We start from the raw sequence: 144,179 nt of genomic DNA on the forward strand, positions 1-144,179 counted from the left end.
TTCGTCCTCGAACTCACAGGTAATCCTATCAGATACATCAGAAGAAATGTATAACAGAGTTCAATCCGAAAACTCATCTCAATGAATCATTTCTGAAATCTCAATCTCATAGCGGATTCTGTCTTTTAGATAGTCTCTTTGATATTCTGACAATATTACTGTGTTTTCAACCACAGAATAAACTTCATTTTTAAATATCTGTCTTTTACGGATCTCTGATTCCAAACTGGAATAATAATTCAAAAAGTATAATATCATAATAGCCTTCGGAATAATCCTGTTCGAATCAATCTTGCAATACTGGCTATACAACATCCGTATATACCAATCCACAGCTCATAACAAATCAACACCATCAGCTGTTATCAAATCTGGTTAATCTAGTCAAGGATATATTCTATTTTCAGTCTCAAATATCAACAGTCATCGTCCGACGTTGGCTTATTTAGTCTATCTATTCTGAGCTGTCTTCGTTCTCTTCTGAATCAGTTGCATTTTCTTTATCGTATCTCTGACCTTATCAGATCCAATCTCAGGTATCTCCGAGATATCATCTCTATGCAAAGGAAATATACAGTTCTCTCTGTACAATACCGCAACTGAAGCTATCTCAATACTCATCTGATAGCTATAGTTATACGATCATTCACAAAGTGACAATAAATCATGTCAACTAGTGCTAAAATTCAGCACTACATGTCCTGGATATCCTCCAGTCTCAGGATAGTTCACTCCGACTATCTGTCGATTTATAGACCATAGATAAAAGAGTTTATTGTATACTCTGCCAAAAGTACAGAATTAATCAAAAATCATAGTATGATATAATCAACTTTGGCATTCAATACAATCTGACCCCTTTTCTTACATAAATCTCAGTCATCTGATCATATCTGTACATCTTCCTCTACAACATAATAGAGGCATATTCAAGCAATCTCTCAATCATAATCACATCACAGCACAGTCTTGTCAAGATTTCAGTAGTATCGTCACACAATCCATAGAAATGTACTCCCATTTCTATTCAAGAACCGATAATCTAGATAACCAATCTCCTGGTTTCTATCTTTCTGTCTTCATCTGTCGACGATTCAGACATTTCCGTACCAATTCTGCTACAACTGATCTCCTCTGTTTATATCAAAACTATCTTTTCGAAGTATCATATCTTTTCTGTTACCAGCAAGAATACTTAATTGACTACTGTGCGCTTCTAACAAACATCTATCATTTCAGATTCGAAATATTCGGCACAAACAAGTCGGTTACTCGCATATAATACAGTAGTACCTACCTGATATTCTGATTGACACCCTACTCTGCTTATCGAAATCAAATTTTGTACATTCTGATAAAACTTCTGAACTGCTGTAACTTTCAAAATCAGCTTTGATTCGGCTTGAACTGTATATAATCTCAACAATATACAACAATCTGTATCAAATACGGATTCAGAATAACAGCAATATCGGCTCAGATTCTAAATATCAATCATCTAAACTGATCTAATAAACTCATAGAATGTGATTTCTGACAATATTGTCGATCTGACTAACCGATTACATCTTCAACGTTGTTTAGATCAACTGCCATATCATCTTCGAATGTAATGTCCCCCAAACAATATACTCTGTCTCAAATACTGTTTTAGAACAATAACAATTCGTAAGAAATTTCAAAACAACAGTCACATATCATAATCTGCTAAACTCATGAAAAAAATAAATTTCTGACATTTCTGACTCGGTGTCATTCTCAGCCACTGATCACTGCCTTAGTTGTGCTAATATCAATCGGTATACCATATTCGGATATCACATACTCGGAATACTATCTGTTTCAGTACAAATTCATATCTGAACAATTTCTGTATACAACAATTTCAGTTCTCAGATTCTTCAATACAAGATATTCGATTCAGTCAGTCATATGCCACGAGTATATCACAAAATATCATAGATAACCAGCATAAAATCATCAGAATACCTCTGAATCCAGGATTCGTCAACCCATAATCAGAACTGGTATTAAATCAAGGCGGAAATCACTCTCCCTGATATAAGGCAAATCCGGAATTTCATCTGGAAAGACTTTAGCGATTCTCCTGCTACTGACAAATCAGCTCATGGTATATTGATTTTCAGTAATCAACTGAATGCATAAGGAATAACTCCATTCCTTTCGATAATCATCGAATCTTAATTAATACGGAAATTAAAGGAATTCAAAATCGAAAATCCTTACCGTACATTATTCATTCTTCGGCCATTTCAGGTCCGAATCTTACCATCTCCTGGTAAGAATCTACAATAGCTCTGTACTTGTTCAATATATCCATATCAATAAAGCTGCCAGAATCAGACAATACAAGTACAACATAATCTAACTCAATCTTATTCTCATCTTACTACAGTATACAATATTTTACAGAATTCACTGACATCAACCTTTCCCCCAAGAGGTAAGGAAATCAATCAATACTACAATACCACCAGACCCAACAGATAAAGCATATATCAATGTAATTCATACAAAATCATGTATAGGATGTTTTTGTTAGAGTAAGTGCCCGTCGAGCCAAGTGTTGGCCGAGTGTTCACAATGAAACTCTATGTATAAACAGTCTTTATTTTAATAATACTTAAAATTATTATTTTGGCACATCTTTATCTGTATACTCATGCTAGTTGCATAGATAAAGCCCTTGAATATACAAATAGTAGAAAGAATATGAGATGCTCATATGATGAGTATCATGAAATTCATATTTGGAATACTGTATATTCTAAACAGTTCCTAGTCGATTCAGCCGCCGCTAAGAAGGATATGGGCCGCTCGAGTTCGAGAATAGTATCTGCGATGTGAGTACCATGTTTCATTGGTAGGGGACATTGTGATGTCCGAGCATGCAGATAGGTGCTCCTGGTAGAGTGCACTGAACAACCCTCCATAAAGGACTTTCCAAGTGGTTCTCACTTATCGAGTGGAAAAGTCCTAGTTTATGGTTGTACACCATTAGTCCTTATGACCCGGGACAACATTGAGACTCTATGTGCTAGAATTACACTTTGACTTGTTTACCGACTGATGCAAACGAGGGGACGAAGTAAGAAGTTTAAAGATGCACTTCAAGGACTCATGATGAGCTATCAGAGAAGTCCTACAAGTTGGATGTCTAAATTAGAGGAGGTTGGGAATCATGGGAATAATATTGGAGGTTTTTGGAATATTATTCAAGTGCAATTGCCGAAGGTGGAGCGCACCCGCGCCAGTTCAGGGACTGCACTCGCGGTCCATGATAATCAAATTTAAGAGAATATTGCCGAAGCTATACCGCACCCGCGGTCAAGCAAGGATCGCACCCGCGGACGGCAAGCGCACCCGCACTCCTACAATGACCGCACCCGCGGTCCTTTTATTCGAACTTAGCCGTAGCCACACCGCACCCGTGGTCCAGTATGCAGAGCACCCGCGGTCTATTGTCAACTTCCGTGTCAAAGTTGCTAGTTATTTTCTTTAATGCTTTCTACACTACTTTTTATGGGTTTTATTAATTATAAAATGCATTGTAATGACAAAAAACGAGATTATTGAAGATTGATATCAAATACATTGAGTTCTCTCAATTTTCAAAGCTTTTAGCTTTGTTCTTCACAAGAAGAAAACCAAATCAAACTTATCAAAGATTTTCATCTTTGTGGCGTTTGTCGATTGTTCTTCGCACGGATTGTCAAAACAAGTTCTTTGAAGGTTCGTTTGAAATTCAATTGTTTTATCGTTGATATTTGTTGCTAAGTTATAATCGCTTAGAGGTGAATATCACAAAATCGTTACTTGTTTCAAAAGATCGGGACAAAATAATCGTTCCTTGTTTGTTATTGAATTGAGGGTGCGATTTATATATTCTTGCTTGCCTTTCATTCGTACGAGGATTCGTATCACCGACTCTCATGGGATCATCAGGTGGCAAGGTTGGGTGTTCTGTCGAAACATATAGGAGTCGATGCATTGTAGTCGGGGATTCACCGCTTACCTTTGGGTATGGATATCCTATGTGTTCTCATGTGTATGTAGGTTGAAATCTCTTATCAGAGTATGGTGGTAATTATGAAAGGGGTTTCATAGATTACACCATCGATGCCACTACGACATGACACATAGTATCGATTCATTGACAACTCTCGATAAACCAATGGTTGTCGAATCGGTCGGGATATATGAATTGAAGGGACCGTACTGTACGCTAACCATAATTGAATGGTTCTTGCAGGCACTATCATTTAATACCTAGGGAATCATGTAAGCGATGCTGCTAGGCGTTTAACGTGATTGGTTGGGTACTATCAGACTTGAGTTTTGACATCTTATTATCAAGGAGTTGATAAGTAAGAATGGAGCAATTGGGGTATGCTCGTATAAGGACATGTTTAGTCCGAATCACATGGAGATGTGAACTCACGACTAGTTGTATCAATGAACCATTGAGGGCCACACAAGTACTAGCTATCTAGATCCCGTTGAGAAGTAAAATAGTTCAATGTGTTGAACGGCTTATAAAGGAGTTTACAAGTTTAAGGAAAAATAGAAGTATGACTTCTATAAGGAGAATGTAACTTTTAATTCGAGGAAGTGTTCCTAAATTAAAAGTTGGCCAAATAGATAATGTATTTGAAAATTGTGATTTTCATAAACATTGTTATGGACTAAATTAAATTAATTCAAGTGTTGAATTAATTAAACACTAGTGGGCCTAGTAGAGTCCAAATAATTAAATTAATTCAAGTGTTTAATTAATTAAATCATATTGGGTCTTGTGGAGCCCAATAGTAAAATAATTATTAAACTAGTGGGTTTGAGCAAAATCAAGTAAACTTTAAAAGGAATCAAATTTGTTTGAGACATTTAAATAAAAGTCTATGGGCTTTGTAATTGTTACAAGCCCAGGTCAAAAGACATTAAAGGGAGGTGAAGAGTTGGGAGACAATTTTTTGTTTAACAAAGGCATGGCATGCAAAAGTTGGACACTACTTTTTCACACACCAAGAAAAACTCTCCTCCCTCTCTCTACTCCTTCCCTTGGCCGAATTTTCTTCTCTTTTTCTTAAAAATTTTTGCTTATTCATTTGAAGAATTGATAGCAAACTTCTCAAAGAAAATGCCTTACATTTTCTAGTGCAAGTGTAAGGTGGATCTTCCTAGTTGGTGGTGGGCTTAATATTTGGGCAAGGTGGGCTCAAAGGGAAGCTTGAAGATTGTCTTGCCATTCAAGAGCTAAGGTGTTTACACCTTAGTTGGAGCCATCATCAATCTTTTAAGATTGATAGGTACATTTCTATAAACATCCTATGTATGACATTTTTGGCTGGAATCCGGCGACGGTGATGACGACTAGGGTTTTTAAAAGGTGTTTTGAAATATCAAAGTGTCATGGGCCTTGAGTTGTTGGGCCATTAGATGGCTAAAATATTTGTGAATTTTAAATGCGCCAAAATGTTTTGGGTGAAAAATGATTTTTTGGGCCCTTAAGTTAAAATTTACAAAAGTTGCAAATATTTTCTCATAAAATAAATAATTGAAGTTGGACTTTAGTTATTTATAATAAATGGTGATTTACAAGAAATTCGGTTATAAATAAATTAATTAGAAAGTAGACAAAGGTGTTTGTATACTTTGTTAATTTAGTTTATAATCGTGGCGGTTAGTGATTGGATCAAGATATATAATATTGGATCAATTAATTATTGTGATAATTAATTGATGGTGTATGATATGTGATATTATGCATGAAGGATGATCAAAAGCCCAAGTCCAATTTGCTAGGTGTATGCTAGGATATTTTGTGTTGAATGATTGTAATAATTATCAAATTTCAACTGTGTGGGGACCCGGACGCTAATCATCTTCTTAATCATCTTTGGGATTTAATTATCAATTAAGATAAAATAGGGTCTAAAAATTTTTCCTTTTAAAATGTAAATGTGGAACGTAATGGAATTGAACTAATATACATCTCAGTATAAAAGTACACTAATATACAACAATCATTCAAACTCGTCTAAGGTTCGACTACTAAATTTCAAATATTAAACCAAGTCTACAATAAGTCCGGAATCACCACTCTAAACTCGTCTTCTCTTATCATATTCTTGACCCCGATCCTGCCCCACCTGTTGTCATGCACACATACAAAACAAGACAACAGCCGGATACTCCGGTGAGAATAAATCCCAGTATAAAACATGGTAGACATGCATATACACAATATAAATCATAAAGCATACTATCATGCATAAAATCAATAACAATAGGTTCCATAGTCTATGAAACCAAATCAAAATAAGCATGCTGTAACAATGGGTTCCATAATCTCTGAAACTAAAACAAAATAAGCATGCAACTCAATTCAATTCATATCTTTACTCGACTCGACTCTAACTCTAGGGATCTCCGTGTGAATAAGACGTCACTGTCTGTCACATACCCTCTTAATCGAGGTGACGGTACGTCTTATTCCTAGACTTCGGTCCTGTCTGTATCGAATGTCTACAATCGGAGTGACTCTGATCCGAAGCGTCGATACCACCGAACGTCTAGTTTGGCAAGTCTGCCAATGACTCTCCTATATCAAATGCTTGAATATAAATCTATAAACAAGACATCATCATATCAAGAGATTTGAATATAAGTCTATAAACAAATCAAAATCATCTCAAAAGATAAACAACAATTCTAGTATGTGATTTTGTTGGGAAACTCAAATTGATTCTCATTTGAGTTTTGTCTTCCCAACTTGACACAATCTTGCTCAACTCTTCTCGGTCAATAAGAACACAAGTTAGGAAATATTGCTCATTCTTCTATCCAAGGTTGGAGCTACACATTTGAACTCAAGGCTATCCACACCAAATCTGGAATGCACAATTCGAACTCCGCATTAGTAATATCAAACTCCACTCAAGACATGAAAGTGATTAACTCATTCTATATCAAATTCGGTGGCATAACGGCGCAATTTCGGTATCCCGATAACTCAAACAACAATCAACTAACATCAACTCATAATCAACAACAATACCAAGCCAAAACATAATAATTCTGCACCCTCTAGTTTCGGCCAACATGCTGGAATTTTCCACAAATTGCATATGACATCCGATAATCGATCCGTTTGCGGCGTTATGATCTCTAGTTACTCAAGAACATATATCTCTAATAAAATCACAATTCCTCCAACATATAGATTTCGAAACATGCTGAAAATTGATGAATTTTACCTCACCTTGAAGCCCTTGAGTTGAGGAGCAAGAATCTAAATTCAATTTCAAGAAATTGTGGTTGGATCATCTCAATGAAATTTGAAAAATGAGAAAGGAACTTGAAGCTTTCATCCATGGAGGTTTCGGCCATATCCTTGACAAAAGTTGAATGAAATGGAGTGAAATGTAGTAACGTGGCACGTCCCCAAGATTCCTCTTGCATGGCATGACAAGTGGAAAATCCCACTTATTGCACTTTAGTCCCTCAATTTCTCATTAATTGCACATCAGCCCCTATTCAATCTTTCCTATTCAATTCCAATCCTAGATAATTGGAAACATCTTGGAATATAATTCAACACTACAAAATTTTCTAATTCAATAATCTCGGATTAAAATAATATCATCTCTATAATCTCGGGCTAAGCAATTCTCCCCCTCTGAGATATGAGTTCGTCCTCGAACTCGCATGCAATCAATTAAAGTATGTACAAGAAGCAATATAATCAAAACTGAATAAATACTCACATCATGTAAATAACTCTGGATATCTCTGTCTCATTTCTAATTCTGTTTCCCAAGTTGCTTCTTCAATGCCATGACGACTCCATTGGACTTTCATTATCGGAATAGTCTTTGTTCTGAGCTGTTTTTTCTTTTCGATCAAATCTGAATCGATTTCTTGACATTATTCAATGTCTCATCAAGCTCGGCCTCGTCTGGCTTGAGCTGTCTTCATTATTTTCTAAATCATCTTGGCATATCTCGGACTGTACCAGATCTAATCTCAAGAATATCAGAGATTATGTCAAATAAAGAGGAGATCTGCACTTCTTTCTGTACAACGGTTCCATTTCAATACTCGTCTGATAGCTGCGCTGTACGACAATTCACAAAGTGGCAAAGAATCTTGCCAACTAGTGCTAAAAACCAAGCACCGTAGCTCTAAGTATATCCTCTAGTATCTAGATAGTCTGCTCTGATTATTTGTCGGTCTGAGGATAATATATGAAAAAGCTCATGTTATATTCTGCCATAAGTACAAATTCAATCAAAATTCACAATCTAATATAGTCTACTGCTACATTCCGGTCAATCTAACCATTTCTTTGACATCGATCTTTGTCATCTGGTCATGTTTGTACGTCATCTTGTACAAACTAATAGATATAGATTGAACAATCTGTCAACCACAATCATATTATATCACAATCAGGAAAGTATTGCAGTGGTCTCATTACGAAATTCATCGAAATATACTCCCCATGTCTAGTCAGAAATATACCAATTCTGTAATAAATCTTCTGATCTATCTTTCTATCTTCATTTATTGGCGATTCAGACATTTCAGTACAAATTCTGCCAACATTTCAGTATAAATTCTATCATAACTGATTTAATCTGTCTATATCAAAACTGTTTGTCCGAATATTATACATTCTCAGTCACCAAAATGAAAACTGAATCCACTACTGTGTGTTTCTGACACTATCTGTCATTTCAGATTCGAACTATTTGATACAAAAAAATCAGTTAATAATATAAATTAAAAAAATACCTACCTGGTATTCGGTTCTGACCATCGATATCAAATTCTGTCGTGAAAATCTGACACATTTGACATCATACGTTAATCATTCTCATACAGTAAAAATCACATATCTGTCACTCTGATCGATGCTCTGCTCTGATTACCGAAATTAAGTTCTGAACATTCTAGTTAAATCTCTGAACTGCCGAAATTCTCGAATTCAGCTCTGATTCGGTTTGAATAATCTGTATCAAACACTGACTCAGAATAACAGTACTATCAAATCAGATTCACATTATCACTAATCTATACTGATCTAGTGAGTTCAGTAAACTTATAAAACGGCAATTTCTGGCAATATTGTCAATTCTGACTAATCAATCACGTCTTCATGTCGTTCTGATCAACTGCTATATATCATCTGCAAATATAATATGCCCTCAAACAATATAAGCTGTCTCAAATATTGTTTTAGAACAATAACAATACTCAAGCAGATACAAAACAACAATCGTATAAGATAATCTGCCAACTCAGACCAAAAATAAATTTCTGACATTTCTGAAATTTCTGATCTTTCTGATATCGGTATCATTCTCACTCACTGATCACAATCTCAACTGTGTCAAAATCAATCGGTATGTTAACTTCAGATATCGCTTATTCTGAATACAATCTGTTTCAAGCAAGATTCTTATCTGAATAATTTCTGTATACAATAATCACAATTCTTAGAGTATTTAATACAATCTTCAATTGTCTGATTCAATCGATCCGATGCTGCAAATATATTAAAATATCATAGATACAACGAGCATGAAATCATCAGAATATCTCTGAACATACTGAAACATGCCACAGAGAAACACTAAATCATATGTAACTCCTGGTCGGTACTTTTCTACTGATCTTTCAATTCTTTCAATTCATTCAGTGTTATTCTGTATATTCAATATCATTATGTACTGAATTCTAAAACAACAAACATTACCTGGTATCGATTCAATTCTGAAATTTATCTTTCTAATACAAAACAAATCTGGAATATTATCTGGCAAACATCAGTCAACTCGTATGTATCACTGGCAAATCTGCCAATGCTAGGCTCGATTTCAGCATGTCTACTGAATACATAAGGATACCATCTGCTCCTTTCTGTATCAATCGAGTCATAAACAATACAGTTTACAAAGGAATTCTAAATCTAAAATCCTTACCTTGAAATCTCTACTCATCAGCCATATCTGGTCTGAATCTTATACTCTCCTGAAAGGAATCTATAATAGTTCTGTACTTGTTTAGCATATTAATATCAATAATGCGGTCAAATCTGAAAACACAAGTACATCATAATCTAACTCGATCTCATTCTTCTCTTACTGTAGTATACACTATTTCACAGAAATATCTGATATCAACATTTCCCCCAAAAGATAAAGAAATCAATACTACAGTACAACCAAACCCAACAGATAGGGCATATCTCAATGCAATTCAGTCAAAGATAATCGTATGGAATGCATTAGTATATATCAATACATATGCAATATAGTCATAAAAGAATAGTACTTGCCACTATATCATCAAGTGCCTCTTGGGTCTGTTCCTCGGTCACTATCACCAGATGGTCCTGATCCCTGAAATCTTCGGGAATCTCTCTGTGGTCAAACTCTAGCAAAATGTCCCCGCTGTTTGCAGATATTGCAAATACCAGTCACTCCCTGGCATTGCTCTGTAGGATGTCTTCCTCCACAAGTTCTGCAATACACTACATTGTAACTTGAGCTAGAATCACTGGAGCTAAATGACTCGCTCTCTAACTTCTTGAACTGCTTCTTTCGAGCTTGTAACTGTTATTTCTTCCCACTACTGCTACTGCCCATCTCAACTCTATGGGGCAGTTGCTGTGAACTCGATACTGGAAGAACATACGATGCTCCCTTTTGTCCTATCAGAACTGTTTCTGCTCTTTTGGCTCTGTTCAATGTTTCAGCAAAATTAATCGGTCGTTTCACATTCACCAATGTACGTATCTCCGGATTCAATCCCCGAATGAACTAATCAGATATAGCTTCATCATTTCTAGCCACATGAGGGACAAAACATAGCAAGGTAAAGAACTGAGCCAAATACTCATCAATACTCAAGTGACCCTGTCTCAAATTTGAAAACTCTACACTTTTGTCTTGTCTGTATGATACGGGGAAAAATCTTTGATAGAATTCAAACTTAAAAATTTTCCACGTAATTAGTGAACTACGTTGTTCCAAAGCTTCTTTGGTTATTAGCCACCAACTCTTTGCCATCTCCTGTAGCTGGTTCTCAATAAGTGTACCTCTACAATCATCTGTGAAATTAAGAAATTCAAATAGCATTTCTATGTCTTCAAGCCAATTCTCACAATCTACTGGCGTCCCAGTACCCTTTAAAATCGGCGGTTGAAACGACTGAAACCTCTTCATCTGTATTTCCATCAGAGTTTCTGATGTACCTATCTGTTCAGTCGAAGTGCTACCCCTTTCTGGAATTCTTCGAGGCAGTATATCTGATTATCAAACAGATTAGTACACAATCTATACAATCTGTCTCAGCCCTCCTCAGATCATATACCTCTGATCCAGAATCGGTTCTGATTCAATCTTGATACATACATGCTGTACTCAACTCAGATAACAATACAACATATATAAGGAAAGCATTAACTCATGCTAGCACACATAATGTAAATCAACATTATAATAAATCTCATGCTAGCAATCACATGCAAGGAAAGAAAATTCAATCTACCCCGCTCATTTTCTTCTATCTCAGTCTAAAGGATCTATCACTCTGATACCACCTGTTGTGGGACCCGGACGCTAATCATCTTCTTAATCATCTTTGGGATTTAATTATCAATTAAGATAAAATAGGGTCTAAAAATTTTTCTTTTTAAAATGTAAATGCGGAACGTAATGGAATTGAACTAATATACATCTCAGTATAAAAGTACACTAATATACAACAATCATTCAAACTCGTCTAAGGTTCGACTACTAAATTTCATGTATTAAACCAAGTCTACAATAAGTCCGGAATCACCACTCTAAACTCGTCTTCTCTTATCATCTTCTTGACCCCGATCCTGCCCCACCTGTTGTCATGCACACATACAAAACAAGACAACAGCCGGATACTCCGGTGAGAATAAATCCCAGTATAAAACATGGTAGACATGCATATACACAATATAAATCATAAAGCATATTATCATGCATAAAATCAATAACAATAGGTTCCATAGTTTATGAAACCAAATCAAAATAAGCATGCAGTAACAATGGGTTCCATAATCTCTGAAACTAAAACAAAATAAGCATGCAGCTCAATTCAATTAATATCTTTACTCGACTCGACTCTAACTCTAGGGATCCCGGTGTGAATAAGACGTCACTATCTGTCACCTACCCTCCCAATCGGTGTGACGGTACGTCTTATTCCTAGACATCGGTCCTGTCTGTATCGAATGTCTACAATCGAAGTGACTCTGATCCGAAGCGTCGATACCACCGAACGTCTAGTTTGGCAAGTCTGCCAATGACCCTCCTATCTCAAATGCTTGAATATAAATCTATAAACAAGACATCATCATATCAAGAGATTTGAATATAAGTCTATAAACAAATCAAAATCATCTCAAAAGATAAACAACAATTCTAGTATGTGATTTTGTTGGGAAACTCAAATTGAATCTCATTTGAGTTGTGTCTTCCCAAAACAAAACATGAATTATACCTTTCTTTTCGGTTCTTGGACGCTATCACACTTGACACAATCTTGCTCAACTCTTCTCGGTCAATAAGAACACAAGTTTGGAAATATTGCTCATTCTTCTATCTAAGGTTGGAGCTACACATTTGAACTCAAGGCTATCCACACCAAATCTGGAATGCACAATTCGAACTCCACATTAGTAATATCAAACTCCACTCAAGACATGAAAGTGATTAAATCATTCTATATCAAATTCGGTGGCATAACGGCGCAATTTCGATATCCCGATAACTCAAACAACAATCAACTAACATCAACAACTCATAATCCACAACAATACCAAGCCAAAACATAATAATTCTGCACCCTCTAGTTTCGGCCAACATGCTGGAATTTTACACAAATTGCATATGACATCCGATAATCGATCCGTTTGCGGCGTTATGATCTCTAGTTACTCAAGAACATATATCTCTAATAAAATCACAATTCCTCCAACATATAGATTTCGAAACATGCTGAAAATTGATGAATTTTACCTCACCTTGAAGCCCTTGAGTTGAGGAGCAAGAATCTAAATTCAATTTCAAAAAATTATGGTTGGATAATCTCAATGAAATTTGAAAAATGAGAAAGGAACTTGAAGCTTTCATCCATGGAGGTTTCGGCCATATCCTTGACAAAAGTTGAATGAAATGGAGTGAAATGTAGTAATGTGGCACGTCCCCAAGATTCCTCTTGCATGGCATGACAAGTGGCAAATCCCACTTATTGCACTTTAGTCCCTCAATTTCTCATTAATTGAACATCAGCCCCTATTCAATCTTTCCTATTCAATTCCAATCCTAGATAATTGCAAACATCTTGGAATATAATTCAACACTACAAAATTTTCTAATTCAATAATCTCGGATTAAAATAATATCATCTCTATAATCTCGGGCCTTACAAAGTGGGTTCGGTTTATAGGCGTTCCCACCCCTTGAGATGTATCCCTATTTGCTATGGATATTTATTTGTAAATATTAGTATAGTGGATGATCAAGATTGGAAGATGGTGGCCTTGATGATTATGAAGATCGAAGACATGTAAATATTGGAAGCTTATGTAATAGTTGCATTTGCATCCCATGCATTTCCCTAGGATTGGACCTAGGCCCGTGTTTAGCTCACACGGGCCATTAGTGTTGGGGCGATTGATCATCCTTGTTTGTTTACTGTTTATAATATATGCATGATATGTTATAAATAATGAGTATGTGCGTTATTATTATGATAATAACAAAGTTACATGAATTCGGCAAACATACGATCAAACATGGCGAGCTTTTAAATAAAATTAATGATGAGACTTTTCAAAATTAAAAAACCCTCATTTTTAATAAGATTCAAAATTAATATCAAGCCCGAAAAGGGGAATTATAAATTTGTTTATAATTTTCATGTCTTCCATCGACAATGGGTGCATGATGAACGCTACCCGTGCTCGGGGCTCGGCTCATATTATTGGGGGGGCCCTGGGTGCCGGAAAGCTGTGACATCCATTGACATGGTGATGTGAACTACGTGGAACTCCCATGATTTCGGCCCATATTATTGGAGGAACTCATGGCGACCGTCCATTAAGGTTCTACATCGATGGGTAAGGCTTGACACGTGAAGATGAACGACGTCATATTATTGGGTCCTAATCAAACGTGAGACAAAATTTTACGTAGAGGGTTGCATTGTGATGCAATTGGAAACTACCTTTTAGGAATTGTGATTGGCTGATATTATTCGGGATCATGATTCGCTAATTGGACCTTGCGTACCTACTGAGGAAAGGAGTTTCCCGTTTTCACTAGAGGGTAGTGAAAGATGTCAAAACAGTGGGAGTAAACATTTATAAAGTAAAAGTCCATACTTTATATCTTACTAAATATTTTAAAATAGTCATTAACATTTATCTGTTATACTTTTCAGTACAATTTTTGACAATGTCTTCGATTCGCAATCCGCTATCTGCAATACTCGACAAACACGTATTAACTGGACCTAACTACCTCAATTGGCTAAGAAACCTAAAAATTGTCTTGAATTCGGAAAGGATAGCATATACACTGACTGAGTCGCCCCCTGTTGAGGCTCCGACTGACTGCACTCCTGAGGAATTGCAGACTTACAAGGAATGGTGTGACCATGACTTGAAAGCCAGGTGTTATATGCAGGCTTCTATGAATGATGAGCTGCAGAGCCGTTTTGAGGATGCAAAGAGTGCTGCTGACATTCATTTGCATCTCCAGGAGCTCTTTGGAGAGCAAAACACGTCCTCTTAGGCATGCTACCGTCAAGGAGCTGATCACTTTGCGCATGCGAGATGGGGCCTCGGTCCATGAGCATGACCTAAAGTTGATTGGGCTCGTAGACAAGCTCGTTGGCATGGATCTGATTTTGCCTTTGGAGTTGACCACCGACGTGTTGCTTTTGTCACTGCCTAGCTCATTTGATCCTTTTGTGGTGAATTTCAACATGAACAAGCTAGAGCCGACCCTTGAGGAGTTGGTTAACATGCTTGTTACGTTTGAATCCACCATCAAGAAAGAGAAGTTGGTTCTTTATGTCGGTTCTTCATCTGGTACGAAGATTGATCCATATGGGAAGGGAAAGAAGCGTTCTTTCCAACGTCCCAAGAAGAACGTGCCCTTGTTGAGGCAATCTCCGAATCCCGTCATGGCAGCCACACCAGTTAAGGCTGACAAGACTAGTGATGTTTGTCATCACTGCAAGAAGCCCGGACATTGGAGGCGTAATTGCAAAGAATATCTTGCTCAGAAAAGTTCTGGAAACGGTATGTTCTAAATTGAAGTAAACATTTTAATTAACTCTACTTCTTGGGTATTAGATACCGGTTGTGGCCCACATCTCTGTAATGAGTTACAGGTGATGGGAAGAAGTAGGAAGCTTAGAGAAGGTGTGACCTTCTTGAGGATGGGCAATGGAGCAAGAGTTGCTGCCAAGGCTGTTGAAGATGTTTACTTATTGTTGAACAATAGTTTTAAGTTAATTTTATGAGATGTTTTGTTTGTACCTAATTTTGCGAAAAACATTGTTTCCATTTCTATGCTGATAAAAATGGATATTCTTGTTTATTTAGCAAAGGTGTTTGCAATATTTACAAGAATGAATGTTTGATTGGTACTGATGAACTTGAAAACGATCTCTATAACTTAAAATTGAAAGATATTCCACTAAATGTCCATTCAAAGGCAGACACCATATGAGATATGGATGAGTAAGCCTCCCAAGTATTCTTATCTTAGAATATGGGGGTGGCCCTGCTTATATGAAGCAGGCAGTGAGAGATAAATTGGATAGTCGATCCATTTTATGCTACTTTGTGGGATATCCAAGGAATTGAAGTTGGATATAATTTTTATCATCCCCAAGAAACAAAGATGTTTGTTTCTAGGAATGCAACTTTTTTGGAAAAGGAATTTCTATTGGATAGAAATGAGGAGATGATAGAACTCGAAGAGGTTCGAGAGACACCCACAATTATAGAACCCACACCCGAAGAGCCAAGAGAGGAGATACAAGCTCCTAGAAGATCCGAGAGAATCTCGAGACCACCTATGAGGTATGGTCTGCTTCTTGAAGAGGGCCATGATGAGCCTAACTATGGATGTGATCCAAGGACCTTCAAGGAAGCCTTATCTGATGCCGATTCATCCAAGTGGCTTGAAACGATGGAATCTGAGATGAATTCCTTGCATTCGAACCAAGTGTGGAATCTCGTGGATCCACCTGAGGGAATTGTTCCTATAGGGTGTAAATGGATTTACAAGAGGAAACTTGGGGGCGGATGGGAAGGTATTGACCTTCAAGGCGCGATTGGTGGCAAAAGGATATAGTCAAAGACAAGGAGTTGACTTTGAGGAAACCTTTTCTCCAGTTGCAATGTTCAAGTCCATAAGGATATTGCTAGCCATAGCTTCATGGTATGACTATGATATATGGCAGATGGATGTCAAGACAGTCTTTCTTAATGAGGATATTAAGGAAGAGATTTACATGTCTCAACCTGAAGGGTTTACATCTGTCGGAAGTGAGCGTATGGTATGCAAACTTCATAGATCTATTTATGGTCTAAAGCAGGCATCTAGGAGTTGGAACCTTAGATTCGATAGTACAATCAAAGAGTTTGGTTTTACTAAGAATCCTGAGGAATACTGTGTGTATAAGAAGGTCAGTGGGAGTGCTGTGACATTCCTGGTGTTGTATGTTGATGACATTCTACTCATTGGGAATGATGTAGGAATGTGCAATCAACTAAGATATGGTTAGCGAGTAGGTTCTCGATGCAGGACTTGGGTGAAGAATCTTTTGTATTGGGAATACAGATCTATAGAGATAGATCGAATAGATTGCTTGGTCTCACCCAGTCCACATACATTGATACCATCGTGAAGCGGTTCTCGATGGATGAGTCCAAAAGAGGACATCTACCAATGTGTCATGGCGTGTCCCTATCCAAGTCTATGTATCCAAAGACTGATGCAGAGATAGCGGCGATGACAAGCATTCCTTATGCATCTTCAATTGGTAGCATCATGTATGAGATGATATCTGCACGTCCTGACGTGGCTTTCGCACTAAGTTTAGTGAGTAGATATCAATCGGACCCTGGTCTTCCACATTGGAAAGCTGTGAAAGACATCATCAAGTATTTGAGAAGGACCAATAAGTTGTTCTTGGTCTATGGGGGTGGAGAACTGAAATTGGAATGGTATACCGACTCTAGCTTCCAAAGCGATATCGATGACTCGAAGTAAACCTCTGGGTTCGTATTCATGCTCAATGGTGCTGCTGTCTCTTGGAAGTGTTCCAAGCAAGACAGTACTGCGGATTCCACCACTGAGGCTGAATACATTGCTGCATCAGATGCAGCAAAGGAGGTTGTTTGGATAACGAATTTCGTCCAAGAGTTGGACGTCATTCCTAATGGAGTTGCTCCTGTCCTGGTGTTGTGTGACAACACGGGAGCTCTAGCTCAAGCAAAGGAGCCAAGGTCTCATCAGAAATCCAAACACGTATTGAGAAAGTACCACATCCTCTGAGAGATTGTGGAAAGAGGAGATGTCTCGATTGACAAAGTCGGATCCGCAGATAATGCTGCTGATCCACTAACTAAGCCTTTACCTAGACCATTATTCGAGATGCATCGCGAATCAATGGGTTTGAAGCATATGGGTAGTTGGCTCTAGTGCAAGTGGGAGATTGTTAGAGTAGGTACCCGTCGAGCCAAGTGTTGGCCGAGTGTTCACAATGAAACTATATGTATAAACAGTCTTTATTTTAATAATATTTGAAATTATTATTTTGCACATCTTTATCTGTATACCCATGCTAGTTGCATAGATAAAGCCCTTAAATATACAAATAGTAGAAAGAATATGAGATGCTCATATGATGAGTATCATGAAACTCATATTTGGAATACAGTATATTCTAAACTGTTCCTAGTCGATTCAGCCGCCGCTAAGAAGGATATAGGCCGCTCGAGTTCGAGACTAGTATCTGCGATGTGAGTACCATGTTTCATTGGTAGGGGACATTGTGATGTCCGAGCATGCAGATAGGTGCTCCTGGTAGAGTGCACTGAACAACACTCCATAAAGGACTTTCCAAGTGGTTCTCACTTATCGAGTGGAAAAGTCCTAGTTTATGGTTGTACACCATTAGTCCTTATGACCCGGGACAACATTGAGACTCTATGTGCTAGAATTACACTTTGACTTGTTTACCGACTCTCATGGGGTCATCAGGTGGCAAGGTTGGGTGTTCTGTCGAAACATATAGGAGTCGATGCATTGTAGTCGGGGATTCACCGCTTACCATTGGGTATGGATATCCTATGTGTTCTCATGTGTATGTAGGTTGAAATCTCTTATCAGAGTATGGTGGTAATTATGAAAGGGGTTTCATAGATTACACCATCGATGCAACTACGACATGACACATAGTATCGATTCATTGACAACTCTCGATAAACCAATGGTTGTCGAATCGGTCGGGATACATGAGTTGAAGGGACCGTACTGTACGCTAACCATAATTGAATGGTTCTTGCAGGCATTATCATTAGGCGTTTAACATGATTGGTTTGGTACTATCAGACTTGAGTTCTGACATTCTTATTATCAAGGAGTTGATAAGTAAGAATGGAGCAATTGGGGTATGCTCGTATAAGGACATGTTTAGTCCGAATCACATGGAGATGTGAACCTACGGCTAGTTGTATCAATGAACCATTGAGAGCCATACAAGTATTAGCTATCTAGATCATGTTGAGAAGTAAAATAGTTCAATGTGTTGAACGGCTTATAAAGAAGTTTATAAGCGTAAGGAAAAATAGAAGTATGACTTCTATAAGGAGAATGTAACTTTTAATTTGAGGAAGTGTTCCTAAATTAAAAGTTGGCCAAATAGATAATGTATTTGAAAATTGTGATTTTCATAAACATTATTATGGACTAAATTAAATTAATTCAAGTGTTGAATTAATTAAACACTAGTGGGCCTAGTATAGTCCAAATAATTAAATTAATTCAAGTGTTGAATTAATTAAATCATATTTGGTCTTGTAGAGCCCAATAGTAAAATAATTATTAAACTAGTGGGTTTGAGCAAAATCAAGTAAACTTTAAATGGACTCAAATATGTTTGAGACATTTAAATAAAAGTCCATGGGCCTTGTAATTGTTACAAGCCCAGGTCAAAAGACATTCAAGGGAAGTGAAGAGTTGGAAGACAATTTTTTGTTTAACAAAGGCATGGCATGCAAAAGTTGGACACTACTTTTTCACACACCAAGAAAAACTCTCCTCCCTCTCTCTTCTCCTTCCCTTGGCCGAATTTTCTCCTTCTTTTTTTTAAAAATATTTGCTTATTCATTTGAAGAATTGATAGCAAACTTCTCAAAGAAAATGCCTTATATTTTCTAGTGCAAGTGTAAGGTGGATCTTCCTAGTTGGTGGTGGGCTTAATATTTGAGCAAGGTGGGCTCAAAGGGAAGCTTGAAGATTGTCTTGCCATTCAAGAGCTAAGGTGTTTACACCTTAGCTGAAGACATCATCAATCTTTTAAGATTGATAGGTACATTTCTATAAACACCCTATGTATGACATTTTTGGTGTTTTGTATTTGCTACACATCTAGTATGAGGTGTTCGAATTTTTCAAAAAAAAAAAACAAATTTTGAAACTTCCGTTGCGCATTCGGGCACCTAAAATCGATCCCTTTCAGTTTTAGTATCTCTCAATACATACGTAACATAATCGTAAAAGAACAGTTACCTGTCACTATATCATCAAGTGCATCCTGGGTCTGTTCCTTGATCACTTAAACCAGATGATTCTGCTCCCTAAAATCTTCGGGAACCTTTCTGTGGACAAACTCTAGTGAAGTGTCCCCGCTGTCTACAGATATTGCAGCTACCTGTCACTCCCTGGCATTGCTCTGTGGGATGTCTCCTTCCGCAAGTTCTGCAACAAACTCTGACATAACTCGGGCTAGAACCACTGTAGCTAGATGACCCGCTCCCTAACTTCTTGAACTGTTTCTTTCGAGCTTTCAACAGATCTGGCTTCCCACTCGTACTGCCACTATCAAATCTGAGAGGGGATTGCTGTGTCTGGGGTCGGATCACATCCAACCTCCCTCGTTGTCGACTCAAACTTGCCTCAGCTCTCTTTGCTTTATTCAAAGCATCACCAAAATGCTGGGGTCGCTCTACCTTTACCAAGGAAGATATCTCAGCATTCAATCCGTTGATGAACTGATCCGCTACAGCTTCATCATTCCCAGCTATAAAAGGAGCAAAACGTAATAAGATAGAGAATTTAGCAACATATTCTTCAATATTCAGTTGGACCTGTTTCAAATTCTCAAACTCTGCTTTCTTGTCCTCTCGGTACGAAACTGAGAAAAATCTTCGATAGAATTCAGCTCTAAAGATTTCCCATGTAATTACCGTACCACGCTGTTCTAATACTCTTTTGGTTGTAATCCACCAACTCCTTGCGACGTCGTGTAACTTGTTGGGCACTAATTTAATTCTCCGCTCGTCTGGATACTCAAGTGAATCAAACAATATATCTATATCATCTAACCAACTCTCACAATCATCATATGTCTCAGTACCTCTCGGAATCGCCGGTTGAAATGACTGAAACTGTTTCAACTATATTTCCATCGGAGTTTCTGACACGTCTATCTGATCAGTCGAAGTATTACCTCTTTCTGGAATTCTTCGATAAGGTATATCTGATTACTACAAGAGTTAGTATCGCATGAGATAAATCAATCTCAGTCCCTTTCTGATCAACTTACCTTCTGATCAAGAATTGGTTCTGATTCATTTTCAAATCAGACATATTACCAAATCAACTCAGATATTCAGGTAACATGTATTTAAATACAATAACACATAATATCATGCTAGCACACACAATGTAATTCAACATTATAATAAATCACATGCTAGCAATCAAAAGCAGGAAAGAAAACTCAATCTACCCCGCTCATTCTTCTCTATCTCAGTCTAAAAAAACTTACAATTCTAAAACCTACTGTTCTTGAACCTAATGCTCTGATACCACCTGTTTTGAGGACCCGGACGCTAATAATCTTCTTAATCATTTTTGGGAATTAATTATCAATTAAGATAAACAGGGTCTAAATTTTTTTTTTTTACAATGCAAGACGGAACGTAATGGAATTTAATTAATATACATATAAATATAAAAATACAGTTCTGTATAATACACATTCAGACTAGACTAAGGTTCAACTACTAGATTTCAAGTGTTAGAACCATATCTACAACAAGTCCGGAATCACCACGCTAAACTTGTCCTCTCTCATCATCTTCTTGACCCCGATCATGTCCCACGTGTTGTCATGCACACATACAAACAAGACAACAGCCGGATAACTCCGGTGAGAATAAATCCCAGTATAAACAATGTGTACATGCCATGGTATAATAAAGCATGAAACAGATATCACTACATGTATCATAATCTTGCATTGCAAATCGAAATCAAATTGTAAATAAAACATGAATTGTAATCTACGAAGCATAATTTATACAATCTGTAATTCAACTCATGACTCGGCATCTCAGACTCGACTTATCTCTCATCTAATCTAGGGATCCCGGTGAATAAGAACGTAACATGTCTCCCACCTACTACTACTGGTCGCGGTGGCGGTACGTTCTTATTTCTGGACTTTGGTCTAGTCTATATCGAATAATCTGTAATAAGGATGCTATCTGTATCTGAAGCATCTCGATATACCAAACATCCAGTGTCTTGGCATGTCTGTCCAAGACTAACCCTATTCTGACAATGTGCAATGGACCAGTGACTCCTCTGTCATAGTCTAGCCCCTCTGTCAGTGACTCTCACTCAATAACTCTCTGCTTTCTACTTTCTAATTCAATAGAATAAACATAATCATTAAAACACAAAGGTATAAAAACAATACCATACAAGTATGTGGTTTCGGGAAACTCGAGTTAAATCTAACTCGAGTCGATCTCCCAATTAACATCGATTTATACCTTTCTCTTCTCGATCTGACGAAGTCGAAGTTTCGGGTTCAAATCTGTCCATTCCCAATCTATCAATGACAATCGAATATGTATAATATCAGTGAACAACTCAATTCAATACCTGTTCTGATTAATACTCAAATCAAAATACAATCTAATCAATGTCAATCGACATACAGTACAACAATACAATCTCCATCAATCGTAAATCTGATCAATATCAATCTACTGATGTTTCGACGGCATAACAGCATAATCTTGCGATACCGATAACTCAAACAACAATCAACTAATACAAGGACCATAACATCAACTCATAATCATCACAATCTATATGTCAAGATCTCAAAATCTGCATAATCTCATACACATATATGCTGGAAATCTAAACAATCTCATATCATATCCGTTCTTCGATTCGTTTGCAATTCTACGGTCATCATAATCATGGGAACACCAAATAGAAATCAATTCTGATTCCTCCCCACATATAAATTTCGAACCATACTGAAAATGAACCATACTTACATCCTTTCGAAGCTGGTGATGAGAGGAACACAAATCTTAACTCAGATTGAAAATCGGATGAATAGATCTTACACAAACTATATTCTAAGATGAAAGAATTTTGCACCTTTCCTGAAATGCTCTCGGTCCTTGCTGCTGAGTTGGTGAGGAAATGAAGGAGACAACACATCATATATGCATGGCAAGGGCAACTGTCTTATTTTACACTCAACACGTCGCACCGCGGGTGCGCTTAGCTCTAGGCAGCCCCATCAAAAAATCAGGAACAGCGACCGCGGGTGCGCTCATTCTTGAACCACTGGTGCGGTGACCCTACTGTAGCAGCACCGCGGGTGCGCTCTGTCTGGCACCGCAGTTGCGGTGTCCCTACTGTAAAAATAGCCAACTCTCTGTCCATCAATCGCGGGTGCGGTATATCTCATAGCGCGGGTGCGGTGGCTTTTTCCCTCAAAACACAACTTTCTGCCCTTGCACCGCGGGTGCGGTCTACTTCTTGGCACGGGTGCGGTCTCTCTCTTTGTCAAAAAACTCAATTTGCAACGTCGCTTCTCCACGTTTGTTCTTGTGGGGACCCGGGCTCTAACTCAATTCTTTTCGGGATTAATTGGATCCTTGTTCAAAAATACGGGTCAAAATTTTGCTATTAACATAAAATCAAGTGTTTACAACTCAAGCACGAGATAATTCTATATTCATTTCATTACAACAAACATAATATACATGCCTCGTTTTATTCATATTCTACAAACCAGTAATTAAATACAGTCCATATCAAAAGTACAACTACTAGTTCATCTGCTACGCCCGTGATCACCACGCTATGTCCATCTCTCATCTCTGTCGCGACCCTGATCCTGCCCCACCTGTTGTTATGCACACATACAGACATAACAACAGCCGGAAACTCCGGTGAGAACAAATCCCAGTATAAAACATGTATACATGCTGATACATAATCATAAATCATGAATCCAAGCAATAGTAATGGGCTCCATAGTCTATGAAACCAATCTATATAAACATGCAATTCAAATCAAATCATGTCTTGACTCGACTCGACTCTACTCTAGGGATCCCGATGTGAATAAGACGTCAATGGCTGTCACCTACCCTCCCAATCGGGATGACTGTACGTCTTATTCCTAGACTTCGGTCATATCTGTATCGAATGTCTACAATCGGATTAAATCTGGTCCGAAGCGTCAATACCACCGAACATCTAGTTTGGCAAGTCTGCCAATGACTCTCCTATCTCAAAGGCTTGAATATAAATCTATAAACAAGACATCATCATATCAAGAGATTTGAATATAAATCTATAAACAAATCACAATCATATCAAAAGATAAACAATAATTCTAGTATGTGATTTTGTTGGGAAACTCAAACTGAATCTCATTTGAGTTGTGTCTTCCCCAAACAAAACATGCACTATACCTTTCGTCGCACAATCTGTCGTAGTCGAAGTCTCGAAGACGAATCTGTCAATATCAAATCTGAAATGGAAATGTTGATACATATTCTATCAATCTCTAATCTCAATCAACACATATCCAATTCAATACTTGATCTCGGTACAATTTGACGGCATAACGACGTAATTTCTCAATACCGGTCAATCCAACTCTCAACATATATCACCAATTCATAAATCTCAACTCATAATTATCATTATCTAAGCACATGATAGTACTCAAAATCTGCATATTTAACTCTAAATATGCTGGAAATTCATAACAATTACATATGATGTCGGATAATCGATCCGTTTACGAATATATAGTCACTAACTTCACAAGAACACATAATCTAGTGTAACTCACAATTTCCCCAACATCAATATTTCAAATCATGCTGGAAATGAATGAAACTTACATCCCCTTGTAGCCCTTGAAGAGGGGAGCTCAAAACCGAAATCGGATTAAAGTTTGGATGTATGAATCCCTCAAAATCACAATTTAAGAGCATAAGAAAGTGAAGCTTTTCCTCTGGAGTCGTTCGATGCTTGCTGATGAATTGAGGAAGAATGAAAGTGTTACACATTATATAGCTCATGCCATATGTCAACTTAGTGTGCATGCTGGACTTCTCGCGCATATATGCGCGCCCTTAACTCGCGCATATGCGCGAGACATATTGTCTCGGCATCAACACCTCGCGCATATGCGCGCTTCATCTCGCGCATGTGCGCCAAAGTCTCTGGAGGTGTCGCGCATATGCGCGCCTTATCTCGCGCATGTGCGCCGATACTTCTGTACTTTTCGCGCATGTACGCCGGTCTAGTGGCGCATATGCGCCGAGTTCATCTCATATCTATAATTTGCATCTACTTTCTCGTCTCTTCCGGTCCGATACAAGGCGTCTACTACTACCTTAATTATCAACAACACAAATCTGATTATGATATTCAAATTCTCGGGTCTTACAGTTCTTCCATCGCCTTATTCATAATATATAACAATTCAAAAGTATCAAACTAAAATCTCGGGCATTACAAATATTGTAAATCTAGTTGTGGTATTTGAACTTAGAAATATGTGTAGTAACTATATTAAAAGGTATCTGATGTATATGAAATCTTTTGCATGTGATTTTTTATGTTGCTTGAGACAGGTGGCATGTCCTATTTGCGGGGAGATGCTGCCCAATTTTTTTAAAAGTTACACATTTTCTCCAAATTATATTTTAAAGCTTCCGCACTGATTATGCATTTTAGTCACGAGTGTTACATGTAGCAAGCATAGGATTCTTCTTTGGACTGATTTTTCTGATACTGCTTCTGGAAGTTTCCTTGATTCCTCCTTATAAACCTTCCAAATTTCTTCACAAATAATGACATAGCATCATTGCTTAGTTGATCAGCAGATTTGTCAACTGAAACCAGTTGGTTTCAGTCTGACAGCAGTTAAAGCAGTTGTGGCAGCAGGTGTAGAAGGTTCTCCTTCTCTGGCTTGTAGTTCAAACTCGTAAGCCTTTAGATCAGCAAACAAGTCATGAAGTTCTACCTTGTTCAGTTCCTTAGATTCTCTCATTGCCATGGTCTTGACATCCCATTCTTTGGGAAGACCTCTGACCACCTTCAGTGCCACTTCTTTGTTCGAATACACTTTTCCAAGTGCATTCAGCTCGTTGATAATACAACTGATCCTCTTATCATATTCATGCAAGGATTCTCCAGCTTTCATCTTAATGTTATCAAATTTCGGAACAGCAACTGATAGCTTGTTCTCTTTTGTTTGCTCGTTTCCTTCACACAGCTGGATCAGTTTGTCTCATATTTCTTTCTCAGTTTTGCACATCTTGATTTTGCTGAAAGTGACTTTATCCAGCGTTTTATATAAGATATCTTTAGCCACATTGTCTAGGTTGGCTTTCCTTTTGTCATCAGTTGTCCATTCATCTATGGGCTTTTCTATGCGATGAGGTGCCCCATCAGTAATGGCAACTGCTGTATTTTCTTTTAGGATCTTCATGGGACCATCAGTAATGACATACCACATGTCGTCATCTTGTGCAGTTAAATGAGCCTGCATTCTGATTTTTCAGTCGTCAAAATCTTCTCTGGAAAACATCGATATTTTATTGAAAGAAGATATGTTGATCATTTTTGAGAATAAGAGTATTCTGAGACAAGATTAAACTGCTCTAATACCACTTATTAGAATCGGTTGATAGGCTGAGATGTGTTTAGAAGGGGGGGTTAAATAAACACTCACGATTTTTGAATCTTTTCGAATGAAGTGTAAGTTCTGTAACAAACTGAAACTAGGATTCTTGTCAGTCAATGACAATCAGTTTAACTGATAACAGTTGCGGAAATAAACTGACTGAAAGATAGAATAAATAACTGAATAATAACAATAAGTTTTATGGATGTTCGGAGAATGAAATAACTCCTATGTCACCCCTTCTATCACAAGGAAAGGATATGCACTAAAAGACTTTGATCGATACAAAGATTGTACAGACCCACTTCAGTTTGGACTTAACACTGCCAAAACTGAAACTCTTAGTTTACTAAATATCTCAAATTTCTTCAACTGAACTTATCACAATTGATCTAGATAAGATCAAATAAACAATAAAACGATTTGTTCTTGTAAGCTCTAAAGCTAGCCTCAAATGCTACAAATAAATTAGATAAGTGTGAGCTTTTGATCTTTGAATAAGAGCTATGAATTCAGCAGAGTACATCAATCTTGAGAATAGATAGATCGATTGGTTTCTTGCTCAACTGCTCTTCTCACCTATTTATAGGCTTCTCTTCAATGGTAAATTTAAATGTAATTTGAATCAATATATTCGTTGATTGCCACATTGATATTCTTCTGACATTCGTACACTGTAAGCTCTGAAATGTGGCGTTCCACTACGAGTTGCAGTCTACTTTGTACCGTTGTCGGTTAAATATCCTTTTTAACTGATGATGTGTACAGCTGAACGATCACCTGATAACCTCACAATTGAATATGTCAAGTGATCAATTTCCAACTGATCAGTCAGTTGTCTTCGTAAGTTCAGTTCAGCTGGTTTCAGTTGCCTTCGATAAACTGCGCATTAATCTTCAGTTAGACAACTGTCAGTTGGTTTGAGTAGTTCAGTTACTAAAAGTTACTTGATCAGTTGGTCCAATTAATTACTTAGTTTGTCAAACAACCAAAATTAAGTTTACAACACAATTGGGGTATGCTAATATGAAAACATGTTTTGTCCTAAATCACATTTGGATGTGAACCAACTTTTAGTTGTATCAATGAACCATTGAGGGTCTGACCAGTACTAGCTTTCTAGATCTCGTTGACAAGGAAATTAGTTCAATGTGTTGAACGGCTTATAAAAGATTTTATAAGCACAAGGAAAATTAGAAGTATGACTTCAATATGGGGAATGTAACTTTTAATTTGTGGAAGTGTTCCTAAATTAAAAATTGGTCAAATAAATAATGTATTTGAAAATTGTGATTTTCATAAACATTGTTATGGAATTAATTAAATTAATTCTAGTGTTGAATTAATTAAACAATAGTATACCTAGTAGAGTCCAAATAATTAAAATAATTCAAGTGTTGAATTAATTAAATAACATTGGGTCTTGTAGAGCTCAATTGGAAATAATTATTCAACTAGTAGGCTTCAGTAAATTCAAGTAAGATTTTATTCATCTCAAATGTGTTTGAGATATTAAAATATTCCATGGGCTCTGTACATGTTACAAACCCAATAGCATACATGGGGATGTGAAGAATTGGGAGACAAATTTTTCAATAAACAAGGGCATGTCTTGCACATGCACTTTAGCTTTTTCAAGAACCAAGAAAAGACTTCATCTTCCATTTTTCTTTCCCCTTGGCCGAAATTTCCTCCAAATTTCTTAAAAATATTTGCTTCTTCATTTGATGAAAGGATAGCACACTTCTCAAAGAAAAATGCATTGCATTTCCTAGTGCAACTGTAAGGTGGTTCTAGCTAGTTGGTGGTGGCTTGATTTTGAGCAAGAAGTGCTCAAGGGAAGCTTGTAGAGTTGTCTATCAATTAAAGAGCTAAGTTGTTTAACAACTTAGTTGGAGCCATCATTGATCTTTGTGATTGATAGGTAAAAAAATAAAACACCCTATGTATGTTTCTGTTTGTGCTTTTGTATTTTCTACACACTAGTGAAGGGGTGCTTGGTTGATTTTTCGTGTTCTTATGATTCTCTTGTTTCCATTGTTTGTACAACTCCCAAAGAAGCTTGGCCATTTTCCACGTCTATCCATGATACCTCGTGTATCACCTACTCTGATGCGACTTTGATTTTTGCACTCCCAAGAGCAGGTTGTCCACAAGTAGTATAATTTGGTGAGTCCGAATATCGTTTCCACAGGGAAGCTAAGATAATTACAAATACACTACAACGTCTTTTTGTTTTAGTTTTTTTTTTCGAGTAATTTTTTGAATTTTTAATTTGTAATTTTTAATTGTTCAGATTTTAATTTAAGTAGTTGAGATTAAAGGATCCACTCTTGATATTTTAATAAAGTTAACATTAATGAACATTATTGAAATCCACTTAATAAAATGGTTCCAATATATAAAATAATCATATTTATACTACGTTATATATTATTATCTTATAAGTATATATACCAAAACTTATAAATGTTGTCAAGTATTAATTGTGTTATATATATTTGTAAACACTAAATCAAAGTTCTCACTTTAAATGGTTGTAACCAAACTAACATTTAAATGGTACCAAGAAAATTAATATTATGATATATAATAAATCAAGGCATCCACTTTAAATGGTTGATAAGACCAAACAAACATTTAAATGGTACCAAGAAATTAATATTATGATATATTCATGTATAATAAATTAAGGCATCCTCTTTAAATGGTTGGTAATACCAAACAAATATTTAAATTGTTCCAAAAATTTAGTGTAACATATAGTAACAATAAATCAAAACTCCTACTTATAAGTAGGGTATAATAATCCTTAAAGAAATAAATATAACATAATCAATAAATAATGATTAAATAATATAAAACATATATTCTTAACTTTTAATTACCTTATTATCATGCCAAGAGTTTCATCTTCTCATCTCAACTTTGGGAAGTTAGCTACTCATTATTCAAAGTGTATAACTTTGAATATGAAATTAACATGCTAATTATATTTAAATGAAAAAATAAACTAAAAAAAAGAGAGAAATACTATTAACTCAAAGGTTTGTTCATAAAATAAGGGATATCTCAATTCATTACAATGCACGCCTATTTATAGCCAAATTTGGGGAGACAATCACAAATAAGATATTATTTTTTTACACATAAGTCTTCATTGGTGTTACAAGAAATTATATTTTAATGCACATCACTTTTGAAAATCTTCTCATCTGAATTTTCTTCTCCACATAAAACAAAACATGTAGATAATTGAGTTGTTTTAATTGTGGTATTTTTTTTAACCATTTGACCAAGTAATTTTAGATATATGATCAAAATGCTATAGCATGGTAAAACTGTCACTTTTTTGGTAACTTTATTTGTTGCTTAATTTGATACCACTTGTGAGAAGATTTTTGTAAGGCCCGAGATTTTATCATTTTAATCCGAGATTATTTAATTTATGAATTTTGGAATGTTGAGTCATATTCCATGGTTCTACAATTCCATAGGATTGAAATTGAATTAAAAAGAATTGTGAGGACCAAATTGTAAATAGTGAAGATTTCAGGGGCTAAATTGCAATTAATGGATTTGAGTGGGACACTTGTCTTCACCATGCAACTTGGATGTATATTACCTGCATTCTCATTTCAGAATTGAGGAGAAACCCGAGAGCTCCCATAGCTAATTCTCAAGTTTTCTTAAATCCCTTAGAATTTCGATTGTACAAGATCCGACTATCAGAATTTCGATCCGAACACAGTTCTATACTTCTCTCGTCAAGAACTTCAACAAGATGTAAGTGTTATTACTTTTCATTATGGTTTGAAATTTATGTATAAAAGGTATCAGTATTTGATTGATATTATGTGTTTTAGAAATACTGGTAATCGCAGAATCGAAACTGGATCGAATAACAGATCGTTTATGCAATTGTTATCATTTTTCAGAATATATCAATGGATGTTGAGCAGATTTGAATTATGATTGGATTTATTGAGACTGTGAGTTGTTGAGGTTGTTTATTGATATTGAATTGCCGAGGGTATATCGAGACTGTACCGTTATGCTGTCGACATTGACTGAGATTGGGTCTATCAGATTTTAGATTGCGTATTGATCAGATGAGTATTGCTATGAGTTGTATATTGATATTAAATATGTCATTCTAGATTGGTATTGAAGATTCAGAGACAGAACAAAGCCGAACCTCGATAAAAAGAAAGGTATAAGTCAATGTCGAACCGGGAGAATGACTCGAGTGTGAAATACTTGATTTTTCCTAAACTACATACTTATTGTTATTGTGTGCATTGATTGGATTGATTTGCTAGTTCTATTGATTTATAGAAAGCATGTATTAGACGATTGGTCTTGTGAAAGACGGGCCTGATGGTGATGGAATCGTCTCTGACCCACTGCACATTGTCACCGAATAGTGATTGGCGGAGGTTGCCAAAGTCTGTGAAGGATAGGTCAAGACACTGGATGTTTGTTTTATATTGATGTTTGATTAGAGGTGGATTTACTTCTATTACTGAAATTCGATATAGTATGCCAACATCTGGAAACCGGGATCCCTAGACTAGGAATGAGTCTAGTCTGATATATGGAGTCATGAGTTGATTTACAGATTTATATGGAATTATGCTTTAAGATTTTGATTCATATTACTGATAACTGTCTCATGCTTTATATTGATTATACGATTGCATGTATCGTTGATTTATACTGTGATATATTTCTCACCGGAGTTATCCGGCTATTGTCGTGTTTGTTTGTGTGCATGGCAACAGGTGGGACAGGATCATGGTCGAAGAGATGAAGAGAGAGATCGTGATTAGAGTGAAGACTACGGACTTGGATTCTAGATAGGGTTTGAACACTTGATATTTAGTTGTTAAACCTTAGTTTTAAATAACCGTATATGGTACAAGACTTGTACTTTGTGTCGATATATATTCGAATAAATTCCATGACGTTCCGCACTTAATACTTGTATAAAAAAAAATTTTAGACCCTGCTTATTATAATTGATTTAATTATTCCCACAGACGATTAAGAATTGAATTAGCGTCCGGGTCCCCACAACATGTGGTATCAGAGCGATAGATCCTTTAGACTGAGATAAGAAGCTAGGGAGTGGGGTAGATTGAGTTTTCTTCCTTGCTTTTACATGCTAGCAATCTATTATGTTCTACTGCTTTATAATGCATGTTTATCTGTTTATCTGACTTGATTTGGAAACATGTGTTATTGAGAATGAATCAGAACCGATTCTTGATCAGCAGTAAGATGATCGGAGGAGGACTGAAACAGATTGTTGTATTTGGTTGCTAACCCTTTTGGTAATCAGATATGCCTCCTCGAAGAATACCAGAACAGGGTAGCACTTCGAATCCTCCAATGGATGTGACAGCAACACCGATGGAAACATTGCTGAAGAGATTTCAGTCATTCCATCCACCTTTGAAGGGTACTGAGACTTCAGTGGATTGTGGGAGTTGGCTAGATGACATTGAGATGCTGTTTGAGTCCTTGGATTACACCGATGAGCGGAGAGTGAAACTGATCGAGCACCAGTTGCATGATGTTGCAAAGAACTGGTGGATTACGACGAAGAGAGCATTGGAGCATCGAGGTACGACTATTACCTGGAATATCTTTAGAACCGAATTTTATCAAAGATTCTTTCAAGTGTGGTATAGAAAGGACAAGGGAGCAGAGTTTGCAAACTTGAGACAGGGACAGTTGAACATTGAGGAGTGTGTTGCCAAGTTCTCTACATTACTGCGCTTTGCTCCACATGTGGCTGAAAATGACGAAGCTGTTGCGGATCAGTTCATTAATGGCCTGAATCCTGAAATATTTACACTGGTGAATACGGGGCGACCGAACAATTTTACTGATACCTTGAATAGAGCCAAGGGAGCCGAAGCCGGTCTGATGAGACAGAAGGGAGCTTCGTTTGTACCTCCAGCACCGAGACCACAGCAACCACCTCCCCGGTTTGAGAGTGGCAGCAGCAGTGGTTGAAAGAAAGATTTTCTGAAAGCCAAAGGGAAGCAGTTTAAGAGATCTGGAAGCAGTTCATCCAGTTCTAGTGGCTCGAAACAGATCGGTCAGGGCCATAGTTATACAGGAGCCTACTGCAGCACTTGTGGAGGGAAACATGCCACAGAGCAGTGCCGAGGAGTGTTTGGCAGTTGCCGTATCTGTAGACAGCAGGGACATTTTGCTAGAGTTTGTCCCCAAAGAGATTCTCAGAGATCGCAAGGTGCCGAATCATCTAGATCAGCGGCATAGACTGATAGACGATCAGCTGCTGTTCATTCGTTCCAGCCAGCACCATCTCAGTCACAGCAGAGGCCAGGAGGTAGCTAGACAGTGAGCCAGCCTCCTAGACAGCAGGCCAGAGTATTTGCTTTGACAGAGGAGGCAGGCTCAGGAGGCACCTGACGATGTTGTTGCAGGTAACTGTTTTATTTCTGGTTATCCTGCATATATATTGATAGATACTGGTGCATCGCATACATTCATATCTAAGCGATTTGCATTGATGCATTCATTGCCTGTTGAGTCATTATCTGCTGTAGTGTCTGTTTCTTTTCCGTTGGGGATAGGTTTGATATCAGTGAAGTCTGTGAAACATTGTATGCTACTGTATGATGGGCATGAGATTGAGTTAGACTGCGTTGTGCTTGGGTTGTCTGATTTTGACTGTATTATCGGTATCGATATGTTAACCAAGTACAGAGCTACTGTTGATTGTTTCCACAAGATTGTGAGATTCAGACGGAATATGGCTGATGAGTGGAAATTCTACGGTAAGGGTTCTACATCTAGAATTCCTTTGATATCCGTATTATCTATGACTCAATTATTACAGAAAGGAGCGGAGGGATTCCTTGTCTATTCAGTTGATCTACTGAAATAGAGTCCATAATTGGCTGATTTGCCAGTGGTTTGCGAGTTTGCTGATGTCTTCCCAGATGAGATTCCGGGTTAGCCTCCGATTCGAGAGATAGACTTCAGCATTGAGTTGATGCCAGGTACAGTTCCGATTTCGAGGGCTCCGTACCGAATGACACCGATTGAGTTGAAAGAGTTAAAAGAACAGTTAGAGGATTTACTGGCCAAGGGGTATATCAGACCGAGCGTGTCTCCTTGGGGTGCTCCAGTATTGTTTGTTCGAAAGAAAGACGGTTTTATGAGACTCTGTATCGACTACCGGCAACTGAACAAAGCAACGGTAAAGAATAAATATCCCTTGCCTCGCATTGATGATTTGTTTGATCAGTTGCAGGGTTCTTCAGTATACTCCAAGATCGATCTGAGATCTGGATATCATCAGCTGAGAGTCAGGGATTCTGATATCTCGAAGACAGCATTCAGAACCAGGTATGGACATTATTAGTTTATTGTTATGCCGTTCGGTTTGACTAATGCTCCAGCTGTGTTTATGGGTCTGATGAACCGCATATTCCAGAGATATCTTGATGATTTTGTTATTATATTCATTGATGATATCTTGATTTATTCAAAGAATATGATTGATCATGCCGAGCATTTGAGAACTGTATTGAAAATTCTGAGGACTGAAAAACTGTATGCCAAACTGTCCAAATGTGAATTTTGGCTGAGACAGGTTGTATTTCTGGGTCATATTATATCTGGAGACGGGATTTCAGTTGATTCCAGCAAGATTGAAGCAGTGATTTCTTGGCCGAGACCGACATCAATATCCGAGATTCGTAGTTTTATGGGTTTGGCAGGATATTATAGTCGATTTATTAAAGATTTCTCAAGTATTGCCAAGCCTATTACTCAGTTGACTCAGAAGAATGCTCCGTTTGTATGGTCTGAAGACTGTGAGTCCAGTTTTCTTGAACTGAAGAAAAGACTAACCACTGCACCGATATTGACTATTCCATTAGGTACTGGTTATTTTGTAATGCCCGAGATTTTAGTTTGATACTTTTGAATTGTTATATATTATGAATAAGGCGATGGAAGAACAGACGTGGAGAAGCGACGTTGCAAATTGAGTTTGTTGACAAAGAGAGAGACCGCACCCGCGCCAAGAAGTTGACCGCACCCGCGGTGTAAGGGCAGAAAGTTGGATTTTTGATTAATATAGCCACCGCACCCGCGCTTAAGCTTCTACCGCACCCGCGCTTGGAGGGCAGTAGGGTACGTTTTTGGGGCAGAACGTGCACCGCACCCGCGGTACCAAAGGGAGTGCACCCGCGGTCCAAGCTTCTGGAAAATTTGATGTATATCAGTACACTGAGCGCACCCGCGGTGCAAAAGTGAGCGCACCCGCGGTGTGACGTGCAAGCATGAAAAATAAGCCATGTTTTCTGGTGTTGCATGCAGTATATATATGATGTATTCTTTCGAAATTCAGAGAGAAAATAGCCGAGACTCTCTAGGGAAAAAGCTTTCTTGTTTTTGTAGGTGAAATTGTGAATTGTGAGAAATCCGTCCGTCCGATTTTGAATCCGACTTCAATTCTGAGTTCCTCTCGACACGAGCTACACAAGGACGTAAGTTTTATTACGTTTTGAGATGATTTGAAAATATGATGTTGATGGAATTGAATATGATTCATATATGTTGTTCTCGAGACAATAGACATCGTATAATCGAAACCGGATTAAAGAACAGATTGTTTATGCAATTGTTATGAATTTTCAGAGTTGATTCAATTGTGGTTATACCGATTTGATATCAAAATTATGTTGTTATCGATTATGAGGACTTGGAATTGATATCTGATTTATACTGTATCGCTGGGTATATTGATATTATTCAGATTTGGATCAGATGAGTTGTTATACTTATATTGTATTGCCGGTATTGCGAGACTATACAGAATTGAGATTATGATTCGTATTGATAGCGATTATGAGTTGTATGATTATATATCTGTGATGTTGAGATTGACGGGGCTATCAAGAACGTATTGTTATGCCGTCGAGACATCAGTAGATTGATTTTGATCAGATTCAATAGTGATTGAGATTGCATTGTATGTCGTTGACATTAATCAGATTATGTGTTGCTTTGAGTATTGATCAGAACAGTTATTGAATTGAGTTGTTCACTGATATTATACATATTCGATTGTCATTGCTAGATTGGGAATGGACAGATTTGAACCCGAAACTTCGACTTCGTTAGATCAAGAAGAGAAAGGTATAAATCGATGTTAACTGGGAGATCTACTTGAGTTAGATTTAACTCGAATTTCCCTAAACCACATACTTAGTGTGTGGTATTGTTTTTATACCTTTGTGTTTTAATGATTATGTTTATTCTATTGATTTAAAAAGTAGAAAGCAGAGAGCTATTGAGTGAGAGTCACTGACAGAGGGGCTAGACTATGACAGAGGAGTCACTGGCCCATTGCACTTTGTCAGAATAGGTTTAGTCTTCGACAGACATGCCAAGACACTGGACGTTTGGTATATCGAGATGCTTCAGATACAGATAGCATCCTTATTACAGATTATTTGATATAGACTAGACCAAAGTCCAGAAATAAGAATGTACCACCACCGCTACCGGTAGTAGTAGGTGGGAGACCTGTTACGTTCTTATTCACCGGGATCCCTAGATTAGATGGGAGATAAGTCGAGTCTGAGATGCCGAGTCATGAGTTGAATTACAGATTGTATAATTTTTGTTTCGTAGATTTCAATTCATGTTTTATTTAAAGTTTGATATCGATTTGCATTGTCAGATTATAATACATGTATTGATATCTGTTTCATGCTTTATTATACCATGGCATCTACACATTGTTTATACTGGGATTTATTCTCACCGGAGTTATCCGGCTGTTGTCTTGTTTGTATGTGTGCATGACAACATGTGGGACATGATCGGGGTCAAGAAGATGATGAGAGAGGACAAGTTTACCGTGGTGATTCCTAACTTGTTGTAGATATGGTTCTAACACTTGAAATCTAATATTTGAACCTTAGTCTAGTATGAATGTTTATTGTACAGAATTGTATTTTTATACTGATATGTATATTAATTAAATTCCATTACGTTCCGCCCTTGTATTGTAAAAGAAAAAAATATAGACCCTGTTTATCTTAATTGATAAATAAATCCCAAAATTGATTAAGAAGATGATTAGCGTCCGGGTCCCCACAACAGGTGGTATGAGAGCATTAGGTTCTGTAGACTGAGATAGAAGTTAGTGAGCGGGGTAGAATGAGTTTTCTTTCCTTGCATGTGAGTGCTAGAATGTGGTTTATTATGATGTTGAATTACATTGTGTATGCTAGCTTGATATTATGTTTTACTGCTTTTAAATACATGTTACCTGAATATCTGAGATGATTTGGTAATATGTATTATTTGAAAAGGGATCAGAACCAATTCCTGATCAGAGGTAAGCTGATCAGGAAGGGACTGAGACGGATTTGTCTCATGTGATTGCTAACTCTTGTGATTATCAGATATAACCTCCTCGCAGGATTCCAGAATGAGGTAGTACTTCGACTGATCAGGTGGATGTGTAAGAAACTCTGATGGAAACACAGTTAAAGATGTTTCAGTCATTTCAATCGCCTATTCTAACGGGTACTGAGACGCCAGTGGATTGTGAGAATTGGCTGGATGACATAGAAATGCTATTTGAATTTCTTGGTTTCACAGATGATTGTAGAGTTAAACTGATTGGGAACCAGTTACGGGAAGTCGCAAGGAGTTGGTGGCTGGTAACCAAAGAAGCCTTAGAACAGCGTGGTCCAGTGATTACATGGAAAATTTTTGAAGTTGAATTCTATCAAAGATTTTTTCCCGTATCATACTGACAGGATAAAGGTGCAGAGTTTGCAAATCTAAGACAGGGTCAGTTGAATATTGATGAGTATTTGGCCCAGTTCTTCACCTTGCTACGTTTTGCCCCTCACGTGGCTAGGAATGATGTAGCTGTATTTGATAAGTTCATTCAGGGATTGAATCCAGAGATACGTACATTGGTAAATGTGAAACAACCGAATAACTTTGCTGATACTCTGAACAGAGCCAGAAGAGCAGAAACAGTTCTGATGAGACAAAAGGAAGCCTCATATGTTCTTCCAGCACCGAGACCACAACAACTGCCTCCCAGAATCGAAATTGGCAGTAGCAGTGGTGGAAAGAAAGAACAGTTGAAAGCTCGAAAGAAGGAGTTCAAGAAGTTAGGGAGCGGTTCATCTAGCTCCAATGGTTCTAGCCCGAGTTATTAGGGATTTATTGCAGAACTTGTGGAGGGAGACATCCCACGGAGCAATGCCAGGGAGTGACTGATAGATGCAATATCTGTAGACAGCAGGGACATTTTGCTAGAGTTTGTCCACAGAGAGATTCCCGGAGATTTCATGGAGCAGAATCATCTGGTTGTAGTGACAGAGGGACAGACCCAGGATGCACTTGATGATACGGACAGGTAACTGTTCTTTTATGATTATTTTGAGTATGTATTAAGAGATATTAATACATCTTATACATAATTTTGTATGAATTGCATTGAGACATGCTTTATCTATTGGGTCTGTATTTACTGTAGTATTGATCTCTTTACCTTTTGATGCAAATGTGGTTGATCAAGCACCAAAAAAAGCATGGGAGTCGTTGGAGTTGCCCGAAGAACCTATAACGAGGGGACGAAGCAAGAAGTTTAAAGATGCACTTCAAGGACTCATGATGAGCTATCAAGGAAGTCCTACAAGTTGGATGTCTAAATTAGAGGAGGTTGAGAATCATGGGAATAATATTGGAGGTTTTTGGAATGTTATTCAAGTGCAATTGCCGAAGGTACAGCGCACCCGCGCCAGTTCAGGGACTGCACCCGCGGTCCATAATAATCAAATTTAAGAGAATATTGCCGAAGCTATACCGCACCCGCGGTCCGAAGGCGAGCGCACCCGCGCTCCTAAAAGGACCGCAACCGCGGTCCTTTGCATCCGAACTTCGCCGAAGTGGCACCGCACCCGCGGTCCAGTCTGCAGCGCACCCGCGGTCTATTGTCAACTTCCGTGTCAAAGTTGCTAGTTATCTTCTTTAATGCTTTCTACACTACTTTTTATGGGTTTTATAATTATATAATGCATTGTAATGACCAAAAACGAGATTATTGAATATTGATATCAAATACATTGAGTTCTCTCAATTTTCAAAGCTTTTAGCATTGTTCTTCACAAGAAGAAAACCAAATCAAACTTATCAAAGATTTTCATCTTTGTGGCGTTTGTCGATTGTTCTTCGCACGGATTGTCAAAACAAGTTCTTTGAAGGTTCGTTTGAAATTCAATTGTTTTATCGTTGATATTTGTTGCTAAGTTATAATCGCTTAGAGGTAAATATCACAAAAATCGTTACTTGTTTCAAAAGATCGGGACAAAATAATCGTTCCTTGTTTGTTATTGAATTGAGGGTGCGATTTATATATTCGTGCTTGCCTTTCATTCGTACGAGAATTCGTATCATTTGGTATCAGAGCTTTGGCTCATTGAATTCAAGTAAGTATCGTTGTTGTTATTTTTCAAATCTATATCAAATTTCATTCTGTTTTCAGATCTGTGGTATCCTTTTGTTTCTATTGTCATATCTACCAAAAACAAAAACAAAAATTTGTTCTGTTTCAAGTTTTGTGTTATCCTTTGTTCTATTTTAAGATCTGCGTTATTTCTATCATCTTTTGATAATCCAGAATTCCCGAAAAAAAAATTTTTCTGTGTTATTCTGTCGTTCTTGTTTTTGTGCAATCCATGTGAAACAGTTGCAAGTGTTCCCAAGTTGAATCTTGTTAGTTTGATAAAAAAAAAATAATATATATATAAAGATTGAGCACACCTTTGAGAGAACTATCAAATTCTAGTGAAAAAAAACATTTGAGTGCGAGTGTTATTTCTTTAGAGTGATCGTGAGAATTTGAGTGAGGAAAATCTTTTATTTCTACTAACATTTTATTGCAGGTACAAAATCTAAAATTAAAATGGAGAGGGAAGTAGGAGAGAGTTCGAACCAAGGGCTATCTAAGGTTCAAATGGAGGCGTTATTTGGGCATTTAATTAGAATGTTGAGGGCCGAGTTGGATCCTTTATATGAGAGGTTGGATAGGCTTGAAGTTAGTACGAGTGAAAATAAATCTAAGCCTAAAGGTTTGGGTAGAGTGGATGAAGAAGAGAATGATTATGATTTGGAAGGAGAAGAGGAGAGCCAAAACGAGAATTGGGGTAGAAGCGGAAGAGGTAGAGGATTTGGTAGGGGAAGAAGAGAAGCCTTACGTGGTAGGTACGATGATGGGAATAAGGAAGATAATAACATAGGTAGCATTAAGATGAAAATTCCGTCGTTCCATGGTAAGTCGGATCCAGAGGCTTATTTAGAATGGGAAAAGCGAGTTGAATTTGTGTTTGATTGTCACCATTATTCCGAACAAAAGAAGGTTAGGTTGGCCGTGGTTGAATTTGTTGATTATGCACTTATTTGGTGGGATCAATTAGTGGCCACTAAGAGAAATGCAATGAGAGGCCTATAGAAACTTGGGCGGAGATGAAAAGCGTAATGAGGAAGAGGTTTGTACCAAATCACTACTATAGAGAAATGTTTAAGAAGTTACAAACTTTGAGACAAGGTGTAAAAAGAGTGTTGAGGACTACTATAAAGAATTGGAAGTAGTCATGATTAGAGCAAACATAGATGAGGATAGTGAGGCTACTGTGGCTCGTTTTCTGTTTGGTTTGAACAGAGAAATTCAAGACCAAGTGGAGCTTAGACATTACTTGGATCTAGATGAAATGGTGCAAATGGCGATAAAAGTGGAGCAACAACTCAAAAGGAGAGGAGTTGGTCGTAACACACAAACTGGGAATACATCAACACCTTGGCGTTTCAACGTTGTTAAACGTGAAGAAAGCAAGGTAGTGGTCAAGCCCAAAGTTGACATTAAACAGGAGGCGCCTAAGCAGGGAATGCATGGTAAACCTGAAACTCCTATTAATCGTTCTAGAGATATTAAATGTTTTAGGTGTCAAGGAATTGGACATATTGCTAGCCAATGTCCCAATAAAAGGGTAATGGTGTTGAATAATTATGGGGAGTATGAATCTCATAGTGAGGGAGATGATGGAGAGGATGAAGATGAGATGCCTGCATTAGAGGATCCTGATGAGGGATATGAAGCAGTTGTGGGTGAGGCATTAGTGACTAGGCGTATCATGAGTGCCCAAGTCAAAGAAGAGGAGACGAATCAGCGGGAAAACTTGTTTCATACTAGATGTTTTGTCAGTGGCAAAGTTTGCAACGTTATTATAGATGGAGGAAGTTGTACCAATGTTGCTAGTCTTGAGATGCTTGAAAAATTGAGCTTGCCTACTTTGAAACATCCTCAACCATATAGGCTACAGTGGTTGAACGACTGTGCTGAAGTGAAGGTGAACAAACAAGTTTTGGTTGCATTTTCGATTGGGAAGTATGTTGATGAGGTATTGTGTGATGTGGTACCAATGCATGCTTGTCATATTTTGTTAGGAAGACCATGACAATATGATAGGCAAGTGACACATGATGGGTTTAGAAATAAATATTCTTTTGTACTCAAGAAAGAACCCATTGTTTTACTTCCTTTGTCCCCAAAACAAGTGTTGGAGGACCAATTGAAAAAAAAAAGAGAGATGAGGCCGAAAGAAAGAGTGAATTAAAAAGTGAGATGGCCTTTGAAAAGAAAAATGAAATGGCTAAAAACAAAAGTGATAAAAAAATTGAGATAGCCATACAAAAGAAAAATGAGGAAAAAGAAAATGAGAAGAAAGAGACCAAAAAGAAAATATATATGGTCCAAAAGAGTGACATGAAACAATTGCTGCACACAAATGATACACTTGTGTTGATTCTTTACAAAGAGATTCTCTTTAACACAAGTGATATAGCCGGAAATCTTCCGAGCATTGTTGTTTCCCTTTTGCAGGAGTTTGATGATATATTTCCGGAGGAGCTACCTCAAGGAATACCATCATTGAGGGGGATTGAGCACCAAATTGATTTTGTGCCCGGAAGTGCATTACCAAATCGTCCAGCGTATAGAAGCAATCCGGAGGAGACCAAGGAGCTTCAACGGCAGGTAAGTGAATTATTAGATAGGGGTTTCGTGCGTGAGTTCATGTCTCCTTGTGCTGTACCTGTTTTATTAGTTCCTAAGAAAGATGGCTCATGGCGTATGTGTGTAGATTGTAGGGCAATCAATAATATAACCATCAAATATAGGCATCCCATACCTAGACTAGATGATATGTTTGATGAATTGCATGGTGCTTGTAATTTTAGCAAGATTGACTTGAAAAGTGGTTATCACCAAATTAGGATGAGGGAAGGTGATGAGTGGAAAACGGCTTTTAAAACCATGTATGGGTTATATGAGTGGATGGTCATGCCTTTTGGCTTAACTAACGCTCCTAGCACTTTTATGAGATTAATGAACCATATCTTGCGTGCATACATAGGAAAATTTGTTGTTGTTTACTTTGATGATATCCTAGTATATAGCAAAGACTTGGATGAGCATGTTAGTCACTTGAGACTTGTGCTAATCACAATAAGGGCCGAAAATTTATATGCTAATTTAAAGAAATGTGATTTTTGTACAAGCAAACTTGTCTTCCTTGGTTTTGTGGTAAGTTCGCAGGGGATACAAGTGGATGAGGACAAGGTAAGTGCTATTCGAGATTGGCCAACGCCTGCTTCTGTTGGTCAAGTTCGAAGCTTTCATGGTCTTGCAAGCTTCTATAGGAGGTTTGTAAAAGATTTTAGCACACTGGCGGCACCGATGACGGCGATGATTAAGAAGAACGTTCCATTCCATTGGGGCGAAGAGCAAGAGAAGTCTTTTAATATTATTAAACAAAAGTTAATTAATGCGCCTTTACTTATTTTGCCTGATTTTTCTAATACTTTTGAAATTGAATGTGATGCTTCAGGTGTGGGTTATTTATTGGTGGTGTTTTGATGCAAGGAGGACGACCAGTGGCGTATTTTAGTGAGAAACTCAATGGAGCAGTGCTGAACTATCCAACGTATGACAAGGAATTGTACGCGCTTGTGAGGACTTTGGAGGTGTGGCAACACTACTTGAGGCCTAAAGAGTTTGTGATTCACAAGGATCATGAGTCTCTTAAGCACCTTAAGGGGCAGCAGAAGTTGAACAAGCGGCATGCCAAGTGGGTTGCATTCATAGGTACATTTCCCTACATCATCAAGTACAAACAAGGTAAGGAAAATGAAGTGGCTGACACATTATCACGGAGGTATGTACTAATCTCTACTTTGGAGTCTAAAGTTTTGGGGTTTGAGCATGTGAAGGAATTATATGTGTTAGATGAGGATTTTAAGAATGTATTTGAAACATGTATGCATGGTCCACATGACAAATTTTATTTGCATCATGGTTTCTTGTTTAAAGAAGATAGGTTGTGCGTCCCTAGATCATCCATTCGTGAATTACTTGTTAGGGAGGCACATGGGGGTGGCTTAATGGGGCATTTTGGTGTGGCTAAAACTTTAAGTGCATTGCATGAACATTTCTATTGGCCACACATGAAACGTGACGTTGAGCGTGTTTGTTATGAGTGCATTACTTGTAGACAAGCTAAATCTAAAACACAACCACATGGCTTGTATACACCACTTCCCGTCCCTAGTGAACCTTGGGTTGATATTTCTATGGACTTTGTTTTGGGGTTGCCTTGGACAAAGAAGGGCAGGGATTCTATATTTGTTGTTGTGGATAGATTTTCTAAGATGACTCATTTTATTGCTTGTCACAAAACTGATGATGCATCTCACATTGCAGATCTATTCTTTAGAGAAGTCGTTAGGTTGCATGGCATGCCTAGGACTATTGTTTCGGACCGTGATGTTAAATTCTTGAGTTATTTTTGGAAAACGTTATGGACTAAACTTGGCACAAAATTGTTGTTTTCTACTACATGTCATCCTCAAACGGATGGACAAACTGAAGTTGTTAATAGAACTCTAGGAACACTTTTGCGTGCTATTCTTAAAAAGAACTCAAAGAATTGGGAGGATTGTTTACCATTTGTTGAGTTTGCTTATAATCGTAGTGTGCATTCTACTACGAATTATTCACCATTTGAAATTGTATAGGGTTTTAATCCTTTGACTCCGTTGGATTTGATGTCTTTACCTGTGAGTGAAAGGTTGAATATGGATGGCAAAAAGAAAGCTGAATTCGTTAGAAGTTTGCATGAGAAGGTCAAGGATAATATCGAGAAGAAGAATTTACAATACACGAAGCAAGCCAACAAGGGAAGGAAAAAGATGATTTTTGAAAAGGGAGATTGGGTGTGGTTGCACTTAAGGAAGGAAAGATTTCCAGAAAAGCGACGTTCAAAACTCTTACCTAGGGGTGACAGACCATTTCAAGTGCTTATTAAGATCAATGACAATGCCTACAAATTAGACCTACCAAGTAAGTATAATGTCAGCTCTACTTTTAATGTTAGTGATCTTTCGTTGTTTGATGTAGGAGATGATCAAGATTTGAGGACAAATCCTTTTCAAGAAGGGGAGAATGATGCAAATGTGGTTGATCAAGCACCAAAGAAAGCATGGGAGTCGTTGGAGTTGCTCGAAGGACCTATAACGAGGGGACGAAGCAAGAAGTTTAAAGATGCACTTCAAGGACTCATGATGAGCTATCAAGGAAGTCCTACAAGTTGGATGTCTGAATTAGAGGAGGTTGAGAATCATGGGAATAATATTGGAGGTTTTTGGAATGTTATTCAAGTGCAATTGCCGAAGGTACAGCGCACCCGCGCAAGTTCAGGGACTGCACCCCGCGGTCCATAATAATCAAATTTAAGAGAATATTGCCGAAGCTATACCGCACCCGCGGTCCGAAGGCAAGCGCACCCGCGGAAGGCGAGCGCACCCGCGCTCCTAAAAGGACCGCAACCACGGTCCTTTGCATCCGAACTTCGCCAAAGCGGCACCGCACCCGCGGTCCAGTCTGCAGCGCACCCGCGGTCTATTGTCAACTTCCGTGTCAAAGTTGCTAGTTATCTTCTTTAATGCTTTCTACACTACTTTTTATGGGTTTTATTAATTATATAATGCATTGTAATGACCAAAAACGAGATTATTGAAGATTGATATCAAATACATTGAGTTCTCTCAATTTTCAAAACTTTTAGCTTTGTTCTTCACAAGAAGAAAACCAAATCAAACTTATCAAAGATTTTCATCTTTGTGGCGTTTGTCGATTGTTCTTCGCACGGATTGTCAAAACAAGTTCTTTGAAGGTTCGTTTGAAATTCAATTGTTTTATCGTTGATATTTGTTGCTACTTTATAATCGCTTAGAGGTAAATATCACAAAAAATCGTTACTTGTTTCAAAAGATCGGGACAAAATAATCGTTCCTTGTTTGTTATTGAATTGAGGGTGCGATTTATATATTCTTGCTTGCCTTTCATTCGTACGAGGATTCGTATCACCTTTTGGGGAGATGATTTGATATCAGCGACATTCTGTGAAATATTGTATACTGCAGTAAGATGAGAATGAGATTGAGTTAGATTATGTTGTACTTGTATTGTCTGATTCTGGCAGCATTATTGATATGGATATATGGAACAAGTACAGAGCTATTGTAGATTCTTACCAGGAAATGGTAAGATTCGGACCTGAAATGGCTGAAGAATGAATAATGTACGGTAAGGATTTTCGATTTTGAATTCCTTTGATTTCCGTATTAATTATGATTCGATGATTATCGAAAGGAATGGAATTATTCCTTATGCATTCAGTTGATTACTGGAAATGAATATACCATGAGCTGATTGGTCAGTAGCAGGAGAATTGCTAAAGTCTTTCTAGATGAAATTCCGGATTTGCCTTATATCAGAGAGAGTGATTTCCGCCTTGATTTGATACCACGTACTGGTTTTATTTTAGAAGTCCGTACAAAATGATACTGATTGATTTGAAAGAATTGAAATATCAGTTAAAAGATTTACTGACCGAAAGTTACATCTGATTGTATGTTCTCTGTAAAATACTTCAGTTCTGATTATGGGTTGATGAATCCTGTATTCAGAGGTATTCTAATGATTTTATGTCGTTTATCTATGATATTTTGTGATATACTCGTGGCATATGACTGACTGAATCGAATATTTTGTATTGAAGGATCTGAGAACTGAAATTGTTGTATACAGAAGTTGTTCAGATATGAATCTTAATTGAAACAGATTGTATTCCAAGTATGTGATATCCGAATATGGTATACCGATTGATATTAGCACAGCTGAGGCAGTGATCAGTGATTGAGAACGACACCGATGGCAGAAAAGTCAGAAATTCATATTTGTCTGCGGTTAGCAAATTATGATATGTGACTGTTCTTGTGAAATTGCTTGAGAATTGTTATTGTTCTAAAACAGTATTGAAGACAGATTATATTGTTTGGGGGACATTACATTCGAAGATGATATAGCAGTTAATTTAAACAACATCGAAGATATGATCGAGTAGCCAAATTGACAGTATTATCAGAAATTACCGTTTATGAGGATCAGAGCAGAGCATCGATCAGAGTAACAGATATGTGACAGAATCGTCTCTTTGTACCGAATATTTCAGATTGATATTACAGAATTCGATATCGATAGTCAGAACAGGGTCTCGATCAGAATATCAGGTAAGTAATACTGTCTGGTATGATAATAACTAATTTAGTTGTGCCAGATATATTTCAAATCTGAAATGACCGATATGGTCAGAAGCGCACAGTGGTTGATTCAGTATCCTTTCTAGTAGCAGAAGAGGGGAAAACAAGAGATTGGTTATATCGATTATCGACTTTTGAATAGAAATGGGAGTACCTTTCTATAGATTTCGTAATGAAACCACGGAAATCTTTTCAAAATTGTGATGCGATGTGATTGTTGTTAATAGATTGCGTGAATTTGCATATATTATTTGTACATGAAGACTTACGGATATGACCAGTCGATGGAGATTTATGTCAGAAAAGAGGATAGATGGTACTGAACGCCAAGGTTGATTATATCAGACTGTAATTTTCGTTTGATTTTGTACTTTTGGCAGAGTATACAATGAACTCTTTCACTTATCGTCTATAGATCGACAGATAGTTGGAGCAAGTATCCTGATACTGGAGGATATCCAGGAACTGTAGGGCTGGATTTTAGCACTAGTTGATACGATGTGTTGTCACTTTGTGAATGATTGTACGACAATAGCTATCAGATGAATAATGAGATAGCTTCTCTCGAGGCATTGTACAATACGGATTCCAACTTTCCTTTATATAAGGATAATACCTTGGAGATACCTAAGATAGAATCGGATACGGTCAAAGATATGACAAAGAAAATGTAACTGATTTAGGAGAAAGTGAAAACGGCTCAGAGTAAACAGACTGAATATGCCAACGTCGGACGATGACTGTTGGTATTTGCGACTGAAAATAGAATATATCCTTGACTAGGTTAAACAGATTTGATAACAGCTGATGGTGTTGATTTGTTATGAGCTGTGGATTGATATATACGGATGTTATATAGCCAGTATTGCAAGATTGATTCGAAGAGGGTTATTCCGAAGGATATTATGATATTATATTTTTGAATTATTATTCCAGTTTGGAATCAGAGATCCGTAAAAGACATATATTTCAAAATGAAGATTATTCTGTGGTTGAAAACACAGTAAGATTGTCAGAATATCAAAGAGACTATCTAAAAGACAGAATCCGCTATGAGATTGAGATTTCAGAAGTGATTCATTGAGATGAGTTTTCGGATTAAACTCTGTTATACATTTCTTCTGATGTATCTGATAGGATTACCAGTGAGTTCGAGGACGAACTCATATCTAAAAGGGGGAGAAATGTAATGCCCGAGATTTTAGTTTAATAGTTCTGAATTGTTATATATTATGAATAAGGCGATTGAAGAACAGACGTGGAGAAGCGACGTTGCAAATTGAGTTTGTTGACAAAGAGAGAGACCGCACCCGCGCCAAGAAGTAGACCGCACCTGCGGTGTAAGGGCAGAAAGTTGGATTTTTTATTTCAATATCCACCGCACCCGCGCTTAAGCTTCTACCGCACCCGCGCTTGGAGGGCAGTAGGGTACGTTTTTGGGGCAGAACGTGCACCGCACCCGCGGTACCAAAGGGAGCGCACCCGCTGTGGGGACCCGGACGCTAATCAAGTTCTTAATCATCATTGGGACTAATTAATCAATTATAAAACAGGGTCTAAAATTTTTTTCTTTTTAAAATGCGGAACGTAGTGAAATCAACTAATATACAACTCAGTATAAAATAAAGTACATGACCTGTACGGTCTACAAATCAGTAAAACTAAGGTTCAACATCTAAATATCAAGTGTCAAAACCCTATATACATCCAAGTCCGAAGTCTCCACTCTATCACGATCTCTCCTCATCTCCTGGACCCTGATCCTGTCCCACCTGTTGTCATGTACACATACAGATAAGACAACAGCCGGATAATTCCGGTGAGAATAAATCCCAGTATAAATCAACGAAACATGCAATCATATAAACAAATATAAAGCATGTAATCAGGTGACAGATATATGTATCAAAATCTGAAACATAAACAATCGTAGACTGTCAAACATATACGTGACTCCACGTTTCAGACTAGACTCCATCCTAGTCTAGGGATCCCGGTTTCCAAATGTGGTATTCCTATATCGAATTCCGTACTAGAAGGAACTCTGTTCCTATTACTCGATATAACCAAATATGGTGTTCCTATATCGAATTCCGTAATAGAAGAATTCCAATCCTATTACTCGATATAACCAACATCCGGTGTTCTGACCTATCCGTCATGGACTGTAGCTCTATCGCTAATATCCCATCTTGAGACATCGTGCAATGTGCCCGTGGCGATCCCGCCACTGTCAGGCACTTCCGTCCCAAGATGTCTACACTATCCTGTAACATCGTGCAATGTGCCCGTGGCGATCCCACCACTATCAGGCACTTCTGTCACAAGATTTCCCGTCAGATACCTGCTATCTATAAATCAAGAGAACAAGTATATCAATGCAAATCACTGCAATAAAGTAAAGTATGTTCTTTAGGGAAACTCAAGTCTAAACCGACTCAAGTCGATCTCCCAATACCACATTGAATTATACCTTCCGTTTGTAGTCTTGGTCTGCCGCAATCTCAGTTCTGAACTCAAGACTATCTCTGTAAATCTGAAACGACATGTCGAGAATCATAATATCAATATTCTATTCTCAGTTCAACACTGAATCTGATTAATCTGGATTTAATCCAATTCACGACAGAACGACACAATCTCAGTATCCCCGTCACTACCATATCAACAGACATCAATTACAAATCATAACTCATATCCGATATAGTCTGTAAGTCATTCATAATCTAAATCTGTCCGATTTCAAATCAATATAATCAGAAAATCATAACAATTCCATAATCAGTCTGTTTCTCAATCTGACTTCGGTTCTATGATGTCTAACATGTTAAGAACATCATATATGAATCCTATTCAATTATGACAATGACATAATTTCAAAGCATGTCAAAACGTAGCAAAACTTACGTCAAGTTGTAGCCTACGTTGATAGGATTGCAGTACTGAAGTCAGATTACAATTCGGACGGACGGGTTGAAGTATAAATGCCTAAGGATTTTTCTTAAGAATTCTCTGAAACTTCTCCTCGATTTCTTGCCGGAGGAAATGAAGGAATCGCTTTTATATATATCAATTGCATGTAAAGGCAACGTGTCCCATTCTCCATGATTTTCAGTCGGCGCTCAGGCGGTTATAAACTACCGCTCGGGCGCCGTACACTCTGCCCCGTACTCGGCTTGTTATCCATTGGCGCTCGGGCGGTAATTTTCTACCGCTCGGGCGCCACAGGTTCTGCCCGAATGGTATTCTTATTGAACACTGGCGCTCGGGCGGTCATTTCCTACCGCTCGGGCGCCAACAGTTCTGTCCAAACATTGTACTTTTCATATGTTTTGCCCAGTCTGGTCTCGGAATGGCCCGGCTATAATCACCTCAGTTCATAATCAATAAATCATCTCAGATTACAATAGTCAAATTCTCGGGCATTACACCCGCGGTCCAAGATTCTGGAAAATTTGATGTATATCAGTACACTAAGAGCACCCGCGGTGCAAAACTGAGCGCACCCGCGGTGTGACGTGCAGCATGAAAAATAAGCCACGTTTCCTGGTGTTGCATGCAGTATATATATGATGTATTCTTTCGAAATTCAGAGAGAAAAGAGCCGAGACTCTCTAGGGAAAAAGCATTCTTTTTTTGTAGGTTAAATTGTGAATTGTGAGAAATCCGTCCGTCCGATTTTGAATCCGACTTCAATTATGAGTTCCTCTCGACACGAGCTACACAAGGACGTAAGTTTTATTATGTTTTGAGATGATTTGAAAATATGATGTTGATGGAATTGAATATGATTCATATATGTTGTTCTCGAGACAATAGACATCGTATAATCGAAATCGGATTAAAGAACAGATTGTTTATGCAATTGTTATGAATTTTCAGAGTTGATTCAATTGTGGTTATACCGATTTGATATCAAAATTATGTTGTTATCGATTATGAGGTGTTGGAGTTGATATCTGATTTATACTGTATCGCTGGGTATATTGATATTTTTCAGATTTGAATCAGATGAGTTGTTGATTCGAATATACTGATATTGTATTGCCGGTATTGCGAGACTGTGTAGAATTGAGATTATGATTCGTATTGATTGCGATTATGAGTTGTATGATTATATCTGTGATGTTGAGAATGACGGGGCTATCAAGACCGTATTGTTATGCCGTCGAGACATCAGTAGATTAATTTTGATCAGATTCAATAGTGATTGAGATTGCATTGTATGTCGTTGACATTGATCAGATTATGTGTTGCTTTGAGTATTGATCAGAACAGGTATTGAATTGAGTTGTTCACTGATATTATACATATTCGATTGTCATTGCTAGATTGGGAATGGACAGATTTGAACCCGAAACTTCGATTTCGTCAGATCGAGAAGAGAAATGTATAAATCGATGTTAACTAGGAGATCCACTTGAGTTAAATTTAACTCGAGTTTCCCTAAACCACATACTTGTATGGTATTGTTTTTATACCTTTGTGTTTTAATGATTTTGTTTATTCTATTGAATTAAAAAGTAGAAAGCAGAGAGCTATTGAGTGAGAGTCACTGACAGAGGGGCTAGTGTAAGGCCCGAGATTTTATTACTGTGATCTGAGATTAATCTGAAATGATTTATTTATTAATCGAGATGATTATAAACGGAACGGATCAGACCGGGAGAGCCGAAAGAAGATTTGACATGAGATGTAAGGAGAAGTCCTCGCGCACATGCGCGAGGAAGGCAGAACCTTTCGGCGCATATGCGCGACGTAGATGGCGCACATGCGCGGGATAGGCAGAATGTTTGGCGCATATGCGCGACGTAGATGGCGCATATGCGCGAGCTGACAAAATGCTGGTTCGAACTACCGGCGCATATGCGCGACTTTGTGCACGCATATGCGCAACGTGCAGAACATGCACGATTCCATTTGCCCTTGTATCATGCAGCATATGTATATATATATATACCTACATGCAAACCCTCCAGATTAAAAAGGAAAGAAACGAGGGATGAAGCTCCAAGTTCTCTCGGGTGAGAAATTGAATGTCACGTAAAATCCGTCCGTCTGTTTTTGAATCCGATTACAGTACTGAATTCCTATCGACGCAGGCTACAACTGGACGTAAGTTTTGTTACGTTTAGACATGATTTGAAATTATGATATTGTCAGAATTGAATATGAATCAGATATAGTGTTTCTGCTACAATAGACATTGTATAATTGAAGTCAGATTAAATAATAGACTGTTTATGCAATTGTTATGATTTTTGAAAGATATTGATTGGGATTTGATATCAAAGTTGTGTTGTTACTGATCTTAAGTGTACAGATATTGAGATTATGAATTGTACTGATACTGATTATGAATTCTGATATTATATATGTGATGTTGAGATGGACGGGGATATCGAGATCGTATTGTTATGCCGTCGAAACATCAGTTGATTTAGAGATGATCAGATTCAGTAATGATTTCGATGATATCGTTGATATGAATTAGATTGTACCTTGTTCAGATATGGATCAGATATATACTGTTTTGAGTATTGATCAGAACAGGTTTTGAATTGAATTATATACTGATATTATATTTATGTGATTGTCATTGCCAGACTGGGTATGGACAGATTGGAATACAAGACTTCCGTCTTCGTCAGACCGGGAAGACAAAGGTATAATTCATGTTTTGTTTTGGGGAAGACACAACTCAAATGAGATTCAATTTGAGTTTCCCAACAAAATCACATACTATAATTGTTGTTTATCTTTTTATATGATTATGCTTTGTTTATAGAATTATATTCAAGCATTTGAGATATGAAAGTCATTTGGTAGATTCGCCAAATTACTAGATGTTCGGTGGTATCGACGCTTCGGATCAGAGTCACTCCGATTGTATATATTCGATACAGACAGGGCCGAAGTCTAGGAATAAGACGTACAGTCACCCCGATTGGGAGGGTAGGTGACAGACAGTGACGTCTTATTCACACCGGGATCCCTAGAGTTAGAGTTGAGTTGAGTCAAGATATGAGTTGAATTGAGTTGCATGCTTATGTTATTTTGGTTTCAGAGATTATGGAACCCATTGTTACTGCATGCTTATTTTGATTTGGTTTCATAGACTATGAAACCTATTGTTATTGATTTTATGCATGATAGTATGCTTTATGATTTATATTGTGTATATGCATGTCTACCATGTTTTATACTGGGATTTATTCTCACCGGAGTATCCGGCTGTTGTCTTGTTTTGTATGTGTGCATGACAACAGGTGGGGCAGGATCGGGGTCAAGAAGATAATGAGAGAAGACGAGTTTAGAGTGGTGATTCCGGACTAATTGTAGACTTGGTTTAATACTTGAAATTTAGTAGTTGAACCTTGGACTAGTTTGAATGATTGCTGTACATTATTGTACTTATATACTGAGATGTATATTAGTTAAATTCCATTACGTTCCGCACTTACATTTTAAAAAGAAAAATTTTTAGACCCTGTTTATCTTAATTGATAATTAAATTCCAAAGAGGATTAAGAAGATGATTAGCGTCCGGGTCCCCACAACAGGTGGTATCAGAGCAATAGATCCTTTAGACTGAGATAGAAGAGAATGAGCGGGGTAGATTGAGTTTTCTTTCCTTGCATGTGATTGCTAGCATGAGATTTATTTTAATGTTGATTTACATTATGTATGCTAGCATGATACTATGATTTACTGCTTTGAAATACATGTTTAACTGATTATCCGATTTGAGTTGGTATTATGTATTATTGAGTATGAATCAGATCTGATTCATGATCAGCAGTAAGATGATCCGAGAAAGAATGGAACAGGTTTGTCGTATTTGGGTTACTAATGGTTTTGGTAATCAGATATACCTCCTAGAAGAATTCCAGAACGGGGCAATATTTTGGTTGAACAGATAGATATATCAGAAACTCCGATGGAAATTCAGTTGAAGAAATTTCAGTCGTTTCAACCGCCGATTTTGAGGGGTACTGAGATGTCTGAAGAGTGTCAGAATTGGTTAGATGACATAGAACTGTTGTTTAATTTGCTTAAGTATTCAGATGAACAGAGAATTGAACTGGTATTCCACCAGTTACGAGAGGCCACCAGGAGTTGGTGGATTACAATCAAAGGAATATTAGAACAACGTGGTACTGTGATCACGTGGAAAGTCTTCAAAGCTGAATTCTATCGAAGATTTTTCTCAGTTTCGTACCGGGAGGACAAAAGAGTAGAGTTTGAGAATTTGAGACAAGGCCTGTGGGGACCCGGACGCTAATCATCGTTGGGATTTAATTATCAATTAAGATAAACAGGGTCTAAAAATTTTTCTTTTTTACAATGTAAGTGCGGGACGTAATGGAATTTAACTAATATACATCTCAGTATAAAAGTACAATAATGTACAACAATTATTCAAACTAGTCTAAGGTTCAACTACTAAATTTCAAGTATTAAACCAAGTCTACAATAAGTCCGAAATCACCAATCTAACTCATCTTCTCTTATCATCTTCTTGACCCCGATCCTGTCCCACCTGTTGTCATGCACACATACAAAACAAGACAACAGTCGGATACTCCGGTGAGAATAAATCCCAGTATAAAACATATATACATGCATATACACAATATAAATCATAAAGCATATTATCATGCATAAAATTCATAACAATAGGTTTCATAGTCTATGAAACTAAATCAAAATAAGATGCAGTAACAATGGGTTCCATAATCTCTGAAAGCAAAATAACATAAGCATGCAACTCAATTCAATTCAAGTCTTGACTCGACTCAACTCTAACTCTAGGGATCCCGGTGTGAATAAGACGTCACTTGTCTGTCACCTACCCTCCCAATCGGGGTAGTTGTACGTCTTATTCCTAAACTTCGGCCCCGTCTGTATCGAATGTCTACAATCGGATTGAATCTGATCCGAAGCGTCGATACCACCGAACGTCTAGTTTAGCAAGTCTGCCAATGACTCTCCTATCTCAATGCTTGAATATAAATCTATAAACAAGACATAATCATAATCAAATATAAATAATAAATCTAGTATGTGATTTAGGGAAACTTAAACCAAGTCTGATTCGAGTCGTATCTCCCGAATTCACATGAATTATACCTTTGTCTTCCCGGTCTGACGAAGACGAACTCTTGTATTCCAATCTGTCCATAACCAGTCTGGCAATGACAATTTCATAAATACAATATCAGTATATAATTCGATTCAAAACATGTTCTGATCAATACTCAATTCAGTATATAATCTGATCCATATCTGAATAAGGTACAATCTAATTCATATAAACGATATCATGATACACTCGAGATCATCACTGAATCTGATCAATCTAAATCAACTGATGTTTCAACGGCATAACAATGAAATCTCGATAATCCCGTCAATCCCAACATCACAAATATAGTACCAGAATTCATAATCAATACCAATACAACTCATAATTTCAATATCGATATATTCAAAATCAGTAACAACACTACTCTGATTTCAAATCTCAATCAATATCTTTCGAAAATTATAACAATTTCATAACCAATCTATTCTTTAATCTGACTTCAATTATACAATGTCTACTGTAGCATAAACATCATATCTGATTCGTATTCAATTCTGACAATATCATAAATTCAAATCATGTCTAAATGTAACAAAACTTACGTTCAGTTGTAGCCTGCGTCGATAGGAACACAGTACTGAAATCGGATTAAAATTCTAACGGGCTGATCTTTCACAATCACAAATCTACAAAGGCGTAAGGATTTTTCTCTTAAAAGCTTCGACCCTTTTCTGAATTTTGTGAAGGAAAGGCGTGCAATTCTTATATATATACTGCATGCAACACCAGGAAACGTGGCTTATTTTTCATGCTGCACGTCGCACCGCGGGTGCGCTCAGTGTAATGATATACATCAACTTTTCCGAAAGCTTCGACCGTGGGTGCGCTCAGTCCTGTAACGCGGGTGCGCTGACCTCACTGTAGCAGCACCGCGGGTGCGCTGCCTCTGGAACCGCGGGTGCGGTGTTGCTACTGTAATTCTATTCAACTTTCTGTCCATGCACCGCGGGTGCAGTCCTTCTTTAGGCGCGGGTGCGGTCTATATCTCATGCAACACTTCATAATCTCATTTAGTGCCTCTCATTACATGGCATGCATACTCATATCTTCCGAATATCACATCAATGAAGACTAATAAATCTCGAGCCTTACATTTCTCCCCCTCTAAGAAATGATTTCGTCCTCGAAATCGCAAGTAATCAATTCAGACATATCAGAAGGAATGTATACAGAGTTTAAATCAAAAACTCATCTCAATGAATCCATTCTGAAATCTTAATCTCATATCAGATTCTGTCTTTCAAGGAATATTTCTAATGCTCCGTCGACTTTACTGTATATGCAACAGTAGAATATTCTTCGTTCTAAATTTTCTTCCTTTCACGAATCTCTGATTCCAGACCGGAGTAGTCATTCTAGAAGCATAAAATCATAATACCACTCGAAATCATTTTAATCGAATCAATCGCAAAATACTGGCTATACAATATCCGTATATACCAATCAACAGCTCATACTAAATCAATATCATTAGCTGATATCAGATCTGTTTATCCCAGTCAAGGATATATTAAATCTTCGGCCCCAAATACCAATCGTCATCATCCGACGTTGGCGTATTAAGTCTGTCTGGTCTGAGCTATCTTCATTCTCTTCTGAATTAGCTACATTTTCTTTGTCATATCTCTGACCGTATCAGCTCCTATCTCAGGTATCTTCGAGATATTATTCTTATACCAAAGAAATCTGCAGTACTCACTGTACAATATATCGTCTGTAACTATTTCATTATCCAACTGGTTATGTAAAGGGCCCAAAACTCCTTTCTTGAAAATTTGCGGAAAATTAAAAGTTTTTCTTTTTTAAAAGAACTTAAATGGCCTCATTCATAAAATCGACTGATGAATCAAGTTCAATGTTTAAAATAATAGCAGCGGAAGAAAATAAAGTTTTGCCAACAATAACAATTTAAAAATTATCCAACGACTGATAAAAATTGTTTGCGGAATAAAATAACAACTGCTGCACTGAGGTCCTCGGGTGCCACTACTGCCGACCCAAGCTGGCTCACTGGTCCCCGCCCTCGGCCCTGGCCTCATCAGTACCTACAACAATCAAGTCTAGTGAGCCTAAAGACTCAGCATCCATATATCGCAAGTAACGAGTAAAAATCTGAATTAAATATGCATGGGATAAAATATCATGTCATGAGGCATGCTGAAAATAATCTGTACTGAGCAATTATAATACGTGCATAACTGAACTGAAAATCACTGTAAAAATATTTGCTTCTTGGAGCCTGTACTGAAATATCTGGTAAAATTTTCTGTTAAGATTATGTTTTACGCCTGTGGCCACTGCACTAAGCTGAACTGATCGGTAACTGGTTACCGGGGAGGCTGAAACTGAACTGAGCTGGCCGGTCACTGGCGACCGGGTGGTACCATACTGAACTGATCGGTCACTGGCGACCGTATAAAATAACACTCCCACATAGTGAATGAACCACAAGCCATATCGCATAAATCTCAAGAATAATCATTTTCTATTTAATGCACGTAAAATAATTAACTGGCGTAATGAAAATTCCTGTAATTTTACCAACTGGATTGGATTGGATCGTCCCCAGGCTCGCTGCAACCTAACTGTGCCATGAAAAATATGCAATAGCTTAAACTTGACCAACTATGCAATTTACGTTCAAAAGATGCGACTATGATGCCTAATGACTTCGCATTTAATCATGACTCCGAGCCAACCTGAACCAACACCAAACCAACGTATAGTCATGATTAAAATACGCTGAAAAATCATAAAATAATGCTCCTAAAATGATAGGGTCGAAATCTAGGTGAAATAGAGGCCAAAACACGAAACGCTCTTTCGAGAGTCAATTTGGCACATCGCACCGTAAATTCTCGTACGACCTCAAAAATGATCTGAATCACAAACGGTCAAAAACATGACCTTCCTAGCTCAATGAGGCACTGTCTAGTCAAAGGCCATGGGCTCAAAGCCAAACAAGAACTCAAAAGACCCTTCTAAACGGCACAACAACTTGCTGTAAATTTCCAGCAGCTGCACACCTGTGTAACTTGTGTTGTTTTCGAGACTACCGGCCATTGGGGCGTGAACCACCGACCAGAGACTCTTACCAACATCCCAAGGAATGATTTGAACCATGGCTAAGGGCCCTAGGCCAGCCACAATCCGCATCATACCAAAACTCAACCGAAGGGTCTAACCGAGAGCCAACGTGCATGCGTGTGTAGTGTTTTGCTTAGATCGATGTCTTGCGTCGTTCCAGTGGCCATTTGATTGACCATGGCACGATCTAGACATCTAGGAGCATGATATAAACCGTGGCTAAGGGCCATAGGCCAACCAAGATCCATACAAGCAACCAAAAGAAACGAACCGAAAGCTGTCCAACCGAAGTAGCCGAAGGGGTATAGGGGCAGCCAAGATCAGATCCAAACCCCTTGACATAAAAACTGAAATTTTCGAACTCAAAAAGGGACACAAATGGTGTTGCTGTCATTTCTTGCTTTCCAGCGAGCATGGGCTAAAACCGATGGACAAATGTGGTCCTAATGCATCCTATTACATGTATATAAGTCTCCTTGGGAGCCTGGAGTCGATCCAATACCTGAAACTCACAAACCAAAAGAAACCGTGAAGCTTGCCAAGGAAAATCAAAAATTATGCATGTGTTGTTTCAAAATGTTTTGACATGGATCTCGATTTTTACTTGAATAAACATGATCATGTACTGAAAAATAAATGATAATATGACTTGATTGAGGTTTAGAAAGAATCTAGACATGCCTTGTTATCGTTTGAAATAGAAACGAAAAGAAAAGACGAGATGGCGCGGAGGAGACGGGGTGGCTTCCTTTTCTACCTTGCCTAAGCTCTCGATTTTTTCTTCCCTTCCCTCTAGCTAAGACTCACGATTTTTCTACTGAAAATGAGTGTGAATTCACTCTGAATTTTCGAAAAGGAGAGGGGGGGAAAAATGGTTAGGAGGGTGAGGGAAGTGGGTGCAAGATATAAGGAAGATCCAAGACCAAGTCTTCCCATTTTGAATTTTTGAATTATGGTTTGATATCAAATGAGTTGGTGGATGCTTCTAAGAGGTAGTGGCCGATTTTTGCTTATTTTCTAGTCTAGGATATGTCCATTTATTTAATTAAATTGTGCTCCCAAAAATCCTAGAATTATCCTACTAATTACATGCAAAGAATTGGTCAAAGTTGATGAGTTGGAATGAATTGCTTAATAAATCCAAGGGGCCGAAATCATGCTAATAAAATGAGTGGGAAGTGTTGGTTATCTAGTCAACTAATAATCCTTGAAAGCCTTACTAATCCTTTAAATAATTTAGTGAGCTAACCCCTTAATTTAATAACTTAAATGAGTTCATTTCTTAATCACCTCAAATAATTAAATTAAATCCTCAAACCTCCCTTTCTAACTTAAATGAACTTAGTTGCTAGCTAAATTAACTTCTGGAAATATTTCTCGAATCTTAAATTCTATCTCAAAACTCCAACTCCGGTCCGGCCTCACTGAAATGCTAAAAATCAAACTACTGAACTGAAATAATAAATAATTAACTTCAAACAAATGAATTTAAAATAATTGTGCAATGAAGTCAATTAAATTTAAAAATCTAGAATTATGCATGGCTTATACGTCTACTGATTTACGGGTTCTACAATCCTCCCCCCCTTAAAAGAAATTCCGTCCTCGAAATTAGAACTCACCGAATAACTCGGGGTATCGATCTTTCATCTCCGGCTCAGACTCCCACGTAGCTTCCTCCTCTGAATGGTTGAGCCATTTGACTTTGACTCGCTTAACAAGCTTGTTCCGAAGTTTCTTCTCCTGTCTGTCTAGGATCTGCACGGGTCTCTCCTCATAAGATAAGTTCGGAGTAAGCTGCAATGGCTCGAAATTCAGCACATGCGAAGGGTTCGCCATGTACTTTCTCAGCATAGAGACGTGGAACACATTGTGTACTCCGGCCAGATTCGGCGGAAGAGCCACACGATACGCTAGCGTCCCAACTCTGTCGAGGATCTCAAACGGTCCAATGAATCTCGGAATGAGCTTCCCTTTCTTCCCAAATCTCATGAAACCCTTCATAGGTGCCACTTTCACGAAGACATGATCGCCCACTGCAAACTCTAAGTCTCTCCTCCGCTGATCGGCATAACTCTTCTGTCGGCTCTGAGCAGTCCTCATCCTATCACGGATCTTGACTACTACATCTGCTGCCTGCTGAACAATCTCTGGACCCAACTCAGCTCTCTCTCCTACTTCATCCCAATGAACAGGAGATCTACACTTGCGGCCATACAGCGCTTCATACGGAGCCATACCAATAGAAGACTGGAAGCTGTTGTTGTAGGTGAACTCAACCAGTGGCAAGTTCGACTCCCAACTCCCTGAGAAATTGATGACGCAAGCGCGAAGAAGATCCTCCAAAATCTGAATAACTCGCTCCGACTGCCCATCCGTCTGCGGATGGAAAGCTGTGCTAAACAGCAACTTCGTACCCAAAGTCGAATGCAAACTCTTACAAAATGAGGAAGTGAATCTGGGATCTCTGTCGGATACGATCGAAACTGGAATACCATGGAGTCGGACTATCTCTCAGATATACAGCTCTGCATACTGAATCATGGTGAAAGTCGTCTTAATAGGCAAGAAGTGCGCTGATTTGGTAAGACGATCTACAATCACCCAGATAGCATTCGATCCTCTGGCTGACCTCGGCAATCCGATCACAAAGTCCATGGTAATGTTCTCCCACTTCCACTCGGGAATAGGAAGAGGCTTGAGCAAACCTGCTGGTCTCTGATGCTCGGCCTTCACTAACTGGCAAGTCAAGCACTCGGATACAAAACACCTGGTGTCCTTCTTCATTCATGGCCACCAATACAATAGCTGCAGATCTTTGTACATCTTCGTACTCCCAGGGTGAATGGAGTACGGGGACGTATGGGCCTCTGATAAGATGTCTGCTCGGATAGAATCACTGTTGGGAACCCATATCCTATCTCGGTATCTCACAATACCGTCGCTGACTGAATACAAAACACTGCCCTTGGCTTCATCTCTCTTCTTCCACTGTGCCAACTGCTCATCTGCTGCCTGACCGCTGCGAATACGGTCAATAAGAGAGGACTGGATAGTCAAGGTAGATAAACGAGGAACTCTACCTCGCGGATAAGTCTCAATATCGAACTTCTGCATCTCAATCTGAAGAGGTTTCTGAATCGTCAAGTGAGCCATCACTGCGACTTTCCTGCTTAAAGCATCCGCAACTACATTAGCTTTACCCGGGTGGTAGCTAATGTCACAATCGTAATCTTTCACAAGCTCCAACCAACGCCTCTGACGCATGTTCAGCTCCTTCTGCGTAAAGAAATACTTGAGGCTCTTATGGTCGGTAAAGATCTGACACTTCTCTCCATACAGATAGTGCCTCCAAATCTTCAAGGCAAAAACAACTGCGGCCAACTCTAGATCATGGGTGGGGTAGTTCTTCTCGTGGATTTTCAGCTGTCGAGAAGCATACGCTATCACTCTCCCATGCTGCATCAAAACTGCACCTAAACCAAGCTTCGAAGCATCGGTATAAAGGACAAACTCGCCGGATCCTGACGGTACAGCCAAAACGGGTGCTGAGATAAGAGCTTGCTTCAAAGTATCGAAGCTCTTCTGACACTCCTCGCTCCACACAAACTTCACATTTTTCTTTGTCAGTGCTGAGAGTGGAACGGCAATGGATGAGAATCCCTGAATGAACTTCCTGTAATATCCTGCTAGCCCAAGAAAACTACGGATCTCTGATGCATTCTGAGGCACAACCCAATCTCTGACTGCTGCAACTTTCGCCGGGTCTACCTCAATGCCACTGCTAGAAACAATGTGGCCCAAGAACGCCACCTTCTCTAACCAGAATTCGCACTTACTGAACTTTGCGAATAGTTTGTGCTTCTGCAATATTGCAACACTGTGGTCAGATGCCTGCTGTGCTCCTCCCGACTCTTGGAGTAGACGAGAATGTCATCTATGAAAACTATCACAAACTGGTCGAGGTACGGCTGAAATACACGATTCATTAGATCCATGAAGATCGCTGGCGCATTCGTCAGACCGAACGGCATCACAAGGAACTCGTAGTGACCATAACGAGTCCTGAAAGCTGTCTTCGAAACATCAGCATCTCTCACCCTCAACTGGTGATAACCGGAACGCATATCTATCTTGGAGAAAATCGAAGCTCCCTGCAACTGGTCAAACAGATCCTCAATCCTCGACAGTGGGTATTTATTCTTCACTGTAACCCTGTTCAACTCCCGGTAGTCAATGCAAAGCCTCATCGAGCCATCCTTCTTTTTCACAAATAAGACCGGCGCGCCCCATGGAGAAAAGCTCGGGCGAATGAACTCCTTGTCGAGAAGTTCCTGAATCTGCTTCTTAAGCTCTGCCATCTCTGTCGGTGCTAGTCGGTACGGCGCTTTGGATATCGGAGCCGTACCTGGCATAAGCTCCATGGAAAACTCCACCTCTCTCTCGGGTGGCATACAAGAGACGTCTTCGGGAAAAACGTCTAAGAAATCTCTGACAATCGGAACATCTGAAGCTGCCTGGCTGGGTTCCTCGGGGACAGATAAAAAGGTCGCTAGAAATGCCCGACACCCTCTATGCATGAGCTTCCTAGCCTGAACATATGGAATAATGCGCGGTAAAGGAAAGTACCTGTCCGGCTCAAATAAGAACTGCTCCATTCCAGGCGGTCGGACAAGAACGGATCTCCGCTGGAAGTCTATCCACACTCTGTTCCTCAATAGCCAGTCCATCCCTAGGATGATGTCAAATTCCGGCATCGGTAGCACAATCAGATCCGCATAAACAAGATTACCGTGCAGCTCAAGGTCTATATCTCGAATAACATTGGTAGCTGCCATCTGCTCGCCTGACGGCAACACTACTGAAAAGGCTGTATCTAGCCCAATGGTCTGGATCTTGAGAAAGTTTGCAAAGACCTCCGAAATAAACGAGTGTGTGGCCCCTGAATCTATCAAGGCCTTGGTAGCGGAACCAGATATAAAAATTCTCCCTGAAAGATCGGAACTATAAGTTGAATCCCACTACAAGGTCTAAACTTATAGACATGCAAAGGTCAAGGTTCCTCTATCTTAATTCCCCCGAAATAAATCTGAGTAGAGCATGCAATCCTATAACAGTTCTAAGTTCAAAAATCTAAATCCCGATTCCCAAAATGCTGAAATTCGAATAATAACTTAAAGTTTAAAGGTACCTGTCAACAACATAGTCTCCGGGTTGGTTTCCGCGACATGGAGAGCAAAAACTCTGCCTTGGGTAGGCAGATTCCTCTGAGGGCACTGCAGCAACATGTGGTCTGGACTGCCACACTTAAAACACTTTCCTGAGCCAGCCATACATGCTCCAGGATGGCGACGTGAGCACCTGGGACAGACTGGGTGCTCCTGAGTCCTCGGGGCTGGGCGTCCCCGCTGCTGCTGCTGCTGCTGCTGGCCTCGGTTCCTGGGCGGTCCATGTAAAGGCCTCTTATTCTGCTGCTGATGCTGATGAGGAGGAGGGCGGTGCGGTGCCTGGACTGGGCGCTTGCCCTGGCGATCCCTCTCGATATCCCGCAGATCCTGCTCTACGGCTAAGGCTTGGAGACGGCAATCTCATAAGTAGAAGGGTCAGATACCCTAACATCCCGGCGCAAGATCGGCCGTAAACCCACCAGGAAGTGCATCAGCTTGGCTCTGGCATCATTCGCGATCAGGGGCACAAAGTGACAGCCCCTCTCGAACTTACGGATGAACTCCGTAACCGTCATATCCCCCTGCCTCAGACCCACTCATGCTTTAACTGAAATGCTGAACAAAATGCTGAACTGAAAAACTTACAGACCAAAGGCGTGGCTTCGTGAGCTTCTCGCGGTCATATCTCTGACCGTATCAGCTCCTATCTCAGGTATCTTCGAGATATTATTCTTATACCAAAGAAATCTGCAGTACTCACTGTACAATATATCGTTTGTAACTATTTCATTATCCAACTGGTTATGTAAAGGGCCAAAAACCCCTTTCTTGAAAATTTGCGGAAAATTAAAAATTTTTCTTTTTTAAAAGAACTTAAATGGCCTCATTCATAAAATCAACTGATGAATCAAGTTCAATGTTTAAAATAATAGCAGCGGAAGAAAATAAAGTTTTGCCAACAATAACAATTTAAAAATTATCCAACGACTGATAAAAATTGTTTGCGGAATAAAATAACAACTGCTGCACTGAGGTCCTCGGGTGCCACTACTGCCGACCCAAGCTAGCTCACTGGTCCCCGCCCTCAGCCCTGGCCTCATCAGTACCTACAACAATAAGGTCTAGTGAGCCTAAAGACTCAGCATGCATATATCGCAAGTAACGAGTAAAAATCTGAATTAAAATATGCATGGGATAAAATATCATGTCATGAGGCATACTGAAAATAATCTGTACTGAGCAATTATAATACGTGCATAACTGAACTGAAAATCACTGTAAAAATATTTGCTCCTTGGAGCCTGTACTGAAATATCTGGTAAAATTTTATGTTGAGATTATGTTTTACGCCTGTGGCCACTGCACTAAGCTGAACTGATCGGTAACTGGCTACCGGGGAGGTTAAAACTGAACTGAGCTGGCCGGCCGGTCACTGGCGATCGGGTGGTACCATACTGAACTGATCGGTCACTGGCAACCGTATAAAATAACACTCCCACATAGTGAATGAACCACAAGCCATATCGCATAAATCTCAAAAGTAATCATTTTCTATTTAATGCACGTAAAATAATTAACTGGCGTAATGAAAATTACTGTAATTTTACCAACTGGATTGGATTGGATCGTCCCCAGGCTCGCTGCAACCTAACTGTGCCATGAAAAATATGCAATAGCTTAAACTTGACCAACTATGCAATTTACGTTCAAAAGATGCGACTATGATGCCTAATGACTTCGCATTTAATCATGACTCCGAGCCAACCTGATCCAACACCGAACCGACGTATAGTCATGATTAAAATACGCTGAAAAATCATAAAATAATGCTCCTAAAATGATAGGGTCGAAATCTAGGTGAAATGGAGGCCAAAACACGAAACGCTCTTTCGAGAGTCAATTTGGCACATCGCACCGTAAATTTTCGTACGACCTCAAAAATGATCTGAATCACAAACGGTCAAAAACATGACCTTCCTAGCTCAATGAGGCACTGTCCAGTCCAAGGCCATGGGCTCAAAGCCAACCAAGAACTCAAAAGACCCTTCTAAACGACACAGCAACTTGCTGTAAATTTCCAGCAGCTGCACACCCGTGTAACTTGTGTTGTTTTCGAGACTACCGGCCATTGGGGCGTGAACCATTGACCAGAGACTCTTACCAACATCCCAAGGAATGATTTGAACCATGGCTAAGGGCCCTAGGCCAGCCACAATCCGCATCATACCAAAACTCAACCGAAGGGTCTAACCGAGAGCCAACGTGCATGCGTGTGTAGTGTTTTGCTTAGATCGATGTCTTGCGTCGTTCCAGTGGCCATTTGATTGACCATGGCACGATCTAGACATCTAGGAGCATGATATGAACCATGGCTGAGGGCCATAGGCCAACCAAGATCCATACCAAGCAACCAAAAGAAACGAACCGAAAGCTGTCCAACCGAAGTAGCCGAAGGGGTATAGGGGCTGTTGTTGTGATGTTTTTATTAAAAACCGATGAACCATGGACCAAGCCACCAAAAGGGTGACTTAGTCACGTCTTAGACATGTTAGGGAAGTGATCAACCATGGCTAAGAGCCCTTAGGGCAGCCAAGATCAGATCCAAACCCCTTGACATAAAAACTGAAATTTTCGAACTCAAAAAGGGACACAAATGGTGTTGCTGTCATTTCTTGCTTTCCAGCGAGCATGGGCTGAAACCAATGGACAAATGTGGTCCTAATGCATCCTATTACATGTATATAAGTCTCCTTGGGAGCCTGGAGTCGATCCAATACCTGAAACTCACAAACCAAAAGAAACCGTGAAGCTTGCCAAGGAAAATCGAAAATTCTGCATGTGTTGTTTCAAAATGTTTTGACATGGATCTCGATTTTTACTTGAATAAACATGATCATGTACTGAAAAATAAATGATAATATGACTTGATTGAGGTTTAGAAAGAATCTAGACATGCCTTGTTATCGTTTGAAATAGAAACGAAAAGAAAAGACGAGACGGCGCGGAGGAGACGGAGTGGCTTCCTTTTCTACCTTGCCTAAGCTCTCGATTTTTTCTTCCCTTCCCTCTAGCTAAGACTCACGATTTTTCTACTGAAAATGAGTGTGAATTCACTCTGAATTTTCGAAAAGGAGAGGGAGGGAAAAATGGTTAGGAGGGTGAGGGAAATGGGTGCAAGATATAAGGAAGATCCAAGACCAAGTCTTCCCATTTTGAATTTTTGAATTATGGTTTGATATCAAATGAGTTGGTGGATGCTTCTAGGAGGTAGTGGCCGATTTTTGCTTATTTTCTAGTCTAGGATATGTCCATTTATTTAATTAAATTGTGCTCCCAAAAATCCTAGAATTATCCTACTAATTACATGCAAAGAATTGGTCAAAGTTGATGAGTTGGAATGAATTGCTTAATAAATCCAAGGGGCCGAAATCATGCTAATAAAATGAGTGGGAAGTGTTGGTTATCTAGTCAACTAATAATCCTTGAAAGCCTTACTAATCCTTTAAATAATTTAGTGAGCTAACCCCTTGATTTAATAACTTAAATGAGTTCATTTCTTAATCACCTCAAATAATTAAATTAAATCCTCAAACCTCCCTTTCTAACTTAAATGAACTTAGTTGCTAGCTAAATTAACTTCTGGAAATATTTCTCGAATCTTAAATTCTATCTCAAAACTCCAACTCCGGTCCGGTCTCACTGAAATAACTGAAATGCTAAAAATCAAACTACTGAACTGAAATAATAAATAATTAACTTCAAACAAATGCATTTAAAATAATTATGCAATGAAGTCAATTAAATTTAAAAATCTAGAATTATGCATGGCTTATACGTCTACTGATTTACGGGTTCTACAGGTTATCTGCTAACTATTATCGTACAATAATTCACACCGCGACAATATGTCATCTCAACTGGTGCTAGCATCCAGCACTGCAGCTCTCTGGATATCTCTCAATATCCGGATAGTACGCTCTGGCTATCTGTCAGTTGGTGGATAATATATGAATGAGTTCATGGTACGTTCTGCCACAATTACAAACTCAATCAAAATCACAATCTGATATAGTCTAGTTCTACATTCTCGTCAATCTGACCATTTCTTTGACATCGATCTTTGTCCTCTGGTCATGTTTGTACGTCATCTTGTACAAACTAATAAATATAGATTGAACAATCTGTCAATCACAATCATATCATATTTACAATTTGGAAAGTATTGCAGTAATCTCATTACGAAATTCATCGAATTATACTCCCCATGTCTAGTCAGAAATATACCAATTCTGTAATAACTCTTCTGATTTCTATCTTCATTTATTGACGATTCAGACATTTCCGTACAAATTCTGCCAACATTTCGCTACAAATTCTGTCACAACTGGTTTAATCTGTCTAGGTAAGAACTATCTGTTCGAATATCATACATTCTCAGTCACCAAAATGAAAACTGAATCCACTACGGTGCGTTTCGGACACTACCTGTCATTTCAGATTCGAACCATTTGGTACAAACATATCAGTTAATAATATAAATTAAAAAAAATATACCTACCTGGTATTCGATTCTGACTATCGATATCAAATTCTGTCGTGCAATTCTGAAACATTTGATATCACACGATAATCATTCTCATACAGTAACAAAATCACATATCTGTCACTCTGATCGATGTTCTGCTCTGATTATCGAATTTAAGTTCTGAACATTCTGATTAAATCTCTGAACTGCCGAAATTCTCGAGTTCACCTCTGATTCGGTTTGAATAATCTATATCAAATACTGACTCAGAATAACAGTACTATCAAATCAGATTCATAATATCAATAATCTATACTGATCTAGTGAGTTTAGTAAACTCATAAAACGGCAATTCCTTGCAATATTGTCAATTCTGACTAATCAATCACGTCTTCATGTCGTTCTGATCAACTGCTATATATCATCTGCAAATATAATATGCCCTCAAACATTATAAGCTGTCTCAAATATTGTGTTAGAATAATAACAATACTCAAGCAGATACAAAACAACAATCGTATAAGATAATCTGCCAACTAAGACCAAAATAAATTTCTGATATCGGTATCGTTCTCAGTCACTGATCACAATCTCAACTGTGTCAAAATCAATCGGTATATTGACTTCAGATATCGCTTATTCTGACTACAATCTGTGTTTAAGCAAGATTCTTATCTGAATAATTTCTGTGTATAATAATCACAGTTCTCAGAGTATTCAATACAATCTTCAGATATTTGATTCAATCAATCAGATGCTACAAATATATCAAAATTTCATAGATACAACGAGCATGAAATCATAAGAATATCTCTGAACATACTGAAATATGCCACCGAGAAACACTAAATCAAATGTAACTCCTGGCCCGTACTCTTCTACTGATCTTTCAATTCTTTCACTTCATTCAGTGACATTCTGCACATTCAATATCATTCCGTACTGAATTCTAAAACACAACCAGTACCTGATCTCATTTCAATTCTGAAGTCTATCTTTCAATCAGAAGCAAATCCGAAATCTCATCTGGAAAATATCAGCAACTCATACATTATTGGCAAATCTGCCAATTCTAGGCTCGATTTCAGTGCGTGTACTGAATACATAAGGATGCCATCTGCTTCTTTCTGTAATAATCGAGTCATAGACAATCTAAATATCAAAGGAATTCTGAATCTAGAATCCTTACCGTAGAATTTCTACCTATCAGCCTTATCTGGTCTGAATCTTATATTTTCCTGAAAGAAATCTATAACAGTTATGTACTTGTTCAGCATATTAATATCAATAATGCAGTCAAAGCGGAAAACACAAGTACATCATAATCTAACTCGATCTCATTCTCCTCTTACTGTAGTATACGCTATTTCACAGAAATATCTGATGTCAACATTTCCCCCAAAAGATAAAGAATAAATACAACAGAATTGTAGTTGAACCTTAGTCTAGTCTGAATGTTTATTGTACAGAATTGTATTTTTATACTGATATGTATATTAATTAAATTCCATTACGTTCCGCCCTTGTATTGTAAAAGAAAAAAATTTAGACCTATTTTATCTTAATTGATAATTAAATCCCAAAAATGATTAAGAAGATGATTAGCGTCCGGGTCCCCACAGATTTTGTGGTTTATTGTGATGCATCTCGCCGAGGATTGGGTTGTATTCTGATGCAGTGAGGACATGTTATTGCTTATGCCTCGAGACAGCTGCAGCCACATGAGACTCGTTACCCAATTCATGATCTTGAATTGGCTGCCATTGTATTTGCTTTGAAGATATGGCGACACTACCTTTATGGTGAAAAGTTTGAAATTTATTATGATCACAAAAGCCTGAAGTATCTGTTTTCACAATCCGAATTGAATATGAGGCAACGAAGATGGCTTGATTTACTGAAAGATTTTGATTGTGAAATCAAGTACTATTTGGGGAAATCCAATGCAGCAGCTGATGCACTGAGTCGAAAGGTATGTTCTTTATCCTTATCGACGATTGGTGTTTCAAATTTGATAGAAGATTGCTGTTTGTCTGGATTAGCCTTTGAAACAGATTGTCAGCCTCTGAGATTATATGCTATTCGGGTTGAACCAGAACTGATAGTGAAAATCAAAGAAGCACAGAAAATTGATCAGAATGTACAGAATTCGATCGCTATGGTCAGAGCTGGACATCAATCGGAATATCAGGTTCATGACAGTGTTTTGTATGTGAATAACCGTATTGTTGTGCCAAATGTTTCAGATTTGAGACAGCGGATACTGACAGAAGCGCAAACCAGTCATTTTAGCATTCATCCTGGTGGCAGGAAAATGTACAATGATTTGAAGATACAATACTGGTGGAAACAGATGAAAGCAGATATTGCTACATTTGTATCCAAATGTCTGAATTGCCAACAGGTGAAACCCGAGAGGAAGAAACCAGGAGGTTTACTGCACAGTTTATCTATTCCTGAATGGAAATGAGATCACATTTCCATGAATTTTGTGACGCAGTTACCACGTTCCTCCAGAGGTTGGGTAGTGAGTGACAGATTGACCAAATCTGCATGTTTTATTCCGTACAAGATGACGTACAAACATGACCAGATGGTAGAGATTTATGTTAGAGAGGTTGTCTGATTGCACGGAGTGCCGAAGTCGATTGTTTCAGACCGTGATCCTCGGTTTACTTAGCACTTCTGGCAGAGTTTACAGCAGGCTCTAGGTACGAAATTACATTTGAGTACCGCGTATCATCCACAGACCGACGGACAGTCAGAGCGGACTATCCAGACACTGGAAGACATGCTGAGAGCTGTAGTGCTTGATTTTAGCACTAACTGGCAAGATGCATTGCCACTTTGTGAATTTTCCTACAACAACAGCTATAAGACGTGTATTGAGATTGCTCCTTTTGAGGCGTTTTATGGAAAGAATTGCAGATCCCCTCTGTATTGGGATGATATCTTTGAGGTTCCTAAGATTGGACCTGATATGATCAGGGATATGACTGAAAAATTGAAGCTGATTCAGAAGAAAATGAAGGCAGCTCAAGACAGGCTGGCCAAATATGCCAACATCAGACGACGACCGTTGGTATTTGAGGCAGTAGACCGAGTATTTTTGAAGATTTCACCTTTCAGAGGAGTTGTCAGATTTGGCAAGAAAGGGAAACTGTCTCCATGATATATTGAGCCGTATGAGATTCTAGAGAAGATAGGAGATCTTGCCTATCGACTCGCATTACCGCCTTCTTTATCTGGAATACATGATGTCTTTCATGTATCATTATTGAGAAAATATCTCTCTGATGCTTCACACATTATTCAGCCAGACGAGGCCGAACTTGACGAGACATTGAGCTATTTTGAAAAGCCGATTCAGATTCTCGATCGAAAGGAAAAACAGCTCAGAACGAAGACTATTCCGCTTGTGAAAGTCCAGTGGAGTCGTCATGGCATTGAGGAAGCTACCTGGGAGACTGAATCAGATATGAGACAGGAATTCCCAGAGTTATTTCACTGATGTGAGTCTTTTATTTTAGCTTCTGTTATATCTTCTTATCTTATGTGATTTGATTGCCTGCGATTTCGAGGACGAAATCATGTCTTAGAGGGGGAGAATTGTAAGGCCCGAGATTTTATCATTTTAATCCGAGATTATTTAACTTATGAATTTTGGAATGTTGGGTCATATTCCATGGTTCTACAATTCCATAGGATTGAGATTGAATTAAAAAGAGTTGTGAGGACCAAATTGTAAATAGTGAAGATTTCAGGGGCTAAATTGCAATTAATGGATTTGGGTGGGACACTTGTCTTCACCATGCAACTTGGATGTATATTACCTGCATTCTCATTTCAGAATTGAGGAGAAACCCAAAAGCTCCCATAGCTAATTCTCAAGTTTTCTTAAATCCCTTAGAATTTCGATTGTACAAGATCCGGCTATCAGAATTTTGATCCGAACACAGTTCTGTACTTCTCTCGTCAAGAACTTCAACAAGATGTAAGTGTTATTACTTTTCAGTATGGTTTGAAATTTATGTATTGAAGAAATCAGTATTTGATTGATATTCTGTGTTTTGGAAATACTGGTAATCGTAGAATCGAAACCGGATCGAATGACAGATCGTTTATGCAATTGTTATCATTTTTCAGAATATATCAATGGATGTTGAGCATATTTGAATTATGATTGGATTTGTTGAGATTGTGAGTTGTTGAGGTTGTTTATTGATATTGAATTGCCAAGGGTATATCGAGACTGTACCATTATGCTGTCGACATTGACTGAGATGGGGACTATCAGATTTTAGATTGCGTATTGATCAGATGAGTATTGCTATGAGTTGTATATTGATATTCGATATGTCATTCCAGATTGGTATTGAAGATTCAGAGACAGAACAAATCCGAACCTCGATAAAAAGAAAGGTATAAGTCAATGTCGAACCGGGAGAATGACTTGAGTGTGAAATACTTGAGTTTTCCTAAACCACATACTTATTGTTATTGTGTGCATTGATTGGATTGATTTGCTTGTTCTATTGATTTATAGAAAGCATGTATTAGACGATTGGTCTTGTGACAGACGGGCCTGATGGTGATGGAATCGTCACTGACCCCTTGCACATTGTCACCGAATAGTGATTGGCGGAGGTTGCCAAAGTCTGTGACGGATAGGTCAAGACACTGGATGTTTGGTTTATATCGATGTTTGATTAGAGGTGGATTTACTTCTATTACTGAAATTCGATATAGTATCACAACATCTGGAAACCGGGATCCCTAGACTAGGAATGAGTCTAGTCTGAGATATGGAGTCATGAGTTGATTTACAGATTTATATGGAATTATGCTTTCAGATTTTGATTCATATTACTGATATCTGTCTCATTCTTTATATTGATTATACCCTTGCATGTATCGTTCATTTATACTGGGATATATTTCTCACCGGAGTTATCCGGCTGTTGTCGTGTTTGTATGTGTGCATGGCAACAGGTGGGACATGATCAGAGTCAAGGAGATGAAGAGAGAGATCGTGATTAGAGTGGAGACTACGGACTTGGATTCTAGATAGGGTTTGAACACTTGATATTTAGTTGTTAAACCTTAGTTTTAAATAACTGTATATGGTACAAGACTTGTACTTTGTGTCGATGTATATATTCGAATGAATTCCATTACGTTCCGCACTTGACACTTGTATAAAAAAAAAAATTTAGACCATGTTTATTATAATTGATTTAATTATTCCCACAGACGATTAAGAACTGAATTAGCGTCCGGGTCCCCACAATTTTTATCTCATGCTTGGCACCAATATTGTAGATATTAACATCAACTTTCTACAGGTCTAAGAATCATCTTAATCCCATTTGAAACGCCAAGGTTATTCTTGTTTTCTCGAACCTGTAGCAATAGTAAAAATTTATAATTACAAAACAATTTATATTTTATACATTTTATTATAAAAAATATATATTACTTAAACATTTAATAAAACAAAAACTATAAATTTAAATTATAAAATATTTAATTAATATACAATTTTTTATCTTTATCACACTCCCCAACCAGCTTATTGCTAGTCCCTAGCAATTTAAGCGTTAATAGCAACACGAAACATATTGATTAATTTAAATAGAAATGTAATCGTAACTATCCAAGTGTTTAAATTAAATTTAAAAATTGTCAAAGTTATATCAAAATCATTATAATTATAATTTATGAAATAATCTGAACCGATCAATTTCAAGCTTATTTTCAGGCAGTTAAATGTGCATGGCCTTCAGAAAATTCCAAGTAAGAGTCTCAACTCCATATTCTCACAGGTTAATAAATGTTTTAATTTATGGGAAAGATGATATGAATCTAGCCAGCCACTATGCGTTTCAAGAACCAATCCCGAGAGGACGCTTGAAGATATTGAATGTTGCCCTTCATCCAACCAATGAAGGGTTGGAAACAAGGCTCGAGGGGTTCGGGTTGCATCACAATCAAGTAGAGGATGAATTGGAGAAAGCAAAATTTCCAGAACCCTCGGCGCTCGAGCGGTCAAATTCTACCGCCCGAGCGGGAACAGTCCAGAAGACCCCGCGCCCGAGCGGTAGAAATATCGCGCCCGAGCGCGCCTACTGCGTAAAGAAAATTCATACTTTCCTATTTTAGAGTTTTTATTATCTTGGCAAGAAGATTTCATATCTTTTTGATTTGGTATCAATATATAGACGAATTTTATTGATTGAAAACAACTTTTGTTCATTATTGATTGAGTTTATAAAAACTTTCTTTGAGAATTCTCTCAAAAACAAGCTTAAGTTTCGTTATAACTTTTGCGTTGTATCAAATCAAACTTATCAAAAGATTTATCTTTTGTGGCGTTTGTCAATCGAATATCACGAGGGTTGCCAAGGACGGGTTCTTTGGAGGTTCTCTTGAACGAGATTGTTTCTATCGTTGATGAATTGTTGCTAGACCGCGTGACCTAAAGGCGATTTTCACACCTATCAATTACTTGTTTCAAAGATCGGGAAAAATTAAAGATCTCGTGGGCGGGATCGCATCATTTGGTATCAGAGCTTTTGGTTTTTGATTCAAGTAAGCGTATCCGTTCAATTCTTCGTAGAATTTTCAATACCGATTTTCGTGTAGCGATTTCTACGGATTTGTTGGGAAAAAAAAAATCGCGATTTACTATTCACGGCCGGATTCACTGTTCATTGCCGGATTTACTATTCATCGTCGGAGGTACTGTTCACCCGAAATTTTTTTTTAAAAAAAAACAAAAAAAGGGGGTGCAATATGCTTGATAGTCAATTTCAGTCATTGTTGGTAGAATTTGGGAAAAGAATGGAGGAAGAATTTAAACATTTGCGTGAAAGGTATGGGCGAGTGGATGAGAGTGGAAGGATGAGTAAAGAGGAGAGAAGCACGGCGACACCAACGAGGAGTTCAAAACGTGGATATCAATGTACATCTAAAATTTCAAAAATTAGTACTTGTGATATTCAATGTATTTGGTGTCTAGAGTTTGGACATGATATTAGCCAATGTCCAATTGAGGATATGAAGGTAGTGGATTCCACTTCCAATCTTGCCAAACTTGTGGATGATTTGAATGTTGATACTTCAATTGCGTGTCATGCGAGTATTGAGTGTTGCGCTGTGGAGGGTGAGTTGTTAGATGATGTGCAAGTTGTTTCTTTTGCTCAATTGTCAACGAATGTAATTTGTATTGATGAATCAATTTGTTTTGAGTTGAGAGAAAAAGAAAATGAGATGGTCGAAAAAAAGAGTGAGATGGCCATCGATGAAAATAAATAGTTGTGCGAAAAAGAGGCCAAACAGACAGAAAAAGAAATTATATATATGGCTCAAAAGAGTGAGGATGAGCGATTCTTTATTTTGAATAAACCACTTCATGTACATCTGTGCAAGGTTGGTTTATTTTATTTTAATGAAATAGCCGGTTCGATCCCGAGCATTGTTAAACTCTACTTGCAGGATTCCGAAAAGGCATAAAATGTGTTGATCTTCCTAGCTATCAAGAAAGACAAGATTTGAGGACAAATCTTTTTAAAGAAAGGGAGTATGATATGAATCTAGCCAGCCACTATGCGTTTCAAGAACCAATCCCGAGAGGACGCTTGAAGATGTTGAATGTTGCCCTTCATCCAACCAATGAAGGGTTGGAAACAAGGCTCGAGGGGTTCGGGTTGCATCACAATCAAGTAGAGGATGAATTGGAGGAAGCAAAATTTCCAGAACCCTCGGCGCTCGAGCGGTCAAATTCTACCGCCCGAGCGGGAACAGTCCAGAAGACCCCGCGCCTAAGCGGTAGAAATATCGCGCCCGAGCGCGCCTACTGCGTGAAGAAAATTCATACTTTCCTATTTTAGAGTTTTTATTATCTTGGCAAGTAGATTTCATATCTTTTTGATTTGGTATCAATATATAGACGAATTTTATTGATTTAAAACAACTTTTGTTCATTATTGATTGAGTTTATAAAAACTTTCTTTGAGAATTCTCTCAAAAACAAGCTTAAGTTTCGTTATAACTTTTGCGTTGTATCAAATCAAACTTATCAAAAGATTTATCTTTTGTGGCGTTTGTCAATCGAATATCACGAGGGTTGCCAGGACGGGTTCTTTGGAGGTTCTCTTGAACGAGATTGTTTCTATCGTTGATGAATTGTTGCTAGACCGCGTGATCTAGAGGCGATTTTCACACCTATCAATTACTTGTTTCAAAGATCGGGAAAAATTAAAGATCTCGTGGGCGGGATCGCATCAAAAGATTTCTCTCATGGAGTTGGAATACATATTAAATGCTCAGGAAAATGGTTTACAGAATGCAGACAGACAAACGAGCCAAACTAATCAAAAGATATGAAATTCTTTGATTCAAAATCTAGTTGTTCTTATTATATATTATTTTCTGATTTTTTTTTAACATCATGGAGTCAGACTAATTTTAAGCTTCATGACCACATATTTATTTAATTTGTACAATATATTTCTATCCTTTTTTTTTGAATTTGTATAAGAGATAAATGGGTCGTAGCATATAACTTAAAAATTACACAGATCTTCAACATCTTTCTTTTTTTTTCTCTTTTTTTTCCAGGAAATATCATTTTTTTTCAAAATCAAAACTCAAGATCTAAACAATTGATAGTCTCTCTGATGATCAATAAAGGCTCGCAAGCTGTTTTCTCAATCTTCTCCACTCACTCATAAAATATGTGTGAGTTTAAATATTTTAGGCACTCTTATCAGGTATATCTTGGGTCATATACTTTAATAACTGATTTTATCACAATGGTTAATCATTCAAAAAGATTTCATAAATCATATTTTTATAATGATCAGAATATTAAAATTGACTTTTTTTCAAATAAAAATTTAAATAGTCTTAGATAGATTAAAACATTTTCTAATTTAAACCTTTCAAACATGTAATGTAATGATATTTTTGCAAAAATTATTAAGATACAAACAATAAACATGGTTTTATTTTAAAATAATATTTATAAATTTTTTTTAAAAGTTTTTTTCAAAGTTTGTTCTCCCCCAATCAGAATATGACATTGTCCCTAATGTCAAAATAACTATTAATAAAGAGTACATAATTGTGGGGCCCCGGGTCCGACATCTAATACTAATAATTAAAATTATAACAGACCAAATGATTGAGTAAAATACATAATTTGTGGTTCACAAATCCACATAAACATCTTCAAAATAATTTAAAGGTCATAAATGTTTGAAATATAAATTTTACATGCCAAAATAAAGTAGTGAACCAAAGTAATCCAAACATCATCAAATAGCTCTTAAGACCCGAGAATCCCATTCTAACTCGTATCTCCTCGCCTGGAGCTGGACTCTGGCATCCCAAGCCTCGCCTCACCTACCGTCAAGCACATGAAAACAAGAGGTAGCCGACGTGCCCGTGAGTATAAATCCAATATGATACAATCAATAACATATGAAAATTTAATTTTCAAAATAGTTCATATAAATTCATAAAATGAAATATAATGTAATGCATGAATAGAAGCTGTAGGCTATCAACAAATCTCAAGATCAAGTGAATCATCTGATCATAGGGTACCCAAGAAAAGAGAATCCCCCAGCAACATCCACCGACTCATCCGCTCGAGGTGGGGTGCTGTGTTCTATAATTCCAGGACAATGGTGCACCTATAGAGAGTGTTCAGGCCATAGCAGCTACCTCCGCATAGACTATGCCAACTCACCTATAGCTCCATACGTCCAACAAATCAATAAATCAAGGCGACCTCTTCAATATCAAATCTGAATCGAAAGTGGCTCAATATGCAATGCAATGATGCACTTCTACTGTGAGGCCCGGGGCCGAAGAGGGCGGGGAGTGATCGCCGGTGCCATCAGTTGCACGGACAATGAGCGGCTCCTGGCAGGCTTCTAGGTGGAGGGAACATGAATGAACCGACCCACACGGGAATGAGAGGGATTCCGAGACTGTTCAATGTAATGGACTGTACAGTTGAAGAGGGCTTAAAAGATTTGATTTGTACTACTCATATCACGAAGGTGCATCTTCTTTTCGGTAGCTCATCACATAAGAACTCCAAAGTTAAGCGTGCTTGACTTGGGGCAATTTTGGGATGGGTGGTCTCCTGGGAAGTTTCCCAGGATGCGTGTGAGTGAGGACATAAGCACGCTGGAAAGACTCGTCTTGATACAGTGATGACAGTCGTCGAATCCGGGACGTTACATCTACCTCATCAAGTCAATATCATAATAAGCTCATCTCAAAAGATCAATCATCAACAAATCACAAAAAATTCATCAAGCCATCAAATTTTCAATTTAAAATAAAAATAATACTTTTACCTCGTATGTTACCGACCGTAACATATCTTTCGAATATTACAAACAAGATATCAAAATATATGGTTGAGAAGTCTTGAACCCTCGCTGTCTACTCGATTCTCTATCAACCAACTTAAAGTAAATAATCTTGAGCCAACCCAAGTCAATACTTCAATCAAATCTTCAATACATAAATCAAGAACTCGGATTACTTATCAACACATAGCAATATTAGTACAAAATTCATAATTAATTCAATACTTCTTCAAATCAAGATCTATAAATTGGATATGCAAGAAAACTCAATGTCCAACAATTCTTCTTCACAAACTTTTGTCAAATAAAGTCATTTACTCAGTCGTTCATAATCTGAAACATAGAACATAAGTTTCGAAATTCTGCATCAGTACAAATCTGGCATAAGTTAGTATTTCGAGCATAAATCCCTCAATACTCAATGGAATCAAGCCCATTTAATATCATTTCGAAGACAAGACAATGTTCTATAACTTTCATTTGAACATCAAATCCAGAATCCCAAACGATTAATACCAGATTTCTAATAAATAGAAGGCATGTACACAAACTCGGGATTCTAGACCAGGTTTAGTAAATATAGCTTATCTCTTTCATTCTTCATGGAACTGAGTGATTCTTGAACCAAATCGAAGCTAACTCGATTGTCTACAAGTTTGATGAAGACCATAACTTCAAATACAAACACAACTGCCCCATATACTCGAAATACAGAAGGTATAAAAACTGATCTTGCATAGAAACAAGAAACCATGCTCATATCCATTTTAAATTCAAACCAACTCAAATACAACATCTTCAACATCTTAATATCTCAAATATCAATTTTAAACTTCAACTCATTTCCAAACTTGAATAAAAATCGGAAAAACTTACATCCTTGTGAAGCCCGTGATGAGAGGATCACAAATCTACCCTCTATTTCATAATTTTCTTGAGCATATCTCACATAAAATTAGAAAGAAGTTTGTAAATGGAGAGGAAATGGATGAGGGTTTGCGTGGAGGAGGAGGGAAATGATTGGTGGAGGTAAAAGTGGACTTAGATATTGATTTTTAACGTCTGTAGCGCCGCAGGGCCACTTTTCAGCGCCAAATTTGCGCTAACCTAGCGCCTAGGCCCTACTATTCTAGCGCCGCAGCGCTTGAATAGTAACCCGATGAACATGTTTTTTTTCCAATTTTTTTTTAAAAGTTCGGGCATTACAATTCCTCCCTTCTAAAAATAGATTTCGCCCTAGAAATCAAATCATCAATTTCAAGTCTACGATGTAATGATCAATACTGAAAATAAAACCGAGAATAGAAGCATACTTCATTTGAGTAACTCTGGATATTTCAGTCTCATTTTGTCTTCTAATTCCCAAGTTGCCTCCTCGACACCTTGTCTATTCCACTGTACTTTAATCAACGGTATCAATTTATTTCTGAGTTGCTTATCTTTTCTGTCTAGAATCTGAATCGGTCTCTCAATATAGCTCAAAGTCTGATCTAACTCAACCTCGTCGGGTGGAAGTACATGAGAAGGATCTGGATAATATTTCCTCAACATAGACACATGAAAAACATCTTGAACACCTGATAATGCTGGAGGAAGAGCTAATCTATAAGCCAAATCACCAACACGTTCCAAAATCTCATACGGACCTATGAATCTCGGTGATAATTTACCCTTCTTTCCAAATCTAATTGTACCACGGAAAGGAGATATTTTCAGAAAAACTCTGTCACCTTTCTCGAAAATCAACGGCCGTCTCCTGATGTTCGCATACTTAGCCTGCCTATCCTGAGCAGCTCGCATACGACTCTGAATCAATTTCACCTTCTCTGTCATATCTCTTATCATATCAGGTCCTACAATTGGTGCTTAAGAAAAATCGTCCCAATACAAAGGAGATCAACACTTCCTGCCATATAGTGCTTCAAATGGTGACATTCCAATGCTCACTTGATAACTGTTGTTATAAGAGAACTCGACAAGTGGTAATGAATCCTGCCAACCAATACCAAAATCCATCACTACAGCTCTCAGCATATCCTCTAATGTCTAAATAGTACGTTCTGACTGTCCGTCTGTCTGAGGATGATATGCTGTACTCAAATGCAAACAAGTACCAAGGGCCTCTTGTAAACTTTGCCAAAAATGAGAAGAAAATCTTGGATCACGATCTGATACAATAGACTTAGGCACATCATGCAATCTCAAAACTTCTCAGATGTACAATTTGGCCATCTGATCATGCCTATATGTCATCTGATAAGGAATAAAACATGAAGACTTGGTTAATCTGTCAAAGATAACCCAAATTGAATCGCAACCCCTCGACGACCTCGGCAATTTCGTGACAAAGTCCATGATGATATGGTCCCACTTCCATTTTGGAACCTTAAGGCTATGCAAAAGACCTCCTGGTCGCTTCCTTTCTGCTTTCAATTGTTGACAATTCAAGCAACGAGATTACAAATTCTGCTATGTCAGATTTCATTCTTTTCCACCAAAATTGTTTCTTCAAATCATTGTACATCTTTTTACTTCCAGGGTGTACACTGAATTTACTGCAATGAGCATCACGCAAAATCTGTATCCTCAAATCTGAATTATTAGGAACTACAATACGATCATTCACAAACAAAATACCCTCATTATTGACCTGAAATTCTGATCGATGTCCTGATCTAACGAGTTCAACTGATTTTTGAATGCTTTGATCTAACTTTTGGGCCTCTCTAATTTTTACAAACAACTCTGGCTCTGCCTGAATCATAAATACTCTTACAGGTTGAGTATCTACCACAAAATCCAAATCAGAAAGACAACAGTCTTCTACTAGATCAGATACACTGCTAGTGATCAAGGACATATTGCATACTTTTCTGCTCAAAGCATCGGCTGCTGCATTCGACTTGCCTGGATAATATTTTATCTCGCAATCATAGTCTTTCAACAAGTCTAACCAACGTCTCTGTCTCATGTTCAACTCCGCTTGTGAAAAAAGGTATTTCAAACTCTTATGGTTAGTGAATATCTCAAATGTCTCCCCATACAAGTAGTGACGCCCAATCTTTAAGGCAAAAACCACTGCTGCTAGTTCCAAGTCATGCACAGGGTATCTAGACTCATGTGGCTTCAACTGTCTTGAAGCATAGGCAACCACACGGCCATGTTGCATTAATACACAACCCAGTCCTTGATGTGAAGCATCAGTGTGCACTGTAAATCCTCCTACACCCGATGGAATAGTCAGAACTAGAGCACTAGTCAATCTTTGCTTAAGTTCAACAAAACTAGACTCACATGCCGGTGACCAAATAAATGGTACATTCTTTTGTGTCAGCTAGGTATTTGGCCTCGCAATCTGTGAGAATCATTCAATAAATCTGCGATAATAGCCTGCCAAACCCATAAAACTACGTACCTCAGGAACTGATGTCGGTCTAGACCAATTTATGACTGCCTCAATTTTACTCGGATCAACTGATATACCAGCACTCGAAATCACATGTCCAAGGAAAACCACTCTATCCAAACAAAACTCGCATTTGGATAATTTAGCATACAACTTTTCAGTTCTCAAAATCTGCAAAACAGCTCTCAAGTGCTCGGCATGCTCATATTCAGATTTTGAATAAATAAGAATATCATCAATGAAGATCACAACAAATTGATCTATATACCTTTGAAACACACGGTTAATCAAATCCATAAATACCGCAGGTGCATTGGTCAACCCAAAAGGCATAACCAAAAATTTAAAATGTCCATACCTGGTACGAAAAGCAGTCTTAGGCACATCTGCCTCTCTAACTCTTAACTGATGATATCCGGATCTTAAATCAATCTTAGAATATACCGATGAACCCTGCAACTGGTCAAAGAGATCATCAATCCTTGGCAAAGGATACTTATTCTTTACTGTTGCTTTATTCAACTGTCTATAATCAACGCAAAGCCTCATAGACCCATCTTTCTTCTTCTCGAATAAAACCGGAGCACCCCAAGGTGAAACACTTGATCTTATATATCCTTTAGCCAATAGATCCTCAAGTTGTTCCTTTAGTTCCTTCAGTTCAATTGGTGCCATCCTATAAAGAGCTCTAGAAATAGGTTGTTTTCCTGGCATCAACTCAATGTTGAACTCATTCTCTCGGACTGGAGGAAATTCTGGAATTTCATCTGGAAATACATCTGAGAATTCACTAACAATTGGAATATCTGCCAATTTAGGTACTGACCTTGAAATATCAATTGTATAAACCAAGAAACATTCTGCTCCTTTATGCAACAAACGATTCATGGACAAAACAGATATCAAAGGAATCTTAGCTCGAGAACCCTTACCATAGAATGTCCAGTGATCTGTCATATCAGGCCTAAACATAACAACCTTCTGAAAATAATCTACAGTAGCCCTATATCTTGTCAACATGTCAATGCCAACTATGCAGTCAAAATCAGACATCTCCAATACAATACAATCAAACTCAATGACATTATCCTCATAACAAAATTCACAACCACTTATCATTTCAGCTGACCTCATCACTTTGCCCAGTGGAGTAGAAATAGATAATGTAGATGATAATGGCATAGAATGCAATGAATGTAAGGAGACAAATTGCTCAGCTATGAAAGTATGTGATGCACCGGTATCCATCAAAACATAAGCAGGATAACCAAAGAGAAAACAATTACCTGCAATGATATTATCTGGAGCATTATGTACCTCATCCTCAGTGAGTGCAAGAACTCGGGCCTGCTGTCTAGGTGGCTGTCCTGCCCTATGGCTACCACTCTGTTTGTTCTGATCTGACCAATTTGACTGCTGATAGGAATGAACTGTAGGGGTCTGGTGGTTCTGATGATGTAAGACCCGAGAATTTGATTATCATAATCAGATTTGTGTTGTTGATAATTAAGGTAGTTGTAGACGCCTTGTATCGGACCGGAAGAGACGAGAAAGTAGATGCAAATTATAGATATGAGATGAACTCGGCGCATATGCGCCACTAGACCCGCGCACATGCGCGAAAAGTACAGAAGTATCGGCGCACATGCGCGAGATAAGGCGCGCATATGCGCGACACCTCCAGAGACTTTGGCGCACATGCGCGAGATGAAGCGCGCATATGCGCGAGGTGTTGATGCCGAGACAATATGTCTCGCGCATATGCGAGAGTTAAGGGCGCGCATATGCGCGAGAAGTCCAGCATGCACACTAAGTTGACACATGGCATGAGCTATATAATGTGTAACACTTTCATTCTTCCTCAATTCATCAGCAAGCATCGAACGACTCCAGAGGAAAAGCTTCACTTTCTTATGCTCTTAAATTGTGATTTTGAGAGATTCATACATCCAAACTTTAATCCGATTTCGGTTTTGAGCTCCCCTCTTCAAGGGCTACAAGGGGATGTAAGTTTCATTCATTTCCAGCATGATTTGAAATATTGATGTTGGGGAAATTGTGAGTTACACTAGATTATGTGTTCTTGTGAAGTTAGTGACTATATATTCGTAAACGGGTCGATTATCGGACATCATATGTAATTGTTATGATTTTCCAGCATATTTAGAGTTAAATATGCAGATTTTGAGTACTATCATGTGCTTATAATGATAATTATGAGTTGAGACTTATGAATTGGTGATATATGTTGAGAGTTGGATTGACCGGTATTGAGAAATTACGTCGTTATGCCGTCAAATTGTACCGAGATCAAGTATTGAATTGGATATGTGTTGATTGAGATTAGAGATGGATAGAATATGTATCAACATTTCCATTTCAGATTTGATATTGACAGATTCGTCTTCGAGACTTCGACTACGACAGATTGTGCGACGAAAGGTATAATGCATGTTTTGTTTGGGGAAGACACAACTCAAATGAGATTCAGTTTGAGTTTCCCAACAAAATCACATACTAGAATTATTGTTTATCTTTTGATATGATTGTGATTTGTTTATAGATTTATATTCAAATCTCTTGATATGATGATGTCTTGTTTATAGATTTATATTCAAGCCTTTGAGATAGGAGAGTCATTGGCAGACTTGCCAAACTAGATGTTCGGTGGTATCGACGCTTCGGATCAGATTCACTCCGATTGTAGACATTCGATACAGACATGACCGAAGTCTAAGAATAAGACGTACAGTTACCCCGATTGGGAGGGTAGGTGACAGACAGTGACGTCTTATTCACACCGGGATCCCTCGAGTAGAGTCGAGTCGAGTCAAGACATGATTTGATTTGAATTGCATGTTTATATAGATTGGTTTTATAGACTATGGAGCCCATTACTATTGCTTGGATTCATGATTTATGATTATGTATCAGCATGTATACATGTTTTATACTGGGATTGTTCTCACCGGAGTTTTCGGCTGTTGTTATGTCTGTATGTGTGCATAACAACAGGTGGGGCAGGATCAGGGTCGCGACAGAGATGAGAGATGGACATAGCTTGGTGATCACGGGCGTAGCAGATGAACTACTAGTTGTACTTTTGATATGAACTGTATTTAATTACTGGTTTGTAGAATATGAATAAAACGAGGCATGTATATTATGTTTGTTGTAATGAAATGAATATAGAATTATCTCGTGCTTGAGTTGTAAACATTTGATTTAATGTTAACAGCAAAATTTTGACCCGTATTTTTGAACAAGGATCCAATTAATCCCGAAAAGAATTGAGTTAGAGCCCGGGTCCCCACAACAGGTGGTATCAGAGCAGTAGGTTCTGTAGATTGAGATAGAATAGAATGAGCGGGGTAGATCGAGTCTTCTTCCTTGCTTTTGATGTGCTAGCATGATTTAATGCTTTCCCTACTATATGTTGTATTTTATCTGAGTTGACTTACAGCATATACTTGTAAAGACTGAATCAAAACCGATTCTGGATCAGAGGTATATGATCAGAGGAGGGCTGAGACAGATTGTATAGATTGTGTACTAATGTGTTTGATAATCAGATTATGCCGCCTAGAAGAATACCACAACCAGCTGCAGGTCAAGTGCTAGAACAAGGTAGTACGTCAGGTACTCAGATGGAGGTTACCGCTACCCCGATGGAGACTCTGTTGAAGCGGTTTCTGTCATTCCGACCCCCGACTTTGAAAGGCATTGAGAATGCAGCGGATTGCGAAAGCTGGTTGGATGATATAGAGATGTTATTTGAATCACTTGCCTATACAGATGAACGTAGGGTGAAGCTGATTGGGCATCAATTGCAAGAAGTGGCCAAGAGTTGGTGGCTAACGGCAAAACGAGCCTTAGAACATCGAGGTATTGATATTACTTGGAAAGTATTTAAAGATGAATTTTATCAAAGTTTCTTTCCAGTGTCATACCGAAAGGACAAAGGGGCCGAATTCGCCAACTTGAGACAGGGGCAATGGAACATAGAGGAGTATGTTGCCAAATTCTCGTCCTTGCTTCGATTTGCACCTCATGTAGCAGGGAATGACGAGGCGGTCGTCGATCAATTCATAAATGGTTTGAATCCGGATATCTTCACCTTAGTGAACACGGGACGACCCAACAATTTTTCTGAGGCGCTGAATCGAGCGAAGGGAGCAGAGGCTGGCTTGATTAGGCAGCGAGGGGCTTCCTATAGTGTTCAGGGTCAGAGACCGCCACCGTTCGCCACACAGTTTCCACCACCTCCTCCTCGATTTGATAGTGGAAGCAGTAGCAGTGGCAAGAAGGATTTTTTAAAAGCTAAGGGTAAGCAGTTCAAGAGAGCAGGGAGCAGTTCATCGAGCTCCAGTGGATCAAGACAGAGAGGTCCTGGCCAGAGTACAGATGTGACAAGTGTATATTGTACTACTTGTGGAGGCCGAAATGCCACAGAGCAGTGCCAGGGGGTGATGGGCAGATGTAACATATGTAAGCAACAGGGACATTTCGCCAGAGTCTGTCCCTAGAGAGGTGCACAGAGGTTTCAGAGTGCAGGGTCATCAGCATCAGTGACTCAGCCCGAAAGGCAAGCTTCGTCTGTTCATTCCTTCCAGCCGCCGCCTACACAGTCCCAACCTAGAGCCAGAGGTGGCCAGACAGTGAGCCAACCTCCCAAACAACAAGCTCAGGTGTTTGCATTGACGGAAGAGCAAGCCCAAGATGCGCCAGACGATGTGATTGCAGGTAACTGTTTGCTTTGCGGTTATCCTGCATATGTATTGATAGATACAGGTGCATCACATACATTCATATCAGAACATTTTGCATTGACACATGCATTGCCTGTAGAGTCATTGTCTACTGTAGTGTCTATTTCTTCTCCGTTGGGAAGTGGTCTGATATCTGTAACTTCAGTTAGACATTGTATACTACAGTTTGAAGGGCATGAGATCGATTTAGAATGTGTTGTACTTGGTTTATCTGATTTTGATTGTATTGTCGGGATTGACATGCTGACTAAGTACAGAGCCACCGTAGACTGTTTTCACAAGATTGTCAGATTCAGACCTGAAATGACAGAGGAGTGAAAATTCTACGGTAAGGGTTCCAGATCTTGGATTCCCTTAGTGTCTGCTTTGACTATGAGTAGATTGTTGCAGAAAGGAGCAGAAGGGTTCCTTATTTATTCTGTAGATCTACAGAAATCGAGCCCGGCATTGGCAGACTTGCCAGTCGTACGGGAGTTTGTAGATGTATTTCCAGATGAGATCCCGGGGTTACCTCCAGCCCGTGAGGTAGATTTTAGCATTGATCTTACTTCAGGTACCGCTCCTATTTCGAGAGCTCCATATAGGATGGCGCCAATAGAATTGAAAGAATTGAAAGCACAATTAGAAGATCTTCTAGCCAAGGGATATATCAGACCTAGTGTATCTCCTTGGGGCGCTCTAGTGCTATTCGTGCGCAAGAAAGACGGTTCTATGAGATTTTGTATAGATTACAGGCAACTGAACAAGGCAACGATAAAGAACAAATATCCTTTGCCTCGTATCGACGACTTATTTGATCAGTTGCAGGGATCTTCTATCTATTCCAAGATCGATCTGAGATCTGGATATCACCAGCTGCGAGTACGAGATATTGATATACCAAAGACAGCATTCCGAACCAGGTATGGACATTACGAATTTATTGTCATGCCTTTTGGTTTAACGAATGCTCCAGCGGTGTTCATGGGACTAATGAACCGTGTCTTTCAGACATATTTAGATGAGTTTGTGATTGTTTTTATCGATGATATTTTGGTGTATTCAAAGAATTTGAATGAGCATGCCAATCATTTGAGAATTGTGTTGCAAACGTTGAGAAATGAAAGATTGTATGCGAAACTGTCAAAGTGTGAGTTTTGGCTGAGACAGGTTGTCTTCTTGGGTCATATCATATCTGGAGATGGTATTTCTGTGGATCCGAGTAAAGTGGAAGCTGTGATCAGTTGGCCGAGACCCACTTCGGTGCCTGAGATACGCAGTTTCATGGGTCTAGCAGGGTACTATAGACGATTCATCAAAGATTTCTCCAGTATTGCGAAGCCGATTACCCAGTTGACACAGAAAAATTCGCCGTTTGTGTGGTCTGAGGATTGTGAGTCTAGCTTCTTAGAATTGAAGAGGAAGCTGACCAGTGCACCTGTCTTGGTGATTCCTTCAGGTACTGGCGATTTCGTTGTATATTGTGATTCATCTCACAGAGGGCTGGGATGTGTTCTTATGCGCGGGGTCATGTGATCGCATATGGCTCTAGACAGCTGAAGCCACACGAGATTCGATACCCCATTCATGAACTTGAATTGGCGGCTATCGTATTTGCCTTGAAGATCTGGCATCACTATCTTTATGGTGAGAAATTTTAGATTTACTCTGACCATAAAAGCCTGAAGTATCTATTTTCTCAGTCAGAGTTGAACATGAGGCAGTGTAGATGGCTTGATCTACTAAAATATTTTGATTGCGAGATCAAGTAATATCCTGGAAAGTCAAATGCAGCCGCGGACGCCTTGAGTCGAAAGGTATGTTCCTTATCCTTATCGACGATAGGTGTTTCGAATTTAATTGAAGATTGCTGCTTGTCTGGTTTAGCATTTGACACAGATAGTAGACACTTGAGACTTGCCACGATTCAAGTTGAGCCAGATGTGATTATGAAAATCAAAGAAGCTCAAAGAACAGATCAGAATATACAGCAGTCAATTCAGATGGTCAGATCATGACATCAGTCTGAATATCAGATACATAATTTTGTCCTGCATGTGAATTAACCGTATTGTAGTGCCAGATGTTTCAGAGTTGAAACAACAGATATTGTCAGCAGCGCACTGTAGTCGGTTTAGCATTCATCCTAGTGGCAGAAAAATGTACAACGATTTGAAGACACAATTCTGGTGGAAACAGATGAAGTCAGATGTTGCAGAATTCGTGTCTAAGTGCTTGAATTGCCAGCAGGTGAAGTCCGAGAGAAAGAAGCCCGGAGGTTTACTTCAGAGTTTATCCGTTCCTGAGTGGAAATGGGATCACATTTCCATGGATTTCGTGACGAAGTTACCTCGATCATCCCGGGGTTGTGATGCGATTTGGGTTGTGATAGACAGATTAACCAAATCAGCGTGTTTTATTCCATACAAAATGACATACAGACACGATCAGATGGCCGAGATATATGTCCGAGAAGTAGTCAGATTGCATGGTGTGCCGAAGTCTATCGTATCAGATCGTGATCCACGATTCACTTCTCACTTTTGGCACAGTCTGCAGCAGGCTTTAGGTACGACATTGCACCTGAGCACTGCTTATCATCCCCAGACAGATGGACAGTCAGAGCGGAATATCCAAACTTTAGAGGACTTGTTGAGAGCTGTAGTGCTAGACTTTGGCACTAGTTGGCAAGATTCACTACCGTTGTGTGAATTCTCGTACAACAACAGCTATCAAACGAGCATAGAGATGGCACCGTTTGAAGCATTGTATGGCAAGAAGTGCAGATCTCCATTGTACTGGGATGATATATCTGAGGCACCAGAACTTGGGCCTGATATGATTCGTGATATGAATGAGAAAGTGAAAATAATCCAGAAAAAAATGAAGACGGCACAGGATAGACAGGCCAAGTATGCCAATATCAGACGTAGACCGTTAGTATTTGAACAGGGAGACAGAGTATTCTTGAAGATTTCACATTTCCGAGGCATTGTCAGATTTGGCAAACGCGGGAAGTTGTCTCCTAGATACATCGGTCCATATGAGATTCTTGAAAAGATTGGCGATTGAGCATATCGATTGGCTCTTCCTCCTTTTCTATCCGGGATACATGACGTCTTTCATGTATCGATGCTGCGTAGATACATGCCAGATTGTTCTCATGTCATTCGGCCTGACGAAGCTGAGCTGGATCAGACATTGAGTTATGTTGAACAACCGATACAGATTCTTGATCGGAAAGAAAAACAGCTCAGAACGAAGACTGTTCCACTAGTGAAAGTCCAGTGGAGTCGTCATGGCACTGAAGAAGCGACTTGGGAAACAGAGTCAGAGATGAGACAGAGATATCCCGAGTTATTTCTATGATGTGAATGTCCATTCCATTTTCGATTACATTGCCTCTTTTACTTGAAATATAAAATTTTCATGCCAAAATAAAGTAGTGAACCAAAGTAATCCAAACATCATCAAATAGCTCCTAAGACCCGAGAATCCCACTCTAACTCGTATCTCCTCGCCTGGAGCTGGAATCTGGCATCCCAAGCCTCGCCTCACCTACCTTCAAGCACATGAAAACAAGAGGTAGCCGACGTGCCGGGGAGTATAAACCCAGTATGATACAAATAATAACATATGAAAATTTAATTTTCAAAATAGTTCATATAAATTCATAAAGATGCAACAACATGTAATGCATGAACATAAGCTTTGGGCTATCAATAAATATCAAGATCAAGTGAATCATCTGGTCATAGGGTACCCATGGAAAGAGAATCCCCCAGCAACATCCACCGACTCATCCGCTCGAGGTGGGGTGCTGTGTTCTACAATCCAAGGACTATGGTGCACCTATAGAGAGTGTTCAGGACATAGCAGCTACCTCCGCATAAACTATGCCAACTCAACTATAGCCCCATACGTCCAACAAATCAATAAATCAAGGCAACCTCCGCCATATCAAATCTGAATCGAAAAATGGCTCAATATGCAATGCAATGATGCATTTCTATCTCATCAAGTCAATATCATAATAAGCTCATCTCAAAAGATCAATCATCAACAAATCACAAAAAATTCATCAAGCCATCGAATTTTCAATTTAAAATAAAAATGATACTTTACCTCGTATGTTACCGACCGTAACATACCTTTCGAATATTACAAACAAGAGATCAAAATATATGGTTGAGAAGTCTTGAACCCTCGCTGTCTACTCGATTCTCTATCAACCAACTTAAAGTAAATAATCTTGAGCCAACCCAAGTCAATACTTCAACCGAATCTTCAATACATAAATCAAGAACTCGGATTACTTATCAACACATAGCAATATTCGTAAAAAATTCTTAATTAATTCGATACTTCTTCAAATAAAGATCTGTAAATTGGATATGTAAGAAAACTCAATGCCCAACAATTCTTCTTCATAAACTTTTGTCAAATAAAGTCATTTACTCAGTGGTTCATAATCTGAAACATAGAACATAAGTTTCGAAATTCTGCATCAGTACAAATCTGGCATAGTTTAGTATTTCGAGCATAAATCCCTCACTACTCAATCGAATCAAGCACATTTAATATCATTTCGAAGACAAGACAATGTTCTATAACTTTCATTTGAACATCAAATCCAGAATCCCGACCGATTAATACCAGATTTCTAATAAATAGAAGGCATGTACACAAACTCGGGATTCTAGACCAGGTTTAGTAAATATAGCATATCTCTTTCATTCTTCATAAAACTGAGTGATTCTTGAACCAATTCGAAGCTAACTCGATTGACTACAAGTTTGATGAAGACCATAACTCCAAAATCCAAACACAACTGTCCCATATACTCGAAATACAGAAGGTATAAAAACTGATCTTGCATAGAAACAAGAAACCATGCTTATATCCATTTTAAATTCACACCAACTCAAATACAACATCTTCAACATCTTAATATCTCAAATATCAATTCTAAACTTCAACTCATTTCCAAACTTGAATAAAAATCGGAAAAAACTTACATCCTTGTGAAGCCCGTGATGAGATTATCACAAATCTACCTTCATTTCATAATTTTCTTTAGCATATCTCCCATAAAATTAGAAAGAAGTTTGTAAATGGAGAGGAAATGGATGAGGGTTTGTGTGGAGGAGGAGGGAAATGATTGGTAGAGGTGAAACCACGACTTAGATATTGATTTTTCACGTCTGTAGCACCGCAGCGCCACTTTTCAGCGCCAAATTTGCGCAAAACTAGCACCTAGGCGCTACTATTCTAGTGCCGCAGCGCTTGAATAGTAACCCGATGAACAATATTTTTTTTTTCCAAATTTTTTTTTTAAAGTTCGGTCATTCAATGTGGGGACCCGGACGCTAATCATCTTTGGGATTTAATTATCAATTAAGATTAATAGGGTCTAAAAATTTTTCTTTAAAATACGGAAGGTAATGGAATCAATCTATTATACAAACCAGTATAATAATACAAATCTTGTACAACATGCTTCTAGTTCAAACTAATCTAAGGTTGAACTACTAAATTTCAAGTATTAAACCAAGTCTACATCCAAGTCCGAAAACACCACTCTAATCTCGATCTCTCATCATCTTCTTGACCCCGATCTTGTCCTACCTGTTGTCATGCACACATACAAACAAGACAACAGCCGGATACTCCGGTGAGAATAAATGTGAAGGGCCTAAAACTCCTTTCTTGAAAATTTGCGGAAAATTAAAAATTTTCTTTTTAAAAGAACTTAAATGGCCTCATTCATAAAATAACTGGTGAATCAAGTTCAATATTTCAAAATATTGCAGCAGAAGAAATTTAAAGTTTTGCCAACAACAACGATTTAAAAATATCCAACGACTGATAAAATTGTTTGCGGAAAAAAAATAACAACTGCTGCTCTGAGGTCCTCGGGTGCCACTACTGCCGACCTAAGCTGGCTCACTGGTCCCCGCCCTCGGCCCTGGCCTCATCAGTACCTACAACAATCAAGTCTAGTGAGCCTAAAGACTCAGCATGCATATATCACAGGTAACGAGTAAAAATCTGAATTAAAATATGCATGAGTTAACATATCCTGTCCTGAGGCATACTGAAAATAATCTGTACTAAGCAATTATAATACGTGCATAACTGAACTGGAAATCACTGTAAAAATATTTGCTCCTTGGAGCCTGTACTGAAATATCTGGTAAAATTTTCTGTTGAGATTATGTTTTACGCCTGTGGCCACTACACTAAGCTGAACTGATCGGTAACTGGCTACCGGGGAGGCTGAAACTGAACTGAGCTGGCCGGTCACTGGCGACCGGGTGGTACCATACTGAACTGATCGGTCACTGACGACCGTATAAAATAACACTCCCACATAGTGAATGAACCACAAGCCATATCGCATAAATCTCAAAAATAATCATTTTCTATTTAATGCACGTAAAATAATTAACTGGCATAATGAAAATTCCTGTAATTTTACCAACTGGATTGGATTGGATCGTTCCCAGGCTCGCTGCAACCTAACTGTGCCATGAAAAATATGCAATAGCTTAAACATGACCAACTATGCAATTTACGTTCAAAAGATGCGACTATGACGCCTAATGACTTCGCATTTAATCATGACTCCGAGCCAACCTGAACCGACACTGAACCGACGTATAGTCATGATTAAAATACGCTGAAAAATCATAAAATAATGCTCCTAAAATGATAGGGTCGAAATCTAGGTGGAATGGAGGCCAAAACACGAAATGCTCTTTCGAGAGTCAATTTGGCACATTGCACCGTAAATTCTCGTACGACCTCAAAAATGATCCAAATGACAAACGGTCAAAAACATGACCTTCCCAACTCAATGAGGCACTGTTCAGTCCAAGGCCATGGGCTAAAAGCCAACCAAGAACTCGAACGAGCCTCTGAACCGACACAGCAACTTGCTGTAATTTTCCAGCAACTGCGCAACTACAAGACTTGCGTTGGTTTCGAGGCTATCGGCCATTAGGGAAGTGAACCACCAACCAGAGACTCTTACCAACATCCCAAGGAATGATTTGAACCATGGCTAAGGGCCCTAGGCCAGCCACAATCCGCATCACACCATAACTCAACCGAAAGGTCCAACCGAGAGCAACGTGCATGCGTGTGTAGTGTTTATGCTATGATCGATGTCTCGTGTCATTCCAATGGCCATTTGATTGACCATGGCACGATCTAGACATCTAGGAGCATGATATGAACCGTGGCTAAGGGCCATAGGCCAACCAAGATCCATACCAAGCAACCAAAAGAAACGAACCAAAAGCTGAACAAATGAAGAAGCCGAAGGGGTATAGGGGCTGTTGTGACGTTTTGATTAAAAACCGATGAACCATGGACCAAGACACCAAAAGGGAAACTTAGTCACGTCTTAGACATGCTAGGGAAGTGATCCAACCATGGCTATAGGCCCTTGGGGCAGCCAAGATCAGATCCTTCCTCCATGACAACAAACTGAATTTTTTCGAACAACATTTCTGCACCTATGGGAAGGTTGCTGTCATTCTGAATTTCCAGCAAGCATGGGGCTGGTTTGAATGGACCAACATGGTCCTAATGCATCCTACTACATGTCTAGGAGTCGCCTTGGGAGCCTGGAGTCGAACCAATCACCTGAAACTCACAAACCAAGAAAAACCTGAAGCTTGCCTAGGAAAAACGAAAATTCTGCATGTGTGGTTTCAAAATGTTTTGACTTGGATCTCGATTTTTACTTGAATAAACATGATCATGTACTGAAAAAATAAATGATAATATGACTTGATTGAGGTTTGAAAGAAATCTAGACATGCCTGGTTTCGTTTCGAAAGAAAACGAACGAAACAACGACGACGCGGCACGGAGGAGGTGGAGCGCTTCTCTTTTCTACCTTACCTTGCTCTCGATTTTTCTCTCTTCTTTTTGGCTAGGTACCTCACGATTTTTCTACTGAAAATGAGTGTGAATTCACTCTGAATTTTCGAAAAGGAGAGGGGGGGAAAAATGGTTATGAGGGGTGAGGAGAAGGGTGCACAATATAAGGAAGAATCAAGACCAAGTCCACTCCCCTTTGAATTTTAAATTTTCAATTGATATCAAATGAGTTGGTGGATGCTTCTAGGAGGTAGTGGCCGAAATTTCTCTTGTTCTAGACTAGGATATGTCCATTTATTTAATTAAATTGTGCAAACAAAAATCCTAGAATTATCCTACTAATTACATGCAAAGAATTGGTCAAAGTTGATGAGTTGGAAAATGAATCTTCTAGCACTAAAGGTGGCCGAAAAATGCATAATAAAATAAAGGGGAATGTTGATTATCTAGTCAACTAATAATCCTTGAAAGCCTTACTAATCCTTTAAATAATTTAGTGAGCTAACCCCTTAATTAAATAACTTAAATGAGTTCATTTCTTAATCACCTCAAATAATTAAATTAAATCCTCAAACCTCCCTTTCTAACTTAAATGAACTTGGTTGCTAGCTAAATTAACTTCTGGAAATATTTTTCGAATCTTAAATTCTATCTCAAAACTCCAACTCCGGTCCGGCCTCACTGAAATAACTGAAATGCTAAAAATCAAACTACTGAACTGAAATAATAAAATAATTAACTTCAAACAAATGCATTTAAAATAATCATGCAATGAAGTCAATTAAATTTAAAAATCTAGAATTATGCATGGCTTATACGTCTACTGATATACGGGTTCTACAATCCTTCCCCCCTTAAAATAAATTTCGTCCTCGAAATTAGAACTCACCGAATAACTCAGGGTATCGACTTCTCATCTCCGGCTCAGACTCCCACGTAGCTTCCTCCTCTGAATGGTTGAGCCATTTGACTTTGACTCGCTTAACCAACTTGTTCCGAAGTTTCTTCTCCTGTCTGTCTAGGATCTGCACGGGTCTCTCCTCATAAGATAAGTTCGGAGTAAGCTGCAACGGCTCTAAATTCAGCACATGCAAAGGATTTGCCATATACTTCCTCAGCATGGAGACGTGAAAGACATTGTGTACTCCGGCCAGATTCAACGGAAGAGCCACACGATACGCTAGCGTCCCAACTCTGTCAAGGATCTCAAACGGTCCAATGAATCTCGGACTGAGCTTCCCTTTCTTGCCAAATCTCATGACACCCTTCATAGGTGCCACTTTCACGAAGACATGATCGCCCACTGCAAACTCTAACTCTCTCCTCCGCTGATCGGCATAACTCTTCTGTCGACTCTGAGCAGTCCTCATTCTATCACGGATCTTGACTGCTACATCTGCTGCCTGCTGAACAATCTCTGGACCCAACTCTGCTCTCTCTCCTACTTCATCCCAATGAACAGGAGATCTACACTTGCGGCCATACAGCGCCTCATACGGAGCCATACCTATAGACGACTGGAAACTGTTGTTATAGGTGAACTCTACCAATGGTAAGTTCGACTCCCAACTCCCAGAGAAATCAATGACGCAAGCACGAAGAAGATCCTCTAAGATCTGAATAACTCGCTCCGACTGTCCATCTGTCTGCGGATGGAAAGCTGTGCTAAACAGCAACTTCGTACCCATAGTCGAATGCAAACTCTTCCAAAACGAGGAAGCGAATCTGGGATCTCTGTCGGATACGATAGAAACCGGAATACCATGGAGTCGAACTATCTCTCGGATATACAGCTCTGCATACTGAATCATGGTGAAAGTCGTCTTAATAGGCAAGAAGTGCGCTGATTTGGTAAGACGATCTACAATCACCCAGATAGCATTCGATCCTCTGGCTGACCTCGGCAATCCGGTCACAAAGTCCATGGTAATGTTCTCCCACTTCCACTCGGGAATAGGAAGAGGCTTGAGCAAACCTGCTGGTCTCTGATGCTCGGCCTTCACTAACTGGCAAGTCAGGCACTCGGATACAAAACGCCTGGTGTCCTTCTTCATTCCTGGCCACCAATACAATAGCTGCAGATCTTTGTACATCTTCGTACTCCCAGGGTGAATGGAGTACGGGGACGTATGGGCCTCTGATAAGATGTCTGCTCGGATAGAATCACTGCTGGGAACCCATATCCTATCTCGGTATCTCACAATACCGTCGCTGACTGAATACAAAACACTGCCCTTGGCTTCATCTCTCTTCTTCCACTGTGCCAACTGCTCATCTGCGGTCTGACCACTGCGAATATGGTCCAAAAGGGAAGACTGAATGGTCAAGGTAGATAGACGAGGAACTCTACCTCGAGGGTAAGTCTCAAGATCAAACTTCTGCATCTCAATCTGAAGAGGTTTCTGAATCGTCAAGTGAGCCATCACTGCGACTTTCCTGCTCAAAGCATCCGCAACTACATTAGCTTTACCCGGGTGGTAGCTAATGTCACAATCGTAGTCTTTCACAAGCTCCAACCAACGCCTCTGACGCATGTTCAGCTCCTTCTGCGTAAAGAAATACTTGAGGCTCTTATGGTCGGTAAAGATCTGACACTTCTCCCCATACAGATAGTGCCTCCAAATCTTCAAAGCAAAAACTACGGCCGCTAACTCCAGATCATGGGTAGGGTAATTCTTCTCGTGGATTTTCAGCTGTCGAGAAGCATACGCTATCACTCTCCCATGCTGCATCAAAACTGCACCTAGACCGAGCTTCGAAGCATCGGTATAAAGGACAAACTCACCAGATCCTGACGGTACAGCCAAAACGGGTGCTGAGATAAGAGCTTGCTTCAAAGTATCAAAGCTCTTCTGACACTCCTCGCTCCACACAAACTTAACAATTTTCTTTGTCAGTGCTGTGAGTGGAACGGCGATAGAGGAGAATCCCTGGATGAACTTCCTGTAATATCCTGCTAGCCCAAGAAAACTGCGGATCTCTGATGCATTCTGAGGCACAACCCAATCTCTGACTGCTGCAATTTTCGCCGGGTCTACCTCAATGCCACTGCTAGAAACAATGTGGCCCAAGAACGCCACCTTCTCTAACCAGAATTCGCACTTACTGAACTTTGCGAATAGTTTATGTTTCTGCAATGTCTGCAACACTGTGGTCAGATGCCTGCTGTGCTCCTCCCGACTCTTGGACTAGACGAGAATGTCATCTATGAACACTATCACAAACTGGTCGAGGTACGGCTGAAATACGCGATTCATTAGATCCATGAAGATCGCTGGCGCATTCGTCAGACCGAACGGCATCACTAGGAACTCGTAGTGGCCATAACGAGTCCTGAAAGCTGTCTTCGAGACATCAGCATCTCTCACCCTCAACTGGTGATAACCAGAACGCAGATCTATCTTGGAGAAAATCGAAGCTCCCTGCAACTTGTCAAACAGATCCTCAATCCTCGGCAGTGGGTATTTATTCTTCACTGTAACCCTGTTCAACTCCCTATAGTCAATGCAAAGCCTCATCGAGCCATCCTTCTTTTTCACAAATAAGACTGGTGCGCCCCATGGAGAAAAGCTCGGGCGAATGAACTCCTTGTCGAGAAGTTCCTGAATCTGCTTCTTAAGCTCTGCCATCTCTGTCGGTGCTAGTCGGTACGGCGCTTTGGATATCGGAGCCGTACCTGGCATAAGCTCAATGGAAAACTCCACCTCTCTCTCGGGTGGCATACCAGAGACGTCTTCGGGAAAAACGTCTAAGAAATCTCTGACAATCGGAACATCTGAGGCTGACTGGCTGGGTTCCTCGGGGACAGATAAAAAGGTTGCTAGAAATGCCCGACACCCTCTATGCATGAGCTTCCTAGCCTGAACATATGGAATAATGTGCGGTAAAGAAAAGTACCTGTCCGGCTCAAATACGAACTGCTCCATTCCAGGCGGTCGGACAAGAACAGATCTCCGCTGGAAGTCTATCAACACTCTGTTCCTCAATAGCCAGTCCATCCCTAGGATGATGTCAAATTCCGGCATCGGTAACACGATCAGATCCGCATAAACAAGATTACCGTGCAGTTCAAGGTCTATATCTCGGATAACATTGGTAGCTGCCATCTCCTCGCCTGACGGCAACACTACTGAAAAGGATGTATCTAGCCCAATGGTCTGGATCTTGAGAAAGTTTGCAAAGATCTCCGAAATAAACGAGTGAGTGGCCCCTGAATCTATCAAGGCCTTGGTAGCGGAACCAGATATAAAAATTCTCCCTGAAAGAGCGGAGCTCTAAGTTGAATCCCACTATAAGATCTAAATTTATAGACATGCAAAGGTCAAGGTTCCTCTAGCTTAATTCCTCTGAAATAAATCTGAGTAGAGCATGCAATCCTATAACAGTTCTAAGTTCAAAATCTAAATCCCGATTCCCAAAACACTGAAATTCAAATAATAGCTTAAAGTTTATAGGTACCTGTCAACAACATAGTCTCCGGGTTGGTTTCCGCGGCATGGAGAGCAAAAACTCTGCCTTGGGTAGGCAGATTCCTCTGAGGGCACTGCAGCAACATGTGGTCTGGACTGCCACACTTAAAACACTTTCCTGAGCCAGCCATACATGCTCCAGGATGGCGACGTGAGCACCTGGGACAAACTGGGTGCTCCTGAGTCCTCGGGGCTGGGCGTCCCCGCTGCTGCTGCTGCTGGCCTCGGTTCCTTGGCGGTCCATGAAAAGGCCTCTTATTCTGCTGCTGATGCTGATGAGGAGGAGGGCGGTGCGGTGCCTGGACTGGGCGCTTGCCCTGCCGATCCCTCTCGATATCCCGCAGATCCTGCTCTGCGGCTAAGGCCTTGGAGACGGCAATCTCATAAGTAGCAGGGTCAGATACCCTAACATCTCGGCGCAAGATCGGCCGTAAACCCACCAGGAAGTGCATCAGCTTGGCTCTGGCATCATTCGCGATCAGGGGCACAAAGTGACAGCCCCTCTCGAACTTACGGATAAACTCCGTAACCGTCATATCCCCCTGTCTCAGACTCATGAACTCGGTGGTCAGCCTGGTGCGAACCTCCTCAGCAAAATACTTGGAGTAGAAAACCTCCGTAAAGCGGGTCCAAGAAAGTGTAGCCAAGGTCAGGGCTACCGAAGCTCCTTCCCACCATAAGCGGGCGTCTCCACTGAACAGGTAGGTGGCACATCGGACTCGGTCTGCGTCTCCCAGCTCCATGAACTCGAAGATAACCTCGAGGGATTTGATCCATCCCTCAGCAACCATGGGGTCAGATGCCCCAGAGAACTCCTTCGGGCGCATCTTCATAAATCGCTCATACACAGCCTCGGGCCCTGTCGGCCTGGCTGTGGCTGCGGCTACAGGCTGCGGCATTGCCCCCCGCAAACTGTGCGAAGAACTGTGCCATCCCAGCTAACATCTGGGCACTCATGTCCGGTGGGGGCGGTGGAGGAGGTGGTAGGTCTCCCTCTGGTCTACGCTCCTCCCTGTCCTCTCGGCGAGGCTCCACCTCTCTGTTGCGCTCTAAGATGCGTCTAGGGGGCATACTGTTCCAACATAACCCATACGTAACTAACATGCATAATTCCATAATTTATTTTAAATGAACTCTGAAATACTGAAAATCTGGAAGCATGCTGACAAACTAATTCATGCTTTAACTAAAATGCTGAACAAAATGCTGAACTGAAAAACTTACAGTACAAAGGCGTGGCTTCGTGAGCTTCTTGCGGTCAGTAGTAGTGAAACCCTATACAGAACCACCGCTCTGATACCAACTGTGAAGGGCCTAAAACTCCTTTCTTGAAAATTTGCGGAAAATTAAAAATTTTCTTTTTAAAAGAACTTAAATGGCCTCATTCATAAAATCACTGGTGAATCAAGTTCAATATTTCAAAATATTGCAGCGGAAGAAAATTAAAGTTTTGCCAACAACAACGATTTAAAAATATCTAACGACTGATAAAATTGTTTGCGGAAAAAAAATAACAACTGCTGCTCTGAGGTCCTCGGGTGCCACTACTGCCGACCTAAGCTGGCTCACTGGTCCCCGCCCTCGGCCCTGGCCTCATCAGTACCTACAACAATCAAGTCTAGTGAGCCTAAAGACTCAGCATGCATATATCACAGGTAACGAGTAAAAATCTGAATTAAAATATGCATGAGTTAACATATCCCGTCCTGAGGCATACTGAAAATAATCTGTACTAAGCAATTATAATACGTGCATAACTGAACTGGAAATCACTGTAAAAATATTTGCTCCTTGGAGCCTGTACTGAAATATCTGGTAAAATTTTCTGTTGAGATTATGTTTTACGCCTGTGGCCACTGCACTAAGCTGAACTGATCGGTAACTGGCTACCGGGGAGGCTGAAACTGAACTGAGCTGGCCAGTCACTGGCGACCGGGTGGTACCATACTGAACTGATCGGTCACTGGCGACCGTATAAAATAACACTCCCACATAGTGAATGAACCACAAGCCATATCGCATAAATCTCAAAAATAATCATTTTCTATTTAATGCACGTAAAATAATTAACTGGCATAATGAAAATTCCTGTAATTTTACCAACTTGATTGGATTGGATCGTTCCCAGGCTCGCTGCAACCTAACTGTGCCATGAAAAATATGCAATAGCTTAAACATGACCAACTATGCAATTTACGTTCAAAAGATGCGACTATGACGCCTAATGACTTCGCATTTAATCATGACTCCGAGCCAACCTGAACCGACACTGAACCGACGTATAGTCATGATTAAAATACGCTGAAAAATCATAAAATAATGCTCCTAAAATGATAGGGTCGAAATCTAGGTGGAATGGAGGCCAAAACACGAAATGCTCTTTCGAGAGTCAATTTGGCACATTGCACCGTAAATTCTCGTACGACCTCAAAAATGATCCAAATGACAAACGGTCAAAAACATGACCTTCCCAACTCAATGAGGCACTGTCCAGTCCAAGGCCATGGGCTAAAAGCCAACCAAGTACTCAAACGAGCCTCTGAACCGACACAGCAACTTGCTGTAATTTTCCAGCAACTGCGCAACTACAAGACTTGCGTTGGTTTCGAGGCTATCGGCCATTAGGGAAGTGAACCACCGACCAGAGACTCTTACCAACATCCCAAGTAATGATTTGAACCATGGCTAAGGGCCCTAGGCCAGCCACAATCCGCATCACACCATAACTCAACCGAAGGGTCCAACCGAGAGCAACGTGCATGCGTGTGTAGTGTTTATGCTATGATCGATGTCTCGTGTCATTCCAATGGCCATTTGATTGACCATGGCACAATCTAGACATCTAGGAGCATGATATGAACCGTGGCTAAGGGCCATAGGCCAACCAAGATCCATACCAAGCAACCAAAAGAAACGAACCAAAAGCTGAACAAATGAAGAAGCCGAAGGGGTATAGGGGCTGTTGTGACGTTTTGATTAAAAACCGATGAACCATGGACCAAGCCACCAAAAGCGCAACTTAGTCACGTCTTAGACATGCTAGGGAAGTGATCCAACCATGGCTATAGGCCCTTGGGGCAGCCAAGATCAGATCCTTCCTCCATGACAACAAACTGAATTTTTTCGAACAACATTTCTGCACCTATGGGGAGGTTGCTGTTATTCTGAATTTCCAGCAAGCATGGGGCTGGTTTGAATGAACCAACATGGTCCTAATGCATCCTACTACATGTCTAGGAGTTGCGTTGGGAGCCTGGAGTCGAACCAATCACCTGAAACTCACAAACCAAGAAAAACGTGAAGCTTGCCTAGGAAAAACGAAAATTCTGCATGTGTGGTTTCAAAATGTTTTGACTTGGATCTCGATTTTTACTTGAATAAACATGATCATGTACTGAAAAAATAAATGATAATATGACTTGATTGAGGTTTGAAAGAAATCTAGACATGCCTGGTTTCGTTTCGAAAGAAAACGAACGAAACAACGACGACGCGGCACGGAGGAGGTGGAGCGCTTCTCTTTTCTACCTTACCTTGCTCTCGATTTTTCTCTCTTCTTTTTGGCTAGGTACCTCACGATTTTTCTACTGAAAATGAGTGTGAATTCACTCTGAATTTTCGAAAAGGAGAGGGGGGAAAAATGGTTATGAGGGGTGAGGAGAAGGGTGCACAATATAAGGAAGAATCAAGACCAAGTCCACTCCCCTTTGAATTTTAAATTTTGAATTGATATCAAATGAGTTGGTGGATGCTTCTAGGAGGTAGTGGCCGAAATTTCTCTTGTTCTAGAATAGGATATGTCCATTTATTTAATTAAATTGTGCTCCCAAAAATCCTAGAATTATTCTACTAATTACATGCAAAGAATTTGTCAAAGTTGATGAGTTGGAAAATGAATCTTCTAGCACTAAAGGTGGCCGAAAAATGCATAATAAAATAAAGGGGAATGTTGATTATCTAGTCAACTAATAATCCTTGAAAGCCTTACTACTCCTTTAAATAATTTAGTGAGCTAACCCCTTAATTAAATAACTTAAATGAGTTCATTTCTTAATCACCTCAAATAATTAAATTAAATCCTCAAACCTCCCTTTCTAACTTAAATGAACTTGGTTGCTAGCTAAATTAACTTCTGGAAATATTTCTAGAATCTTAAATTCTATCTCAAAACTCCAACTCCAGTCCGGCCTCATTGAAATAACTGAAATGCTAAAAATCAAACTACTGAACTGAAATAATAAAATAATTAACTTCAAACAAATGCATTTAAAATAATCATGCAATGAAGTCAATTAAATTTATAAATCTAGAATTATGCATGGCTTATACGTCTACTGATATACGGGTTCTACAATAAATCCCAGTATAAATAATGTATACATGCAGTTAACTGAATTAACATAAAAGCATGAATTATATCTTAACACATGTGGCATAATCAAACAACATGTATCAATACCAGTTTGTAAATAAAACATGAATCGTAATCTACGAAACATAAATCAATACGGATCTGTAAATCAAATTCTAGTCTCAATATCTAAGACTCGACTCATCTCTCATTCTAATCTAGTCTAGGGATCCCGGTGAATAAGAACGTAACAAGTCTCCCACCTACTACCACCAGTCGCAGTGGCGGTACGTTCTTATTTCTGGACTTTGGTCTAGCTGTTATCGAATAATCTACAATAAGAACAATATATGTATCTTAAGCACATCGATACACCAAACGTCCAGTGCCTTGGCGTATCTACCAAGACTAAGCCTATTTCTGACAATGTGCAATGGGTCAGTGACAAGTCTGTCAAAATCTAACCCCTCTGTCAGTGACTCTTACTTAATAGCTCTCTGCTTTCTACTTCTAATTTAATAGAATAAACATACTCATTAAAACACAAAGGTATAAAAACAATACCATACAAGTATGTGGTTTAGGGAAACTCGAGTTAAATCTAACTCAAGTCGATCTCCCAATTGACATCGATTTATACCTTTCTCTTCTCGGTCTGATGAAGACGAAGTCTTGTAGTCCAATCTGTCCGTATCCAAATCTGATAATGACAATCATATAAATACCATATCAGTATATAACTCAATTCAAGACCTGTTCTGATCAATACTCAAACCGGTATATAATCTGTTTCATATCTGAACAAGGTACAATCTAATTCATATCAATAATATCACGATACAATCGAAATCATTACTGAATCTGATCAATATCAATCTACTGATGTTTCGACGGCATAACAATACAGTCACGATAACCCCGTCTATCTCAACATCACAGAGATACTACCAGAATTCATAATCAGTATCAATAAAATTCATAATCTCAATATCGGTACACTTAACATCAGTAACAACACTACTCTGATATCAATATCTTTCGAAAATCATAACAATTCCATACTGTATTTGTTCTTCAGTCCGGTTTCGATTATACGATGTCTACTGTCTCGAGAACAACATATATGAATCATCTTCAATTCCATTAACATCATATTTTCAAGTCATCTCAAAACGTAATAAAACTTACGTCCAGTTGTAGCTGTCGCCGAGAGGATCGTAGAACTGTGCTCGGATTTAAATTCTGATAACTGGTTGGTATAAAATCTCAAATCTAGCACCACATCCAACTTGGAAGATTTCTGAGGGAATTCTCGTTTCTTGCTTAAGGAAGAATGAAGATTTCGTATATATATATATATATATATATATATAGATCACCTTGCATGTAAGGCACATGGCTGAATGTGCTTACTGCACGTTTCACTGCGGGTGCGGCATTTCTCACACCGCGGGTGCGCTAGGCCTACTGATCATCATCCAAAATTTCAGAAACAGCGACCGCGGGTGCGCTCTTTCTTGCACTGCGGGTGCGCTGCCTCTACTGTAGTAGAACCGCGGGTGCGGTCACTCTTCACCGCGGGTGCGGTCTTGCTTCGTACCCAAATTTCCTACACTACTGGACATTAACCGCGGGTGCACTCCTTCTAGACCGCGGGTGCGGTGACCCTACTGTAAAATTGGCCAAATTTCTGTCCATGCACCGCCGGTGCGGTCTACTTCTTGGCGCGGGTGCGGTCTCTCTCTTTGTCAACAAACTCAATTTGCAACATCGCTTCTCCACGTCTGTTCTTCCATCGCCTTATTCATAATATATAACAATTCAAAAGTATCAAACTAAAATCTCGGGCATTACATTTCTCCCCCCCTTAGATATGAGTTCGTCCTCGAACTCACAGGCAATCCAATCAGATATATCAGAAGAAATGTATAACAGAGTTTAATAAGAAAACTTATCCCAATGAATCACTTCTGAAATCTCAATCTCATAGCGGATTCTGTCTTTTAGATAGTCTCTTTGATATTCTGACAATCTTACTGTGTTTTCAACAACAGAATAGTCTTCATTCTGAAAATATATTTCTTGTACGGATCTGTGATTCTAAATTGGACTAATAATTCAAGAGCATAATATCATAATACCCTTCGAAATAATTCTGATAGAATCAATCTCACAATACTGGCTATACAACATCCTTATATACCAATCAACAGCTCATACCATATCAGTATCATCAGCTGTTATAAAATCTGTTTATCCCAGTCAAGGATATATTAAATTTTCGGCCCCAAATACCAATCGTCATCATCCGACGTTGGCGTATTAAATCTGTCTGGTCTGAGCTATCTTCATTCTCTTCTGAATTAGCTACATTTCCATTGTCATATCTCTGACCGTATCAAATCTTATCTCAGGTATCTCCGAGATGTTATTTTTATACCAAAGAAATCTGCAGTATTCACTGTGTAAAAAGCCCTAGAACTTCTTGCTTGAAAATTTTCGGAAAATTAAAAATTTTCTTTTTAAAAGAAGTTAAATGGCCTCATTCATAAAATCACTGGTGAATCAAGTTCAATATTTCAAAATATTGCAGCGGAAGAAAATAAAGTTTGCCAAAAATCACAATTTAAAAATATCCAACGACTGATAAAATATTTGCGGAATAAAATAGCAACTGCTGCTCTGAGGTCCTCGGGTGCCACTACTGCGGACCCAAGCTGGCTCACTGGTCCCCGCCCTCGGCCCTGGCCTCATCAGTACCTACAACAATCAAGTCTAGTGAGCCTAAAGACTCAGCATGCATATATCGCAGGTAACGAATAAAAATCTGAATTAAAATATGCATGAGATAACATATCATGTCCCGAGGCATATTGAAAATAATCTGTACTGAGTAATTATAATACGTGCATAACTGAACTGATAATCATAGTAAAAAAAAATGTTTGCTCCTTGGAGCCTGCACTGAAATAACTGATAAAATTTTCTGTTGAGATTATGTTTTACGCCTATGGCCCCTGCACTAAGCTGAACTGATCGGTAACTGGCTACCGGGGAGGCTGAAACTGAACTGAGCTGGCCGGTCACTGGCAACCGGGTGGTACCATACTGAACTGATCGGTCACTAACGACCGTATAAAATAACACTCCCACATAGTGAATGAACCACAAGCCATATCGCATAAATCTCAAAAATAATCATTTTCTATTTAATGCACGTAAAATAATTAACTGGCATAATGAAAATGTCCCGTAATTTTACCAACTGGATTGGATTGGATCGTCCCCAGGCTCGCTGCAACCTAACTGTGCCATGAAAAATATGCAATAGCTTAAACTTGACCAACTATGCAATTTAGTTCAAAAGATGCGACTATGACGCCTAATGACTTCGCATTTAATCATGACTCCGAGCCAACCTGAACTGACACCAAACCGACGTATAGTCATGATTAAAATACGCTGAAAAATCATAAAATAATGCTCCTAAAATGATAGGGTCGAAATCTAGGTGGAATGGAGGCCAAAACACGAAACGCTCTTTCGAGAGTCAATTAGGCACATCGCACCGTAAATTCTTGTACGACCTTAAAAATGATCCGAATCGCAAACGGTCAAAAACATGACCTTCCTAACTCACTGGGGCACTGTCCAGTCCAAGGCCATAGTCTAGAAGCCGACCGAGAACTCGAACAAGCCTCCGAACCGACACAACAACTTGCTGTAATTTTCCAGCAGCTGCAACCTTGCTTGCATCGCGTCGTTTGCGAGGCTTTTGGCCATTGGGGCTTGAACCACCGACCAAATCCTCTCCACAACGTCCCAAGGAATGATTCGAACCATGGCTAAGGGCCCTAGGCCAGCCACAATCCGCATCACACCATAACTCAAACGACACTCCAACCGAGCCCCACGTGTATGTGTGTGTAGTGATGTACTTTGATCGTTGTCTTGTGTCGTTCCAGTGGCCATTTGTTTGACCATGGCACAATCTAGACATCTAGGGACATGGTATGAACCGTGGCTAAGGGCCATAGGCCATCCAAGATCCATACCACTCCACAAACTCGAAACACAAATGCTGTACCAAAACCGAAGGGCAGAGAGGGGAGGGGCTGTTCTTGTTTTTAAATTAAAAACCGATGAGCCATGGACCAAGACACCAAAAGGGAGACTTAGTCACGTCTTAGACTTGCTAGGGAAGGGGTCTAACCATGGCTATAGGCCCTTGGGGTAGCCAGGATCAGATCATTTCTCTTTGACAGCAACACTGAAATTTTGAGACCCAAACCTGTACCGATGGAAAGTTGCTGTAAATTTCGAATTCCAGCAAGCAGGGTGACTGAAATATTGGACTAAAGTGATCCTAATCCATGTTAGGACATGTCTAGATGTCGACTTGGGAGCCTGGAATCGAACCAATATCTGAAACTCACAACACAAAGCAAACCGTGAAATGCATCTTAAAATCGAAAATTCTGCATGTGTAAGTTTCTGAAATTTGCTGATATAATTCGGTTTTAGCATGATGAAACCTGCTCATGTACTGAAAAATAATTGATAATATGAGTTGATTGAGGTTTGAAAGAAATCTAGACATGCCTGGTTTCGTTTCGAAAGAAAACGAACGAAACGACGACGACGCGGCACGGAGGAGTGGAACGCTTTCTTGTCTACCTTTCTTGCTCTCGATTATTCTCTCCTCTATTAAGCTACGAACCTCACGGTTTTATCACTATGAAAATGCTCTGAATTTCGAAATTTGGGAGAGGGGAAATGGTTAGGAGTGTGTGAGGGAGATCCACTAATAAAGGGATACCAAGTCTCCCTTCCTTTGAAATTTGAAAAGTTGTTGCTATCAAATGATATGTGGGATGGTTCTAGAATGTAAGTGGCCGAATTCTCTCTTGTTTCTAGACTAGGATATGTCCACTAATTAATTAATTAAGGGTGGTCATTAAATGGAAAGATTATCATGCTAATAGATGACAAGGAAAGGGTCAAAAGTGAGTTGGCATATCATAGTTGACACACTAATGGGGTGGCCGAAATTTGCAATAAAATGAAGAGGAAATATTGTTATCTAGTTGATAATTAATAACTCTTAAAAGCCTCACTAATCCCTTAAATAATTTATTGAATAAAACCATTAATTAAGTAACTTAAATGAGCTCATTTCTTAATCACCTCAAATAATTAAATTAAATCCTCAACTTCCCTTTTTAACTTAAATGAACTTACTTCCTAGCTAAATTAACTTCTGGAAGTATTTCTCCAATCTTAAATTCTATCTCAAAACTCCAACTCCGGTCCGGCCTCACTGAAATAACTGAAATGCTAAAAATCAACTACTGAACTGAAATAATAAATAATTAACTTCAAACAAATGCATTTAAAATAATCATGCAATGAAGTCAACTAAATTTTAAAAATCTAGAATTATGCATGGCTTATACGTCTACTGATTTACGGGTTCTACAATCCTTCCCCCCTTAAAATAAATTTCGTCCTCGAAATTAGAACTCACCGAATAACTCGGGGTATCGATCTTTCATCTCCGGCTCAGACTCCCACGTAGCTTCCTCCTCATAATGGTTGAGCCATTTGACTTTGACTCGCTTAACCAACTTGTTCCGAAGTTTCTTCTCCTGCCGGTCTAGGATCTGCACCGGTCTCTCCTCATAAGACAAGTTTGGAGTAAGCTGCAACGGCTCGAAATTCAGCACATGCGAAGGATTTGCCATATACTTGCTCAGCATGGAGACGTGAAAGACATTGTGTACTCCGGCCAGATTCGGCGGAAGAGCCACACGATAAGCTAGCGTCCCAACTCTGTCAAGGATCTCAAACGGTTCAATGAATCTCGGACTGAGCTTCCCTTTCTTGCCAAACCTCATGACACCCTTCATAGGTGCCACTTTCACAAAGACATGATCGCCCACTGCAAACTCTAAATCTCTCCTCCACTGATCGGCATAACTCTTCTGTCGGCTCTGAGCAGTCCTCATCCTATCACGGATCTTGACTACTACCTCTGCTGCCTGCTGGACAATCTCTGGACCCAACTCTGCTCTCTCTCCTACCTCATCCCAATGAACAGGAGATCCACACTTGCAGCCATACAGTGCTTCATACGGAGCCATACCTATAGACGACTGGAAACTGTTATAGGTGAACTCAACCAGTGGCAAGTTCGTCTCCCAACTCCCTGAGAAATCGATGACGCAAGCGCGAAGAAGATCCTCCAAAATCTGAATAACTCGCTCCGACTGCCCATCTGTGTGCGGATGGAAAGTTGTGCTAAACAGCAACTTCGTACCCAAAGTCGAATGCAAACTCTTCCAAAATGAGGAAGTGAATCTGGGATCTCTGTCGGATACGATAGAAAATGGAATACCATGGAGTCGGACTATCTCTCGGATATACAGCTCTGCATACCGAACCATGGTGAAAGTCGTCTTAATAGGCAAGAAGTGCGCTGATTTGGTAAGACGATCTACAATCACCCAGATGGCATTCGGTCCTCTGGCTGACTTCGCCAAACCGGTCACAAAATCCATGGTAATGTTCTCCCACTTCCACTCGGGAATAGGAAGAGGCTTGAGCAAACCTGCTGGTCTCTGATGCGAGGCCTTCACTAACTGGCAAGTCAGGCACTCGGATACAAAATGCCTGATGTCCTTCTTCATCCCTGGCCACCAATACAATAGCTGCAGATCTTTGTACATCTTCGTACTCCCAGGGTGAATGGAGTACGGGGACGTATGGGCCTCTGATAAGATGCCTGCTCGGATAGAATCACTGCTAGGAACCCATATCCTATCTCGGTATCTCACAATACCGTCGCTGACTGTATACAAGACACTGCCCTTGGCTTCATCTCTCTTCTTCCACTGTGCTAACTGCTCATCTGCTGCCTGACCACTGCGAATACGGTCAATAAGAGAGGACTGGATAGTCAAGGTAGATAAACGAGGAACTCTACCTCGAGGATAAGTCTCAAGATCGAACTTCTGCATCTCAATCTGAAGAGGTTTCTGAATCGTCAAGTGAGCCATCACTGCGATTTTTTTGCTCAAAGCATCCGCGACTACATTAGCTTTGCCCGGGTGGTAGCTAATGTCACGATCGTAGTCTTTCACAAGCTCCAACCAACGCCTCTGACGCATGTTCAGCTCCTTCTGCGTGAAGAAATACTTGAGGCCCTTGTGGTCGGTAAAGATCTGACACTTCTCTCCATACAGATAGTACCTCCAAATCTTCAAAGCAAAAACTACGGCCGCTAACTCTAGATCATGGGTAGGGTAATTCTTCTTATGGATTTTCAGCTGTCGAGAAGCATACGCTATCACTCTCCCATGCTGCATCAAAACTGCACCTAAACCAAGCTTCGAAGCATCGGTATAAAGGACAAACTCACCAGATCCTGACGGTACTGCCAAAACGGGTGCTGAGATAAGAGCTTGCTTCAAAGTATCGAAGCTCTTCTGACACTCCTCGTTCCACACAAATTTCACATTTTTCTTGGTCAGTGCTGTGAGTGGAATGGCAATGGATGAGAATCCCTGAATGAACTTCCTGTAATATCCTGCCAACCCAAGAAAACTGCGGATCTCGGATGCATTCTGAGGCACAACCCAATCTCTGACTGCTGCAACTTTTGCGGGGTCTACCTCAATACCACTGCTGGAGACAATGTGGCCCAAGAACGCCACCTTCTCTAACCAGAATTCGCATTTACTGAACTTTGCGAATAATTTGTGCTTCTGCAATGTCTGCAACACTGTGGTCAGATGCCTGCTGTGCTCCTCCCGACTCTTGGAGTAGACGAGTATGTCATCTATGAACACTATCACAAAATGGTCGAGATACGGCTGAAATACGCGATTCATGAGATCCATGAAGATCGCTGGCGCATTCGTCAGACCGAACGACATCACAAGGAACTCGTAGTGACCATAACGAGTCCTGAAAGCAGTCTTCGAGACATCAGCATCTCTCACCCTCAACTGATGATAACCAGAACGCAGATCTATCTTGGAGAAAATCGAAGCTCCCTGCAACTGGTCAAACAGATCCTCAATCCTCGGCAGTGGGTATTTATTCTTCACTGTAATCCTGTTCAACTCCCGGTAGTCAATGCAAAGCCTCATCGAGCCATCCTTCTTTTTCACAAATAAGAAAGGCGCGCCCCATGGAGAAAAGCTCGGGCGAATGAACTCCTTGTCGAGAAGTTCCTGAATCTGCTTCTTAAGCTCTGCCATCTCTGTCGGTGCTAGTCGGTACGACGCTTTTGATATCGGAGCCGTACCTAGCATAAGCTCAATGGAAAACTCCACCTCTCTCTCGGGTGGCATACCAGAGACGTCTTCGGGAAAAACGTCTAAGAAATCTCTGACAATCGGAACATCTGAGGCTGACTGGCTGGGTTCCTCGGGGACAGATAAAAAGGTCGCTAGAAATGCCCGACACCCTCTATGCACGAGTTTCCTAGCCTGAACATAAGGAATAATGCGCGGTAAAGGAAAGTACCTGTCCGGCTCAAATAAGAACTGCTCCATTCCAGGCGGTCGGACAAGAACAGATCTCTGCTGGAAGTCTATCAACATTCTGTTCCTCAATAGCCAGTCCATCCCTAGGATGATGTCAAATTCTGGCATCGGTAGCACAATCAGATCCGCATAAACAAGTTTACCGTGCAACTCAAGGTCTATATCTCAGATAACGTTGGTAGCAGCCATCTCCTCGCCTGACGGCAACACTACTGAAAAGGGTGTATCTAGCCCAATGGTCTGGATCTTGAGAAAGTTTGCAAAGACCTCTGAAATAAACGAGTGAGTGGCCCCTGAATCTATCAAGGCCTTGGTAGCGGAACCAGATATAAAAATTTTCCCTGAAAGAGCAGAGCTCTAAGTTGAATCCAGTAGTTACAAGAACTAAACTTATATACATGCAATGGTCAAAGTTCTTCTAACTTAAATATGCAAAATACTACTGAGTAGAGCATGCAATCCTATCACAGTTCTAAGTTCAATCTTAATCCTTATTCCCAAAGCACGGAAATTCAAATAATAAATTAAAGTTTAAAGGTACCTGTCAACAACATAGTCTCAGGGTTGGTTTCCGCGGCATGGAGAGCAAAAACCCTGCCCTGATTAGGCAGATTCCTCTGAGGGCACTGCAGCAACATGTGGTCTGGACTGCCGCACTTAAAACACTTTCCTGAGCCAGCCATGCATGCTCCAGGATGGCGACGTGAGCACCTGGGACAGACGGGGTGCTCCTGAGTCCTCGGGGCTGGGCGTCCCCGCTGCTGCTGCTGCTGGCCTCGGTTCCTGGGCGGTCCATGAAAAGGCCTCTTATTCTGCTGCTGATGCTGATGAGGAGGAGGGCGGTGTGGTGCCTGGACTGGGCACTTGCCCTGGCAATCCCTCTTGATATCCCGCATATCCTGCTCTGCGGCTAAGGCCTTGAAGACGGCAATCTCATAAGTAGCAGGGTCAGATACCCTAACATCCTGGCGCAAGATCGGCCGTAAACCCACCAGGAAGTGCATCAGCTTGGCTCTGGCATCATTCGCGATCAGGAGCACAAAGTGACAGCCCCTCTCGAAATTACAGATGAACTCCGTAACCGTCATATCCCCCTGTCTCAGACTCATGAACTCGGTGGTCAGCCTGGTGCGAACCTCCTCAGCAAAATACTTGGAGTAGAAAACTTCCGTAAAGCGGGTCCATGAAAGTGTAGCCAAAGTCAAGGCTACCGAAGCTCCTTCCCACCGTAAGCGGGCGTCTCCAGTGAACAGGTAGGTGGCACATCGGACTCGGTCTGCGTCTCCCAGCTCCATAAACTCGAAGATAACCTCGAGGGATTTGATCCATCCCTCCGCAACCATGGGGTCAGATGTCCCAGAGAATTCCTTCGGGCGCATCTTCATGAATCGCTCATAAACAGCCTCGGGCCCTGTCGGCCTGGCTGCGGCTGCGGCTACGGCTGCGGCATTGTCCCCCGCAAACTGTGCGAAGAACTGTGCCATCCCAGCTAACATCTGGGCACTCATGTCCGGTGGGGGTGGTGGAGGAGGTGGTAGGTCTCCCTCCGGTCTATGCTCCTCCCTGTCCTCTCGGCGAGGCTCCTCCTCTCTGTTGCGCTCTAAAATGCGTCTAGGGGGCATACTGTTCCAACATAACCCATACGTAACTAACATGCATAATTCTATAATTTATTTTAAATGAACACTGAATTACTGAAAATCTGGAAGCATGCTGACAAAATAATTCATGCTTTAACTAAAATGCTGAACAAAATGCTGTACTGAAAAACTTACTGATCGAAGACGTGGCTTCGTGAGCTTCTCGCAGTCAGTAGTAGTGAAACCCTATACAGAACCACCGCTCTGATACCAATTGTAAAATGCCCTAGAACTTCTTGCTTGAAAATTTGCGGAAAATTAAAAATTTTCTTTTTAAAAGAAGTTAAATGGCCTCATTCATAAAATCACTGGTGAATCAAGTTCAATATTTCAAAATATTGCAGTGGAAGAAAATAAAGTTTGCCAAAAATCACAATTTAAAAATAACCAACGACTGATAAAATGTTTGCAGAATAAAATAACAACTGCTGCTCTGAGGTCCTCGGGTGCCACTACTGCGGACCCAAGCTGGCTCACTGGTCCCCGCCCTCGGCCCTGGCCTCATCAGTACCTACAACAATCAAGTCTAGTGAGCCTAAAGACTCATCATGCATATATCGCAGGTAACGAGTAAAAATCTGACTTAAAATATGCATGAGATAACATATCATGTCCTGAGGCATGCTGAAAATAATCTGTACTGAGCAATTATAATACGTGCATAACTGAACTTATAATCACAGTAAAAAAAAAATGTTTGCTCCTTGGAGCCTGCACTGAAATAACTGGTAAAATTTTCTGTTGAGATTATGTTTTACGCCTGTGGCCCCTGCACTAAGCTGAACTGATCGGTAACTGGCTACCGGGGAGGCTGAAACTGAACTGAGCTGGCCGGTCACTGGCGACCGGGTGGTACCATACTGAACTGATCGGTCACTGGCGACCGTATAAAATAACACTCCCACATAGTGAATGAACCACAAGCCATATCGCATAAATCTCAAAAATAATCATTTTCTATTTAATGCAAGTAAAATAATTAACTGGCATAATGAAAATATCCCGTAATTTTACCAACTGGATTGGATTGGATCGTCCCCAGGCTCGCTGCAACCTAACTGTGCCATGAAAAATATGCAATAGCTTAAACTTGACCAACTATGCAATTTAGTTCAAAAGATGCGACTATGACGCCTAATGACTTCGCATTTAATCATGACTCCGAGCCAACCTTAACCGACACCGAACCGACGTATAGTCATGATTAAAATACGCTGAAAAATCATAAAATAATGCTCCTAAAATGATAGGGTCGAAATCTAGGTGGAATGGAGGCCAAAACACGAAACGCTCTTTCGAGAATCAATTTGGTACATCGCACCGTAAATTCTCGTACGACCTTAAAAATGATCCGAATCGCGAACGGTCAAAAACATGACCTTTCTAACTCACTGGGGCACTGTCCAGTCCAAGGCCATAGGCTAGAAGCCGACCGAGAACTCGAACGAGCCTCCGAACCGACACAGCAACTTGCTGTAATTTTCCAGCAGCTGCAACCTTGCTTGCATCGCGTCGTTTGCGAGACTTTTGGCCATTGGGGCTTGAACCACCAACCAAATCCTCTCTACAACGTCCCAAGGAATGATTCGAACCATGGCTAAGGGCCCTAGGCCAGCCACAATCCGCATCATACCATAACTCAAACGACACTCCAACCGAGCCCCACGTGTATGTGTGTGTAGTGATGTACTTTGATCGTTGTCTTGTGTCGTTCTGGTGGCCATTTGTTTGACCATGGAAAGATCTAGACATCTAGGGACATGGTATGAACCGTGGCTAAGGGCCATAGGCCAACCAAGATCCATACCACTCCACAAACTCGAAACACATATGCTGTACCAAAACCGAAGGGCAGAGAGGGGAGGGGCTGTTCTTGTTTTTAAATTAAAAACCGATGAGCCATAGGACCAAGCCACCAAAAGGGTGACTTAGTCACGTCTTAGACTTGCTAGGGAAGGGATCTAACCATGGCTATAGGCCCTTGGGGCAGCCAGGATCAGATCCTTTCTCCTTGACAGCAACACTGAAATTTTGAGACCCAAACTTGTACCGATGGAAAGTTGCTGTAAATTTCGAATTCCAGCAAGCAGGGTGACTGAAATATTGGACTAAAGTGATCCTAATCCATGTTAGGACATGTCTAGATGTCGCCTTGGGAGCCTAGAATCGAACCAATATCTGAAACTCACAACACAAAGCAAACCGTGAAATGCATCTTAAAATCGAAAATTCTGCATGTGTAAGTTTCTGAAATTTGCTGATATAATTCGGTTTTAGCATGATAAAACCTGATCATGTACTGAAAATACTGATAATATGAGTTGATTGAGGTTTGAAAGAAATCTAGACATGCCTGGTTTCGTTTCGAAAAAAAACGAACGAAACGACGACGACGCGGCACGGAGGAGTGGAACGCTTTCTTGTCTACCTTTCTTGCTCTCGATTATTCTCTCCTCTATTAAGCTAAGAACCTCACGGTTTTAACACTCTGAAAATGCTCTGAATTTCGAAATTTGGGAGAGGGGAAATGGTTAGGAGTGTGTGAGGGAGATCCACTAATAAAGGGATACCAAGTCTCCCTTCCTTTGAAATTTGAAAAGTTGTTGCTATCAAATGATATGTGGGATGGTTCTAGAATGTAAGTGGCTGAATTCTCTCTTGTTTCTAGACTAGGATATGTCCACTAATTAATTAATTAAGGGTGGTCATTAAATGGAAAGATTATCATGCTAATAGATGACAAGGAAAGGGTCAAAAGTGAGTTGGCATATCATAGTTGACACACTAATGGGGTGGCCGAAATTTGCAATAAAATGAAGGGGAAATATTGTTATCTAGTTGATAATTAATAACTCTTAAAAGCCTCACTAATCCCTTAAATAATTTATTGAATAAAACCCTTAATTAAGTAACTTAAATGAGATCATTTCTTAATCACCTCAAATAATTAAATTAAATCCTCAACTTCCCTTTTTAACTTAAATGAACTTACTTCCTAGCTAAATTAACTTCTGGAAGTATTTCTCCAATCTTAAATTCTATCTCAAAACTCCAACTCCGGTCCGGCCTCACTGAAATAACTGAAATGCTAAAAATCAAACTACTGAACTGAAATAATAAATAATTAACTTCAAACAAATGCATTTAAAATAATCATGCAATGAAGTCAACTAAATTTTAAAAATCTAGAATTATGCATGGCTTATACGTCTACTGATTTACGGGTTCTACACACTGTACAATGTATCATCTGTAACTATTTCATTATCCATCTGGTTATCTGATGACTATGATCGTACAATAATTCACACAGCGACAATATGTCATATCAACTGGTGCTAGCATCCAGCACTGCCACTCCCTAATTATCTTCTAATATCTGGATAGTACACTCTGGCTATCTGTCAGTCTGTGGATAATATTTGAATGGGTTCATGGTATGTTCTGCCACAATTACAAACTCAATCAAAATCACAATCTGATATAGTCTAGTTCTACATTCTGATAAATCTGACCATTTCTTTGACATCGATCTGTGTCATTTGGTCATGTTTGTACGTCATCTTGTACAAACTATTAGATATAGATTGAACAATCTGTCAATCACAATCATATCATATCACAATATGGAAGGTATTATAGTGGTCTTATTTACGAAATTCATCGAATTATACCCCCCATGTCTAGTCAGAAATATACCAATTCTGTAATAACTCTTCTGATTTCTATCTTTTTATCTTAATTTATTGGCGATACAGACATTTCAGTATAAATTCTGCCAACATTTCAGTACAAATTCTGTCACAGCTGGTTTAATCTGTCCAGGTCAGAACTATCTGTTCGAATATCATATACTTTCTGTTACCTGAACGACTACTAAATCCATTTCTGTGCGCTTTTGACCTTATCTGTCATTTCCAATTCGAACTATTTGTATAACCAATCAGTTAATAATATAAATTAAAGAAAAATACCTACCTGGTATTCGGTTCTGATTCTTGATATCAAATTCTATTGTACAATTCTGAAACATTTTACATCACAAGATAATCATTCTCATATCGTAAAATTACTTATCCGTCACTCTGATCGATGCTCTGTTCTGATTATTGAAATTAAGCTCTGAACATTCTGATTATATTTCTGATCTACTGAAATTCTCGAATTCAACTCTGTTTCGGGTTGAACTGTATATAATCTCAACGGTTCACATTGATCTGTATCAAATACGGCTGTAGAAATGTAACCATACTCAGGCAGACGCAAAACAACAATCGTATACGAACATCTGTCAATTCAAACCAAAATAAATTTCTGACAATTCTGACATTTCTGAAATTTCTGATATCGGTATTATTCTTATCTACTGATCATGATCTCAACTGTGTCAAAATCAATCTGTATACTAACTTCAGATATCGCACATTCTGCATACAATCTGTTTCAAGCAGGATTCATATCCGAATAATATCTGTATGCAATATTCACAGTTCTCAGAGTATTCAATACAATCTTCAGATATTCGATTCAATCAATCAGATGCTGTAAGTATATCAAAACATCATAGATACAACGAGCATGAAATCATTATAATATTTTTGAACATACTGAAACATGCCAAAGAGAAACATTAAATCAGATGTAACTCCAGGTCGGTACTCTTCTACTGATCTTTCAATTCTTTCAGTGTCATTCTGTACATTCAATATCATTCTGTACTGAATTCTAAAACACAAACAGTACCTGATCTCAATTCAATTCTGAAATCTATTTTTCTGATATAAAGCAAATCTGAAATCTTATCTGGCAATTATCAGCCAACTCGTACATCACTGGCAATCTGCCAATGCTAGGCTCGATTTCAGTACATCTACTGAATACATAAGGATACCATCTGCTCCTTTCTGTATCAATCGAGTCATAGACAATACAGATATCAAAGGAATTCTAAATCTAGAATCCTTACCGAGGAAATCTTTACTCATCAGCCATATCTGGTCTGAATTTTATACTCTCTTGAAAGGAATCTATAATAGTTCTGTACTGATTCAGCATATTAATATCAATAATGCAGTCAACTTAGAAAACACAAGTACATCATAATCTAACTCAATCTTATTCTCATCTTACTGTAGTATACAATATTTCACAGAAATCTCTGATATCCATCTTTCTTTCTAAAAAAAAAAATAAGGGAATCAATACTACAGTATAATCAGACTCAACAGATACAGCATATCTCAATGCAACTCAGTCAAAGATAATCGTAGGGAATGCATTAGTATATATCGATACCTATGCAATATAATCATAAAAGAACAGTACATGCCACTATATCATCAGTTGTGTCCGGTGTCTGTTCCTCAGTCTTCTGCTCCCTAAAATCTTCGGGAATTTCTCTGAGGACAAACTCTAGCAAGGTGTCCCGGCTGGCTACAAATATGGCAACTACCAGTCACTCCCTAGCATTGCTTTGTGGGATGTCTCCCTCCGCAAGTTCTGCAATAAACTCCGACATAACTCGGGCTGGAACCACTGGAGCTAGACGAACCACTCAGTCCGCTCCCTAACTTCTTGAATGGCTTTTTTCGAGCTTTCAGCAAATCTTGCTTTCCACTCGTGCTGCCGCGATCAAATCGGAGAGGGGATTGCTGTGTCTGGGGTTGCATCGCACACACCCTTTTTAGTTGTCTAATCAGACTTGCCTCCGCTCTCTTCGCTCTACTCAAGGCATCAGAAAAATGATAAGGTCGCTGCATATTCATCAATGCAACTATCTTTGAGTTCAATCCTCTGATGAACTGCTCAGCTACAGCTTCATCATTCCCAGCTCTACTTGAGGAGCGAAACGCAGTAGAGTAGAGAATTTCGCAACATATTCTTCAATATTCAGTTGGCCTTGTCTCAAATTCTCAAATTCTGCTTTCTTGTCCTCCCGGTACAAAACTGAGAAAAATCTTCGATAAAATTCAGTTCTGAATATTACCCACGAAATCACTGTACCTCTCTGTTCTAGCATTCTTTTACTTGTAATCCACCAACTTCTAGCAGTCTCTCGTAACTGGTGGAATATCAGTTTAATTCTCTGCTCATCTGAATAATCAAGTAAATCAAACAATATTTCCATGTCATCAAACCCAGTTCTCACAATCTTCAGACGTCTCGACCCCACTCAGAATCGGCGGCTGAAATAATTGAAATTCTTCCAACTGTATTTCCATCTGAGTTTCTGATACATCTATCTGTTCAGTCGAAGCACTACCCCTTTCTGGAATTCTCCGTGGAGGTCTATCTGCTTATCAAAACATCAGTACTCAAATACTACAAATCTGTTCCAACTTTCTCTGATCATCTTACTGCTGATCAAGAATCAGATCTGATTCATACTCAATAATATATAATACCAACTCAAATCAGATAATCAGGTAACCATGTATTTCAGAGCAGTAAATCATAGTATCATGCTAACATACATAATGTAAATCAACATTAAAATAAATCTCATAGTAGCAATCACATGCAAGGAAAGAAAATTCACTCTACCCCGCTCATTCTCTTCTATCTCAGTCTAAAGGATCTATCGCTCTGATACCACCTCTTGTGGGGACCCGGACGCTAATCATCTTCTTAATCATCTTTGGGATTTAATTATCAATTAAGATAAACAGGGTCTAAAAATTTTTCTTTAAAATACGGAAGGTAATGGAATCAATCTATTATACAAACCAGTATAATAATACAAATCTTGTACAACATGCTTCTAGTTCAAACTAATCTAAGGTTGAACTACTAAATTTCAAGTATTAAACCAAGTCTACAACCAAGTCCGGAATCACCACTCTAATCTCGATCTCTCATCATCTTCTTGACCCCGATCTTGTCCCACCTGTTGTCATGCACACATACAAACAAGACAACAGCCGGATACTCCGGTGAGAATAAATCCCAGTATAAATAATGTATACATGCAGTTAACTGAATTAACATAAAAGCATGAATTATATCTTATCACATGTAGCATAATCAAACAACATGTATCAATACCAGTCTGTAAATAAAACATGAATCGTAATCTACGAAACATAAATCAATACGGATCTGTAAATCAAATTCTAGTCTCAATATCTAAGACTCGACTCATCTCTCATTCTAATCTAGTCTAGGGATCCCGGTGAATAAGAACGTAACAAGTCTCCCACCTACTACCACCAGTCGCAGTGGCGGTACGTTCTTATTTCTGGACTTTGGTCTAGCTGTATCGAATAATCTACAATAAGAACAATATCTGTATCTTAAGCACATCGATACACCAAACGTCCAGTGCCTTGGCGTATCTACCAAGACTAAGCCTATTCTGACAATGTGTAATGGGTCAGTGACAAGTCTGTCAAAATCTATCCCCTCTGTCAGTGACTCTTACTTAATAGCTCTCTGCTTTCTACTTCTAATTTAATAGAATAAACATACTCATTAAAACACAAAGGTATAAAAACAATACCATACAAGTATGTGGTTTAGGGAAACTTGAGTTAAATCTAACTCAAGTCGATCTCCCAATTGACATCGATTTATACCTTTCTCTTCTCGGTCTGATGAAGACTAAGTCTTGTATTCCAATCTGTCCATATCCAAATCTGATAATGACAATCATATAAATACCATATCAGTATATAACTCAATTCAAGACCTGTTCTGATCAATAATCAAATCGGTATATAATCTGATCAGTATCTGAACAAGGTACAATCTAATTCATATCAATGATATCACGATACAATCGAAATCATTACTGAATCTGATCAATATCAATCTACTGATGTTTCGACGGCATAACAATACAGTCACGATAACCCCGTCTATCTCAACATCACAGAGATACTACCAGAATTCATAATCAGTATCAATAAAATTCATAGTCTCAATATCGGTACACTTAACATCAGTAACAACACTACTCTGATATCAAATCTCAATCAATATCTTTCGAAAATCATAACAATTCCATACTGTATTTGTTCTTCAGTGCGGTTTCAATTATACGATGTCTACTGTCTCGAGAACAACATATATGAATGTGAAGGCCCCTCGAACTACTTGCTTGAAAATTTGCGGAAAATTAAAAATTTTCTTTTTAAAAGAACTTAAATGGCCTCATTCATAAAATCACTGGTGAATCAAGTTCAATATTTCAAAATATTGCAGCGGAAGAAAATCAAAGTTTTGCCAACAACAACGATTTAAAAATATCCAACAACTGATAAAAATTGTTTGCGAAGAAAATAACAACTGCTGCTCTGAGGTCCTCGGGTGCCACTACTGCCGACCCAAGCTGGCTCACTGGTCCCCGCCCTCGGCCCTGGCCTCATCAGTACCTACAACAATCAAGTCTAGTGAGCCTAAAGACTCAGCATGCATAAATCGCAGGTAACGAGTAAAAATCTGAATTTAAAATATGCATGAGATAAAATATCCTGTCCTGAGGCATACTGAAAATAATCTGTACTGAGCAATTATAATACGTGCATAACTGAACTGGAAATCACTGTAAAAATATTTGCTCCTTGGAGCCTGTACTGAAATATCTGGTAAAATTTTCTGTTGAGATTATGTTTTACGCCTGTGGCCACTGCACTAAGCTGAACTGATCGGTAACTGGCTACCGGGGAGGCTGAAACTGATCTGAGCTGGCCGGTCACTGGCGACCGGGTGGTACCATACTGAACTGATCGGTCACTGGCGACCGTATAAAAATAACACTCCCACATAGTGAATGAACCACAAGCCATATCGCATAAATCTCAAAAATAACCATTTTCTATTTAATGCACGTAAAATAATTAACTGGCGTAATGAAAATTCCTGTAATTTTACCAACTGGATTGGATTGGATCGTTCCCAGGCTCGCTGCAACCTAACTGTGCCATGAAAAATATGCAATAGCTTAAACATGACCAACTATGCAATTTACGTTCAAAAGATGCGACTATGACGCCTAATGACTTCGCATTTAATCATGACTCCGAGCCAACCTGAACCGACACTGAACCGACATATAGTCATGATTAAAATACGCTGAAAAATCATAAAATAATGTTTCTAAAATGATAGGGTCGAAATCTAGGTGGAATGGAGGCCAAAACACGAAACGCTCTTTCGAGAGTCAATTTGGCACATTGCACCGTAAATTCTCGTACGACCTCAAAAATGATCCAAATGACGAACGGTCGAAAACATGACCTTCCCAACTCAATGAGGCACTGTCCAGTCTAAGGCCATGGGCTAAAAGCCAACCAAGAACTCAAACGACGCTTCTGAACAGCAGCATACTTGCTGTCAAAAATACAGCAGCTGCGCACTACAAGACTTGCATTGGTTTCGAGACTATCGGCCATTAGGGGCGTGAACCACCGACCAGAGACTCTTACCAACATCCCAAGGAATGATTTGAACCATGGCTAAGGGCCCTAGGCCAGCCACAATCCGCATCACACCAAATCTTAACCGAAGGGTCCAACCGAGAGCAACGTGCATGCGTGTGTAGTGTTTATGCTATGATCGATGTCTTGCGTCGTTCCAGTGGCCATTTGATTGACCATGGCACGATCTAGACATCTAGGAGCATGATATGAACCGTGGCTAAGGGCCATAGGCCAACCAAGATCCACACCAAGCCAACCAACTCGAAGTACATGTGCTGTCAAAACCGAAGGGCCGAGAGGGGAGGGGGCTGTTCTTGTTGATTATTTAAAAACCGATGAGCCATGGACCAAGCCACCAAAAGGGCAACTTAGTCACGTCTTAGACATGCTAGGGAAGTGATCCAACCATGGCTATAGGCCCTTGGGGCAGCCAAGATCAGATCCTTCCTCCTTGACATCCAAACTGAATTTTCGAATCACATTTCTGCACTTATGGGGAACTTGCTGTCATTTCGGTTTTCCAGCAAGCATGGGGCTGGTTTGGATGGACCAACATGGTCCTAATGCATCCTACTACATGTATACAAGCCGCCTTGGGAGCCTGGAGTCGATCCAATACCTGAAACTCATAAACCAAAAGAAATCGTGAAGCTTGCCATGAAGAGCCGAAATTCTGCATGTGTGTTCCCAAAATATTTTGACATGTATCTCGGTTTTTGCTTGCTAAAACATGATCATGTACTGAAAAATAAATGATAATATGACTTGATTGAGGTTTGAAAGAAATCTAGACATGCCTGGTTTCGTTTCGAAAGAAAACGAAAAGAAGAGACGAGACGGCGCGGAGGAGACGGAGTGGCTTGCTTCTCTACCTTTCTTGGCTCTCGATTTTTCTCCCTTTCTCCCTAGCTGTTATTCACGTTTTTTCTACTGAAAAGGGGTCTTATTTTCGGTGGAGGTGGAGGGGGGAGTGATGGTTATGAAGGTGAGGAGAAGGGTGCACAAAAATAGGATCATATCAAGACCAAGTCTTCATGCATTTGAATTTTGAATTTTGAATTGCTATCAAATGATCTCTTGGGTGGTTCTAGACTATAGTGGCCGATTTTATCATGCCAAACAAGGGTTAGGATAATGGTCTAGTATTAATTAATTAAGGTGGAAAAATAGCTAAAAGAATTAGCATGCTAATCAACCAAGAATGGGTCAAAGGTGAGTTGGCAAGTCCTAGTTTGTTCTTCTAGGGGTGTGGCCGAAAATGCATGATAAATGGTAGGGGAAAAATTGATTATCTAGTAATTTAATAACCCTTAAAAGCCTTACTAATCCTTTAATTAATTTAGTGAACTAACCCCTTAATTAAGTAACTTAAATGAGCTCATTTCTTAATCACCTCCAATAATTTAAATTAAAATCCTCAACTAACTTAAATAATTCCTTAAACTTCTTTTTTAACTTAAATGAACTTACTTGCTAGCTAAATTAACTTCTGGAAATATTTCTCAAATCTTAAATTCTATCTCAAAACTCCAACTCCGGTCCGGCCTCACTGAAAATACTGAAATGCTAAAAACCAATCTACTGAACTGAAATAATGAAATAATTAACTTCAAACAAATGCATTTAAAATAATCATGCAATGAAGTCAATTAAATTTAAAAATCTAGAATTATGCATGGCTTATACGTCTACTGATTTACGGGTTCTACAATCCTTCCCCCCTTAAATAAATTTCGTCCTCGAAATTAGAACTCACCGAATAACTCAGGGTATCGACTTCTCATCTCCGGCTCAGACTCCCACGTAGCTTCCTCCTCTGAATGGTTGAGCCATTTGACTTTGACTCGCTTAACCAACTTGTTCCGAAGTTTCTTCTCCTGTCTGTCTAGGATCTGCACGGGTCTCTCCTCATAAGATAAGTTCGGAGTAAGCTGCAACGGCTCGAAATTCAGCACATGCGAAGGATTTGCCATACACTTCCTCAGCATGGAGACGTGAAAGACATTGTGTACTCCGGCCAGATTTGGCGGAAGAGCCACACGATACGCTAGCGTCCCAACTCTGTCGAGGATCTCAAACGGTCCAATGAATCTCGGACTGAGCTTCCCTTTCTTGCCAAATCTCATGACACCCTTCATAGGTGCCACTTTCACGAAGACATGATCGCCCACTGCAAACTCTAACTCTCTCCTCCGCTGATCGGCATAACTCTTCTGTCGGCTCTGAGCAGTCCTCATCCTATCACGGATCTTGACTACTACATCTGCTGCCTGCTGAACAATCTCTGGACCCAACTCTGCTCTCTCTCCTACTTCATCCCAATGAACAGGAGATCTACACTTGCGACCATACAGCGCTTCATACGGAGCCATACCTATAGACGACTGGAAACTGTTGTTATAGGTGAACTCTACCAATGGTAAGTTCGACTCCCAACTCCCAGAGAAATCAATGACGCAAGCACGGAGAAGATCCTCTAAGATCTGAATAACTCGCTCCGACTGTCCATTTGTCTGCGGATGGAAAGCTGTGCTAAACAGCAACTTCGTACCCAAAGTCGAATGCAAACTCTTCCAAAACGAGGAAGTGAATCTGGGATCTCTGTCGGATACGATAGAAACTGGAATACCATGGAGTCGGACTATCTCTCGGATATACAGCTCTGCATACTGAACCATGGTGAAAGTCGTCTTAATAGGCAAGAAGTGCGCTGATTTGGTAAGACGATCTACAATCACCCAGATAGCATTCGATCCTCTGGCTGACCTCGGCAATCCGGTCACAAAGTCCATGGTAATGTTCTCCCACTTCCACTCGGGAATAGGAAGAGGCTTGAGCAAACTTGCTGGTCTCTGATGCTCGGCCTTCACTAACTGGCAAGTCAGGCACTCGGATACAAAACGCCTGATGTCCTTCTTCATTCCTGGCCCCCAATACAATAGCTGCAGATCTTTGTACATCTTCGTACTCCCAGGGTGAATAGAGTACGGGGACGTATGGGCCTCTGATAAGATGTCTGCTCGGATGGAATCACTGCTAGGAACCCATATCCTATCTCGGTATCTCACAATACCGTCGCTGACTGAATACAAAACACTGCCCTTAGCTTCATCTCTCTTCTTCCACTGTGCCAACTGCTCATCTGCTGCCTGACCGCTGCGAATACGGTCAATAAGAGAGGACTGGATAGTCAAGGTAGATAAACGAGGAACTCTACCTCGAGGGTAAGTCTTAAGATCAAACCTCTGCATCTCAATCTGAAGAGGTTTCTGCATCGTCAAATGAGCCATCACTGCGACTTTCCTGCTCAAAGCATCCGCAACTACATTAGCTTTACCCGGGTGGTAGCTAATGTCACAATCGTAGTCTTTCACAAGCTCCAACCAACGCCTCTGACGCATGTTCAGCTCCTTCTGCGTAAAGAAATACTTGAGGCTCTTATGATCGGTAAAGATCTGACACTTCTCTCCATACAGATAGTGCCTCCAAATTTTCAAAGCAAAAACTACGGCCGCTAACTCCAGATCATGGGTAGGGTAGTTCTTCTCGTGGATTTTCAGCTGTCGAGAAGCATACGCTATCACTCTCCCATGCTGCATCAAAACTGCACCTAAACCAAGCTTCGAAGCATCGGTATAAAGGACAAACTCACCAGATCCTGACGGTACAGCCAAAACGGGTGCTGAGATAAGAGCTTGCTTCAAAGTATCGAAGCTCTTCTGGCACTCCTCGCTCCACACAAACTTCACATTTTTCTTTGTCAGTGCTGTGAGTGGAACGGCAATAGAGGAAAATCCTTGGATGAATTTCCTGTAATATCCTGCTAGCCCAAGGAAACTGCGGATCTCGGATGCATTCTGAGGCACAACCCAATCTCTGACTGCTACAACTTTCGCCGGGTCTACCTCAATGCCACTGCTAGAAACAATGTGGCCCAAGAACGCCACCTTCTCTAACCAGAATTCGCACTTACTGAACTTTGCGAATAATTTGTGCTTCTGCAATGTCTGCAACACTGTGGTCAGATGCCTGCTGTGCTCCTCCCGATTCTTGGAGTAGACGAGAATGTCATCTATGAACACTATCACAAACTGGTCAAGGTACGGCTGAAATACGCGATTCATTAGATCCATGAAGATCGCTGGCGCATTCGTCAGACCGAACGGCATCACTAGGAACTCGTAGTGGCCATAACGAGTCCTGAAAGCTGTCTTCGAGACATCAGCATCTCTCACCCTCAACTGGTGATAACCGGAACGCAGATCTATCTTGGAGAAAATCGAAGCTCCCTGCAACTGGTCAAACAGATCCTCAATCCTCGGCAGTGGGTATTTATTCTTCACTGTAACCCTGTTCAACTCCCGGTAGTCAATGCAAAGCCTCATCGAGCCATCCTTCTTTTTCACGAATAAGACTGGCGCGCCCCATGGAGAAAAGCTCGGGCGAATGAACTCCTTGTCAAGAAGTTCTTGGATCTGCTTCTTAAGCTCTGCCATCTCTGTCGGTGCTAGTCGGTACGGTGCTTTGGATATCGGAGCCGTACCTGGCATAAGCTCAATGGAAAACTCCACCTCTCTCTCTGGTGGCATACCAGAGACGTCTTCGGGAAAAACGTCTAAGAAATCTCTAACAATCGGAACATCTGAGGCTGACTGGCTGGGTTCCTCGGGGACAGATAAAAGGGTTGCTAGAAATGCCCGACACCCTCTATGCATGAGCTTCCTAGCCTGAACATAAGGAATAATGCGCGGTAAGGAAAAGTACCTGTCCGGCTCAAATAAGAACTGCACCATTCCAGGCGGTCGGACAAGAACAGATCTCCGCTGGAAGTATATCAACACTCTGTTCCTCAATAGCCAGTCCATCCCTAGGATGATGTCAAATTCCGGCATCGGTAGCACAATCAGATCCGCATAAACAAGATTACCGTGCAGCTCAAGGTCTATATCTCGGATAACATTGGTGGCTGCCATCTCCTCGCCTGACGGCAACACTACTGAAAAGGCTGTATCTAGCCCAATGGTCTGGATCTTGAGAAAGTTTGCAAAGATCTCCGAAATAAACGAGTGAGTGGCCCCTGAATCTATCAAGGCCTTGGTAGCGGAACCAGATATAAAAATTCTCCCTGAAAGAGCGGAGCTCTAAGTTGAATCCCACTACAAGATCTAAACTTATAGACACGCAAAGGTCTAGGTTCCTCTAGCTTAATTTCCCCGAAATAAATCTGAGTAGATAGAGCATGCAATCCTATAACAGTTCTAAGTTCAAAATCTAAATCCCGATTCCCAAAATGCGGAAATTCAAATAATAACTTAAAGTTTAAAGGTACCTGTCAACAACATAGTCTCCGGGTTGGCTTCCTAGGCATGGAGAGCAAAAACTCTGCCTTGGGTAGGCAGATTCCTCTGAGGGCACTGCAGCAACATGTGGTCTGGACTGCCACACTTAAAACACTTTCCTGAGCCAGCCATACATGCTCCAGGATGGCGACGTGAGCACCTGGGACAGACTGGGTGCTCCTGAGTCCTCGGGGCTGGGCGTCCCCGCTGCTGCTGCTGCTGCTGCTGCTGCTGGCCTCTGTTCCTGGGCGGTCCATGAAAAGGCCTCTTATTCTGCTGCTGATGCTGATGAGGAGGAGGGCGGTGCGGTGCCTGGACTGGGCGCTTGCCCTGGCGATCCCTCTCGATATCCCGCAGATCCTGCTCTGCGGCTAAGGCCTTGGAGACGGCAATCTCATACGTAGCAGGGTCAGATACCCTAACATCCCGGCGCAAGATCGGCCGTAAACCCACCAGGAAGTGCATCAGCTTGGCTTTGGCATCATTCGCTATCAGGGGCACAAAGTGACAGCCCCTCTCGAACTTACGGATAAACTCCGTAACCGACAAATCCCCCTGTCTCAGGCCCATGAACTCGGTGGTCAGCCTGGTGCGAACCTCCTCAGCAAAATACTTGGAGTAGAAAACCTCCGTAAAACGGGTCCAAGAAAGTGTAGCCAATGTCAGGGCTACCGAAGCTCCTTCCCACCATAAGCGGGCGTCTCCAGTGAACAGGTAGGTGGCACATCGGACTCGGTCTGCGTCCCCCAGCTCCATAAAATCGAAGATAACCTCGAGGGATTTGATCCATCCCTCGGCAACCATGGGGTCAGATGCCCCAGAGAATTCCTTCGGGCGCATCTTCATGAATCGCTCATACACTGCCTCGGGCCCTGTCGGCCTGGCTGCGGCTGCGGCTGCGGCTACGGCTGCGGCATTGCCCCCCGCAAACTGTGCGAAGAACTGTGCCATCCCAGCTAACATCTGGGCACTCATGTCCGGTGGGGGCGGTGGAGGAGGTGGTAGGTCTCCCTCCGGTCTATGCTCCTCTCTGTCCTCTCGGCGAGGCTCCACCTCTCTGTTGCGCTCTAAAATGCGTCTAGGGGGCATACTGTTCCAACATAACCCATACGTAACTAACATGCATAATTCCATAATTTATTTTAAATGAACTCTGAAATACTGAAAATCTGGAAGCATGCTGACAAAATAATTCATGCTATAACTGAAATGCTGAACAAAATGCTGAACTGAAAAAAAAACTTACAGACCAAAGGCGTGGCTTCGTGAGCTTCTCGCGATCAGTAGTAGTGAAACCCTATACAGAACCACCGCTCTGATACCAACTGTGAAGGCCCCTCGAACTACTTGCTTGAAAATTTGCGGAAAATTAAAAATTTTCTTTTTAAAAGAACTTAAAAGGCCTCATTCATAAAATCACTGGTGAATCAAGTTCAATATTTCAAAATATTGCAGCGGAAGAAAATCAAAGTTTTGCCAACAACAACGATTTAAAAATATCCAACAACTGATAAAAATTGTTTGCGAAGAAAATAACAACTGCTGCTCTGAGGTCCTCGGGTGCCACTACTGCCGACCCAAGCTGGCTCACTGGTCCCCGCCCTCGGCCCTGGCCTCATCAGTACCTACAACAATCAAGTCTAGTGAGCCTAAAGACTCAGCATGCATAAATCGCAGGTAACGAGTAAAAATCTGAATTTAAAATATGCATGAGATAAAATATCCTGTCCTGAGGCATACTGAAAATAATCTGTACTGAGCAATTATAATACGTGCATAACTGAACTGGAAATCACTGTAAAAATATTTGCTCCTTGGAGCCTGTACTGAAATATCTGGTAAAATTTTCTGTTGAGATTATGTTTTACGCCTGTGGCCACTGCACTAAGCTGAACTGATCGGTAACTGGCTACCGGGGAGGCTGAAACTGATCTGAGCTGGCCGGTCACTGGCGACCGGGTGGTACCATACTGAACTGATCGGTCACTGGCGACCGTATAAAAATAACACTCCCACATAGTGAATGAACCACAAGCCATATCGCATAAATCTCAAAAATAACCATTTTCTATTTAATGCACGTAAAATAATTAACTGGCGTAATGAAAATTCCTGTAATTTTACCAACTGGATTGGATTGGATCGTTCCCAGGCTCGCTGCAACCTAACTGTGCCATGAAAAATATGCAATAGCTTAAACATGACCAACTATGCAATTTACGTTCAAAAGATGCGACTATGACGCCTAATGACTTCGCATTTAATCATGACTCCGAGCCAACCTGAACCGACACTGAACCGACATATAGTCATGATTAAAATACGCTGAAAAATCATAAAATAATGTTTCTAAAATGATAGGGTCGAAATCTAGGTGGAATGGAGGCCAAAACACGAAACGCTCTTTCGAGAGTCAATTTGGCACATTGCACCGTAAATTCTCGTACGACCTCAAAAATGATCCAAATGACGAACGGTCGAAAACATTCCCAACTCAATGAGGCACTGTCCAGTCCAAGGCCATGGGCTAAAAGCCAACCAAGAACTCAAACGACGCTTCTGAACAGCAGCATACTTGCTGTCAAAAATACAGCAGCTGCGCACTACAAGACTTGCATTGGTTTCGAGACTATCGGCCATTAGGGGCGTGAACCACCGACCAGAGACTCTTACCAACATCCCAAGGAATGATTTGAACCATGGTTAAGGGACCTAGGCCAGCCACAATCCGCATCACACCAAATCTTAACCGAAGGGTCCAACCGAGAGCAACGTGCATGCGTGTGTAGTGTTTATGCTATGATCGATGTCTTGCGTCGTTCCAGTGGCCATTTGATTGACCATGGCACGATCTAGACATCTAGGAGCATGATATGAACCGTGGCTAAGGGCCATAGGCCAACCAAGATCCACACCAAGCCAACCAACTCGAAGTACATGTGCTGTCAAAACCGAAGGGCCGAGAGGGGAGGGGGCTGTTCTTGTTGATTATTTAAAAACCGATGAGCCATGGACCAAGCCACCAAAAGGGCAACTTAGTCACGTCTTAGACATGCTAGGGAAGTGATCCAACCATGGCTATAGGCCCTTGGGGCAGCCAAGATCAGATCCTTCCTCCTTGACATCCAAACTGAATTTTCGAATCACATTTCTGCACTTATGGGGAACTTGCTGTCATTTCGGTTTTCCAGCAAGCATGGGGCTGGTTTGGATGGACCAACATGGTCCTAATGCATCCTACTACATGTATACAAGCCGCCTTGGGAGCCTGGAGTCGATCCAATACCTGAAACTCACAAACCAAAAGAAATCGTGAAGCTTGCCATGAAGAGCCGAAATTCTGCATGTGTGTTCCCAAAATATTTTGACATGTATCTCGGTTTTTGCTTGCTAAAACATGATCATGTACTGAAAAATAAATGATAATATGACTTGATTGAGGTTTGAAAGAAATCTAGACATGCCTGGTTTCGTTTCGAAAGAAAACGAAAAGAAGAGACGAGACGGCGCGGAGGAGACGGAGTGGCTTGCTTCTCTACCTTTCTTGGCTCTCGATTTTTCTCCCTTTCTCCCTAGCTGTTATTCACGTTTTTTCTACTGAAAAGGGGTCTTATTTTCGGTGGAGGTGGAGGGGGGAGTGATGGTTATGAAGGTGAGGAGAAGGGTGCACAAAAATAGGATCATATCAAGACCAAGTCTTCATGCATTTGAATTTTGAATTTTGAATTGCTATCAAATGATCTCTTGGGTGGTTCTAGACTATAGTGGCCGATTTTATCATGCCAAACAAGGGTTAGGATAATGGTCTAGTATTAATTAATTAAGGTGGAAAAATAGCTAAAAGAATTAGCATGCTAATCAACCAAGAATGGGTCAAAGGTGAGTTGGCAAGTCCTAGTTTGTTCTTCTAGGGGTGTGGCCGAAAATGCATGATAAATGGTAGGGGAAAAATTGATTATCTAGTAATTTAATAACCCTTAAAAGCCTTACTAATCCTTTAATTAATTTAGTGAACTAACCCCTTAATTAAGTAACTTAAATGAGCTCATTTCTTAATCACCTCCAATAATTTAAATTAAAATCCTCAACTAACTTAAATAATTCCTTAAACTTCTTTTTTAACTTAAATGAACTTACTTGCTAGCTAAATTAACTTCTGGAAATATTTCTCAAATCTTAAATTCTATCTCAAAACTCCAACTCCGGTCCGGCCTCACTGAAAATACTGAAATGCTAAAAATCAATCTACTGAACTGAAATAATGAAATAATTAACTTCAAACAAATGCATTTAAAATAATCATGCAATGAAGTCAATTAAATTTAAAAATCTAGAATTATGCATGGCTTATACGTCTACTGATTTACGGGTTCTACAATGAATCATCTTCAATTCCATTAACATCATATTTTCAAGTCATCTCAAAACGTAATAAAACTTACGTCCAGTTGTAGCTGTCGCCGAGAGGATCGTAGAACTGTGCTCGGATTTAAATTCTGATAACTGGTTGGTATAAAATCTCAAATCTAGCACCACATCCAACTTGGAAGATTTCTGAGGGAATTCTCGTTTCTTGCTTAAGGAAGAATGAAGATTTCGTATATATATATATATATATATATAGATCACCTTGCATGTAAGGCACATGACTGAATGTGCTTACTGCACGTTTCACCGCGGGTGCGCTAGGCCTACTGATCATCATCCAAAATTTCAGAAACAGCGACCGCGGGTGCGCTCTGTCTTGCACTGCGGGTGCGCTGCCTCTACTGTAGTAGAACCGCGGGTGCGGTCACTCTTCACCGCGGGTGCGGTCTTGCTTCGTACCCAAATTTCCTACCCTACTGGACATTAACCGCGGGTGCACTCCTTCTAGACCGCGGGTGCGGTGACCCTACTGTAAAATTGGCCAACTTTCTGTCCATGCACCGCGGGTGCGCTCTACTTTTTGGCGCGGGTGCAGTCTCTCTCTTTGTCAACAAACTCAATTTGCAACATCGCTTCTCCACGTCTGTTCTTCCATCGCCTTATTCATAATATATAACAATTCAAAAGTATCAAACTAAAATCTCGGGCATTACATTCAATTCCTCCATTCTAAAAATAGATTTCGCCCTCGAAATAAAATCATCAATTTCAAGTCTACGTTGTAATGATCAATACTGAAAATAAAACCGAGAATAGAAGCATAATTCATTTGAATAACTCTGGATATTTCTGTCTCATTTTGTCTTCTAATTCCCAAATTACCTCCTCAACACCATGTCTATTCCACTGTACTTTAAGCAACGGTATCAATTTATTTCAGACTTGCTTATCTTTCTGTCTAGAATCTGAATCGGTCTCTCAATATAGCTCAAAATCTGATCTAACTCAACCTCGTCGGATGGAAGTACATGAAAAGGATCTGGATGATATTTCCTCAACATAGACACATGAAAAACATCATGAACACCTGATAATGCTGGAGGAAGAGCTAATCTATAAGCTAAATCAACAACACGTTCCAAAAATCTCATACGGACCTATGAATCTCGGTGATAATTTACCCTTCTTTCCAAATCTAACTGTACCACGGAAAGGAGATATTTTAAGAAAAACTATGTCACCTTTTTAAAAAATCAATGGCCGTCTCCTGATGTTCGCATACTTAGCCTGCCTATCCTGAGCAGCTCGCATACGACTCTGAATCAATTTCACCTTCTCTGTCATATCTCTTATCATATCATGTCCTACAATTGGTGCTTAAGATAAATCGTCCCAATACAAAGGAGATCGACACTTCCTGCCAAATAGTGCTTCAAATGGTGACATTCCAATGCTCACTTGATAACTGTTGTTATAAGAAAACTCGACAAGTGATAATGAATCCTGCCAACCAATACTGATGCAAACGTGGTTGATCAAGCACCAAAGAAAGCATGGGAGACGTTAGGAGTTGCCCGAAGGACCTATAACGAGGGGACGAAGTAAGAAGTTTAAAGATGCACTTCAAGGACTCATGATGAGCTATCAAGGAAGTCCTACAAGTTGGATGTCTAAATTAGAGGAGGTTGGGAATCATGGGAATAATATTGGAGGTTTTTGGAATGTTATTCAAGTGCAATTGCCGAAGGTGGAGCGCACCCGCGCCAGTTCAGGGACTGGACTCGCGGTCCATGATAATCAAATTTAAGAGAATATTGTCGAAGCTATACCGCACCCGCGGTCAAGCAAGGATCGCACCCGTGGACGGCAAGCCACCCGCGCTCCTACAATGACCGCACCCGCGGTTCTTTTATTCAAACTTAGCCGAAGCCACACCGCACCCGCGGTCCAGTATGCAGCGCACCCGCTGTCTATTGTCAACTTCCGTGTCAAAGTTGCTAGTTATCTTCTTTAATGCTTTCTACACTACTTTTTATGGGTTTTATTAATTTTATAATGCATTGTAATGACCAAAAACGAGATTATGGAAGATTGATATCAAATACATTGAGTTCTCTTAATTTTCAAAGTTTTTAGCTTTGTTCTTCACAAGAAGAAAACCAAATCAAACTTATCAAAGATTTTCATCTTTGTGGCGTTTGTCGATTGTTCTTCGCACGGATTGTCAAAACAAGTTCTTTGAAGGTTCGTTTGAAATTCAATTGTTTTATTGTTGATATTTGTTGCTAAGTTATAATCGCTTAGAGGTGAATATCACAAAATCGTTATTTGTTTCAAAAGATCGGGACAACATAATCCTTCATTGTTTGTTATTGAATTGAGGGTGCGATTTCTATATTCGTGCTTGCCTTTCATTCGTATGAGGATTCGTATCATTTGGTATCTGAGCTTTGGCTCATTGAATTAAAGTAAGTATCGTTGTTGTTATTTTTCAGATCTGTCTCAAATTTCTTTCTGTTTTCAGATCTGTGGTATTCTTTTGTTTCTATTGTCATATCTACCAAAAACAAAAACAAAAATTTGTTCTGTTTCAAGTTTTGTGTTATCCTTTGTTCTATTTTAAGATCTGCGTTTTTTTTTCTATCATCTTTTGATAATCCAGAATTCCCGAAAAATTTGTTCTGTGTTATTCTGTCGTTCTTGTTTTTGTGCAATCCATGTGAAACAGTTGCAAGTGTTCACAAGTTGAATCTTGTTAGTTTGATAAAAAAAAATAATAATAATATATATATAAAGATTGAGTACACCTTTGAGAGAACTATCAAATTCTAGTGAAAAATATTTGAGTGCGAGTGTTTTTTCTTTGGAGTGATCGTTAGAATTTGGGTGAGGAAAATCTTTTATTTCTACTAACATTTTATTGCAGGTACAAAATCTGAAATTAAAATGGAGAGGGAAGTAGGAGAGAGTTCGAACCAAGGGTTATCTAAGGTTCAAATGGAGGCGTTATTTGGGCATTTTAGTAGAATGTTGAGGGCCGAGTTGGATCCTTTATATGAGAGGTTGGATAGGCTTGAAGTTAGTACGAGTGAAAATAAATCTAAGCCTAAAGGTTTGGGTAGAGTGGATGAAGAAGAGAATGATTATGATTTGGAAGGAGAAGAGGAGAGCCAAAACGAGAATTGGGGTAGAAGCGGAAGAGGTAGAGGATTTGATAGGGGAAGAAGAGAAGCCTTACGTGGTAGGTACGATGATGGGAATAAGGAAGATAATAACATAGGCAGCATTAAGATGAAAATTCCGTCGTTCCATGGTAAGTCGGATCCAGAGGATTATTTAGAATGGGAAAAGCGAGTTGAATTTGTGTTTGATTTTCACCATTATTCCGAACAAAAGAAGGTTTGGTTGGCCGTGGTTGAATTTGTTGATTATGCACTTATTTGGTGGGATCAATTAGTGACCACCAAGAGAAGATGCAATGAGAGGCCTATAGAAACTTGGGCGGAGATGAAAAGCGTAATGAGGAAGAGGTTTGTACCAAATCACTACTATAGAGAAATGTTTAAGAAGTTACAAACTTTGAGACAAAGTGTGAAGAGTGTTGAGGACTACTATAAAGAATTGGAAGTAGTCATGATTAGAGCAAACATAGATGAGGATAGTGAGGCTACTATGGCTCGTTTTCTGTGTGGTTTGAACAGGGAAATTCAAGACCAAGTGGAGCTTAGACATTACTTGGATATAGATGAAATGGTGCAAATGGCGATAAAAGTGGAGCAACAACTCAAAAGGAGAGGAGTTGGTCGTACCCCTCAAGGAATACCACCATTGAGGGGGATTGAGCACCAAATTGATTTTGTACCCGGAAGTGCATTACCAAATCGTCCAGCGTATAGAAGCAATCCGGAGGAGACCAAGGAGCTTCAACGGTAGGTAAGTGAATTATTAGATAGGGGTTTCGTGCGTGAGTCCATGTCTCCTTGTGCTGTACCTGTTTTATTAGTTCCTAAGAAAGATGGCTCATGGCGTATGTGTGTAGATTGTAGGGCAATCAATAATATAACCATCAAATATAGGCATCCCATACCTAGACTAGATGATATGTTAGATGAATTGCATGGTGCTTGTATTTTTAGCAAGATTGACTTGAAAATTGGTTATCACCAAATTAGGATGAGGGAAGGTGATGAGTGGAAAACGGCTTTTAAAACCAAGTACGGGTTATATGAGTGGATGGTCATGTCTTTTGGCTTAACTAACGCTCCTAGCACTTTTATGAGGTTAATGAACCATGTCTTGCGTGCATACATAGGAAAATTTGTTGTTGTTTACTTTCATGATATCCTAGTATATAGCAAAGACTTGGATGAGCATGTTAATCACTTGACACTTGTGCTAATCACACTCAGGGCTGAAAATTTATATGCTAATTTAAAGAAATGTGATTTTTGTTCAAGCAAACTTGTCTTCCTTGACTTTGTGGTAAGTTCGCAGGGGATACAAGTAGATGAGGACAAGGTAAGTGCTATTCGAGATTGGCCAACACCTGCTAATGTTGGTCAAGTTCGAAGCTTTCATGGTCTTGCAAGCTTCTATAGGAGGTTTGTAAAAGATTTTAGCACACTGGCGGCACCGATGACGGCGGTGATTAAGAAGAACGTTCCATTCCATTGGGGCGAAGAGCAAGAGAAGTCTTTTAATATTATTAAACAAAAGTTAATTAATGCGCCTTTACTTGTTTTGCCTGATTTTTCTAATACTTTTGAAATTGAATGTGATGCTTCAGGTGTAGGTATTGGTGGTGTTTTGATGCAAGGAGGACGACCGGTGGCGTATTTTAGTGAGAAACCGATTGGAGCAGCGCTGAACTATCCAACGTATGACAAGGAGTTGTACGCGCTTGTGAGGACTTTGGAGGTGTGGCAACACTACTTGAGGCCTAAAGAGTTTGTGATTCACACGGATCATGAGTCTCTTAAGTACCTTAAGGGGCAGCAGAAGTTGAACAAGCGGCATGCCAAGTGGGTTGCACTCATAGGTACATTTCCCTACATCATCAAGTACAAACAAGGTAAGGAAAATGTAGTGGCTGACGCATTATCACGGAGGTATGTACTAATCTCTACTTTGGAGTCTAAAGTTTTGGGGTTTGAGCAAGTGAAGGAATTATATGTGTTAGATGAGGATTTTAAGAATGTATTTTAAACATGTATGCTTGGTCCACATGACAAATTTTATTTGCATCATGGTTTCTTGTTTAAAGAAGATAGGTTGTGCGTCCCTAGATCATCCATTCGTGAATTACTTGTTAGGGAGACACATGGGGGTGGCTTAATGGGGCATTTTGGTGTGGCTAAAACTTTAAGTGCATTGCATGAACATTTCTATTGGCCACACATGAAACGTGACGTTGAGCGTGTTTGTGATAAGTGCAGTAGACAAGCTAAATCTAAAACACAACCACATGGCTTGTATACACCATTTCCCGTCCCTAGTGAACCTTGGGTTGATATTTCTATGGACTTTGTTTTGCGGTTGCCTAGGACAAAGAAGGGGAGGGATTCTATATTTGTTGTTGTGGATAGATTTTCTAAGATGGCTCATTTTATTGCTTGTCACTAAACTGATGATGCATCTCACATTGCGGATCTATTCTTTAGAGAAGTCGTTAGGTTGCATGGCATGCCTAGGACTATTATTTCGGACCGTGATGTTAAATTCTTGAGTTATTTTTGGAAAACGTTATGGGTTAAACTTGGCACAAAATTGTTGTTTTCTACTACATGTCATCCTCAAACGGATGGGCAAACTGAAGTTGTCAATAGAACTTTAGGAACACTTTTGCGTGCTATTCTTAAAAAGAACTTAAAGAATTTGGAGGATTGTTTACCATTTGTTGAGTTTGCTTATAATCGTAGTGTGCATTCTATTACGAATTATTCACCATTTGAAATTGTATATGGTTTTAATCCTTTGACTCCGTTGGATTTGATGTCTTTACATGTGAGTGAAAGGTTGAACATGGATGGAAAGAAGAAAGCTTAATGAAGTTTGCATGAGAAGGTCAAGGATAACATCGAGAAGAAGAATTTACAATACACGAAGCAAGCCAACAAGGGAAGGAAAAAGATGATTTTTGAAAAGGGAGATTGGGTGTGGTTGCACTTAAGGAAGGAAAGATTTCCAGAAAAGCGACGTTCAAAACTCTTACCTAGGGGTGATGGACCATTTCAAGTGCTTGAAAAGATCAACGACAATGCCTACAAATTAGACCTACCAGGTGAGTATAATGTCAGTTCTACTTTTAATGTTAGTGATCTTTCGTTGTTTGATGTAGGAGATGGATGATCAAGATTTGAGGACAAATCCTTTTCAAGAAGGGGAGAATGATGCAAACGTGGTTGATTAAGCACCAAAGAAAGCATGGGAGTCGTTGGAGTTGCCCGAAGGACCTATAACGAGGGGACGAAGTAAGAAGTTTAAAGATGCACTTCAAGGACTCATGATGAGCTATCAAGGAAGTCCTACAAGTTGGATGTATAAATTAGAGGAGGTTGGGAATCATGGGAATAATATTTGTAAGGCTTAAGATTTATTAGTCTTCATTGATGTGATATTCGGAAGATATGAGTATGCATGACATGTAATGAGAAGCACTAAATGAAAAGATGAAGTGTTGCTTGAAGAAAGAGACCGCATCCGCGCCCCTTTTGATAATGCATCCACGATGCATGGACAGAAAGTTGGCCAATTTTACAGTAGGGTCGCCGCACCCACGGTTCCAGAGGCAGCGCATCCGCGGTGCTGCTACAGTGAGGTCAGCGCACCCGCATTACAGGACTGAGCGCACCCGCGGTCGAAGCTTTCGGAAAAGTTGATGTATATCATTACACTGAGCGCACCCGTGGTTATGGAATGAGCGCACCCGCAGTGCGACGTGCAGCATGAAAAATAAGCCACGTTTCCTGGTGTTGCATGCAGTATATATATAAGAATTGCACGCCTTTCCTTCACAAAATTCAGAAAAGGGTCGAAGCTTTGAGATTTGTGATTGTGAAAGATCAGCCCGTTAGAATTTTAATCCGATTTCAGTACTGTGTTCCTATCGACGCAGGCTACAACTGGACGTAAGTTTTGTTACATTTAGACATGATTTGAATTTATGATATTGTCAGAATTTTATACGAATCAGATATGATGTTTATGCCACAGTAGACATTGTATAATTGAAGTCAGATTAAAGAATAGATTGGTTATGCAATTGTTATGATTTTCGAAAGATATTGATTGAGATTTGAAATCAGTGTAGTGTTATTACTGATTTTGAATGTACCGATATTGAAATTATGAGTTGTACTGGTATTGATTATGAATTCTGGTACTATATTTGTGATGTTGGGATTGACGGGATTATCGAGATTTCATTGTTATGCCGTTGAAACATCAGTTGATTTAAATTGATCAGATTCAGTAATGATCTCGAGTGTATCGTGATATCGTTTATATGAATTAGATTGTACCTTGTTCAGATATGGATCAGATTATATACTGAATTGAGTATTGATCAGAACAGGTTTTGAATCGAATTATATACTGATATTGTATTTATGCAATTGTCATTGCCAGACTGGTTATGGACAGATTGGAATACAAGACTTCGTCTTCGTCAGACCGGGAAGACAAAGGTATAATTCATGTGAATTCGGGAGATACGACTCGAATCAGATTTGGTTGGAGTTTCCCTAAATCACATACTAGATTTATTAATTATATTTGATTATGATTATGTATTGTTTATAGATTTATATTCAAGCATTGAGATAGGAGAGTCATTGGCAGACTTGCTAAACTAGGCGTTCGGTGGTATCGACGCTTCGGATCAGATTCAACCCGATTGTAGACATTCGATACAGACAGGACCGAAGTCTAGGAATAAGACGTACTATTACCCCGATTGGGAGGGTAGGTGACAGACAGTGACGTCTTATTCACACCGGGATCCCTAGAGTTAGAGTCGAGTCGAGTCAAGATATGAATTGAATTGAGTTGCATGCTTATTTTATTTTGGTTTCAGAGATTATGGAATCCATTGTTACTGCATGCTTATTTTGATTTAGTTTCATAGACTATGAAACCTATTGTTATGAATTTTAGGCATGATAATATGCTTTATGATTTATATTGTGTATATGCATGTATACATGTTTTATACTGGGATTTATTCTCACCGGACTATCCGGCTGTTGTCTTGTTTTGTATGTGTGCATGACAACAGGTGGGACATGATCATGGTCAAGAAGATGATGAGAGAAGATGAGTTAGAGTGGTGATGCCGGACTTATTGTAGACTTGGTTTAATACTTGAAATTTAGTAGTTGAACCTTAGACTAGTTTGAATAATTGTTGTACATTATTGTACTTTTATACTGAGATGTATATTAGTTAAATTCCATTACGTTTCGCACTTACATTTGTAAAAAGAAAAATTTTAGACCCTGTTTATCTTAATTGATAATTAAATCCCAAAGATGACTAAGAAAATGATTAGCGTCCGGGTCCCCACAATATTGGGGGTTTTGGGAATGTTATTCAAGTGCAATTGCCGAAGTTGGAGCGCACCCGCGCCAGTTCAGGGACTTCACTCGCGGTCCATGATAATCAAATTTAAGAGAATATTGCCGAAGCTATACCGCACCCGCGGTCAAGCAAGGATCGCACCCGCGGACGGCAAGTGCACCCGCGCTCCTACAATGACCGCACCCGCGGTCCTTTTATTCGAACTTAGCCGAAGCCACACCGCACCCGCGGTCCAGTCTGCAGCGCACCCGCGGTCTATTGTCAACTTCCGTGTCAAAGTTGCTAGTTATCTTCTTTAATGCTTTCTACACTACTTTTTATGGGTTTTATTAATTATATAATGCATTGTAATGACCAAAAACGAGATTATGGAAGATTGATATCAAATACATTGAGTTCTCTCAATTTTCAAAGCTTTTAGCTTTGTTCTTCACAAGAAGAAAACCAAATCAAACTTATCAAAGATTTTCATCTTTGTGGCGTTTGTCGATTGTTCTTCGCACGGATTGTCAAAACAAGTTTTTTGAACGTTCGTTTGAAAATCAATTGTTTTATCGTTGATATTTGTTGCTAAGTTATAATCGCTTAGAGTTGAATATCACAAAATCGTTACTTGTTTCAAAAGATCGGGACAACATAATCGTTCCTTGTTTGTTATTGAATTGAGGGTGCGATTTCTATATTCGTGCTTGCCTTTCATTCGTACGAGGATTCAGTATCAAATACCAAAATCCATCACTACAGCTCTCAGCATATCCTCTAATGTCTGAATAGTATGTTCTGACTGTCCGTCTGTCTGAGGATGATATGCTGTACTCAAATGCAAACAAGTACCAAGGGCCTCTTGTAAACTTTGCCAAAAATGAGAAGAAAATCTTGGATCACGATCTGATACAATGGACTTAGGCACATCATACAATCTCAAAACTTCTCTGATGTACAATTTGGCCATCTGATCATGCCTATATGTAATCTGATAAGGAATAAAACATGAAGACTTGGTTAATCTGTCAACGATAACCCAAATTGAATCACAACCCCTCGACGACCTCAGCAATTTCGTGACAAAGTCCATGATGATATGGTCCCACTTCCATTCTGGAACCTTAAGGCTATGCAAAAGAACTCCTGGTCGCTTCCTTTCTGCTTTCACTTGTTGACAATTCAAACAACGAGATACAAATTCTGCTATGTCAGATTTCATTCTTTTCCACCAAAATTGTTTCTTCAAGTCATTGTACATCTTTTTACTTCCAGGATGAACACTGAATTTACTGCAATGAGCATCACGCAAAATCTGTATCCTCAAATCTGAATTATTAGGAAATACAATACGATCATTCACAAACAAAATACCCTCATTATTGACCTGAAATTCTGATCGATGTCCTGATCTAACGAGTTCAAATGATTTCTGAATGCTTTGATCTAACTTTTGGGCGCTTCTAATTTTTACAAACAACTCTGGCTCTGCCTGAATCATAAATACTCTTACAGGTTGAGTATCTACCACAAAATCCAAACCAGAAAGACAACAGTCTTCTACTAGGTCAGATACACTGCTAGTGATCAAGGACATATTGCATACTTTTCTGCTCAAAGCATCGGCTGCTGCATTCGAATTGCCTGGATAATATTTTATCTCGCAATCATAGTCTTTCAACAAGTCTAACCAACGCCTCTATCTCATGTTCAACTCCGCTTGTGAAAAAAGGTATTTCAAACTCTTATGATCAGTGAATATCTTAAATGTCTCCCCATACAAGTAGTGACGCCAAATCTTTAAGGCAAAAACCACTGCTGCTAGTTCCAAGTCATGCACGGGGTATCTAGACTCATGTGGCTTCAACTGTCTTGAAGCATAGGCAACCACACGGCCATGTTGCATTAATACACAACCCAGTCCTTGATGGGAAGCATCAGTGTGCATGGTAAATCCTCCTACACCTGATGGAATAGTCAGAAATGGAGCTCTAGTCAATCTCTGCTTCAGTTCAACAAAACTAGCCTCACATGCCGTGACCAAATAAATGGTACATTCTTTTGTGTCAGCTGGGTAATTGGCCTTGCAATCTGTGAGAATTCTTCAATAAATCTGCGATAATAGCCTGCCAAACCCATAAAACTACGTACCTCAGGAACTGATGTCGGTCTAGACCAATTGATGACTGCCTCAACTTTATTCGGATCAACTGATATACCAGCACTCGAAATCACATGTCCAAGGAAAACCACTCTATCCAAACAAAACTCGCATTTGAATAATTTAGCATACAACTTTTCAGTTCTCAAAATCTGCAAAACAGCTCTCAAGTGCTCGGCATGCTCATATTCAGATTTTGAATAAATAAGAATATCATCAATGAAGATCACAACAAATTGATCTATATACCTTTGAAACACACGATTCATCAAATCCATAAATACCGTAGGTGCATTGGTCAACCCAAAAGGCATAACCAAAAATTCAAAATGTCCTTACCTAGTACGAAAAGCAGTCTTAGGCACATCTGCCTCTCTAACTCTTAACTGATGATATCCGGATCTTGAATCAATCTTAGAATATACCGAAGAACCCTGCAACTGGTCAAAGAGATCATCAATCCTTGGCAAAGGATACTTATTCTTTACTATGGCTTTATTCAACTGTCTATAATCGACCCAAAGCCTCATAGACCCATCTTTCTTCTTAACGAATAAAACCGGAGCACCCCAAGGTGAATAGATCCTCAAGTTGTTCCTTAAGTTCATTCAGTTCAATTGGTGCCATCTTATAAGGAGCTCTAGAAATAGGCTGTGTTCCTGGCATCAACTCAATGTTGAACTCAATCTCTCGGACTGGAGGAAGTCCTGGAATTTCATCTGGAAATACATCTGAGAATTCGCTAACAATTGGAATATTTGCCAATTTAGGTACTGACCTTGAAATATCAATTGTATAAACCAAGAAACATTCTGCTCCTTTCTACAACAAACGATTCATGGATAAAACAGATATCAAAGGAATCTTAGCTCGAGAACCCTTACCATTATATGTCCAGTGATCTGTCATATCAGGCTTAAACCTAACAACCTTCTGAAAACAATCTACAGTAGCCCTGTATCTTGTCAACATGTCAATGCCAACTATGCAGTCAAAATCAGACATCTCCAATACAATACAATCAAACTCAATGACATTATCCTCATAACGAATTCACAATCACTTATCATTTCAGCTGACCTCATCACTTTGCCCAGTGGAGTAGAAATAGATAATGTAGATGATAATGGCATAGAATGCAATGAATGCAAGGCGACAAATTGCTCAGCTAAAGTATGTGATGCACCGGTATCCATCAAAACATAAGCAGGATAACCAAAGAGAAAACAATTACCTGCAATGACATTATCTGGAGCATTATGTGCCTGATCCTCAGTGAGTGCAAAAACTCGGGCCTGCTGTCTAGGTGGCTGTCCTGCCCTGTGGCTACCACTCTGTTTGTTTTGATATGACCGATTTGACTGCTGATAGGAATGAATTGTAGGGGTCTGGTGGTTTTGATGAGATGTCTGTCTCGAATTTTCCCCACTCTGAGATATATCACTGCCACGGTTAGGACAAACTCGAGCATAGTGTCCCACCTAGTTACACAAGTGACAAGCTCCCGAGACTCCTCTACACTGATCGTTATATTGTCTACCACCACACTGACCACAAGTCGGTTGTAAACAACCAGTACTCTGAACTGAACCAGACTGTCTCGATCCACTAGAACTCGAAAAATTACTGCCATGCCTCTTAAATTGCTTGCCTGTAGCCCGAAACTGCTCTCTTATGTTGCCTCTTAAATTTCTTGCCTCTAGCCCGAAACTACTCTCTTATGTTGCCACTGTTACCGCCACTATTACCCTGTCTGAATTGATGTCGATACTGCGGTTGTTAGGGTCGTTGCAAATACTGAGGACCTCTCTGTCTAATGATCCCAGTTTCAGCTCCCTTTGCTCGATCAAGAGCCTCAGCCAAATTGTTAGGCC

This window comes from Primulina tabacum, chromosome 10 (assembly GCF_025594145.1).
Source record: "Primulina tabacum isolate GXHZ01 chromosome 10, ASM2559414v2, whole genome shotgun sequence".
Taxonomy (NCBI): Eukaryota; Viridiplantae; Streptophyta; class Magnoliopsida; order Lamiales; family Gesneriaceae; genus Primulina; species Primulina tabacum.